This window comes from Rhododendron vialii, chromosome 1a (assembly GCF_030253575.1).
Source record: "Rhododendron vialii isolate Sample 1 chromosome 1a, ASM3025357v1".
Lineage (NCBI taxonomy): Eukaryota > Viridiplantae > Streptophyta > Magnoliopsida > Ericales > Ericaceae > Rhododendron > Rhododendron vialii.
The window spans coordinates 43,320,599-43,460,392 of NC_080557.1; the positions used below are offsets into that span (position 1 = coordinate 43,320,599).

Below are 139,794 nucleotides of genomic sequence, written 5' to 3' on the forward strand. Positions count from 1 at the left end.
CATGAAAAACAACTGTGCTACTTGCACATACATTTTTTGCACATATCTTGCACATACATTTTTGTGGGGCCCATAGCGGTATCCCACAAAATGATCTGAACCGCTCATCTTTTTTAAAATATTTTTTGGAGGGTTCCTGTAAAAAATTAGCTTCAACGGATATCGGTAAAGACTTTCTTAGAATTCAAAGGGCAAAACAGAATGATTCGTCCTACGATTTCTAAGAAAGCCCTTACCGAAATTCGTTGGAGCTAATTTTTTACAGGAACCCTCCAAAAAATATTTTTAAAAAGATGAACGGTTCGGATCATTTTATGGAACCCCGATATGGGCCCCACAAAATGTATGTACAAGATATGTGCAAAAACATATGTGTAAGAATCATTACTGCATGAAAACTACTAACCTGGATCCATGTAGTTATACAAGATAAGAGATAAGATCCAAGTAGAAGAGATAATAAATTCAGCCAGCAATTCAAGAGCAAAACAAGCTATTGAGAAAATGAAGTTTCTCTCTCTTGACTCTCAAACCTTACAAATCCAGACTATCTTTCGTAGATGGGATAAATCCAAATTTTTTCAGTAATGGGTTAAGAGAGGATCTCCTCCTCAAATAGCCTAAAAGCCTCATCCACCCATCATAAATAAGTATAGCAAGTAATTTCTGAATCTAACCACGTAAATTTATTCCAAAGGTATCACCACAAACACTAGCATGTGATGTTTGCTAACTAAAAAACATGTGAGACATAATCACTTAATAGATTTTTTCTTACACTATATACTTAATCATGAATCCTACGAAAATGTGTGATTGTGAAGTGGTTCGGAGCACCACCGCTACTGAATAATGTCACTCTCTTGTTAATGCGTAAAATGCTTTATTAATATAATTATTATTGGTTATTTAGCAATATTGAACCTTGTACATTCTTGTAAAATAGAGTAATAAAGGTTGTCAAAAGAATGAAAATCCTTTGTTTTTTTTTTTCCCACTAAAAACTAAACATCTACTCGTTACATACATACTTTGGGAAGCCAACAGCCCTCCAATTGTTCGAAATTCGTAGAGAAAACACGAAAGGATTTTCAAACGCATGTTAGGACTTAGGACATGAGTTTTAATGCGAAAAGAAACTAATCATAGTTGGGAAAATTTTACACCTTGTTTTTAATCCATTAATTTCTTTTCTTTATTTTTTTTTTCCCGAACTCGAAGACGCTTTGAGATGAGAATTTTGTTATAAGAAGATTTTATCTACCCTAAACGTAGCCTAACTCAACCATTAATGCCCTCGTTCCGCTGACAAAATGAGTACTTAATTATTTTTTACCCGATAGAAACTCATGTTCCACCAACGTTTTACCTTCTTATATTGCCTTCCACATTCCAAAATCTATGCTATTTTTTGATCGGTTATATATTTCAATTTATAATAAATTTTATGATTTTGCAAACTTTGTGTAATAAAACTAATTGAGATCCATCAAACAAGATTCATATTGCATATTTTCTGAGATCCATATCGAACGATTCAGATTTAAGCAATAAAAAATGGCACACCGAATAAGTACTTAGGGGTATTTCTTAAAGAACTCTTGGTGGAACAAAGATTCTTATTTCCCTTTCCAATGTTGTACTTATTTGTTAAGAAGGCTTAACGCCGTTCCGTTAAATTTCTTATTTTTTAAATAATTATTTTAATCGGTGGAAGACATAACTTCCTTCGGACAAAAATTGCACTTACGATAACACACAATCATTGGTGAAATTGCATTGACTATTTCCAAACAAAATAGAGGGGGAAAAAGAAGAAGAATTGCACCTATGACCTATCTCTCATCCTTAATTTGGATGTAACAGTCCAAATTTAAATGTTCAATTGTTGTAATTAAAACAATTCGAATTTGAACTGTCCTGTTTAAACTTGTACGGGAGAGTATCTGAACCTCAAAAAAAAATAAAACAAAATGAGGGAAACAAAAAGCTCGACAAGCTGCTTCTTCTTCAACGGATTGGATAAGCTGGGGATAGCAGGATCCCCTCTCTCTCTCTCTCTCTCTCTCTCTCTCTCTCTCATGGCGAATTGTACAGCTTCCCCTTCAATTTCCTGCTTCTCATCTCCAATTTTCCACACATTCCCTCATCAAAACCCTAAACCCCTCATCTCAGCTTTCATTCCCCTCAAACCCCTAAAAACCCTCCTCCTATCTCACACCCACACCCGAAGAACCTCCCCAATAATCCGCTGCAACCTCCCCACCACCTCCACCTCCACCCTCCCGGTCCTCTCCCTCGACGGTTCCACAGTCGGCGAAGCCACTCTCAGCATCAAGACAGCCCCGCCCGACACCTCACGCGCCGTCGTCCACCGCGGCATCATCACCGACCTCAACAACAAGCGACGCGGCACCGCCTCCACCCTCACCCGTGGCGAGGTCCGCGGCGGCGGCCGCAAGCCCTACCAGCAGAAAAAGACCGGCCGCGCCCGCCGGGGGTCCCAGCGGACCCCGCTCAGGCGTGGCGGGGGTGTCATCTTCGGGCCGAAACCCAAGGACTGGACGGTGAAGATCAACAAGAAGGAGAAACGGCTGGCGATATCGACGGCGATCGCAAGCGCGGCGGTTAACGCGGTTGTGGTGGAGGAGTTCGGGGAGGCGTTTGCGAAGCCCAAGACCAAGGAGTTTATCGAGGTGATGAGGAGGTGGGGGATCGATCCGAAGGAGAAGTCGATGTTTCTGGTGATGGAGAGGAACGAGAATGTCGTGAAGTCGAGTAGGAATATCGGGACGGTGAAGATGTTGACGCCGAGGACGTTGAACTTGTTCGACATTTTGAATGCGGATAAGTTGGTGTTCACTAAGGGGGCTGTGGAGTACTTGAATGAGATGTATGGGTATGATTATGTTGGAGAGGGTGAGGAGGAGGAGGAAGAAGAAGAAGAAGAGTTTGATGAAGAGGAAGAGGGCAGTGAAGGTTAGTTCTGTTTTGTGTTTTTTGTGGGATTTATTTGTGATTGTGGATTTGGATGTTTAAATTGTGACATGGTTCTTGGGTTTTAGTTCTTGATATGCATTTCTCTTGTTAGAGATTGAATGAGATAAGCTTCGCAATTTTATGAGGATTGCTATGGATAGGAGCTATAAGTAGTAAACCTTCAATGCCTTGCATACTTTACAAATTGAACATCGAAATGGATGGCAGAATTTGATATGAACGAGTGTTAATAGAAAATTTTTAATGGGTAAACCCTCAATCGATGATGCTGTTCTCTCAAATATTTCTTCCCAGATTAAACATCAAACTTTATTTGTGGTATGGAATATGACATTCAGGTACTCTTTGCTTAGTTTTTTCACGTCAATAGAATCTGCATTCATGAGAAAATAGAACCTTCTACTCTTAAAAGAAGGGGGGAAGGGGGTTCCTTTGTTTCATCTTTGATGCAATATGTATTTACTTATGTGAATCATGGTCAAGTGCCGGGTATAAATTATACCGGCACTTGCAGAAAAGTGTGGTGTGATTCATTCTGTAGTGATGTTAAAAATGTGTTGTCCAGTTATGTATGGCTCTCAACTAAACTAAAAATCGCTTATTTTCCCATTCTCTGGAGGAGAGCTATGAGATGAGGTCGGTCTCACATGGTTTACACACTGATTTTAGAATGTCAATATGGTGTGGCTCTAAACTAACCCAAAAACTGCTTATTATTCCACTCTCTGGAGGAGAGCTTTGAGATGAGGTCGGGCTCACATGCTAAACAAAGCTGATTTTGAAATTTTCCTTTCTGGGATGCAGGAACTGGGGAAGAGAACTCTGAGGTGGCAGATTGATGCTGCAGCATTTTTCCTTGAGTGACTAAGATCGACCCAAATAACTTTTAGAGGGTCTCTGCCAACGGCAAAACCAGTGTCCATTTCGCGTTTCATACTGCAACTGTGTCATTTTGCAGGATAGTCTTGGGTAATTTTGTGCATCAGCTTTGTATCAATTTGCACATTCTCTTCCTGGAGTTCAACCATCTTTGTACCAAGTCACACGTTCTTTGCCTCGAGTATATTTGCCTTTTGATTCTTTAATATTGGTACTTACTGAGAATTCCTCAGCTGCTAACCCACTTTTTAGGTTCTCTGAGGTAATTATGTCGTTGGCGTTCTTATTAGGAGCTATTGCACAACTGCAACGTGTCTGTTTATACGTGCTTCAGCATGCATGTGTTTTGTCTCTCAGGAGTCGGGACAATGTACTATTGTGTTTCTAATTAAGACTTTGTAGATTCTAGTAAAATTCTTCTCTGGAGGTTCTTAGAGGAATTAAGGAAATTGGGCCTCAGAAACATGGATTCGATGGTCTCCGTGTCACATTCTGAACTCGGTTGTGCTATATTCACGCTGTGATCTCCTTTTCCAGTGGGAAAATGTTCATATGTTCACAGCTCCCCCATGACAGTCTTCCCCAAGTTGCCTGCTCAAACCTAATCCAGTGTATTTCGTCAGTGTCGATTAGTGTAATGGAGAAAATGGTCTCTTCTCAGGGTAGGAAAATTGCCCGGGGACCCTGCCGAGCGGCACCCCTGCCGAGCGGGTGCCGAGCGGCCAATCCGGCCGTTCATCTCGGAATCAACGGCCCGAATCGAAACATCTTTTTCCTTTTCTTTTTCTTTTTTTTTAAATCCGTTCGGTACCTTTACATCCGGGCCATCCAAAACACTTTTGGACGGCCGAGATGCGCTCGGCACCGCTGCCAAGCACCTCTGCTTGGCAGCATCTCCCAATCCAGGAAAATTAGTGTCTCAACAACTGGGTCCTGTTGTATAGGTCTCTGCTGTTGTTTACGAAACTACTATTTTTTTGCTTGAAAAGGAATAAGAAGTAATTATTTACTCGTTTCCTAGTTCGGAACATAAAAAAAGGGTGAGGAAATTAACAAACAAAAATTGTTGAGTAATGTTTAACCTGTTTTATGCTCTCGTAGTTATTTGATATTCTTTCCTATTTTGTCTACGAAAAGTCTACGGTTCCCGACCGAAGGGATATTGATCGGTTCCCGACGGCACGCCGGGCCCACTCCGGCCACCGGACGGCTGATCCGAGCCGTCCAAAAATTCTAAAAAAGAAGAGTGGGTCAGCTTGAGAATCAATGGCATCCGATGTGTGTAGGTGCTCGATCCAAACACTCAATTTTTTGTATATACATGTAAAAATACATATATATACAAAAAATGGAGTATTTGGATTGAGCACTTACACACATCAGATGCCGTTAATTCTCGCGCTAGCCCCCTCATTTTCTTTTTTAGAATTTTTGTACGGCTCGGATCAGCCGTCCGGTGGCCAGAGTGGGCCCGGCGTGCCGTCGGGAACTGATCGGTATCTCTTTCCGGTCAGGAACTGTAGCACCGCTCTTTTGTCTACGAATTGCGAACAATTGGGGGGCCGCTTGAGAAGCGAACCAGCCAGGGAAGGATACAGTCCAGTCTGTGTATCTAAGCCGTCCAAAAGTGTTTTGGACGGTCCAGATTTGTTCGGGTACATTTTTATTACAAAATATGTAAAACACCTCCGAACAAATTTGAGCCGTCCAAAATACTTTTGGATGGCTTAGATGCAAAAATTGGACCAAACTGGTCCGGGCGGACTGGCCAGGATCCGACCCCGCATCTCAATATGTCTGTAACGAGTAGATGTTTGTACTAGTTCTTAGGGAAAAATGGATTTTCATTTTTTTTTAAACGGCAAAAGAAAAAATTCCGTTAATCTTTGAAATTGTTACAAAGATTAATAGGACAGCAATAATGACATTGTATTCCTAACAAAGCTAAGAATAATCATTTGTCCAGTCCGAGACCCAATCTCTCGATTGGCAAGGAGCCAACCATAGACACCCAAAAGATAAAAAGTCCACACCTAAAGGGCTGAAGCCCGAAACATCTAATGAGCCAAGTCCAAAACTCAGTTCAACCGTCATTTTCCCTTACTCTATTTAACAAGTTCAACCGTCATTTTCCCTTACTCTATTTAACAAGAATGTACCCAGTTCAATACTGCTAAATGCATTAATAAGAGAGTGAAACCATCCCGTAGTCCGGGAGCACCGTCACGTGGTGCTCCCGGACCACTCCACAATCATACATTCGCGTAGAGTCCACGATTAAGTATATGAATCTCACACAAATGTGTGGTTATGAAGTGATCCGAAACACCACATAGTCGTTCTTCTGGACTAATGAATAATTACTCAATAAGTGAGAGATGCGTGAAATTTAGTCCGTTGATGTGTGTAGAACCAGAGGTGCTACCTCTGTCCTATTCGGTTTCCTTTTCATGTTTAAGGTTTTCCTTAAGTCTGTTGGGTTTGAGAGAGTTTTCTATAAACATGACCCTGGGAGCTCTAGGCCTAGGGTTTTAGTTCTAGTTGTGAGTGTTTGTTGGTTCGTTCCTTAATTTCTCCTCCTCAAAAGTAAAACTCTTGTATTGCATTTTTCTTCTGCTTCTTACATTCCACATACAACTCCAATAGCTCAAGCTCGCACACCTAAACTCTATCTTTCTCCGCGACAAAGACTGTTTCTCAATGCCGAAAGTAGGCAGTGGACCGGCGACCGTCAAACCAGAAACTAATGATCACGACGATCCCATGTTTCGCAAACAGAACTCTACCAAGGGAGTCAAGGAATCCAGAAGATCAAGACTATCATCGCCGACAAAATTTCTCAAGCGCGTCGGCGATAAGATTACTGCGTCTCTGAATTTTTTTTCATGATACTTCATCAGCAAAACCTAAACGAGCAAAAGCTCCGAGGGATACTACGTACCGGGATGAAGCCATAGTTGAGTGCATGAAGTTCACAACTGAGTGCATCGTAGCGCTCATAACTGAGTGCATAGAGTCCGATTGGGATATCTGATTCCGCACCTACGTACAAGTTCTTGTTAATGTACTTCTTGCAGTGCAAATTACCGGAGACTGGCAATAAAATTTGTTGCCAAAACACTAGTTGGTAGGGTACTTAGGATCGATTCCTCCTTAATTAATTTGACTTATTTTTGTCTCTTCTCAATTTCTTTTACTTTTAGGTTTTTATTGTTTTTTTCGGTTCGTCCTGACAAAAGAAATTGAAAAAAGAAAAATAGTGGAGTATACCAAAGCTTAAAAAACACTATACCTCCGTTCCAAAATGTTTGTTCGGTCCGCAAAACGATGACTAAAAAATAATGCATTTCTTTCAAGAAAAAATTCAATTTTTTTTCATAAATTAAAAGAAGTCGTCAGTATCTAGTGAATTGTTGAAAAAAAATTAATTTTTTTTAACAAAAATTGTATTATTTTTACATCCTTGTTTTGTGGTCCGGGCAAAAACATTTATGGGATGGAGGGAGTAGTTTAAGAACAGATCTTGACTTATGTTTGTCCTTTCTAATTTTTTTCAAGTTTTGGTCTCTCTTTTTTTCTTAGTTTTCTTGTCAAGAAGAATAGCAAAAGTCAAATATTAATCCCAATTTACGATTAATTTCAAAATTAGAGATGTAGATATGATACACTTACGGGTGGAAATTTCTGACAAAACACGAATCCGACACGCAGTTGGCAGATTAAGGTTAGCTATTTCTAACACGAAACACGAATATAACACGACACGATAACACAAAAAGCTAAACAAGTCAGGTTAGAGTTGAGAGAATTTGGACACGAACATGAGATGACATGACACGACGCGAGATGAGAGTTGATGAGATGACACGATAACACGACACAAACCCGACTCGAAGTTAACAAGTTAGGGTCGGCTTTTTCTGATATGAATCACGAAACGACACGATAACACGAAAAACTAAACATGTTGGGTTAGGCTTGAAAGAATTTTAACGCAACACAAACACGACACAATACAATGCCCAACCAGGACACTAAAATAATAGAGACTCAAATAACACGTACTGATCCAAACTGCCAAGCACAAAAACTGCCGCGCCAATTGAGCTATAATTTGATTATTTTGACTTGGTACCAAAAAGGATTGTGTTTGCTTTGGGTTTCTAAAACCAACGCCTCTTTATACGTACGGTCCCTAATGACTTCTGTCTTCAATTACTCTCGTTTCTCTATCGATTTCTCTCCATTTTATTACCCAAAAAATTTCACTCGAAACCGAAACCCAACAGATCAGTTCTTTATCCTCATTCGGACTTCAAATTGGGTCCAAAACCCGGCCCAGGATGACGTTTCAAAGGCTGGGTTGGCCTCAAACAGGGCTGTGAATTTTGATAACTGGTACGTCCTGAACCCAGAATTCTTTCTTCTTCTTAAGATTTTATCCTTTTGATTAATTTCGATGAGAGAATTTAAAAAAGTTAAATGATTTGATCCAAAAAGTTACAAAATTTATAAAGAACACAAAACCAAAATTATAGTTTCCCCCCATTTTTTGTTTGCATAATTTACGTTCTTTATTCCTCTTGGAATTGAGAGAAGTAAAAACTAATTTTTTAAGAAAGATTTTCGCACTCTCCAAATTACTAACCTCACTCCAAAAGAAGAGTGTTAAAATCAATTCCCTCCTCTAAAACTAGGAATCAGATCCAGTTCAGTTTTTTTTGTTCAATTTTGGGTCCTTTCCGGATCCACAACAATGATTGAAACTGTTTATTTTTTTAGAGCCCACCGAAGAATATTAATCACGTCAAAAATCACGTTGATCTAATACCATTTGATATGATTTCGAAATGCATTAAACTTCATATACTTGTGTTACATGGGTTGTAATCTAGTGTTGCACACGTGTTTTTTTTTCAAACTTAATGCATTTCAAAATCATATCAAATAGTTTCGGATTAATTAATGTGATTTTTGACATGGTTAATATATTGAAAATCCTATATGTACCGACCATTTTTGTAGGGAAACCGTACCGACGGCCGTGCGCAGCCGTCTCCGGCCACCGGACGGCCGATCCGAGCGGTCCAAAAATTTTATAAAAAAAAACCGAGGGGCCCAACGTGGGAATCAACGGCATCCGATGTGTGTAGGGTACTTGATCTAAACACCCTTTTTTCGTGTATATATGTATACCTCGGTTTTTTTTAAAAAATTTTTTGGACGGCTCGGATCGGCCGTCCGGTGGCCGGAGACGGCCGCGCGCGGCCGTCGGTATACCGTCGGTATGCTCCGGTCGGTGTAAATAGCAGTACTCTTAATATATTCGGCAGGCTCTTAAAAAGGAATTGTTTCGATCATTGTTGTGGGCACCCAAAATTGGACCGGACTGGACCAAAAAAAACTGAACTGGATCTGACTCCCTAAAACTATCTATCTTCTTCTTCTAAACTATGAGTATCTTTTAGACTCAAAATGTAAAGAATCACAAGAAAAATATATCTTAATGTAATTCTCTTACCGACTTACGAAATACAGTACTCAACTACTAACTTATTAAAAATAAGAAATACTCCACTAATTAAAGACACGAAGAAGAATTATATATTGATACTGTAATATCGGATCCAAAAAATCTTTAGCCGCTTGGTTGGTGTCGATTTTTCTGAATTAAAAAAATGGGCAAAATCGCTTAGCTGGTTCAATTTTACTAGTTGTATTCAACACCAAACCTGGCCCTCCTCTTAATAAAACCCACATCGATCTCTGATAGTCAAAATTAAATCTCCTGTAGTCTCAGCTAGCTGCCTTCCTTCTTTTAGCTTCTCATTCACTGTTCCCAACCCCCCCTTCATATTCTTTCTCCACCTTTTTTAGTAAGACCCCAATTTCTCCATGCGGGTAAACTACTCCATCTCTCTCTCTCTCTCTCTCTCTCTCTCTCTCTCTAGACACAACTTGAGTGAGCAAGATAGTAATATATTACATGTATGTGAGTTTAGAAACTGCAAACCCTGCTAGTTTGCTAGCCTTTGATCTGATTTTTGAGAAAAAAAGAATGCAGATTAGGTATACTTTAAAAGCTGGATCCTTGTTACTTTGCTAGCTTTGATCGATTGACCAACATTTAAGCAACACTCATCTAATATTTTTTTGGTGATTAAATGTTTTAGTTGAATTTTATAAAACTACTGGTAGTCGAGATTAAGGGTGGTAAAGCACACACATCATCCCCCTTTTAAAAGGACCCAAAAGCTACACAAGCTTTATTTTGTGTGTATGGTACTATGTTCTTCGATGACATATAAAGAGAGATCAAAGAAAGTGCATCATCGATCAACTTCAAAATCAGAGAGAGTTCCAACCTTTCTAAACTCAAATTTCATCACGATGTACTCTTGCAGATCCGAACAGTCCATTGCCAATAATGGAGGAGCTATGTTGGGGGTTGGGGGGCCCCCGGCCCCGACTTCCCGAGCCCCCGAGTTCTACAATTTTTATTTTGTATATATCTTATTTTGAATATTATTGATTATTATTCGTGTATAGCTACTTATAATCTTAATAATTTCAGTTTGATTTTATAAAAAATCGGCTATGTTACATTCTCATTTCTCAATTTCTTTCATAAATAAAAATAAATAAAAATAAGAACGTGACAGTTGAAGTAGCTTGAAGAAAACAACAAAATGATTGGTAAAATTTTAACTACATTAGGTTTAGAATCATTTTAATGTACAAATGTAATATATTGGTATACAAAAAAATTATAAAATAAAAAGTATATATATGTTCCGTTAACAAATATATATGCCTACAAAGCCGGCTCCTCTGTATTCAAAATCCTATCTCCGCCACTGATTGCGAAGATGAATTCTAAATCATAGATAGCCGGACGACTCGAATGACGCAGTACATCGCTGCAGAAATGCTGAAAAGGAACTAACCTAGGGGAACATGAACTTATAAAATAATTAATGTACCATGCGTTAAGTAGATTGTTCTTTCGGCGATTGCGACCAACCAACCAGCCTTCGTGCATGGTTTCGAATCACAGGTTCCTATCAACCAAACAGAGACCCCAAATGGATTCCCCACTAATTTCCTACCAATTCTCTCCTAAACCTTCCTCACATTCATCTCTCTCTCTATATATCCTCTAGTCTTCCCCTCTCCTCTCTCTATCTCTCATGCTCAACTCCCATATGCTGCAACAAGTAAAACTTCAGCACATAAAACAGCCACCTCAATTTCTCTCTCCTATACTACCACTACCACCACTCTCATGGAAAACCCCCTCTTCCTCTTTGCCACGGCGACAGCTGTCACGTCAGCGTATCTCTTTTGGTTCTTTCTCCTGGCTCGTACACTCACCGGCCCAAAAGTCTGGCCCATCGTCGGAAGCCTTCCTTCTCTCTTCGTCAACCGGAGGCGATTCCACGACTGGGTGGCCGAAAACCTCCACTCGACGGGCACCGCAGCCACGTACCAAACCTCCACCATTTGCATTCCCTTTCTCGCACGCAGGCTAGGGTTCTACACCGTCACATGCCACCCCAAGAACATCGAGCACGTGCTCCGAACCCGGTTCGACAACTACCCTAAAGGTCCCACGTGGCAAACCGCGTTTCACGATCTCTTGGGTCAAGGCATTTTCAACAGCGACGGCGACACGTGGCTGATCCAGCGCAAAACCGCCGCGCTCGAGTTCACCACCCGGACCCTGAGACAAGCCATGGCCCGGTGGGTGAGCCGGACCATTAAAACGCGCCTCTGGCGCATTTTAGAGAAAGCGTCTTTCGAAAATACCCCCGTCGATTTACAAGACTTGTTGCTCCGCCTAACCTTCGATAACATATGCGGGCTTACCTTCGGTAAAGACCCAGAGACGCTCTCCCCGGATCTACCCGAGAACCCGTTCGCAACCGCGTTCGACTCCGCCACTGAAGCCACCCTCCAACGGTTGCTCTACCCGGGTTTCCTATGGCGGTTGAAGAAGATATTCGGGTTCGGAGCCGAATTCAGGTTAAAGAAGAGCCTCAACGTTATGGAAAATTACATGAGCGACGCTCTCGAGACAAGAAAGGAAACGCCGTCGGACGATCTGTTGTCTCGGTTCATGAAGAAGCGAGACGTCAACGGCGACTACTTCCCGAGCTCCGTCCTCAAACGGATCGCACTGAACTTCGTGCTCGCTGGCCGTGACACGTCGTCGGTCGCTATGAGCTGGTTTTTCTGGCTGGTCATGAACGACAAACGGGTGGAGGAAAAAATCATTACCGAAATCAAGACGGTTTTGACCCAGACCCGCGGCAAAGATCCACGGGCCTGGGTGGAAGACCCGTTAGTGTTCGACGAAGCGGATAAATTAACATACTTAAAAGCCGCGTTGGCCGAGACGTTGAGGCTGTACCCGTCGGTGCCGGAGGATTTCAAGTACGTTATCTCTGACGACGTCTTGCCGGACGGGACCCACGTACCGGCGGGGTCGACGGTGACGTACTCGATATATTCGGTGGGGAGGATGGAAACTATATGGGGGGAGGACTGCTTGGAGTTTAAACCGGAGAGGTGGTTGTCAGCTGAAGGAGACCGGTTCGAGCCGCCCGTGGACGGGTACAAGTTCGTGGCGTTCAATGCCGGTCCGAGGACTTGTTTGGGTAAGGACTTGGCTTACTTGCAAATGAAGTCAGTGGCTTCCGCCGTGTTGCTGAAGTACCGGTTGGTGCCAGTTCCTGGCCACCTGGTCGAGCAGAAGATGTCTCTCACGCTGTTTATGAAGTATGGTCTTCGTGTGTATTTGCAGGCTCGTGAGCTTGTAGCAGCTCCGGGGTCTGCCTCATTGGAATAGGGTGAGGGCATGATTGTCTTTTCAAACTCTTTTTTTTTTTTTTTTCCTCTTCCATCAATTGTGAATTACACAAGGGCAGCTTGAGAGTGTAGTTGCTGTGTGAAAGGGCATATTTGTCATTTGGTTTGTGTTTACATTCGGATATACATATAATTAAAGGTAATGTATTATAAGAAAATGACATGTCTCGTAAAACAAAAAATAATTACTCAAAAAATACTAAGAATCTTTACAAGAGTGCAACTATACTGCAAATAATGTTGCAGTATTATAAATTGGTGTGTTGGTATGTGGGTGTCATGACATGTACAAGTTGTGTCAATGATATTTTAGCATATTTATCATCCCCTCACGGAGATTGCACAGGGCATTCTTGTCATTCTCCTTCCGAGCTCTCCGCGTGGTGTTCAAAAAAATTCGGCCGCTCAAGCCAAACAACGAAATGAATGATCTTCCATTTTTCTCCCGTTCAATTGATCTAACTTCTATCAATTTCTCTTGTCGGGGAGTGGAAAAGTCTGATTTTCCCCATCCTAATGAGCTATTCTTATGATTTTTAGTCGATGATTTTCTCGCCGGTAGAGAAAAGGTTCCAGACCACTGTTCCAAAAAGATAGAGCCCGACCGAAACCTTGAAGACATCATCCCAAGAACCTGAAAAATTAGTGAAAGTCAGTCTACAAACAGATATGGCTAGTGATTTGGGATTATATATGGTTGAGAAACCATGGAGTAGACGACACCTCAATATACTAAAACACAATAGAATCTAAACTATCTATATACCATGAATTGGCCACATTCATGTGTTAGCTGAACCAATACCATGGTCTTCACCAAGATAACCCAACAACAGTACTAAAACTCCAATGAGAATTATACATGTATATTCATCCTCTTTATTTAGGTGAAACCCAACAACTTCTCGAACTCAGAGCGCCTGAGCCTGGCTTACACTTACTTGGTCTTGGCTTAACTTTGCTTTAGTATTTAAAGAGAGAGCTGAAGAACCATATAGGACTAATTTTCCCACCAACTATACCCAAGCATGAAGTAAAGACAAAAGAATCAATGCCATGTCGATTTTGTTGGAATTTATTTATGTGGCTCACATGCCACATCAATCCTATTTATATTTTATACTAGTATCTATGTTCGTAACTAAAATATGGGTATTAGATTTAAATAAAATATTGCCTAAACAATTGGTACTATTCATGAAAAAGTTTGGTGACTATTTGTGAATAGATATGGTGACTATCCATGAATGGATTTAGTGACCATTCATGTGTAAGGTTGCAACTATTAATGAATAGGTGCCTTATTACTTCTTTGATGGAAGAAAGTATGAAGGGTTATGTCCATTGGGAAAGGGTTCCAATCTATCTATATAAAGGCCTGTGATTACCATCAAGTTACAAGTGTGAAGAACATTTATATAGATTAGATTAGATTAGATTGGAAATCCTACCCATTGCTCTCCAAAATCAATTAGTGAGAGTTTGTGTTGGTGAAACATATTGGTTCAAGTTTGATTGATTTTCGGATTTCTCAAGACTTAAACACCATGACAGAAGGTAAGTAGTTTTCCGCTGAGTATTGATTTTGATTCTCCCACATAGGTTTATCAGATTTGCCATACCAAATTTTGAGTAATAGCCCAGGGTTATGAGTCTCATGACTTGTACCTATTAAGGAGGTCTACAGAAAGAGAGCCTTGATTCATTTCAATGTCTCTCCCTAGAAACACAAAAACATGTGCTTAAACTCTTCAACTATGATAAGCAGAAATATATGCTTAGTGGACCGTTGGCAACTCTAGGATATTGCTATACCCTAATCTTGAAAGGTCTGGCAGGGTGAGATTGTTTGGCGGACAACTGGGAAGTCCCACACCCAAAAGCTCCAACTTCCAACAAAAAGACCTAGACGAGAGTTATGTTCATCTAGGTGTTTTGAATCATGTAAGGTGAGTTCTCCCTTCACATGAAAGAGACTGGAAGAAGATCACAGTTTACAGAAGACGGTCTAAACAGACTAAACTCTGAGTATTCAGAAGCACAACACATAGCTAATACATGGGCATATATATCAACTATGTTTGACATTTTTGTTCAGTGCAAGTAAAGTGAGGATAACAGACATACCATGTTGCAAGATGTAACCAGTTGCTGCTGTTCCAAAAACACCTGCCAGGACTCCAGCAGTATTGGATAAACCAAGCATTACCCCCTGCGGAATTAAATACCCGATCAGAGACACTAATTAGTTTACCACCTTATGCTGTGCTTGGGCTTTGGATCTTAGATTTTCTTGAAGAGATTTGCAGATGGTGAAGAACAAAAAAACTAGCTTTATGGATCTCTTTTTCCTTTATCATCCACAAAACTCTCCTTGGATCTTGTTAAGAGTGACAGTATGAAGTTCAATCAAAACCATCAGAAACTCAGAGGACTCACATGGTATCCTGGAAGTAGACATTATAAGCATGACATGCAAGAAATCAAAAGAGAAGAAAAAAGCAAATGTAGTACTCACCGAATATCGAGGGGCAATATCTTGATGGTTTGAATACAAACCAGACTGTGAGAATGCATCAGTTCCCTGTTTTTTAAGGAGAAATATGAACAACGAATGGGTCACAATTTGAAATAAACTTAACCAGAAGACTAGGACCATCAATTTGAAGCCTGTCTTGATGTGCAGGTAAAAGGTAAATGCAAAGAATTTTATTGGATTTTCTTTCCATTCTTTAGCCAACAAAACTCAAGGATATAACAGAATAAAATGTTTTGAGAAGGAAAAGACAAGTTCAAACTAGGGCTGATATTGTCTTTCCATTTCTGGGAGGAAAAGCAGACCTGACTGCATGCCATGCACAAGACAGCCATTGCAGGAGAATTAACATGGCTCAACTGAGTTAGGAAAAAAGCAGGGCCAAGAAATCCAATGCTCTGCATGATCTGCAAGGAAAATTACAGAAGAACATACTTCAGAAACTTGGAGACACCACAATTTCCAAAACTGCAAGAAGTGAAAATGAATCTTACAACACAGAGACTCATTCAATTTGCATAAGCTATCATAAAATACTAGAAATGAGCTATACCTTCCGTACGATGGTCACAGATAAACCCTTGCTCACCAGCGTGTCTGCAATCCACCCACCAAGGTTTGCAGAAAATGCCATCGTCAGCCAAGGAAGTACACATAAGAGCCCAGAATCCGTGAGATTGAACTTCAAGACCTGTGGAAGATTAAAGGCTCGCTCTTCAGTCAATACATATTCATTAATTGCTCTTATCTAAAATGTTGACACCTATGGCAGCTTGGCAGTACCAGTTTTCATGTTCTCCAAAATGTCTAAAGTCCACTCTCAAAATCATGTGAATTAAAAGGGTAAGAGGAGATCGTAGGTTTAGCCACAATATAATGCAACTAGAAGTCACAAGATAGTGGAAATTGGACACAAAGATAAACCAATGACAAAATGCCCTTGTAGCTAGAGCCAAAGGAATTCTCTCGATACCGCTTGCCTAAAATCAGAAAAGCTGAAAATGGCGCCTAATAATAAGGAGAAAAATCGGACTAGGTTTATGTGCTCCAGTTTTGTAACTTGTTTTTTGGTTTTCCTTCTGTCATTTACCTTCTTGTTACTTGCCATATTGTTATCCTGTTGAGGTTTATTTGAGGATGTTTTTCCTCAGACGCTGGAAAGTACTGGTGTAGTATTGTTTTTTTGTTTTTTTTATTTATACCGTTTAAGCATGATCAGCAAGCACCATTCACCAGTTTTTTAGTCCTATGAGTCAAATAAGTAATTAACATGTTAGACTCTTGGAAGAAATTACTGTTGTAAACTTGCTACCTTATTTGAAGGGCTCAAAGTAGAGAAGCAAATCCAATTACAGTGCTTACAAACATTCACCTGGTTATAGTAAGTAGGCATCCATGTTAGAAGAATAAATGTTCCCCAATTGTGACAGAAGTGACAGACTATTAAGGCCCACACAGGTGATTTTGACAAGATTAATCTCCAAGGTATCGATTTAACAGGCTCCTTCGACATGCTATTCCTGAGAATTAACTTCTTTTCCTCAGGCCGCAGTTCAGGATCTTCAAGAGGTGAACTGTGTGCCTGCAGCAAAACTCCAAAGTGAAGCAATAGAATACCATTTCTGCGGAACACCAGAACTAAATGATAAACAATCAGCTCCAAAAACATTATAACAGTATTTTTACGGGAGGAAAGAGGTCACAAAAACTAATAAGTTACCTTACTGAGCCACACTGCAACCCAAACAGTGCCTAGAGAACCAAAAGAGTAAAAGACAGATGGCCACCCAAAATCGTGTATCAGAAAGGGTGAAAATGCCAGGCCAGTAACAGATCCAAGGTACATGCCACTATACACTAGGGCCAAGGATCTACTCCTTTCTGCTACAGGTACCCACTTTGATAGGAGATTATTCATAGCTGGCATGGCAACACCCTGAAAGAGGAGAAACAGAACTTAAAACACTTCAAACCATCATAAGAGAGAGCTATTTCAAGGTGAACAAGTTTAAGAGTCTAAGCATATCTCCATTTGAGATTATGGATGCAAGTTATGCAACCTATAATTGCAACATTATGACATTTTTAATAGCAGATCTCCCTATTTTAAAAGTTATTCAGTATTTCCTCCTTTTTTGTGCAAGATCTACAGTAATTTCGTTATCTATTGTCAACAATAAGGAAGGGAAAAAATAACCATAGAAATGAGTTTAGAGAACCAACCTCGCCAATTCCCATTAAGGCACGAACCACAAGCAAGAAGGGCAAGCCAACCTTCGCAGCAACGGGTGTCAGAGCTGTGGCAACAGACCACCAAACCACACCAAATGCCAAGACCACCTTTCCACCAACTTTGTCTGCCCAAATACCTCCAGCAATCTGAGCTTATTATCAAATATTCAGAAGAGAAGATTGAACAAATTAGTTATGCAAAGAATGTGCACAACTTGAAGCACATGACGTCTAAATGTAAGTTAACAGAACTGACCAGTTATTAATATTCTAAAAACTGAAATGTTTTCGTTCTTATATTACTCTAATAACTGTAGATGTGACACTTGATCTTTATGAGCAAATTCTAAGCCTGAAGCTAAGTATCACTTGAAGATAGGCTCAAAGGAACGAAACCTACCTGCCAGATGACTCAAAACGAAATCAAGAAAAGATCTTTGGTTACCTGGGTGAGAAGGTAGCCCCAGAAAAATGAAGATTGTATCAAGCCAACTGTTGCTGGATTCCATTTGAACTCTTGGGACATGGGAAGTATGGCAATGCTCATGTTTACCTATCAAACAGTATCTGGTTAAACAATATACTAGCCGTGTGCCTGTGTGTCACTGGTACTGTTAATCACTGCCAATAGTCACAAGAAAAGAGCAAATGCAAACATAAAGAATCACAGGTGTCTCGTTTAAAGGGACATTTGTCCTCATCCCATTTTACATTCTAAGGACAATGAAACGCTGTCTGCATGCACTCCTAGGTCCTAAGTCCTATCAATTATACAACCCTAAATTGCTATTCGTTCACCTAAAACAAAAAAGCAGATTGACGATGATATGCACATTGATTAGATCAACTAAAACAGAATAAAAATTCACATGGGTATAGCTTAATCAGTTTTTTAACAGTTCACGTTTTATATTTAACGAAGCTTCACAATAAAACAGCTATGGCCACAAAAGTTTCTTGGATTCAGTCTTTGTTGTCAGGGACATCCCTGACATTTTGGAGGCCCAAAGCAAACTCTAAGGTTGGAGCCCCTAAACGTACTTCTACCAGTAAAAATCCTAATGAAAAATAAATCTAGAAAATTAAAGTAACATTTACTCAAATAGAAAAAATCTCTGATTACCATACCTTAAAAGTATCACTTAAATATCAATCTCTTTGCATTTTTAACAGCAAAAATAGTAAGTCTGCTAGCATAATCAATCTTTCTTGTGATCTGCTTTTGAATAGATAGCATGTCTAACACATACGATATGACTGGTCGAGCGAAGATAAAATTTGATCAACTCCTTTAACCCTTTCCTTTAACAACTTTTGTAAAATTGGAACTAAAATTTATTTCACTCAACAGATTCGTGTCATTACAAGCTACAATTACACACATACTAGCTCACTGTTTATACAATCACTAACCGACTACTTACTCTAGCCAATTCCAATGCCACACGCTCGGCCAATCATATTGCAAGAAAATAATCTTGTTCAGCATAACTAACTAAACCTGTGACTGCCTAGCTACCTAACTGACGCTGCTGCACTTTCATCCACACGGCTACTAGACTCACCTCCACTTGACATGGCTGGCTTCCTTTACCCTATTGCTATAAGACTTTCGATATCAGGACAATCGGGCCCTCTTGTTTATGGTACATTTACAATAGAATTATTTTTCCATACCTGTTATAACACTGTATAAAGTTTGGAGGAGCCTTGCCTTATGTTCGTATATTGACTTAGATTTCTTGGAGGGTTCCAACTTAAAACAAATTGGCAATAGGTGAGTAACCTTTAGATTATGCTATCAACCAAGCTTAGGTGGCTTAGATAAGCGATATGGGATGAAGTCAAACATTGACTTTCATTTGTTTCCCTGGATTTAAACAATATTTGAGCACATGCCCATGGAAATGAATAAAAAATATCTAAATTAAAAGGAAATTAAACATTTTTTTTTTATTAATCTCTGAATTCAAAAATTACAGAGATTAAACATTATGCACCATTATGGAAAAACTTCCCGAATACTATTATTAGGTAATTAAATAAAAGCTTACTCTATCCATATTGCAGAGTAGAAACGCAGAAAAGCAGAGGACTACAATCACCCAACGCTTCGGGAACTCTTCCCACCACGGAACCGCACTCTCCAATTCGCCATCAACATCGTCCCCCTCCCTTTTGAAAACGACATCGCCCAAGGCGTCCTCCAATTTCACTGCCTTGGGCGCCGAGTCCGACTTCACTTCCGCCCACACTCTCCCAACTCTTCTCCGAACCGAACCGTCAGAAAACGGAGACGAAACGCGACGATTTCCTGCGCGGTCGGCCGGGAGAAAACGGAGACGAAACAGCGATTCGGAACAGGAAATCTTTCTCGAAACGGAAATGTCCGGCGGGAAGTTGTGTTTGGGAGATGAGTGGAAATCGGTGGGGAGAGAGATTAGAAGGGCTCTCGCGTTCATGGCTGCGAGAGCGATGAACTCGCTACAGCTACAGCTACAGACTGTTCACAATAACAAAACGCAGCACTGTGTGTGTGTGTGTGTGTGTGTGTGTGTGAGAGGGAGAGAGAGAGAGAGAGAGAGAGAGTGATTTTTGTTCTTGAGATTTTGGCGTTTGTTGGAGGAAAAACGAACGATTTTTTGATTGGTGTGGAGGGAAGGGGTTTTGATATTTGGGGTGGGGACTGGATGTCCAAATGACGCGTGTCTATTGGTTTTGGAAACGGGATTGGATAAACTAGGCCTGTCGTTTTACAAAAATGCTACGTACACGCTACAGAATTCTACTACCAATAGTTTGGGGTGATTTCAGTTCGGTTCGGTCTGAGGTGAAATTTTTGAAGACCGATTTAGTTCGGTCCAAATATTTTTAGGATTGTGAGCACGCGCCCCAAAAATTCGCGATTGGGTCCTTTTTTAAAAGATTGGGCGTGGCCCCTTTTTTTCGGAGAAAGCGCGGTGAAACGCTTCGATTCAAAGTCGTCACTCGGGTTTTAGCGGTGAAAACACCCAAGGAACCGAACTCAAAAACGTTTGCCACGTTTGTTTGATTTTGAAAAAGGCTTGTAGACTGGACCGTCGTCACCTTCGATATCTGAGGTTCGGGAGCCAGGTTACGAGAGGGGAAGGGTTTTATGGCACCCCTCTCGCTCAATCCGGAGATCGGTCTCTACTTGGGCATTTTAGTAAAGCATTTGCATTTTTCTCTCTTTTGATCATTTTTCTATCCAACTAGGGCGGGGGAACAGTTAATGGGGATTAAAACCGTAACAGCTTGAGATTTATATGACAAAAATGCTTTAATGGATTATTTGCTTGCAATACTAAATATAGATTGAGAACAAGCACTGAGGAGCTTGAATAAATTGAAGTACGCTGCCCTGAAAGAACGTAAGCAGGTTCTGTCAACATGCACTGGCCGAGCCACTGCATGCTGATTGGACATGCGCACGCCACCCCATAACTGGCGTACTTCACTTGTTTGGTTGCTCAGTCTTTGTTTGCAATCCTCTGGGCTCTGGAAAGGGACCAGCGCACACCCAGGACAAACCACGCAGTTAATAAAGCAGAAATCCAATTTTTGGGGTTATTGCATCGTCATGACGAGAGGAATTTAAAAAGTAAAAAATTATTATCGAAATTCAATTTTTTTTGAATAAAGACGAAAAAATTGGCTTATTGGCTTATTTTTATCTTTATTCAAAAAAATTAGGTTTCGATCATAATTTTTTACTTTTTAGATTCCTATTGTTATGACGATGCAATAATTCTCAAAAAAATGACGAAAAACTAACAAATATGAAAAAAATTTGAATAAGGACAAAAAAATTAGTCAGTTGGTTTATTTAGCTGAATAGGATTACTCATTCCCCTCTTGCCCTAATATACCTCTGAACCAAAATATAGCTCATTATTCCATTCTCCATTGATAAGGAGGCACTTGGGAAGAAATTTGGTTATAATTTTCTACAAAAAGTTGTCATCGAATTCAGCATTTTCATGATCAGCCATGAGGCATCATAACCACTGATATTGTCTACATGTTCAACTTGTGGACAAATACTGAGATGCCTTATTTTTCTGCATAGTACTGAAAATGCATATAGAACCATGTTCAAAAGTCACAACATGATATAGATTCAAAAGTCACAACATGATAAATAACCATGTCCAAAAGTCAGAATATTATATAAACCCAATTCCAAATTTACCATGTCATAACCTAATACATAGACATAACAAATCACTCAACTCGGTTACAATAAACCTAACTTAACAGCCCAAGTGGTTACAAAAAATAGTGCATTGTCATTTCATTCATTTTCCTACACTTGGCCCATACACTGATTCCTGACTAGGAATATTGAAAAATAAACCTAAGCCAATTTTTTCGTCTTTATTCAAAAAAAAATTGAATTTCAATAATAATTTTTTACTTTTTAGATTCTTCTTGTCATGACGATGCAATAACTCCCAAAAAATTGATGAAAAACTAACAAATACGAAAAAAAAATTGAATAAGGACAAAAAATAAGAAAGTTGGCTTATTTAGCCGAATGGGTCTGTTTTAACCTCAAAAAAGGGGGGGCCATATGATTTTGTTATTTAAAGGACTAACGGCGGACTAACGGAAGTTAGTAATTGGACCGAATTGAAACAAAATGGAAAGTACAGAGTGTAAATCGAGCCAATTATAACTACAGGGACCAAATTGACACGAACACTAAACTACAAGGACTATTAGAGTTTTATTCCCATTTTTAAATGATTCATAATTTCCTTTTTACCCCTTTTTTTTATTGCAATAAAGTAACATTTTGAAAAAGTTGAAAGGTAAATGTGAAAATTAATTTGTTCCTTTTAACTTTTTAGATGTATTCATTGTGTTTTCTAAATTAATAGTTAAATTTTTTAAGATTGGAAAAGCAAATTGGGACGGAGAGATATGGTAGGAACTCTACATTAGATATCCTTTTGCCATTTTAAGTCAAATAAACAATATCAAGTATGAATAGCTGCATCCGTCATCAAATGAGACTCTTGGTACTCTGAATATTGCTGGTGATCTGAACATGCATTACATCCAAACGAGACTACTGATAATCTAAACTCCATTCAGTTGTCGGAAATCTTACATGAAAAGTGTGTTCTTAGAAAAAGTAAAGTAAAGGGAAAAACAACTTATTTTCTTGTGTGTCCAGTTAACAAAGAACTTCGCAAATAAACTAAAATTTCTTCTTTTTTTTTTGGCAGGATCTATTTGTAAGAACGTTTTATTTGTGGGTCTCACAACTTTCTAGGCAAAACAAACATTTGGAAATTATACAAAAGTTTATTTTCCAATCTTTTCCCATCCTTTCTGTCCAACCGAACGGGATCGTAATTGTTCATTCTTCGAAGCGATGGGCCAATGAAAAGTGATTTAAAATCCCTAAAATTTGCATTAAAAGAAAGGGGGTTTTTTTTTTCGGGTGAAATATAGCTAGATGGTCATGATCATAAAAACTCCATTAATGCACCTCTAAGAGCATCTCCAACCAATCCTCTAAAACAACAAAAATAGAGAATATATATAACATATTGATGGGAGATTTTGTAATTTAGTCCTTCTTTTTTCCATTTATAAGAGAATATTGGAAGAACCCATGGTATTTTTTAGAGATTTGGCCTCCAAATTTACTTTTGGATCTCTAAAAGTAGAGATCCTACTCTCATTTTGGAGACCAAATCTCTAAAAATTACCATGGGTACGTCCCTCCAAGATTCTATCATAAAGTGCAAAAATAGTGAATAAATTACAAAATCTTTCCTTAATATGTCACATCAATTCTCTACTTTTATGTTAATTTAGAGTTTGGTCGGAGATGCTCTAATATTTCCATGTTTACACACACATCAATAAATGCACCATGGCATTGACTACCCATTACTCCAACAGCATTGCACAATGCATGGGAAGGTGGCCAGTTGGTAAGTCTTGCATGCCTTTGCTTCGGTACTCCAGTTTCTACCCACAAACATGTGTAATAAACTCCCAAAAAAGGTTCAGAAGGCCGTTGAGAAAGAGAAGAAAAGAGACAAGAGAAAACTAAGGAAAAAGTAAAGAGAATACAAAAGTGGAACTGTGCTGCTACCTACCAACAGAAAACTAAATAGGTCAAGCACCAAAAGGTACTGTTCACACCTTATGACCTTAAGGACATAGTCTCATAGAATAATGACATACCAAACAAGGTTTTATAGCAGATTTCCTGAATCTCTCATTTCTGATGCATGCAGACAAAAGTTTTTCCCTTCAACTAAACTTGCCAAAAATTAGTTTCACTAGACATTGAAATCGTAGAAGAAAGTGAAAATTGGTTTTATCATTTTATTTCGCTTTAACTTGGAACCGCGTGCCTCGATCTAAAGTTTTGGTTGCTGCAGCTGGTTGGGATGGTTCAATGGCTACAATTGTCCCTATAATCCATTTCATCCATCTTGGTATTTTCTTTATCATGAACCTGCCCCGCAACTGTATTAGAAATGATGCATTGGCACTGGTGTAAAGCTAAGCAGAACGAGACTACTAAAGAGAGGATTAGCAATACTACGTAAAGTTCTAGAAATACTACATGCGAACTCATATTTTTCCCTGGTGGCTATGAAAAAGTGATGCAATCTCTTCACCAGATATATAGCATTCCGAAGTCGTTAATGACATCTCATGAAATCTATTTTCCCATTCCTAACTAGCTCGGTCAATCAAGCAGACCCAACAATATTTTGCAACAGCTAAATTAGTTGGTAATCAATAGTCTCAAGACTTATTTACATGGTTTTAAAAATAACATAGTCGGTTATTAATTATAAGAAAACAAAACAAAAAGGAACAAGAGACTAGAGATTAGAGAGACGCAACTGGAAGGATTAAACGAGGTGCACGTAAGCTGATCTGGATATTGTTTGGTTATAGAGAGAGAGAGAGAGAGAGAGAGAGAGAGAGAGAGAGAGAGAGAGAGAGAGAGAGAGAGACGCAATTGGAACACAAGCTACTCAATATTGCCAGTTACCACCCAGAGAAAATTGAGTTGCATCAACCATCTCCATCAAATCCATATCTTTCTTCCCACTGCAAGAAGCTTGACCAGTTATGGAATCCACCACCTTTATGTTATCAGAGTAATAATCCAGGGAAGGCGAAGCAACCAAAGGTCCGTCCAACAGATAGGAGAGGTAAAGATCAGAAGCCAAATGAGTCCTAGGAAGTTCTTCCTTCGAACGAACTAGATCATTTTGATCTAGTTTTGCCTCCACCGCAAAAGGGTTTTTCTCAATTGTATCACCAAAGAAGTTTATGATGAAGTTGAGTTCGTCGTCATGTGTTTGGTTCATCAACTGTGGAGAGTCATCAATGGATGACTCGGACATGCCGCTAGAAGAAAGTGAAAATTGGTTGGGTGATTCTTCAATGATAGTGGAGCCAGTGGAAGTGGGGGTGGGGGTGGTGGTGGTAGTGGGAATGGTGGTGGTGGTTTTGTGGTTGAGATTCTTGATGTAGTCTTGGAGTAAAGACAGTTTTGATTTTCCAATTTTGCCCTCTTGTTTCTTGATTGTTCTCTTTGAATTTTGTCTTCTTTTGGTGGCATTCCAGTGGTTCTTTATTGAATTTTCGGTCCTTCCTGGAATTCGCTTGGCGATTTCTGCCCATCTATTCCCAAGTATTTTATGAGCTTGAATCAACATCCTCTCTTCTTCTTCGCTCCATGTATCTTTCTGATACAACTCAGAAGAAAAGCAAAAACAAAAGTAAATACTTTAAGAAGAAAAACAAAAGGAAACTATATTTAGAAAGAGAACAGACAATGCACTAGGTAGCCTAAGCTGTAGCATATATATCAAAAAATGATGGCATGAATGACAAACAAACCCTACAACATGCATACAAAGAAGAAACAAATATTACATGGAAACTATTTGGACAATAAGCATAAAAAAAAAAAAACATAAAATCGAACAAAGCACGTAAGGTGATCCGGATACTTGAGTTATCAAAAATAAACATATATCGACGGGTAATTATATGGAAGGAGAAAGGCCAGACGGTGTGCTGTGAACCACCACCAAACACGGCATTAGCTTTGCAAGTTATGCCCTTATCACATGTAGAACAAAAAACCCTAACTAAGCCATTTTCTTCATTAATGAAGCTTTTCATCAATTAAGAAACTAAGGAATATCAAGAACTTGATATTGAGGGAGAAGTGTTCTTGATGAACTTTTTTTAAGCAATTATGTATAACGATAAACTCAGGCGGTACTTGGTCATTGATTTGTAAAAGGAAATGAAAAGGGTAGTAAAAGTCTGACTTTCTTGCTTCATTATTTTCTTACATTTTCCTCTTCTTTTTATTATTTATTTATAAATTCTTAGGAGCCCATGCTCTAGCATGAATTGGGGATGGTAATGTGCAGTGGTATGCGCAACACTGTACTACGTACCTCCGAGCTCATCTCGACAACCAACGATTCATGCTCCAAATGCAAGAAATTGTTATGCATATCGGAAAAGGAAAACGAAAATGCAATCTAGGGTGGATTATAATTATTTGACAACATGATCCAGAAAATCTCAAAATCCAAACCAAATCTAGATATCTGGCCATAGATATATATGTAAAATGCTACCAAAAATACTAGAAAGGCTTCTTAACTGAAAATCATTGAGGAACTTGATCACGAGTAGTGGTGAGAAAAAAATTCAAGCACATTTTTTGCGCAGAAATTTCACAAGAAAATATAACCTTAATGAAAAACGATATATAGTAAGAGATCGAATTAAAACCTTGATATCAGGCCGCAAATGATTGTGCCATCGCTCGCGGCATTGCTTTCCGGCCCTGCCTACCATCTGCTTGGCTACTTGAGCCCATTTCTTGTCTCCATGTTTCTTCACCAACTTAAGCAATTTCCTTCACAAAAAGAAAAGAAATACAAAAAGCATTGATGAAATTAATCTCTTCTCATCGCCAAGTCCATTTTCGCGTAAATAGAAGACAAATAAATCTTGCGTCGATAAAGGGAAACCGGAAAGAAAACCTAGAAGGGTGTGGAATTAACCTTCTTTCTTTTTTCGATCAGCGAATTAAAAAGGAAATTTTATTACAAATTTTTTTTTGCAATTTTAAGTCACCTGTCTTCTTCATCAGTCCATTGCCCTTTGATCAGATTTATGAAAGAGCCTCCTTTCGCTCTCTTTTCAATCCCTTTCGAGTTCCTCTCTCTTGATCCATCTTCCTCGTCCAAGTGCAAGTTAGGATTCACCACATTTCTTTGGATATCGAAAAGAAGGAGATGATGATTAATGTCTCCAATGCAATTTTTCTCCACCAAACTCGGCCACGAAAACCCTTCGTCGACTGAGTAGCCACCAGTTGCACCACCATAAGAAGAGGAGAGACCATTGCCAAGGTTTTTTCCGGCCAACACGAACCTCTCTATGGCTGCAAATGGAAGACTGGGCTGATACGAAGAAGGGTTGTTTCGTAAATTCACATACCCAAAACCACCACCTTCCATGAGAGATAGCTTAAGGCAAGAAGAGAGAAAAAAAGGACTGTTTTTTAGCAACAAAAATTGCTCTCTCTTTAGAGTTTAGGAAGGTGTTTTTGTTTTGTTTTCTATTACTTGTAAAGACAAGTTTTAAAAGGCAAAGGGCTAATAGTGAGCCTTGTGAGGAGGTGCTGTAAGGGTTTGTAACCGTTGATCTTGGAGTCCATCCAACGGCTGAGAATGTTAGTTGAGTGTAACTCCTCAGCTTCCTTAATTCTCAGACAAATGTGGAAAAGAAAGGTGGAGAGATTAGTGGGTGGGAGGTAATTAAAACCTCCTCCAGTAATTAATCATTTTCGTCAACAAAGCATAAATATTTTCTCCATTGTGATTTATATGGAAGGTTTTAATATGTTGGTAGCAACACATTGGTGCAATTATCTGGGCACTCCTAAAATTGGACGCAGCGGGTGCCTTCAACGTGAAATTCCTACTTTACCCCGTGTGTTAAGAAATTACTCTGGGTGAAATGGGGGTGATTTGTGAGATTAGATGCCATGTAGTACTTAACTAGAAGAGGGGTACCATTTGACAGAATTGATGGGAGCCCAAGTCTATTTGCTGAAATAATTGTAATTAGTAATTACCACAAGGGAGAGAATTAGGGAGAACTTGAAGTCCTGAAATTAATTGCTTGGAGGACTGCCAATATGTAGGGAAAAAATTCCAGTGATTTTTTTTTCTTCGGAAAGGGGAGGTGTTTTATTAAGGCATAGCAGGGTCTGAAGACCAAATATCTTGGAGGGCAAGGCTGATAAGCCATTGAGGGACAGGACCCCCAAAAGCTCTAACCTAGCATCTAATAGGGGAACGTTTAGCAAACGAGATGGGCTATTCTATTACAAGTTCGCTTAGCGGTAATAAACGTACAAGAGGAAAAGGAGGAAACAAAGAGGTGCTCAAAATGTCAAGAACATAATTTACATTGATGGGATCAAAATTGTCATTGTGATTATAATAAATAGTAAATTATTTTTATTAATGTGGAGTTAGACACTGCTCGAATGCCCTCTACACTGTAACACGGGGATCTTATAGTGCACCTCTGCACTACAAAGGTATAGTACACAATCTAAGTCGTTTAAAATTGCTTTTAATGGTTCAAAATTGCTAAAAAAATATCCATCATGCAAAATACTATTTAAAATATGAACCTTTGAATATATAGATGAATGACTCGGATTGCGCATTACACTTCAGGTCTGTGTCCGGAATGCCCTACCTCCGGTTTCTTTTCTCTCTAGTATAGTACACCAAATAATGTGAAATTATATAATAGCCCGAGAATACTGTCACATAATACTCCAGACTATTTTACAATCACACATTCCTATGGGGTCTACCATTAATAACCACAATAATCCAATTTAGAGAGTTTACACGATCACGAAATTGGACAGCTTACGGATCAGATAGGGCTGGCTTTAACTTAAGTTTGGACGTCTTAGGCCCAGGCCCAAAAGGCCAAACAAAAAAGAGTGGTGTTCAGGGGCCCCAAGAAAACCTAAAAGTAAAGCCCAAACATATAGTACCTGCCAGTGGGCACTAGTTTTTACTTTGAATTACTCGTGTGGGCAAAGTCATAGTTTCACTCCTAGAGTCGCAGCAATTACCGTTGATAGACGAATTAAGCTATTCGAGTTTGTGTTCGGTTTTTTTTTTTTTAAACTCGTCCAATTCGGTTTGTTATACAAACAAATCAAGCTCGAATAATTTTTATACTTACCAAGCTATCAAACCAAGCTACTCTTCCGTTCCTTCTTTCTGCTCATGATGTTTAAAAGTTCAAGGTACTCGAGATTTGCAAGGATAAAGCTGTTTTGAGATCGGCTCACCTTGAGTAGATCTCGGGGATCCTGCGGTGCACTACAGACATGTGATGCGTGATCCAAATGGAAAAGAGAACCGCCTAGAGCTCTGCACATCCAGGGCCGGCCAGGGGTAAGCCCCGCAAGCCAGCCGGCTCGGGCAACCCCCGGCAAGGGGCAACAAAAAAAAAAATGTATGTATAAAAAAAAAATTAGAAATTCAGCAAAAAATATATTTAAGGGCATCATCCCCAAAAAAATTTGTACAAATTTTTTTAAAAAAGTAAATATGTATGGTTTCCACCCACATTAAAAAATTATGATACTTAAGAAAATTACGAGGGCAAAGAGAGGTTTTCTATACCTGGGGTAAATAACAAATACATAAATAAATTCTTATTTCCTCCACATCATAGATCAAGCTCTTGCATCACTTAAGGACCGGTTTGAGTAATTTGAACTTTATGAAGCAATTGTTGGATTTTTGTTTAACGTGAAATTCAAGAGTGTTGTTGAAGAGCAATTGATGGAGCATTGCACTAAACTATAAAGTTTCTTGGAATACAATCAACATGTTGATATTCACGGGAAGGAGTTATTCTAAGAACTTTAGACATTTGAAAACAATATTGCCAAGAGAAGTAATAAAATCGATTGACATCCTTGATTTTATAAGATCTTATTGGAAAGATGGCGGTTTTCTATGGTTTGGGTTGCTTGTCGGATTTTGTTGATTATTCCGTTCATAGTTGCTTCGGCTTAGAGGAGTTTTTCAAAGTTGAAGTTGATAAAAACTTATCTTCAGACTATCATGTCACAAGAGAGATTAAATGGATTGGTTATGATATCAATTGAAAATAAGTACTTGAATAAGTTAAAGTATGATGATCTAAAAATTGAAGAATTTGCTTCAAAAAATACAAGTTATTTTCTTTGAATAGGATCGTGTTACTCATAAAGCACCATACCCGGGTGATGTAATTCAAGCTAAATGGACAATATAATATTTTTTTTTCTTGTATGTCTTTTTATTTTTATTTTTTTACTTAACACTAGTGGACAACCAAGTAGAAGGTCGGGCTTGGACAACTTAAATGTCGGGGCCGGCACTGTGCACATCATGAAAGTTATGGCATTGAATTAATGTCATGACTCACGAGTTGGAGGCAAAGGCACGGGACGATCAACTTAACCTATTGCCAGATATCAGGTTTATCTGCAAATTTGAGCAGTAGATTTAGAGGTTAATTATTGAAAAAGTGTTTGTACCTTTGTTTTCGTACAATTTTAACCATAGAATTACAAATAGTCTCTTCCCAACAAGAGTCTTTTGTGCAATTTTGCGGCTGGCATTACAGGAGAACAGAACTACTGAGGTACATGCACTTTTAGGTACAAGCGACCTAAGATGCTAGATTCGTACTACGATTGCCCATATATATGTCTACAATCCCCAAACCCAAGCTGTATTGGTTGGTTGCCACTTGCCTCCCATACCTAGATTCAGTGCCAGCCTTGACGTTTAGGTTGCCTAAGCCCGACTTTAAACTTGATTGCCCGCTCACTATTAAGTCATAAAAAAAAAAATTTTAAAAAACTCAATAAAAAATCAAAATTATACTTTTAGTTTGAATTATATAAAAAAACATTAACCCTGGTTAAAGCGCTTTATGATTTAGCATGATTCGATTAAAAAAAATTATAATGCGTTTATATTTATTTTTAGCTTTCATTTAATTATTTTTCTTATTCTGATCACTGTTCAATGTTTAATAATAAAATAAAATGAAACATTAGGAGCCAACTTGCAAAAATACAAACTTGACTTAAAAATTGGTTAATTTTTTCATTGAAGTTTTTTAAAGTGGTGCCTGTGCATATATACACACATACGCAAATAACCATTGTGAGTCATGTGTAAAAATAATACGAAGTATACATATGCCTGTACATTTTTTATATTTATTTGCATACATGGACGAATGTCACTCCACTTTGTGGACAAATAGAGAGAGAGAGAGAGAGAGAGAGAGAGAGAGAGAGAGGAGTGGGTGCACTGCTGTCAATGAAGAGGAGAGAAAGAGAGATTGAAAAGTGTCAATGAAGAGGAGAGGGAGAGAGATTGAAAAAGAACAGAGAGGAAGTTAAGAACTATTTTCGGAAGCATTAATTGCAAAACTATTTTTTGAGAGGAAAAAAAGAATCCCGAAAAAAATCCCCAATGCAGGGCATAAGAATTGAACCCGGAAGCTAAGAACTTAAACTACATGCTTCTAGCCAACAAGCCAATAGCATCCTCGAAGTTATATCTTCATCTATATATATATATATACACACACACACACACACACACACACACACACACATAGATTTTTCTTTTAGATTGCCCTAGCCCGAGGGGTTGCCTAAGTTCGGAGGCTTGCAGGACTTACCCTGAGGCCGGCCCAGCCCGGATCCACTTCCCTTCAAGAAAGCGACTCGCCACTATTATAGCACCTACTTAGCACATAACAAATTCTACCAACCTAAAACATTTTCTAAAAACGCCATGCTATATATTTACGACATTCATTATGTAATATGTGGGGGCTCGTGGGGCTATGTAACGTATGAAGGCAATGAAATACTAGGACAAAAGAGTTTTCATAGTGCGCTAAAAAGCAATACGAGGATGGAGTGCACCTTGGCAGACTCCCGATATCAATTAGAGCTGCTTCTTCTTTTGGTAATTATTAGGAAATTTCATATAAGGCTATAAACAATCTAAGCTTCTAATTCACTACATCTTGAAAACTTTCTTGCTAAATGGGGATCAGGGATGCTGCCGAGCACCCCGTTTGGCAGCGGTGTTGAGTGGCTCATCCGGTCGCTTATCTCGACAATCGACGGCTCGGATCTTAATATGAGCAACAGATGATGCAGATTTTAATGCACTTGGATTAAACTCAAGCTGTCGGTGTCGAGACGAGCAGCTCGTGCTTGGCAGCATCTCTCATTCCAGAGAACACACACACACACACACACACACACACACATATATATATATATATATGTATATGTATATATATATATGTATGAGTCCCACTATTGGTACCGACCGACGGGTACCATCCCGAAATCGTGCTGTCAGGCTCGCCGGGCCCACTCCAGCCACCGGACGGCCGATCTGAGCCATCCAAAAATTCTTTTAAAAAAATGAGGGGTCCGCGTGAAAATCAACGGCATCCGATATGTGTAGGGTGCTCGATCTAAACATCCTATTTTCGTGTATATATATATATATATATATATATACACACACACCCGCGGTACCAATATCATTTCGCATATATATATATATGCACCATATGCCCGTCTTTTCCCCTGCCTACACAATACCAACTGATGTAAAAATAGATTCCCTTTCTTCTGGTAATTATGTCATGTGGGTGCCTAGCTATGATCGATCTCAAAGTAGTAGTACTACTAGACACTAGAACATTCGTTTATTCATTGGGGAACAAGAAAACCTAGCAGCTGGAAATTAATCTTCTTGTGGCTAGTCCACATGCTACCAAATGGAAACTATCAATTCAGGGTTGGCCCACCATAGCAACCGTGTACCCACAACCCTCGTGAATTGAAAGCAACCTGCGGCCTGTATATAGGGCTATAGGTGAGATCAATGGTAAAAATGGTAATTCTCGGACTGTTATCTTGCACGCCGTGGCCGCGAGGATCGATTCAACATGGTTTTGTAGCTTGCCGGTTTTTTGCTTCTCGCGGCCAGACCTCGTCGTGTCAACGGGAGCTTACCTTGGAGTAGTGTTCTGTGTTTGTCGTTGCGAGGTTGTGTATCAAGTCAACGGGTCTTGAACACGCCGGTGTGGCTTTATAGGATGATAGATCATAGATCTGTGCCTCAGAATTCATATGTGTTTTCTAGAGCTTGAGCTGGGTATCTTTGTAAAATTCTCTATTACAGTATCTTTTTTGCGACTTGTTTTTATGTACCGACGTTTCGCCGGCCCTGCACTTGCGCAGTAGGTGACTGTGTCTAAATTTTGGTAGTTTTGGTTCATTCCTTTATTTTGTGATGAATTATGTAATGTCTTATGCCTTCTGAATGATATATGGTATTGACCATCTCAAAAAAATAATAATAATATTTCCCATTCGTACAACCATAATCGGAAGAGCCTAGCATGCTTGTCCCCTCCTTATTATAATTATTACAACATAGATTTAACGTAAAGTTACTATTTTCTAATCATTAGTTATCGCTAATGATAACTTATCAGGGTTAGCTGGGGTGCAATTTGATTATTCTCATGGTCTTAAAGTTAATGATTGATTAAAATTCTAGTAGCTACATGCCCTCGTATTAGTCTAACTAATATTGTGATGTTTTTAATTGTTATACTAGTAGATAGAATTTGAATCCATCTATTGGTGACTTTCGTAGGGAGGTGCAACCCTTAAGACTTGGTTTGGACTAAATTAATTTTTTAATTATCATTCTAATTTCGTTTTTGTGATGTTTGTTTTACATTTTTTCCTTTTACGTTATTTATTCTTCTATATCGAGGTGGAAATCGGGGCTGCTGTAGGCGTGCTTTTCTGTAGTGGATCCTGTACTGGTGGGAGAGATTCGTTCAAACACTCTAGCCGCGAATGTTAAGATGGACAATCTGGACCTAGCCTGCAGGATGCACGACAGGGACTTGGATAAAAAAACAAAAAAAACAAAAACAGCTCACTTATTGTATATAGTAAGTCGATCCAAATTTAGACTTTTCAACATCGTCCCTTCTACTACTATTTTTTAAACCATCCCTACCAAATCACTATCTCAAAATAAATGATGAAAACTCCATACAAGAAAACACGTACAAACCGTGAAGATATTTGATGTTTGACGATAAAATTAACAAATGAAAATAGACCCATGTTAAAAGTAAAAGTATTGGTTTAAGCCCTTAAAAAAATTGAAAGATATACACTGTATCTATGTAGGTTAACGAGAGAGACTACAGTTCCTGACCGAATTTCCGACGCCGCGCCGGGCCCACTCCGGCCACCGGACGGCTGATCGGAGTTGACCAAAAATTTAAAAAAAAAAAACCGAGTGGGTTCACGTGGGAATCAACGGCATCCGATGTGTATAGGTGGCTGATTCAAACATTCCATCTTTTTTTACTTTTTGATCGGCTCCGATCAGCCGTCTGGTTGTCGGAGTGAACCCGGCGTGGCGTTGGAAATTCGGTCGGAACCCCCGGTCGGGATGCTTAGACTTTCTGGTAGGGTAGGTTAACTGTGATTCTGTGACTGTTAATCGCCGAGGGTTTAGTGCTCGCCTAGTCGCCTCTAATTATGGGCCGTCGCCATCGGTGGCTGCCCATTTCAGTTGATTAGCGCACAATGGCTTACAGCTCCCGACGTGATTTTGCTTTCGTTTTGGGCCGTTGATTCCACACCGCCAACAAGATTTTTTACTTTTTGTAACTTCTTTTGTCCTTGGATAGTGTACTTAAACCTCGTTCGGCTAAATAAGTAAATTGATTTTTTAAATTTTATTAAAAAAAATTATATTTGTTAGTTTTTTATCAATTTTTTTTGGAGATTATTGCATTGTCGTGAGAAAAGAATCTAAAAAGTAAAAAATTACGATCGAAACCTAATTTTTTTGAATAAAGACAAAAATAAGTCTTTAAGCCATTTGAGTTTTGTTCACCCTCCACTTAAGAGGATGAACATTACCCACCTTCCTATTAGTTGAAATGATGTGGGTTCTACCACAAAGTAATGTCATACTTACCAAAAAGTGTATTACATGGTAAGCATGACATCATTTTGTGGTGGTATCCACACCATTTCAACCAATATAAGGGAGGATAATGTTCACCATCTTTTAAGGAGGGTGAACAAAATTGCACTCCTCTCGTTATGACGATGCAATAATCCCCAAAAGATTGACTAAAAACTAGCAAATACGAAAAAAAATTGAATAATGACAAAAAAATAAGCTAATTGACTTATTTAGTTAAACGGGGTGTATAACTCCAATTTTAGAAAAAACAATTATATCCACAGGAGTTGGCTTGGTGGTTAGAGCTTGAGAAGTTCACTCTCATCTAAGGTTTTAGGTTTGGATTGATACCACAAGGGTCCGGCTAAATACAACTGCGAATTTACTACATGTAGCTAATTCATAAAGAGGAATTCAAAAATTTTCTATTATGAATTGACTACATATAGTAAATTCGCAATTGTATTTAACAGCACCCTACCACAATTTACATGGTGGGTCGGGACGGTGGTTGCTTTGAGTCATTTGAGGTTTACTCTGCATAGGGGAAAATTATATTATGCCCCAAGGGCATGGCCACGTGGTGCCCCCAGGGCTTTCTGCACCACACATTTCAGTGGCCCACACTGAAATGTGTGGTGCAAAAAGCTCTGGGGCACCACGTGGCTATGCCCGGGGGCATGGAATAATCTAGGTGAGTCCAATTAGTGGTTTTTCTATGGGGTGGTCATTCATCACCCGCTCCCCAAAAAAAAAAAAAAAAAACATCAATAAGTTGGACATGGTATTGTCAGGCCCATTTTCACTTTTCAGGTCCTTCCTGGCTCGTTTTGGTAAACGTTCACTATTTAGATATCATCAAGAGTTATAGGCGTGTTAAAGAATAAATATCATGCTCCATCCGTTCATTTTTTAAAGTCCAATATTCTTTTTTGAATTGTACTTTAATAAATATCAATTTTATAAAGTTAGTAAGTGAAAGTTAATATAATTTTCATTTTGCCCCTTAAAGTAGATTCCATTTTGAAAAGTTAGTGAGTAAAAGTATAATGATGATGTCTTCATAGAGAGTAAGTTGAGATAAAAGTTGATTTAAAAGGTGTAATGATGATGTTTTCTTAATAAGTTGGAGTTACGAAGCGGGACACTTAATAAGGGACGGAGGGAGTACTATTTATTGGATAACACATCTATTTTGGAAAAATAATTAATTTTTATTTCTTCTTCAGTGATTTTTCCATAATTTTTATTTGTTAAATTCTCCTTGTGGAGACAAATTAAAAAAATAAATTATTTTAACAAAGAACTTAAAAAATACTAGTACTAGTATAGATTTAAAAAGAAAAAAGAAAAGAAAAGAAAAGAAAGAAGAAACAATCCAAAAATGACTTAAAAAAGAGAGAGAAACTGAGGCGGTGAAAACACATGGCACTGACTGGCTGCCTGAAGGAAACAGCTGTTCCTAAACACAGTCCGCGTTAAACTCCTCAACCAATTTCTCAGAAACCCGCTCACCAATTGCCTTTTGACTCGGGTCTAATACTAATTTACATACAACTTGCCAAAACCCTCGTTTACCAAACACACCCCAGTTTCGCTAAGATTTTTTTTTTAAGTATATTTATTTTGTACTTAACGAGACATGTTATTTTTTCACAATACATCAATGTTTTAAAAGCCGTTTGGCGCTACTCGAGCGGCCGACTACCTTCGAGCGATTAATAAGATTAATCGATGCATATTAGTTAGTAATCTGCGACTAATTGTTAGTGGAATTTAATCGAATAAGTCCCACTAGCGCAATTAATCACCGATTAATTCTTTATTTTAAAATACTGACTTTAATTCAAAAAACTTATTTAAAAAATAAACATTTAAATATTTTTCTTAGCAGAACGGACCTTTGCTGTCTTCCCGGTATCTATACAAGTACAGATTCCAAACTCACCGCTACTGCTACTGCATTCTACTCGTGTATATATATAAAGACCTCAGAATTTGCCTCTAGTTCCAGTGAATTAGGACCAAAACTTCACTCCCAGAAAAAAAAAAAAAAAAAATCACCTTCCCCTGAATCTTCCTCGGATTTCACTGGACCACTGGCCGGCTTCAAGAACTACTACTATAAGTAAGCGCGCACACATTCTCTCCGCTCTCATCAAAAACCCACTTCTTTCGGCTTCGGGATCTCTGTTCCCAGCATCGGTTACGGGCCACATGATTTTTTCCTGGAACTTCGATTCTCCGATCCGATTTTCGTGGTGAGAAAATAGTGCGTGGAATCATCACGGCCACGAGCCCTTTCAGTTTTAACCCCACTTGACTCGAACTGCTTTCGATTTCCCCCATTTCGAGCTTCAGATTTCCCCACTTCTCTCATCTTTTCCTAGCAAAAATTAGGATTTACATTTCCCTTCTCTTAGGATTACACTGAGTTATACATATATCTGCAGAGCATGTTCCTGATTATGTAATTGTTCTATTCAATTGCAGGTCAGATACGAAAGGCCCCCGGATTTCCGTTTCTTTTGAGGGACTTTGATTCTGTTCTTTAAATCTATCTGCCTTTTGGTTTTCTAGTTCGTGTTTTTTTTTTTTTGATCGGTGAGAGTGAGGAAAAAATGGGAGTGAAAGTTGTTAGGGCCACTTTACAATGGTCTCAGCCCTCCCTTCCTCATTCTCCTTCCTCCCCTCAAACCCTAGCTCCCACATTCTCATCCCCTTCCCTCAAGCGAAGTTGTTCCAGCGACGGAGCTCTTGCAATCCGATGTTTTCAGAAGCTAGACCAATCGCCCCTGTTTGGAACGGAGATTTACACGTCTCGATCTTGTGTTCGCCCGAATCCGAGACGTCGAACTATCCGACGAGCTACCAGTGCCGGATTTGACTCGTTTTCGGATGAAGAGTTCTCGAAAAAGATTCAAGAATTGGCCACGAGATTCCAAGTATCCGACGATGAAAACGATAGCCGGACCACTGAATCGTCTGTTTCTTCTACAAAAGCCTATAGTGGTATCGAAATCGCAGAGAATCAGAGACTGTTTGAACCGCCTGATTGGCCGGGGAGCATGGAGTGGAAGGCGAACAGCGTGGAACTACCGGTCTCGCTTCGGATGATAAAGAGGAAGAAGCAATGCCAAGAAGGGCTGAGAGGATCAGGGGATTACTCCGCGTGTTGCTCTGTCAACAAGGCTTTTTCCTCGATGGTTTTCATAATACGAGAGCTCCATAGCTTCACCCTGCAAATGAGCGAAAGGCTTTCGTGCGTACAAGACCTGCAGGGGGTTCTGGCACGCGTGCAGAGCGAAATCCACGCTTCGTTCGTGTGGCTGTTCCAGCAGGTTTTCTCGCACACGCCGACTCTCATGGTGTACATGATGATCTTACTGGCGAATTACAGTGTGTATTCGATGAGCGGCAATGTCGCCATTGCTGCACCGGTCCCGCTAACATCTCATGCTGCTACGATGGAGTCCGTTTCGGTTTACGAAGATTCTAGTCATCATAAGCAGCAAAAGTTTGATTCTTCTAAAATCAAAACGTTTTCAATTTCGTCTTCCAGTGGAAAGACGACCTCAATCGGAGCAAACGACGGTGGAGGAGGGAAATTCCGGCCAACTGCGAGTAATACAGATGGTGAGGGGCGTTTTGATGACTCAACTTTATTGAACTATCATCGTACTGTACTTCCCGAGACGACGACGGAGGGGGAATCGGTATCGGGACAAGTGACGAGTGAAGAGGAGTTGGGAGTATGGCATTCGATAGTGGAAGAAGCAGCGAGGATGCAGGGGGAGTTGAGGGACGAGTCATTGGATCACGAAACGATGCAGAGGTTCGTTTCACCGGTGACGGCGAAGACAGAAGCGGATGAGTATGCGGAGTACGTGAGAACAGAGACGTTGTATCAAAAGGGATTGGATGAAGACCCCAATAACCCTCTTCTTCTTGCCAATTACGCCCAGTTCCTCTACCTCGTCGTGAACGACTACGATGGGTACGATTTTTTGATCCAGATTTCTTTCAGTCTTTGTCAATTGCATTGTTGTTTGTTTCAATTTCAATTCACATGGTTCTGGCTTCCACGCAAATGGGGAGCAGTGTGTCAACTTAGACCTCTTCTTGAAGGGATCCGGGTGCTGTAGTGCACCGGCATTGCAGCCGTCCAAAAGGGTTATTTAACGATTCAAATAAAAAACAAACTCTCTTTCCTGGAGGAGTTTTTTTAATCTGGACCGTTTGAATGATGAGATCGACGGTTGCACATCGCACTACACAGGGTGCACTACATCACCCCCGGATCCCTTCTTGAAGACATGTTTAGAACTTTGATGTTATGTGTAGATTTTCATATTCTTAAAAATAACACCAATACCATAGTTGGTGAACATATTCGAGTACTTGAACTAATTCAGGATCTTATTTAGGAAAAACATTCCTAATACATTTGTCATTGTCAAAGTTAAGTTTTTCTTCTTGTAAGTAAGCCTGGAGCCAAAGTGTCGTTTGGCTTTTAATAGGAGAAAGGTTGAATCTTTTGATGGGGAATATGTGGTGTAGTTTTTTAGTTTCCTCTATCAGCTATAACTGTGGAGTGTGTTTTCTTCAAAGTGCACTCTCTTGTGATATTTTCTGTTCTAAAATTGGTTCGGGTTGTTTTGTTTATTGGAACAGTGCTGAGGAGTACTTCAAGAGAGCGGTTAAGGTGGAGCCGCCGGATGCGGAGGCGTTGAGCAAGTACGCTAGCTTCCTGTGGCAAGCAAGGAAGGATCTGTGGGCGGCGGAGGAGACGTATCTAGAGGCCATCGCGGCTGACTCCGGCAACTCCTACTACGCGGCTAACTATGCTCACTTCCTGTGGAGTACCGGCGGCGAAGACACATGCTTCCCTTTAGACAACAACACGAACAAGGCTTGAATCCCAAAAATAACCAAAGATGACTGCAGAAGAAGAAAAAATGCGTTATGGGGCACAGTTTCTTTTAGTTTGTCATTACAATGCAAGTCCAGTCACACGATCAGGCCCCGTCAAAGATACAGTTTGCTTGACCTTGTTCTGTAGGATTAGGTTTTCTTTGAGTTGCTATGCGTGGCGGAAAGATAAATAACCACAAAATCTTGGTCACCCACCTTCATTGCCTACCGTGTGTTTATTTAATCATCAATGAAGTATAACAATTGCAAAGGAAAATAAGAAAGAGAATTTTTTTTTGGGTACTTCGGGATATGATTTTTCTTTTTCTTGTCTCGCCTTGAATCACCTACTTTCTTTTTTTCCTTCTCTCTGGGGCGGTAAACAAGTCGAGTTCGAGCCTTAACAAGTCGAATTTAGTCATTTACTAAACGAGACTCGGAAACAAGCCGAAAACTCAAATTTGAGCTTGCAAGATGCTCGGTCCGTTTACAACCTTACCTCTCTCTTCAAGATTTGTAGTTTTTCAATAAATTTTGGGTGGAGACTTGAGACTGTTGTAATTGTACACGCGTACGTGTACTCAACATGCAATATTTGTTACTCCCTCTGTTCCAAATTGAGAGTCTCTTTTGAGGATTTCAACTATTTAAGGGAACATGCAACGATTACACCTACAATGCCTATCATTTTCACCATTACCCTTATATTCTACCTATTTTAAACACTTATATTCACCTATGAGACACATTTGAAAAATCATCAAATTTTTTTTCTTCCATTTTTTGGAAAAAGACTATCATTTTGGAACAATCCAAAATAGAATAATGGACTCTTAATTTGAAATAGATGGAGTACGAAATAGCTACTAGGTACTAAAGAAAAGAGACGTGGATAGCAAAACCATCTTTAATCTAATACGGACAACGTAACACGTACGTACGTAATCTCTTGGAGTTAGGTCGCAATAAAGTGCAGTAATTAATTTCTTGTAAATTTCTTAGTTTTAGCTATCGTGGATGACTTGCTTTTGACTGGAACTGAAGAGAGAATTAGTTGAGGTACACGTAAATTGGCCTAGACACTCCTGATCGTCGAACCAAAAAAAATACATGTAAGTACGAAATCAACTAGTATGATATATTAAGGTCGTACTTGTGCATCACGTGTATGTACCATCTTATATAACTCAATAAAACAAAATACATAGAAACTGAAGATGTACTGAACAGGTCCCTAGTAATACTTAGCTACGCTAAGCGGGGCGACACATTTAACGTACTCCAATTGTGGTCAGTGGTCACGATGATATCTCCAGGGACTGGGGGGCCTGTGGTGACCCAAGTCACCACGGGTTGTAGTGACTCAAAACGTCACCGTTATCGTTTTGGGGCTGTAAGGAAAAAGACAAAAGGATCCGTTTGGTGGAAAGCCAAGTAAAAAAATTAAGTACTCTAATTTTTAATTCGTTTGAATCAGTACGAAGATCTTATTTTTTTAATCATTTTATTCTAAAAGGTTATAATTAATTTTTGACTCTAATGCTTTCGTTAGTTAGCCCTAAGAGATATTTAATTCTACGAACTTTCTTAAGGCTAACTAACAAGAGTTTTAGAGTCAAAAATTAATTATGGTTCTTTAAGATAAAATGATCAAGATCTTCGCACTGATTCAAGTAAATTAAAAATTATAGCACATAACTTTTTTTTGCTTAAATTTCCACCAAACAGGACATTTTGTCTTTTCCCTTGCAGCCTCAAAACGCCAAGGGTGACATTTTGAGTCACTGTAACCCTGTGGTGACCCAAGTCATAAAGATTATCTCAATTCCTAGCCAGCTCTATCTTTGTTTGGTCCCCTGTCTCTCTAAGTGATAGGAGTAGAATTTTGGAGGCCCTGTCTAGACTCTAGATCAGCTTGATTGGATTGGGTAAAGGGAATAACCCAATTACAAGCAGGAAAAACGTGGGGAAGGGATTTCAGTCACATGGGTTGGCTCCAACTCCAAGATCGGACAGGGACAAATAGACACCGATGCCGCGCTAATCGATCTCCTTATCTTCTCATCTACATACTTTCCTGGCTTCTTCTCCAACCAGAAAAATATCACCCATACCATAGATCTATCATAGAACAACCATATATACATCTCTCTCAAATTAGTTTTCTCGTCTTCGTATCGTAAGCAGGATAATGATTTGGTTTGGTCTCGCTGCCGCACATGACTATTTTTTTATTTTTTAATAGGCAAAATTAATTCCATTCATCCCGAAGCTGCTGCACTGCCCGCACATGACTTCAAGAGTAGTTATTACAGTATGATATTACCGAGAAAGTGCTCATCTCTCAAGGAAAAGAAAAAGCTCTTCGCTCATTTCCGGTTAATTCGTTGAATGAAGCTAGTTGGTTATTTAGCTGGAGTATATAATGTTTGTTCACAGTTGGAACCGAACAAGACATGCCCTCGTTTCTGCTATACAGTAGTTTCTGTTAAATAGATGCTTCATCCCTTCATCCATTTGAATGCCAAAATTTGGGGGAAAATAAGAAAATTATGCTACCCATGAACAAATAAAGAACATCAACCTTTCGTAAACCGCCTTTTTCACTCGCCGTTACTCGGGAAATCTTTGCAAGTTTTTCTCCCCTCCACTTATTGATATGCTTAAGCTCATCAGGTAATTCCGCCTCATGACTTGGTGTCGCAATTAATGAGGTACTGTAGTTAACGTGCATTGGCACGTGCCAAGGCTGGCGCACGCACGACACAACAACGGCATGTCATCGGGTTAGGCAAGACATGCATGTCACGATATGTGCTAAACAAGGCATGGCATGATAAGTGCATGAAAAGGGGCTAGCTAGGCAACGCACAACACGTGTCATCGGGCTGTGCACTGATATTTTCTTATAGAATGATTTTTGCACGGGAAAATGAAGGCCTAAGACGTGTTTTGATAATTAATACCCGCCAAGGATAAACTAAGAACATTTGTTAATGCTGAAAATATCCTTGGCATATATTAATTATCAAAACACGTCATTGACCGTCATTTTCCCTTTTTGCACTCGGTAATTCCATTAGTCCAATGGATAAGAAACCACGAAGTACATATGGTGCCTACGTATCTAAATCCACTTCTGTTCCCTTTCCACCCTTTGTTTCAAAAATACGTAAATAAATAACAACTGAAAAGGCGGAATGGACTAAGAACTTTAGGGTAATTTGAAGAGTGAAAATATCCACTTAGCCCAGTGGTCCTAGCCCTTTCATTTCGACTTGCAAGTGGTATGTGGTCACTTTGAGTTACCTCCGTAGTTGTAGCGGGGGCAACGGTGATTCAATACCAACGAGAGTCCGAGCATATATGTGTGGCCATGTCGATACAATGATCAATCGGGCCCTGTTTTCCCGAGCTCACCATCTACATCCGTCAAAAAACTGGCAAACAATGAATTAAGAGCATCCGCATTTGTCTCGTTACTTCCCCTCTCTACTCTAAACTAAAGAGCCAGACCCCAAAAAAACCCCCAAAACTCAGCTTTATCAGCCTCGTGGGATTAACCTGAGAAGTAGCTCGAGCTACAGTTACTCGTTGAAACACACGAGGAACTGTTCACTCGTTTCCTTTCTCCTGCCCATCTGCACTTTCAACTGGCGCCAAAATGGAACATATAGCCACAAGTGAGAGTCATTCTCTCTCCCTCATCAGCTCTCACAATAAATCCATCTCTGGTAAAGTGGTTTGGGGATTGTTTGCTGGTTTTTTGGGGTTGATCGGAGGGAATGATTTTGCTGGTATGAGAGAGAGAGAGAGAGAGAGAGAGAGAGAGTGAGGTCGGTGGTTTGGGGTTTTATTTGCTGTTTTTTTTTTGGGTTGATCGGAGGGGTGATTTTGCTGGAGAGAGGGGGTTCGGTCGTTTGGGATTTTGTTTGCAGCTGGTTTCTTGGGTTGGAAAGAGAGTACAGAGAGAGAGAGAGAGAGAGAGAGAGAGAGAGAGAGAGAGGTGGTTTGGGGGGTTTTGTTTTGCTGGTTTTTTGGGTTGGGAAGAACCGAACAAAGAGTAAAGTTTTGGTTTCGCCAGTTTCAAAAAAATTCTGGTTTTGCCGTTGTTTTCTTCTTCTTTTTTAGAATAAAGGAGTAATATTTTTATTGAGATAATTTTAATATAGAGAGTCTGATGCAGTAGAGATTTTAAAAGTGAGTAGCTAAAGTAATAAAAGTGGATTTTGAAAATTAATTTGGTCCAAAATTTGCTGAGTCTTGTGCGGATGCTCTAAGGCTGGATCATTGGAGTAGGTTATTAGCCCATCCACTTGCTTGAATGGGCCATTGTAGAAGTTGAGAAAACCCCAACATTTTCCAGGACCGTGTCATACCAATGGACCACTGGAGTACCGTGTCATACCAATGGATCGGAATGGCCAATCCATGTCGAATGAAAACCAACGTTGGGATGATGAAAATCAATATCAGAATGACTAAAAGAAATTAGTGAACAGAAGCACAATAAAATTGAGCCTTTTAACTTCTAGGATATGCTCTTAAAAAAGGGATAGATATGACACAAAAAAATATGGTTGAGATATACCTTGTGAATTGAGTGTTGCCTCATAAGAATGTGCATGGGAAATGTCCGAGCATAGACACAGAGTGGGACAAATGTGTAATGCGAGTAAGTCATATTTTCTCATGATTCAACTTGATTTCCTTTCATCTGCCATATTAGAATTCAGCAAATTGTAAAGTTGTGAACCAAAAGATTCCTGAACTCACTTCTTCATGTACTGGTGCCAGACGCAGAAATCTAGAGCTACATTGTCTGGTTGGAGAGCATGAATCATCAACATCTGACCCTGATTCCACTGTTGAGGTATCACTATTTCTCCCCTGGTACATGATAGATCCAATGAGAAAAGAGAACATTGCACGGAAAACATTATGAACGCCGGTATATCAAAACAGAAACTTGCCTTCAATGGCTGCAGTTGAATATAAGGCTTAATTTTCTGTTGGTGATCAGTAGACACTCTGGTGACTTGCCTCACAAATGTGCCTTCTGCATTATGTACAATCTACATATGGAATAAAGAATTTCTGCTCAGAATCACCTTCATCATATTCACAAATCACAATATAATGCAATACAGTCTAACATACAAAAATAAACATTACGATGAGGGTTCCTCTAGAACCAAAAGATTCAAGAAACCAAACGACAGTAAAGCCCCATAAGGGTACCTTCGTTATCGTGGGATCGTTCCATGGGCTCATGTTAGACCGAAGGCACCCTCCCTCAGCGGAACATGTGCATGAACCACCTAAGAAGTCAGGCAACTGACTGGAAGAGGTCAAAAAGAAATCCAATGAGCCAGATGGTCAAATCAATGAAATAAAATGAGGCCTAAGGACAAGTTCAATTGGAGATCTTAGAAAAATCCTTGATCGAAATGATCGTGGCGAAGATATTGGTCAGATTTATCATCACTTTCCTGTTAGATTACAGCTTCGATAATGCATGGGTTAGAGTTTACTAGATTACATCCACATGAACATGTACAACAAGGTAAATTTGTTTTCCCCACCACTTTAACTTAGAGATTTCACATTCATTCCTCACTTTTTAATTTGAGCAATTTTATGGAATGGAAACAGTGCATGGTAGATACATTACATCGCCCATACACAAGAATGTTGGTAACTTTGGGAAGAGAGTGTTAAAGCATCCAACTCCAAACCAATTGACAAAGAGTGGAGAGGCTGGCCAGGCTCATATACTAGTTTTAAAGGACATAATTAACCGATGTGAGACAAATCCCAATACTCCCATACACGTGCGACCCCCGATTCGCACGTGGAGAGGTCAACAAAGTATCCGGAACACACGGATCACAATGAAACAAAGTGCAACTATAGCACAAACAAAAGGGAAAAGCCTCCGAAAGCCTAGCTCTGATACCATGTTAAAGCATCCAACTCCAAACTAATTGGCAAAGAGTAGAGAGGCTGTCAATGCTCATATACTAGTTTTAGAAGAAATAATTAACCGATGTGAGACAAATCCCAACAGAGAGAAACATTATTGTTAACTTGATGAGTTAAATTGCCGTTTCAAAGTTTGTGAAGGTGCATACAAAAGTGTAACAAGTGTATTTGAGTCGGATCAAAAAAAGAAAGAGAGTGTATTTGAGTTTGTGTTTTTGTTTTAACATAATGAAAACTTAGTGGACTTTCAATAATTGGACCTATGGTAAAATTGTAAGTTTTCACCAGTGTTATTCAGTGGGCTACACAGAGTGCTACACATTAATCAAGCTACTTATAAAGTAGCTCGAGCTCGAGTTTTGGACTTGTGCATATAGTAAATGATTCGAGTTCAAACACTACAAAGTTTGACTCAATCCAACTTTTCTTCCAATTTCTCTTCAATTTTTTTCTCCCATTTCCTTCTTAATTATTTTCTCTTCATTTCCCTTTCCTTCCCTAAATTCCAAACGGACAAGTTCATAAACATAACACACTCCATTATTAGGAGAATTTCAGATTTAAAAAGGAGAATGAGATAATTAGATAAAGTACAACAGATTTTATTATAGAAAATTGATTTCTATACTTCCGTAATTGATGCAAGCATTTTTTTTTTGTCTTTCAGCGGGTGAATTTATAAAACATTTCCTACATGCATACACTTTTTACAAATTTCATGGGCTATTTTGTAAATTCACCCGCTTAAAGACAAAAAGAAAAGTACGTACATCAATTAGAAGAGTGTAGAAAATCAGTTTCCTTTGCTATATTCCCAAATTCGAAAATTTTCGGTACAGGGAGGGTGTTATCACGTGGTGGCCAATACCCTATCAAATCCGTCTAATATATCTTTGGACGGCTCAGATTTGAAAAGGGTTATCGTGCATTTGAGTCACTGTTTCATCCCCCCACCCAAAAAAAGGAAGCAACAGAGCCGAGTGAACTCGACGAGTTCAAAAATCACGCTATCGCATGGCGGGAAACACGTGTGACACGGTTACATCTTTCCCGCTCAAAACAAACTCTCTCTCTCTCTCCTGCGGCTGCTAGCCTATATCTTAATCCAATTACATCTATCACTGGTTCAGTGTAATCGATTCCATTACACACACAATCTCTCACAGTACCCGCAGATTTTCAATCGCTTCGATCTCGCACCAGCCGAATCATGCCGAGCATCGCCGGAAATGGATCGCCCCCGTTCGCCGTCGATGAGCTCAAGCGTACCAAAGCCGTCAAGGTCGAGAAATCTGGAGAGGTAAGAGCCAGTGGCGACTCTACTCCTGGAAAACGAAGATTGAGATCCAATTCGGCGGCGGCAGAAGAAGACGGTGGTCCGATCGCTACGACGCCGTCTCCGACGAAGTGGAAATCTCCTCGTAGATGCGTCAATGGTACCCCCAACAGTCCTGCAAATGTGAGTATTGTACCTCGATATCATTGCAATTTAGTAGTATATGCTTTGAAGATTAGGCTCAGTTGCGATTAACCTGGATTCTGATGAAGATATTTGACGTTGTTGAACAAGCGTAGCTCAGATTTAGATTTGATATGGAATTTGAGACTTTGACGCTTTATTATGATGGATATCAAAACTAATTACTCATACTTTAGAGCATCTCCAGCTCTTTTACTCAAATTTCAAGTAAAAGTTCATTTCGTATGAGACACTCCAATAGGCAAATCCAAATCTAAGCTCGAATTTGAGTAAAAGCTTCATTAGTGGCATGGTCGCAAATTTGGGAGGGGGAAAAAATTTCAGTCGCCCTTGATTTGAGTACAAGTTTGAGTAAAACTTAATTTCGTATAGATTTTAGTCAAGGAGTGGTGGATTTTAGGGTGTTTTACTCAAATTTTGAATTTGAGGGGAAAAAAATTGGGCTAGATATGATCTTATTTGCTAGGAGTAATTCAAAGTTGTTCAACTTTAGTTTCGCAGTCTACGTCTATCCGAACTGATCCATATGATTTTCACCAATTCTATGTTGACACCACCTGTAGCTGCGACAATTTAAAAGTGGTTTACTTATTTTTTGCAGAGAATCACGAAAGAATATGGCAATAAGCTTGGAAAATCAGACAAGTCGCTGGTGAAAAAACTGTCTGATGCTTTTATTGAGAAACCAAACTGGAATCCAAGAGGCAAGTTTGATCTGAAATTTTTTCTTTGTATTGTAATTGCTCTGGAAAGACCTTTTTTGGCTTATGCTTTTACTATGTATTCTTATGTTTACTTGATCAGTCCAAAGTTGGTTGAACTTTGTGTGATATATGTTTATATGTCGTCTAAAGTGTTTAATGTTGCTAATATGGGGATCTAAGAGGTTCAGCCAGGATGTAAGGATAACAATATATAAAATAAAGGAATTGAAAACACAAACATACAAAAGCATAAGTTTGTGGTTTTGACAATAAGGATTGTGTCTGTGGTCTGCGTTTTTTTTTCTGGCTATGTGATGAGGAACACAAGAGTGACCATACGGAATAATACTTATCGTTAGGATTTCAAGTTTTTGAATGTTGAGAATACTAATTGTACCTTAGGTGAATAGTACCATTCAGGCTCCAGAGGGCCTTACATATAAGTTATACAGTTAGTTCTTTTTGTTAATTGAGTGTTAGATTTGATTTTATGGGACAGATGTGGAGCAGCTGAGTGCGGTGAAGGATAAATTGCACGTATCAACGGCGCCATGTACACTTGTGTGCCGAGAAGATGAGCAGAAAAGGGTTTTGCAGTTCTGCAGACAATGCATAGAACAAGAAAAGGCTGGGAGCTTGTATGTGTGTGGATGTCCAGGGACTGGAAAATCACTCTCAATGGAAAGAGTGAAAGAGTCTCTTATCAAATGGGCAAAGGAGGTAAGCTGGTTTGCGTTTACTGAAGTTCTACGATTTGGGATTTGTCCAGTGATTAGGTGTTGTCAAATGATTTCAAGCAATAGAATTAGATTTTCTTGGCGTGGCACATGTTAATTGATGTATGTATATCTCATTGTCAATTCTACTTTGCCTGCTGTGCCGAAAGTACCTTCAGCTCATCTTTGTGAAAAAAGGTTTGAATGGAACGGAAGAAGTAGCATTATGTCATAATTAACCCCTTAATTAGATCGAACTATGACATTGCATGTGTGGGCAGGTTGATTGCAAAATTGGCAAATTTAACCATCAACCAAATTTTTTATTGATCTGTGATTCTTGACTTTCTTAGCACTCTTGCTAATTGAATTACAATTCTTGATGCCAGGCGGGTTTTCAGCAACCAGATGTGTTAACTGTAAACTGTACTTCTCTTACGAATACATCTGAAATTTTCAGCAAGGTACTGAGATAAATAGAATGTAAATGAGAGTTCCTTCTCATACCTGAATTCTACAACATTCTATATGCTTACATTGCATTACTCTGGGCAGATAGTTGGAAAGAACCAACCCCAAAAGAAAACAACTTCACCTTTGCAGAATCTTCAAAACTTGTATTCTCAAAAGCAGCAATCAGCTGGTATGAAGATGATGTAAGCAACACATCCTCACCCTTGTGATGTTCCTACTGTCAGATTCTTTAGCATATATATGCAGCCCACTAGAGCAATATCTCTCAATATTTGAAAATGCATACCGGTTTTACTTGTTCAGAGTCACCAAAAGTATGGTTGTGCTGAGGAAGATTTGTCTTTTTACAGGTTGATTATTGCTGATGAGTTGGACTATTTAATAACTAAAGACCGGGCTGTGCTTCATGATCTTTTTATGCTTACAACTTTCCCATCCTCTAGATGTATATTGATAGGTACAACAATGACAAATATACAAGTAAAATCTTTTCAATTTTTGTATGTGATGTATATTCGTAGTTGTGATTTCAAAGCAGATAACTCTTAGCTGCCAGTGTGTCAAGTTTTCATGCTCTATTTGGTTTTCAGGAATCGCTAATGCTATAGACCTAGCAGATCGATTTCTTCCAAGATTGCAGTCATTGAATTGTAAGTTCGCTATTTGCTTGATTTAGTTATTTCAATGCGATATCCTTTACATAAGTTTGGTGACAGATATTGTCTTTCAAGACCCTCTTTTTGTTGCCAGCTCTTCTCCCAAATTTTATAATAGGATTTGTACATTTTAAATTATGTTTAACAATGTTATGGAACGTATGTAAGCTTAAATTGTTATCCAAATTTCGCCGGTTTCCTTCCTTAACATGGTTGAACTGTCGAAAGAGAACATTCTGCTATGTTGGTTGGTCATTATGCTAACTGTTTGGTTCTAGGCAAGCCAATGGTGGTAACTTTTCGGGCCTACTCCAAGGATCAGATCATGCTGATTCTTCAGCAGAGGTTAAAGGTAATTCTTCTGCTTTTTATTTGTTTTTCTGTATACAAGTGGTGTTCTTTGTTTAATTAATGCCATGCTTAGTGGATCTTAAAAGACCCCTGAGCTACCGTTTCTCTTTAAGGAAATGGAAAGCACCTTGGAAGTGACTGTTCTCAGTATTTTCTTGTCACATCTGAATTGTTACACAGATTTAAAACTATATCTTAATATGTCCTACGTGAAGTTGGTTAGAGTATTATCACGAATTTCCAAAGAAGTAAGGCATGAGATTGAGGCTATAAGAGATTATAGATTACGAGTCTGCAATTACAAGTTAACAAGTTGCAGCTTAATTATCTTCTAGCAATCCTATGTAAATATGGTGACTTTTCTCCATCAACTGTTGAAACATATGAGTACCCTTTAATTGTTGAGGTACCTCAATGTTTGAGGTACCTTGAAAAAATATAAGCGGAAGCCTTAAATTCTGAAACCAAATTTATTTATTTTGTCCATTTTTTGTTATTGACTCAATACTTAATGCTATGTCTACCAACAGGATCTTCCTTACACAGTCTTCCAACCGCAAGCCTTGGAACTCTGTGCCAGAGTGAGTTACAACAATTGGAATTCACACTATGTTCTGCAAAAATCATGCTGGCTTCTCTTTATTTGACACATTGCCGTTAGTTTTAGTTTGACTCAACATTAAGGATGCAGCTTCACTTTTCTATATTTCAAGCAATAAGTGAAACATCGGCACCATATGCTGTGCGTGAAAACATTGGAGTTATATCTTGACTGTTGGTATCCATGTATTTTCAAACGTGCAGAAAGTTGCAGCTGCGTGTGGAGATATGAGGAAAGCTCTGTGCATCTGCAGGTTGGTCCTTATTGCAATAATTTCAGTCCGTAGTTGCACCTATGTTAAAATTTGTATGCAAGAGGGTCCACATTTTATTATAGAAGCAGTGCTCCGAGGTAACGATTGGAGGACAAGGAAGTATGATTAAAAGAGTGGCCGAAATAGGTAACCCCTATCTGTAAATGAATAATAGAATTGGACTTAAAGAGTTCAAGCCATACAAATCACAGCAAGGATTTAGGAAATGGTGTTATGAGCTAAAAATCTTAATTTGGTTGCTTTGGATGAAAGTAAATTTGGGCATAAAACACTCTAAAATTGTTTATTGTGTAGCTTAACAAAATGTTATGGTAAGTTGTAAACTGCAATTTCCTTACGCTGCCTCTTTAATTCTGTTCCAGGAGTGCAATTGAGATGCTAGAAGCAGAGCTCAGGGAATCAGTGTGCAATTTGGATTTGTCATCAGCAGACATTGGATTCCTTGATCAACGGTCTCAAGCTTGTGACTTAATAAAGCAAAACAGTAGAATTGTAAGTGGTTTCTATTTATGTAAACTTAATCCCTTTCAAGCAACTGCCTCACCTGGCAAGTGGAGTGTTAGCCAAGTGGTAGGCACCATGTACTCCCATTCATTTGACAGTGGATCAAACTCCACTAACTACAACTAACATTACAGACTTTCGCCGAGCAAAAAATAGCAAACTGTCTCACCACATGTTTTTTATGCTATCCAAGTGCAAGACTAATAGAAGTAGAACAAGCCAGACGTAAACCTTGACTGCTTATGGGTCACCTGAAATCAAGGCATAACCAATATGTGAAGTTTTTTATGCAAAGTAATTGCCTGCACTATCTTTCAATTTTCTATCTTCCCTCCGTTGTGTAATTATTATCTGAATACATAGTTGATTGGTTTTAATTTAGCAAATGGTAAGTTTCTATCTGTGTGATTCATACATAAAATAAAGCAAATCGGTAGAAACTTTGTTCACATTAATAGAAAGATATATAGGTTAAGGTAGATATTTGAACTGACAATTCTCTCTTGCGAATTATTGCTTTTCCAAGGTTCTTAATTGTCAACTATTTCACTGGTCTTAGAGTAAAATTCCTTTTTCTTTTTGTTCTCCCTGGTTTTGAATATTTCGTTCTATATGGAAATACTCATGTGTCCCTATTTTGTTGCACGTCTTCCTTACAGTCAATTATACCATCTTTATTATTATTACAAGTTTTGGAGCTTGTTACAGGTGAGGGTTGACCATATGGCTATTGCTTTGTCAAAGACCTATAGATCACCAGTAGTGGACACCATACAATCCCTTCCACAACATCAACAGGTAAGTTCCTTCTGATAAATGGATAATTAGTTGAGCAAAAGTACCTAAGCGATGCATTTGCACATTGATAGGTCTACACATAAAAAATTGACACTTTGAACAGATGATTCATGCTTCAGTCTCTGATAAATCATATGACAGATGAAATGTCGATAAGCATGGAGCATGTTAGTACTTAAAGTTGTTTTCTTTCCTTGCTCAAAAACAAGTTGGTTTTACATATCTACATTTTTTATTTACAATGGCTTCAGATCATACTTTGCTCTGCTGTGAAGCTTTTCCGTGGGGGAAAGAAGGATGCAACTATAGGGGAGGTATATTATCTGACATATTCCAATAGAACGCTCTATAAGAAAACAGTGTTTAACACATTTTATACTTACTGTTTGATGCAGCTCAGTAAATCGTACTTGGATATCTGCAAATTGATACTAATCCCACCAGTTGGAATTATGGAACTTTCTAGCATGTGCAGAGTACTAGGTGACCAGGTGAGCTCAATCTGCGACGTGTTCTCAGTGAAATCATTTGTTTTGGCATGTTACTCTTTACACGATCTAGATTGAGCACATGAAGCTTGTTTTACAATTGGAATGGATACCACATAACTGGAAAGCAAGATGAAATATTGATATGACAATCTAAATACATTTAGATGGAAATGACATGACAATGTAAATTCAATGTGCAGGGTATTCTCAAACTTGGTCAGGCTCGAGAAGATAAATTAAGAAGAGTAACACTAAATGTGGATGAAGCAGATATCGCATTTGCACTGCAGGTATATTAAAAAAAATTCAAGCTTCATTATTCCAGGTCCTGCTGTCAATATCTTTAGAAAGTCATAGTTTCATTCTGCTTGCTTATGAAAACCTCAATTTTTTGGCTAATTGTAATTGTGTGATTGGCAGGGAATTCGTGTCTTTCGGAATTGTCTTAATGCTGGAAACAAGAATATGGACTTGTGATTTTATTTGTGCCTTGCACTGGTGCCTGTTTCATTTTCCATTAGCTGCAGTCTCATATAAAGGTTGGAGTGCTATCTTCTATCATTCTTGCTCGTACAATTCTCTTGTGTATAAGCAATTTTTTCTTTCTTCAATAAAATGGCGGTTCTTATTTTTCATTGACAAGACACAGTACTAAGAACAATCCAACAACAATGGAGCAACGTTTGTTTAGCATATACAACAACAATAACATAAACCATCTAAACCCCAACCAGTGGGGGTATGGGCGTGGAAGGATTGGAGACAGACCTAACCTTTTGGCAATATATGCACAAAGTGGTTGCTCTCAGAGTACCACTGAAACAATGGCCCCCCTATACTTCTAAGAACCAAGGAGCTAAAGGGATGTTTTTTCCTGCTGAATCATGCCCCCAAATCAAAGCCGAAAGGCATAAGAGTCAAGAGAGAGGGTAAGTCTAGAGACCCAAATCAATTTGTGTGTACATTACCATACTTCATTCATTCATAGTCCATAGCATCAGAAAGTACAAAACTTTAGTTTAGCATATTAATGAAGAAAATACTGTGGCAGCAGCTGGTCACATTCTACCCACAAGACAAACAAGCAAATGGAGTTACAGTGTTACAGGAATATTATGAACGCTGTTTGTGATAGTACTATTTTTAGCTATGGAGTTAATAAATTGGAGAATAATGCATGTTCTCTCTCCCTCGCAGGTTTGTGTCATGCTAAAAATGCTCCATTTGCAGATATCATTGCTTTGGTGAGCTTGATGATGCGCCGATACTTCAGTATACTCATATATGCGGATACTTCAGTATACTCAGATATAGGTAAAAGGTCTTGACTGAGGGAACAATCAAAGGCGGAAACTTGAAAGCGGTTCTGCTATTTTTATCCAAGAGGCAGTCATTTAAATCATCTCAGTTCTTTTTTAGATTAAAATTATTGAAATAAAAAAAAATAGCTAAGTAGAAAGTCCAAAATGATTACAGATTTACATATCTTCTTTGTAACAGAATTCCTTGATAAATAGATATTTATCACATTTTTAATAGTAAAATAATTTGTTTCATGTTTTAGCATTCACCTTCTCTTATTATATTGCATCCAGCAGGAGTTAACAAGTTTCACATTTTCGGTCAAGGCCAAGGAAGAAAGAGATCTTAGTAATTCTAAGTTCAAATTTTTGAGTAAAAAACTTAAAAATTGTGATAAAGGTAGTGATAATGTCAAAACTGTTTTTATTGGTGTCAAAACTCCAGTGCATAAAAGTTTTGTACACTGCACATGGTACAAATTTTTTGTGCACTAGAATTTTGACACTAACAAAAATAGTTTTGACATTATCATTTCCCAATAATCGTGAGAGAAGAGGAAGAACAAGATGAAATAATTTCTTTCTTATTTCCTTTTGTCGGGTAACAGTAAGAAATGGAATGCATAAATCTACCTTAGTTATTCACCCCGTAATTAGAGGACACAAAATCTTGTTGATTTAGGCATCTGTACAACCACTGCCGTACCTAAAGCCAGGAGAGGCTAAAAAACTAGGAAACTTTTCTGGTTTAGTTACTTCTAACGGTACCATACGAACCTGAGGTCTAGCTCAAGTTGTAAAGAACGATAATGACTCAGGCCCCATTCTATTGGCTTTTTTAGTCGAATGGGGCCTAAGTCATCATAATTGGTTTATTTTTTTGCCTTTATTTAATTTTTTTTTCATATTTGTTAGTTTTTCGTCAATTTTTTGAGGATTATTACATCGTTATGATAAAAAGAATCTAAAAAGTAAAAAATTATGATTGAAATCTAATTTTTTTGAATAAAAACAAAAATAAGGCAATTAGCCAATTTTTTCGTCTTTATTAAAAATTTTTTTGATTTCGATCATAATTTTTTACTTTTTAGATTTCTCTCTTCATGACGATGTAATAATTCTCAAAAAAATTGACGAAAAATTAACAAATACGAAAAAAATTTGAATAAGAACAAAAAAATAAGTCAGTTGGCATATTTAGCCGAACGGGATTAGTTGATGTTGGGAGTTTGACTCCCGCTGAGCTTGCACAAACCCCCTATATCGGTACCTTTTCACTAACAGCCCTTTTGGTACGCGAGAGTTCGCACGAGAAGAGAGGAGACGGGGAGAGAGCTCAATCTCTCCCTCGTTTGGAAGGGGAACAAGGCGAGAGAGGGAGGGAGACCAGAACCCCTCCCAAGCCCAGTTTTGTTTCTTGCCAAAAGTGGCGAGATTCCATGAGAAAGGAGAGCGTGTGATCCACCCCTTGTCGGATCGTCGTCGGATGAGTGGCTGTGTGTTGCCAGAGAGAAGAGAGAGAGAGAGTACTAGGTTTGCCGGAGAAGAGAGGGAGAGAGTTTCAGCTCGCCGGAGAAGAGATCAGTCGCTTGAGAATTTGATTTCTCACTGTTATTTGAATGAGAGGGTGAGAAATCATACCCCTTTCTTTTCTTTTCTCACTAATGAGGAAGAATACACCCATTTCTTCTCTTTTCTCACCCCTCCATCCAAAGGGGCTGGAAATGAACTCAGCAATTAGAATGTTACTTCTCTACCGGACAGACTTCAGCAAGCACACTATCATTGGGTGATCAAGTAGTTCGAAAATTCCTCTTACGTGGCTTGGTGACCAGGACATGGGTTTGAGTCTCTTGGGCTAATAGAAGCTCATCTCATTCATCTTGGCAACCAGTGCCCTTGTGCCCTTGTTGGGGTTAGGGTCAGTCTATGACTCATGTTCGTCTTAGAAGGAGCGACTTCAGATCTCCCTTGCATGAACCATGCCTTACTCTGCCCTTGTAGACTCTTGATTAGCTCCCTTGCCTTGTCCTTTCATGGAAGATTCATCAGAGATAAACTCAAGGAAAGCTAAAACTAGGGAATCAAGAACCACACATAAAAAGAAAACTGGCAACAAAAAGAAAGCATTGAAGCATTTGATTAGGATGCAAAACATCTCTGAATTCAAAATGAAAGAAAGTCATCCAACCAAAAGGATCCTAAACGAAACACAAAACGTGGTAAAGAAAAACGTTCACATTGGTACTCTCTGGACTCCAGACAGAAACTACTAACAGATCGAAAACTCAATCACCAAATATATTCATCATCGGTTCATCATCTGATTCCTCAGCGGACTCCTCAACTTCTTCTTTCTTCTTTTCCTCCTTTGCAACCTCTGCTGGGCCACCAGCAGCAGCAGTAACTGGAGCAGCGGCAGCAGCAAATTTGCTTGGATCCTGCAATTTTATAGCATTCAAACAATTTACCAATTGTGCAAACATAATTTACATTTACATTACTTTTCTGGTATGAACGGAAACTTATTTCAAAATGCCAAAAAGATTAAAAATGAAGTTCAGTTAACAAGGTTCTGGAAAAGATAAGATTTTTTTGACATTTGGTTTGCTTCACTTATTTTAATTTTTTGATACATTAAGATTGTTTCGTATTATAGCTAATTTTATTCATATTTCTTCCGAATCAAATTTTGCTTTCGGTTTGTCTCCTAAAAGACTGCAGGAATAGGAAAAGATTAAAAAAAAACGCACCATATTCCAAAAAAGTAAGCAAATAATAAGGGGCTGACCTTCAAGTATTCCTTCACTTGCTCAGCCTGTAGGAAGGAGAAGTCTGTTTCCAATGCAATAGCCAGAACATTCTTGTATGCATTAACGAACATGTGAGGCGCAGCAGCAAGTGTTGGGTACGCGAGAGCGACTGAGAGGGAGGTAACCATCGACACCCCGGCTGCAAACTTCTCCACCAGATCGTCCTCGGTGAGTTGGAGCACGTTGGGGCTGAAAACCGACCCGTTGTCGTAGACAGAGTGGACTATAAGGCCGTAAGAGAACGGCCTTATTAATAGCTTCGAGAGAAGGGCGGCTTCGGAAGAGCCCACTTTGTCTCCCTTCTTTATGAGTTCTACTGGGGTGATGATTTCCACTGTGCCTTTGTTGATCTTAGTTGGAATGTTGAGCACCTGAAAATTATACTCGAGGGGTTGAGATTATGGGGAAAAACATATCACTTAGTGATAGAGAGAGGATTGAACAAGTGACCTGGAAGAAGGAAGTCTGAGAAGGATCGAGTCCGGTGTTTCCTGGTGGTACAATGACATCAATTGGAGCAACAAGGCCAACCCGAGCAGGAGCTCCAACCTGTTCCAGGTAAATAATACCCAAAAAAAAAAGATATCTGCTTCATAACAGAATCAAAAAATGTAAATGTGCATTGTCAAAGTGACGAATTTCATATCTGCTTTATAACAGAATCAATGGTGTGGAAGGTGATATTTTTACATAATATAGATGACCTTTTAATTTTTCGATGATTGAACCATGCAAGTTTTCATGGGTATAAAATTTGGATACAGATAACAGTAAACAGGCATTGGGTTCACACTATAAGAAAACATGGGCTATGGTAGAGTGCAAAATGCTAGATACACACCCATAATTATGTGTGTGCAAATGTCCCATATGTGCCCCTTAAATTGTGTATAAAATTGATAGCATTTGGATATTAATTCATAAATCAATCTTGAATTCATAATTTTTATGAGGAAAGTCATAACATAAATTCGTAATATAACCATTAAATTCATACAGTACTAACATTCATATAATGAGATGATCATGCTATGAGTTTTTTTACCTTGATGGCTTGATGCTATAAAATTTATGCAAATGTTATGACATTTTTATATGTATGTTATGTATCATATTCAACTGTTATGAATTTAAAATAATTCAAGAAGATACATACAATACAAATAATAGTCCATATTATCCCACTTTTCAAAAGTGTCTCCCTTCATTTAGGGCTCATGGGATCATGTGACTCATAGCTAAAATTCACAACATTCTCAAAAGTAATCGTACCCAAAAAAAAAAAAAAGGGGGCACAACATTTTTCCCAAAAGTGTAGGAGTATAGAACTCCAAGGTTCACAAAAATGCAGTAATGTGCATGTAAATCCCCATAATAAATGTGTAGTTAGATCGTTAAAATAAATACTTATTTTTTTAATTTAAGATAATGTATTATAAGAGAATGACATGTCTAGCGTGAAACTTAGTAGAACGGGGCCTTAATGCATTGAATTACTGTTAATAGACCAGATACTGTAACAATAACAGTCTAGCACGAAACATGCTAGGGATTCATGACAAAGGATAGAAAAATACTCCTATGATGATAAGAGTAATCGGATCTGAAAGGCCAAAACAGTATACCTTATACTTTCCAACCTCTTCGCTCACTTCCTTGAGATCTCCCTTGGTAAAGATCAATCCCACGTTACCCTGATAATTGCCAATATACGCATCTCACGAAATATATATGCATGTTTTAGGAAAGCATTAAAAAGTTTCTTTGGATGTTCCCCAAAACAATGAAAGATCATAAGCTACAGCATGTACTGAGAGGGGAACTTTTTCAGAAATCGAAAAGAGGTTTCAGAATTCACTCAATCGAACTGGTCAACAAGGAAACAAACATAAAGGTAGTAATGACAGAAAAAATTGGTGTGAGGCATTGCTTCCCCAGTAGAGGTGTACGTTCAAGCGGGAGGCGCATTTGAGATTCAGAGCTATAGACGGTCTCTAAAAAAATGACAGAAAAAATTGGGAAAACACATGGAAATTAACAGTTCAAAACTTTCTCTTGGCACAAACTTTCTCGCCAACCAAACAGACCAAAACACATCAATGATCAAATGACAGAAAAACAATCAACTTTATTCGATATTTGTTAACAAAAACATGTAAGATCTAAACAACTGTTAGCAACTTAGCACAACTTTTTCAGAACCCGAAACGATTGATCAGACCGAACAGTCCATGGAGTCATCGACACGCCATAATAAAAAGGAGAAGCCTATGGTACCACAAAAAATGCATAATAAAAAGGTATGCGTTACATATTTTCAGCAAACGAAGGCCAAAAAACAGAAAGCACGTAGTAACAGATCAAAACTTTCATTTCCTGAAACTTTCTCGGCAACCAAACAGTCCAAAAAAACACATATCCTAACAAAAACCTCATACGAACAAAGGCCAAAAAAAAAAACAGGAAACACATCGAAGCAGATCAAAACGTCCATTTTCCAAAACTTTCTCGGCAATCCAAAGAGGTGAAGAAAAAACACGAATCCAAGCCGAAAAACGTACCACGAGAAGGGGGACGAGGTTGAGGATGGCATTGTTGCCGGTCTTATCAGCATGGGCCCTAATGGAGCGCTTCATCATGGTGTTCTTACCCATCAACACCACCGAATCACCCCTCAACCCCTTGCGTATGTTCTGAAGCTGGTTCGACCCCACGTTGTCGGCCGCCACGACCAGGATCTGGGAATATATGTCGAGCATCTTGCACAGCTTTCCATCGTACGTCGTTTTCCTCTCGGCCTTGGTCGGCTTCACCATTGTTGCAGATCTTTAGGGTTTAGAGAGAGAGAGAGAGATAAGGGTGGGGGTGTGGTGGAAACCCTAAACCTAAAATGGAAAGGGTGGTGTGCAGAGGGAGAAAGCGTGAGCGCTGCATGTAGGCTTATATACGGTTAGTATGGACAAAACGAGAGCGTGTTGGGATTTGGGAAAACGCCATTGGCCAGATCCTACGGTCCATATTTACTGATCTTCTGCTTTATTATTGTTGTAATAATTGTTATAGTGGATTTATTTGGTCGAATTTCCTCTATTCCAATCGATTTTTTGGCCGTTGAATTGTATATTTTTTTATATTTTAAATTTAACGGTTGAAAAATCTCTCGGTACAAAGGATCCTACCTCGGATTTATTGATAATATTTGAGAATTTGTGTTTTTGTTTGAACTTATTTGTTGTGACTTGTGATGATATTCAATTATAATCTTTTTCACTCCACAGCGTGGTAAATTGACAAAGTGATGATAATAATTTTTGGGGGGATAAATATTATTATAAACTAAAGGAAAAACATTATTGTTTCTTTAATTTTGGGATGAGTTTTTCACAAACTATGCACTCGTAGAATTGTTTTTTTTTTTTTGGGTTTTAATGGAATGCTTGTGACAATATTATGACTTTAGACAATAGTAGTGGAGTATAATATTTTAGTAGCGTCAAATCTGGAAATTAAAATTTCAAAACATATGACACTATTACATATGTTAATTGTCCCTTCCCCTTACCGATGGGTTATCTATAAGCTTTTGAATAAACTTGAAAAAAATCAACCCTGAGTTAGTTGAAGTGCACAAAAAGTAAATCGGACACTTGAGTTATCAAAAGAAAACAGAGCCAACCCTGGGATTTAGCCACTCTAGTGGTCTATCCCGTTGGGTTAGAGTCTCAAGGGTGAAATCGTAGTTTAGAACCGATGGAGCAGCAATCTACTTTTATAATTAAAATTTCTTTTGGATGAGTTAGCCCTTGTTTGGTTCAAAATTTGGAAAAAAAAATTTCCAATTTCAAATTCACTCATTACCCATATCTCCAATCACTACTTTCATTTTTCTATCTATCTCCACTCATTACCATAAAAATTCTTTCCAAATTTTCTCAAATTGTGAACCGAACAAAGCATAATTTTATAACCACCTCAAGAAAAGCACAAAACAAGCGCAGTGTACACCCCGGATTTCGGATTGGTGTTGTGTAGTGAGAGGTACACCGTGTTGAGCACCTCTGAGCCGTTGGATCGTGCATCCAACGGTTCGGATCTTATCTCAACAGCCAACGATCGAAAGCCGTTCATTGCCGAGATGAGATCCACAACCAAGCCGCAGCTAAAGCACTCTCCTAAAACTTCTACTAAAGAAACAAGGAGAAATAGACCAATTTTTACACAGCATGAAAAAGCTAAAGCCACCAACGAGCTGTGCCCATACGGTACAAATTGACACGCAGGACCCATTCTGGGTTCCGCACGGATAATCTGAGCCATTCAATAATTTTAGAATAATATTTCGAATGGCTACGCATAAAATCAGCTCAATACGGTACGTGTAGGTGCTTTATCCAGTATTTCATTTTTTTCATTTAGATTACAAAAATTTTCACTTCTGTAATTTGAATGAAAAAATGGAAGATTGAATCGATAAAACACCTACACGTATCGTATTAAGCTGATTTTTCTCTCCTATAATCTGAATGAAAAAAATGAAAGATTGGATCAAGCACCTACACATATCATATTGAACTAATTTTTTGCGGACCCACTCGAATAATTATTTTAAAAATATTGTATGACTCAAATTATTCGTGCGGGATCTAGAGTGGGCCCGGCGTGCCAGTCTGTGCACCGTATGTGCATCGCTTGTCGGTGTCCATTGAAAGGACTCATTATGCTCATAGGAGTAGGGCACCTTCCCCTAAGCAAATTAACCCTATCTCTAACTTTTGCAACAATGGCCTTCACAACCAAATCTGCTACAAATCTAAGAGAAAATTCTAGCATTTTTCTTAAGCCAAATATGGTAAAGAGCTGCAGTCAAAGACAATTTTTACACAGCAGAGCTAAACCCCTTCATCTTGCAATGCTTGACAACCCACACTAGCCTTGTTTGAGGATAAGGATTTTTGCAATTCACTTTTTTTATAAATAAATGCACTCAAAAAAAGTTGTTCTTTACTACTTCACATACAACACCAATCTTAAAAACAAACTTTGCATTTATAAAATGTGGAGTGCAGAAATCATTTTTCTCTGAGATACAAACCTATGGGCATAAGCACAATGGGGCCACAGTCCATGAAGGTGTTGGGGTGGATTGGGATAGCTAAGGCCTAAGGAACAATCTTTTTTTATTGGAATGAAATGGAAATACATTATAGTACCACGTCACCTGCGTCAAGGAGTATTGCTTAGTCACACTACACCACTATCTGCAGGAGACCTCGTTGTACACCTATATATGTTGGGACAGAAGCTAATTAAAATCTCACATATATGTGAGATTCGTGTTAGGAGTACGTTTCGCTGCAATAAAGAGTTACTATTATGGAAACACGAAATTAAACCTTGTCGAACCAAGTCCCAGTTTCAACCAATCCCTCGTTGGTGGCTAAGGAACTGTCGTGATCACGAATTCACGATAGTAGTTAGCAACTTTGCACACATAAATGAGAATTTTGTAAATGGAAAAATTCACTTTGACCCCTTGTGATTTGGGCCATGTATGGGTTCAAAAGTGTGCACATAATCCCATGTAGTTTTGAAAATGTGCGAATAGACCGCTTGCCGTTATGTTTTCTATCCATATTAATAGACACAACATTAAAAGACCGGTATGCCTTTATTCTCTCCCTTGATTTTTCTTCTTCCTTAAATCTAATCAATTCATCCCATATACCAAAAATTAGATCCAAACCATTGATATTGTGGAGTTTGACAATTAGTACTACATTCATGTCAAATTCAAGTCAATCAAAAAATAAAACCTCATTGTCGAAATGAATTTATTACTCTCTCCGTCCCTAAATAAGGATTCGGCGCGCAAACCTAGGCCTTACAAAAGATACATATTTTTCATTAAAAAATCTAATTTTTTTCCACAATCTAATAGAACTCATTGCCATCTATTGATTTGTGAAAAAAATTTAATTTTTTTAACGAAACAAATGTATTTTTTTAAAGGCCTAGGTTTGCACGTTTGACACTTATTTAGGGACGGATGGAGTATAAAATTAACATTTCAAATTTGAATTTACCAAGAATTAGATCACTTAGTTATTGATGTCTAATTGAGATGATTTTTTACAGAGATACTTCATTCTTTATTTAATACATTATGAACGGCTCAGATTAGATTTTGGAGACGTGTGAGATATACCTCTATTAATATGGATGAAAAATATAACAGCAAGAAATTTATCTTCACATTTTCAAAACCATAGGGAATTATGTACACACTTTTGAACTATAAAAAATGTATATGCACATGACTCAAAATACATGGGTTTAAAGTGGATTTTGCCCTTTTGTAAAGTCTCATTCCTACAACTTCCTCTCAAACGTGTAATACTACACTACACATGGGCTGGAATTGAGTCAAACTTCTACGTGCGGATAACGGAGAAATTTTTCAGTGCTTGGTGGGTACTACGTAATGTTCGCTTAACGCATTCGGGCTATTTATTTCGATTTTGGACGGCGTGGATTTGGAGAGAGAGAGAGAATTGTGAGGTGAGAGAAGAGAGAGAGAGAGTTTCAATCTAAACCGTCTAAAAGTCATTGGACTACTCGAATATGCCGAGCAGACATCACATGGAATATACCCACCCGACGCCGAAGAATTCCTCCCGATAATGGGTTTAACTCGCAAACCTTATTCCTCAGGGCTCCAAGCCTCAACTTTCTACGAGAGTTGACAAGCGTAATAGTAAACTACTCCATAACCCATTCGGGACAGATTTATCTTTCTTTGCCCTAGCTCTCGTTTCCATTTCTCCGGTCCATCTCAAAGCTCTCTTTGGCCGACCTCTCTCTCCCTGATCTCTCGCTGGCATCACGAACATTGATGGTTCAGGCCCCCCTCGGTCCACTGCAAAATATGAAGTTTCAGAACAGAGCAGACAAATCAGAGAGAGGCAAGAAAAGGCAATGCAGGAACTACTGATAAAGCGGCGTGCTGCTGCCCTAGCTGTTCCTACTAATGATATGGCTGGGCGGGCCTGTCTACGCCGCCTTGGTGAACCCATAACCCTCTTGGGAGAGAAGGAGATGGAAAGGCGGGACCGTTTGAGGATGCTCCCGGCGAAACTGGATGCTGAAGGGCAATTAGCTAGAGAGGCTCATGAAAGCTCACGAGGATGAAGAGGCTGCGACAAAGGATGAAGCTGAAGAAGACATTCAGTACCCATTTTACACTGAAGGGTCTAAAGCACTTTTGCGGGCCCGAGTAGAGATTGCTAAGTATTCTCTTCCGAGGGCGGGTTTGTGGCTTCCACGTGCAAGAAGGGACAGGGATGACCCGGATGAGGATCAGAACCGGCTCATAAGTTTTGGAGGCCGGAAGCGAACCTCTTGAATGATGTCACCCTATATTTTTCATACAAAAGTGGTCTACAAAGAGTCATAAAAAAAAAAAAAAAAAACCAATACAAAAGATTCATTACAAAATAGAAACATATAATTATCCCCAAAAAAATGCAACTATTACAATACCTCAAAATTCATCATTTGAAAATTATTCTTCTCGCACTTTTTGTTGCAAACGCACTGATTAAGTCTCTATAGTCAAGCTGCTTCACCAACTCAACATAGCCAATCCATTTAATCTTTCTTGAGATATGGTTGACCGAAGATAATTTGTGATCAATTTCAACTTTGAAAAGCTTCTTTTTCCCGATGCAACTGTAACTGGTATAGTCAACAATATTCTATATGCAATCCATGCATTTGGGAAGCAACCATCCAATGTCTTCAAGTAATTCAACACATCAATTGGCTTTCTTTTATCTTTTGGCAAGACATTCTTCAAAACTTTTAATTCTGAAATAAATTCCTCCCATCAATGTAATACCCGAACTTTGAATACCGGGATTATTTATTCAAATAGTGGGTTTCTGATGGTTCTTTAAATCCAATTACTTGAAATAAAGGAAATGGTAGGTACAAGTGGGAATTGGGGAATAGAATATCTTAAAACAAGTGTCAATTGTGTGGGTTATGTGTGTGCACGTGAGGTGGTGATGCTGGGTGTGTGTAAAGGATAAGTTTGTAGTATGAAACCAAAAATAAAAATGGAAATTAAATAGAGCCATGTGTCACCTATTGAGACAAACATCTCATGAGCAACCATGCATTGTAAAAACAAAAGGAAGAAGAAACGAGAGAAGAAAGGAACTGGAAAAGCTAATGGACATGTGTCCACTTTAGACAACTTTGAGAGGTGACTCACCAATTTTTTTTATATAAAGGAGGAAAGAAGGGTATTTTGAAGGGGGGAAAGGGGGAGAGCCGAGGGGTTCTCTTAGGCAGTAGGGTCATGGGTTGGAAAGGATATGTAACAAGGTGGATATGCAAATTTATGTTAATTATTAAGAAAGTGGGAGAAAAGCCTTTCTTGATTTAAATTACTGGCGTAACTCTTTCGATTTGTTTGTTTGGGTTCATTAGACAAGTAGAGGTGTTTGAGAGTTTGGGTTGTTACAATCAATATCAGAAAACTCATCACTTTTCAAGAGATCCTCAAGATAGGCACAAGAGGACGTCAACGCTTCATCCTCGACAGAATCCAAACGGTTCAAATCAAACAAAAATCCAAAAGCTTTCTCATATACTTGAAATTGTTCGAATCTGTTCTTGAGTGAAGGAAGTGCTTGATCTACAATATATAGGAAGTAATTGACTCGAAAGGATTCCTCAGCTGAATGTGTCACCTCTTCACTAATGAATAATTTCACAATTTGGGCCTATTTTGTGGCTCCTAAATTTCAATTGGGCCTATTTTGTGTAATGGAGGCTAGTGCAATTTTTTTTTGACCATATATATATATATAGAGGAATTTTCAAGTGAGGGATCCCTCATTTTGTTAAAATGAGGGACTTTCATTTCCCGATCAAATTTTGAAAATCCAAACCGTTCAATGTGTGCAGAACGTAATTTTAAGAGTTCACTCTAGAAATCAACAAAAAAAATGACCGGGAAGGGCGTCATTCGAGCAGTTTTTTTTGAACCATTCAATGAAAACTGCTCGGATGAAGCCCTTCCCGGTCATTTTTTTTGCTGATTTCTCACAGGGACCCTTAAAATCACGTTCTGATAACTTTGAGCGGCTCGGATCATCGAAATTCAATCGGGACGGAGAGTCCCGCATTTTAATAAAATGAGGGATCCCTCACCGGAACCTACCTCTCTCTCTATATATATATAGGAATCTTAAAATTTTGGAGGCCCTCGTTTTTAATATTTTTTAGGGGCCCGAAGCGCTCGCTTCCCTCGCCTTGGCTATAAGCCGGCTCTGATGAGGATTTGGACGCAGAGATAGATTGGGGTTTGAAGCAAGTTGGGAGCTTGGTTTTAGATTGCAGTGAAATAGGAGATGACAGGCCACTTTCAGGGTGTTCTTTTTCGCGTGATGGAAATATGCTTGCCACCTGCGCCTCTAGCGAAGTTGCCAAATTATGGAGCATGCCTCAAGTGAACAAGGTTTCTACCTTAAAAGGGCACACAGAACGTTTAACCGATGTTTCTTTTTCTCCCGTGGACAATTACATAGCAACTGCCTCTGCTGACCGGACTGCAAGGCAATGAAATACGGAAGGGTCTCTCCTGAAGACATTCGAGGGCCATTTGGATCGTCTAGCTAGAATTGCCTTCCATCCATCAGGGAAGTACCTGGCTATGACAAAACTTGGAGATTATGGGATATAGATACTGGAGAGGAATTGCTTCTCCAATAAGGTCTTAGTCGAAGTGTGTATGGATACCTTTCACCGTGATGGACCTTTGGCTGCATCGATCTTGTGGTCTAGATGCACTTGCCGGTGTATGGGACCTTCGTTCTGGAAGAAGTATTCTCGCCTTCCATAACGCAGCGGAATATATAAAATAACTAAACATAAATGTGGAAGATAACAAAAATATAAATATTTCGGAGATGTACGACCCTAAGGCCGTACAGAGCTCCCAAGGAGCACAAGCACCTTAAACACTCAACAAGCTAATCTTTATTTCAATACTCTTGAACTTTTCTACTTTCCAACTCCATAGATCAAAGCCCATTTATATAGGGCACAAACATATCGCTTGGACTCTTAATACTTAATACATTCATGTATCTCCACACATACATATACCAAGATACATGAATGTGACTCTTCGATAACCTTAATACATGAACCATGTGTTAGACAATTCTATCCTAAATAATAAATTCTAAATTATCTCCAACAGGTAGGCCATGTTAAATCAGTTTTTGGTATCAGTTTTCCTCCCAATGGCTATCATTTAGCCACAGGCGGTGAAGATAATACTTTCCGAATTTGGGACTTAAGGAAGAGAAAGTCATTGTACGTAATACCAGTACACTCAAAATCTGTCTCTCAAGTCAAATTTGAGCCTGAAGAGGGATACTTTTTGGTTACTGCCTCATTTGATATGACTGCCAAGGTTTGGTCATCTAGAGATTTTAAACCTGTCAAGACATTATCCGGTCATGAAGGACGAGTTACATCATTGGATATGCAGAAGATGGACAGTATTTTTAGTTTAGAATTATTTTATTTTCGTACTTATGTTGATCTAATTTTCCTTTTACTATTTAGTATCTTGGTTGATAAGGCAGTAGTTTCTTAATTTGAATTACCTTTTTAGTATTACTAGGATTGCTTATAAGTAAGATCGTAAGCCTTAGGGTTATTCAGTTATTGATGATTAATAAAGTTATAAAAAGTATTCTCTTTTATGCCAACTTTTGGATATTCTGTGTGAATCAACCAATTGTTATTACCTTTATTCCTGGGTATTCTCAGACTAAACAGGTTTAAGGAAGAGTTGTCGCGATCTTGTTGCCCAATCTCTTTTTCAACACGTTTTCCTGCATCAATTGGTATCAAAGTCTCGCTCGATTCCGGATCATGACGCGACAAGGAGTTTGTTATGACTGTTATGCTGTTGCCGAAGATGTGAATGAAGGTGATGAGGCTGCACAGAGTGCACAACAAGGGGAACAATACGCATGAAGCGTTGGTTGAGAGGGTCACCTTGATTGTTGACAATCAACCTCATTACTACCCACTGAATTTGTGTTCCATCATGGAGGAGGGTACAATTCGGTGGCCTTTAACATCCAAAGTTATTCCAAATCCAGTTGTGAATTAGAGTAAACCATCAATTTATGATGAAGAACCATTCGTTGATGAAAGGTATGAGATAGTTCCTAATAAAAAAGAGGATCCAAGTTCCTCGTTGAAAAATACAAATTTGGTGTCGTTGCTACGAGTACTTGGCAGTTTTATAAAATCGTCTTTAGAATATATCGTGTTGAAGATGATCAAAATTTTCAGTATGTGGGTTCATTTTGGGAGCCTATTGAAGATCTTGCAAGTAAGATTCATTGGATTAATTCCACACCTTATGCATGTTTGGAAGGAAATTGCTACTCTCATTTTTGAACATTATTTGAAATTTAGATTCGAGAAGATCAACTTAAAGTATAAGATCAATGCAGACAAGTTTCGACAAGCAAAATTATTTGAAGCAATGGAAACTCGAAGATGAGTTTTCTCAAGCCAGAGAGAATGATGCAGGCGTGAATTCATGAAAGATATAGTAATTATTTAAAATAGTGATTGATTAGGAAATTTTGTGACCTCGTATTTTTAGTCTAGAATTATTTTATTTTCGTACTTATGTTGATCTAATTTTCCTTTTACTATTTAGTATCTTGGTTAATAAGGCAATAGTTTCTTAATTTGAATTTATCTTTTTAGTATTACTAGGATTGCTTATAAGTATGGTTGTAAGCCTTAAGACTATTCAGTTTTTGATGATTAATAAAGTTATAAATTGTGTTCTCTTTTATGGCAACTTTTGGGTATTTTATGTGAATCAACCAATTGTTGTTGCATTTATTCCTGGGTAATCTCAGACTAAACAGGTTTAAGGAAGAGTTGTCGCGATCTTATCGCCGATCTCTTTTTCAACACGCTTCCCTGCATCAATCTCCAATATCAAATATTGTCTTCAAAACAATCTCAATTTAAGGAGGGGGACTAACGTTATTTCTCATTGCTTACGACGGAAAGATGCACTCCCAAATGTAATTGCTTGAAGCGTAAAGCTTCTAGTCATTCAGTAAGACCGAGATCGATCCATAGGGAGCTCGAATATAGCTAGTTCGGATTGTAGGCTTTATATAAGGTTTTCGCCGTTTAAGTCGGCCAACTGTCGGTATTGCTTTGAAAAGTGGAAAACTATTGTAAAAAAAAACTAGCTAGAAATGACGTTTGAAAATTAGTAAAACAGGCGGCAAGATCTAAGGGATCAAACCTCCCGATGACTTAGCCAATTTAACCGTTTCTTTCTAACAACTCCAAGTCAAGACATAGACAATTCTAACCCGAAGCACTCAACGTTAAAAACCAAGCATAATCATGGTTTAAGCTCGAAAATGACTTAAACTCGTTTAAAAGACATTTAACTCAAACGCTAGGAGCGTTAAAAGCCCCGGGCCCCGTGTGCAAAACGAAGATTAAAACTCCGGGCAACACACGGTCAAAGAAGGTATTAGCCCATTAGTTTGGCCGAAAATTAGATATTAAGCCATTTCCTTTCTAAAACCATAATCAAGTCATAGAAAAACCATTAAAACTTCTAAATCATGGGTAGATATCACCCCATGACCAAACCTAAGAGACTACACATGCTTAAAGAACAAAGCACAAAGCTAAAGAGAGACATAAGATTGAACCGATAAAAATGAAAATAAACTTAATTTATATAAAGATCCAACAAGTAGCTACAACATTAATATATGAGAAAACATCAAAACATTTAAACTTACTTGAGTTCTTGAAGAAACTAACTTGAAAAGCTTGAAAAACAATTATGGAAATCCTAGAAAGCAAAAAGAAAGCTTAGGCCTAAAGTTAACTAATGGCCCATCATTTCCATAAATGGCATACACCCATATATATAGGGCCTACAAGATGGATTACAAAGGACCAAAAGGCCCCCAAAAATATCCCAAAAATTTGTCAAAAGTGAAAACTTTCCATAAATGGAAAGTTGAAAAAGTTAACAAAAATCTATCGATTTTCCAAGTAGTATCGATACTGGAAATTCCTCAATACCGGTACCAGGCTTCAACAGGCTGGATTTTCTACTCTCTAGACTGCCAATACGGATACTGGCAAATAATGTCACGCCCTCGATTTTCTACTAAAATAATAATATATTTTCTGTAAACAAAATCTTTTTCCTCAACTATATTTACCATTAAATGTCAAGCCAATCCAAACAAAGAATCAAAGTCTCTTCTTCTTCTTCTCTCTAATTTTTTTTTTTTTACATAAAGTCTCCCAAACGTATTCCATTAAAAGGGCTTCACAATAATCAAAGAGAGGAGTTTATACCTAGCTTTACATATGTTCTAACCAAAAGATACAACCTTCAATTGTGAGTAAAGTACACAACATGAATTAGACTAGATGATAAAACACCTCCTTAATGATTCCAATGAAGCTCTCAAGAGACGTCTCAATATGCGCTCCATGCAATCCAAGCTAAGTGTCATGACGAGTACCTGAAAGGATAGAATGAGCTACACTAGCTCGTAGAGATATCCATACCTAAATTATATGCACAAGTGAAGACAGACATCAAGGAAAAACATTTTTCAAAAGCATATTTGTTTTATCAAAAGTGAAACTCAAAATACCATACTCATGCTGGGAAGTATTTAACTCCATTTCTCAAACATAGACACTCTCACCTACACACGCAAATATTTTTAAAATCTAAGCTTACAGTTACGGCGTTACCCAAATCAATCCTTGCTCTTTTTTTTTTTTCATTTACACATTTCAAAGACCTAAAGGTTAATCTGAGTTCTTTAATGGAAGCATCATTTTTCTTGTCTCAAATAACGAGCCAACCTCTCACCAAAAATACACACACTATGCATAGTTAGAGTACGAAATAACAATGACACATCGAATAGTACCGCACCTCGACAATAAGGAAACTCACCCGTAAATCCCAAATCCCAAATCCTTTTCATACACCACAACTCCATGTTTTAAGGTAAACAAAACATAACAACTCTAGTAGAGAATGAACATGACTCCTTTGAATTTCCTCATAAGTTACCAATAGCGTCATCGGTGTTCCACATTAATTGCTCCTCCTTCAAAATTGTCTTTCGTCCTCAAACTCTCATTTATGTTCTCGTGAGCGAATGCTCCTGCCGGGCGTTATGGGACCCGCTTCCCCTGCCAAGCACCCACCTTGAAGGTTAGGCCTTGAAAGTTCAATACGAGCGTTAGCTCCTGCCGGGCGTTATGGGACCCGCTTCCCCTGCCAAGCACCCACCTTGAAGGTTAGGCCTTGAAAATTCAATACGAGCGTTAGCTCCTGCCGGGCGTTATGGGACCCGCTTCCCCTGCCAAGCACCCACCTTGAAGGTTAGGCCTTGAAAGTTCAATACGAGCGTTAGCTCCTGCCGGGCGTTATGGGACCCGCTTCCCCTGCCAAGCACCCACCTAGAAGGTTAGGCCTTGAAAATTCAATACGAGCGTTAGCTCCTGCCGGGCGTTATGGGACCCGCTTCCCCTGCCAAGCACCCACCTTGAAGGTTAGGCCTTGAAAGTTCAATACGAGCGTTAGCTCCTGCCGGGCGTTATGGGACCCGCTTCCCCTGCCAAGCACCCACCTAGAAGGTTAGGCCTTGAAAGTTCACGCATCGTTCACATTCTCAATTGTATCGTTTGTACAAATGTCGTGCAAGAAACTCATACTTATCTACATAGCAACTGTTACACTTCTCATTTTCTATTTCATTAACAAACTAATCATTAGTCAATACGTAACCCGACGTGTTAATCAATCCTATAAGACCTCATTCTCATGGAAGCAAGTCAAACAATCAAAGCCTAAGCGGACCATTCATTTCACTATTCATATTCCAGTTTATTCCCAAACCTTTCCTTGAAATCCATATATCCTACCACCTCATCATATCTCAAATGAAAACATCAACTTTATCCTTTCTAGTTCTCTTTAACCAACACTTAGTCACCTAGATCAACTCATCGTATCCCCCTCATATCGAATTGGCAAAATTAATCATTTACATTTGATCATATCCAATTAAACAACATGAATTCAAGGACGACCCTTAAACCATTGAAAAGTAGACTTCTCCTTTGAATCCATAGATCATACATCAAAAACGGAGTTCGGGTAACTTAACTACGGCCTTTCAATCATAGCTCCAACATAACAGTAAAAACTGGTACAAAGGCAGGATTTAAGTCAACTTTGGATGCAAATCTGTTATCACTCGGACATACCCATGATGCATGGGATGTATCGTTGGAAAGCTCTATGTGTCTAGTTTCTACCAAAACAAACGGTGTGTCGTTTCGAGTCCCGAGCTAGGAGTTATGGCCATTTTACCTAAGTCCGCCGGTGCTGTCAGATTCTACGCGGGAATAAGTAAAATTGATTGAAAAATCATAACTCTTTCATCTTAAACCCAAAAATAGTAAAACCAAAGCCAAAAGTTGCACCACGACAAGCCCTACGCTCAGTAAAAATCCCAGGTTCAGAAACGAGAGGAGATTAACCCAACAATCAAAAGAAAAACAGTTTCGCAACCATTTTCGCACCTATCAACCAACCCAGCTTTAGAAATTCACCAAAAATTGTATACTTAACCAAATTAATTGATTCCAATGCCAATCTCTTCTTAACTTAAATATGCACCTCCTGTAAAAGACCCAAAGCCACCCAAAATGTTCGTCATGCCCAGAAAGTTAAAAGAAGACAGCCACGCACAGATTCGCACATCCAGCAAACAGCCAGTATTCAAAAATTCATAACTAATTGTGTGATTATCGGTTTTGCATGATCTTGGTACCGAAATCTTCGTATTGAAACGTACTTTAACAGTTATGAAGATACCAAAAATTAATTCCTAGCAGAAAGGCCCCAAAAAGACAGATTACCAGAACCCACGAAATTTTCAGCATACACTAGATTTATTCAAGACTCAAAATAGATGATCAAACTTAATCCTTGCACATCAAACCAACACTTAACACATATAAAGAAGGCAGGAGATCCCTACCTCAAGTATCAAGACCAAGCTTTGAGCTCAAACCAAACCCTAGCCTCCAAATCCGAAATATGCCTCCACCGAGCTCTTCCCACGCGATCCGAGGGCCGAGGATGAAGAGATGTGCGTGGGTTTTCAAGGATTGATGGTGGAGTAGCAAGAATTTGGTTGAGGGAGTGAGAGAGGAGACCGAGAGAAAGGGAGGAGGGAGAGAGAGCTTCGGCTAAAAAAAAGAAAAGGGGAAAGTGAAGTGTTCTCTTTGTGTGTGTTGATACATATAGCCCCAATGCACTAACACCCCTCTATTCAACAAACATCACATTATAACCCCCAACTCATACACCCTCACACATTAACAACATTTTGTTCAAAACTTAAATTCATATATATATACATTTTATTTTTATAGACCAATTGCATTATAAATACCAAAAATTAAATGATGAAATTACGGGTCTCTACAAATAACCGGTGCTGGTACTGACTTTGCTTGACAGATTTTTGAAAAACTTCGCAGGCTCACTCCGAACACTCCCGAATTCGGATTTGAGTGTTCTTTGGACTGTTGAAAAGCTTGTCGAGTCTATTTTCTAACCCAAGTGGTTTGAATCTAAGATAATTTGTACATCAAAAGATATGACAATTTTACCCTCAGCTGGTCGAAAAATGAATAGCTTTGGTAAAATCCTCACATGTCCTTCAATTCCCTTGACCCTTGGACGACCCGAGCAAACTCCAAACCATCTTTTAAAGCACCACAACGGGTTGGCACGTGGCCTTGAGTACTTGGTTGCACCCGGAGCATTCCTTGGTATTCAAACGCGCTTTATTTATACGAATTACCTGAAACACACAAAAACCTATCTTACGTGCAATATTGCATAAAAACGACAATATATATGTACAAACACAACATACTAGAGGACTTAATTATCGAAAATATGCATTATTGGGTGTTTATCACTCATACCCTCGAGGTTGCTGTTTAGGTATAACTATTTATTAAAGGTAGGATATTTTTGAGTTAGTTAAATGAGATTAAATTATTTACACCGCCAATGTAAATATTTATTTCCTCTAAGTCAATTACATTGCTTCACATCGTCAAACAATGATCTTAATTTTAATTGATTTGGGAGAAACAAATGTTCACATCGCCGATGTATATTAGTATTAATATTGTTGTTTCTGAATTGGGAGTTGTTATTAGTATTGTTGATACGTCAACTGAAACTCAATATCTCATAGACTTTACAAAGTGATGCCACATGATCGCAGAACTATCCTTCCTTGTTAACTACTCCTATCAAATTGAGGTTGGACCAAATTTCGAACACAATAACAAATGAGGAAAAAATGGTTTGAGAACGTTTGTATGATGAGTGCCATTTTCTTTAACTTGTCTAAAAAGTTGGCAAACAAACTCACTTAGGAGGTGTTCGGACAAATAAGCCAAAGTGACTTATTTTTTGTCTTTATTCAAATTTTTTTCGTATCACTTGGCTTATCCTCATTTTTTTGGAAATTATTGCATCTTCATGACAAGAGGAATCTAAAAAGTATAAAATTTTGATCGAAATCTAATATTTTTTGAATAAAGACGAAAAAAATAACTTATCAGCTTATTTTTGTTTTTATGTGAATTTATTTGGATTATTTTTGGCGAAAAAGCCAATGACTTTTTTAGCCGAACAAGGCCTTAGATTGGTATGAGTGCCATTTTTTATGTACTCATTTAAAAAGTTGGCAAACAAACAACGGAAATGCTAGAGGCACATCGGTGTGGCTGAGTTCAGCCACACCCCTCTCACATGCAGGCGGGATCTACTGAAGCGGGTTCCACCTGCATGTGAGAGGGGTGTGGCTGAACTCAGCCACACCGATGTGTCCCTAGCACAAACACACTTTCGCGGAGTTCACTTTGCAAAGTTTGACTTTTTAGATTAGCCAGTCTTGTTTTAGTTTATGATATGAAATTGTTTTACAAAACCAGAGGAAGAGGACTGTGGAGAGGAGTCGTCATCATCATCATTATCCCGGATAAGGCCTCCCGACGTACGTGGCGCATCCGCTTCTACCTCTCTGTCGCTGTCTGTCTGTCTGTATCTCTTTATCTTTCGTCATCTGTTTATCAGATGGTATAAACCCCGTATAGATACGCCTCTCCCTCCCTCTCTCTGCGGACTAACTTCTTGGTTTGCATTTTTTCTCTCAACCGTCTTTTGGATGCAAACCATGCCCACCACCAAGGTCTACATAGTGTAAGCTAATCTCTCTCTCTCTCTCTCTCTCTCTCTCTCATAGAGTATAGAGCAACGTTAGGCTATAAATCCGAAGGCTCCCAAACCCAGTTGTGCGTGTATTAATATGACGAGACTGGTTTTTTGTTGCAGATTCTACTCTTTGTACGGGCATGTGGAGGATATGGCTAGAAAAATACAAGAAGGAGCTAATGGGGTTGAAGGTGTGGAAGCAACGCTTTGGCAGGTAGGACTCTACTTTCTTTCTTACAAGTCCTCTGTTAGGGAAACTGATTATATTCCTTCACCTAATTTGTTTGTACTTCTTTCTATTCTAATAGGATAGACAATATTTTTTACTTCTTAATTGATACTACTTTTATGTACAATATGAGGTTTGTTTGATCGATCTCGATTAGTTTTATCAAACAAAATTTCCAAAAACTTAAAACATTACCGATTAAAAGAAAATATATAAGCAATTACAAACTTCTGAGAAGGACTAACAAATTGGGACGGATGGATGAGTTCATTGAATTGGTGCTGAAAAATTGAGAGTATTACACACAAGAGTGCATGCTTTACTCACCTTTTTTTTTTTTTTGAAAATAACACGGTTCATTCTTCGTAATGGACTAAAATGATAGGACGGATGAAGTATTATAAATGAGTGATTTCGCCAGTCACCAAACTAGCTAATAGTGTATTTGATACCATAGTGTGGTTGTCCAAACATTAGGTAATCTCGCTTCATAGTTGCTGCATTCAAATGTGGGAAATGTGATCCCACTTATATGTTAACGAGATAACTGTTAGTAGTAATTTATGGAATTGATTGTTCAACGAATATGTAAGCATTCGATTGATCAATCGTTGCATTTGAATGATAGACATGTTGATCATCCAAGATCCAGTCCTATGCTAATGGATTCAATCAAACAAGGCCATTAGAAGGAATATGGAGTTTCTTTTTGCGTTTCAGATTCTTTTTGTGAGTTGCTGTCTATTGCAAAGGGTAGGTGCCAGAGACGCTCCCAGACAGGGTACTGGAAAAGATGAAGGCCCCTGACAAACCACATGATGTGCCGGAGATCAGGCCAGAACAGCTCGTGGAGGCTGATGGCTTTCTTTTTGGTTTTCCTTCTCGTTTTGGCGTGATGGCAGCGCAGTTCAAAGCCTTTTTTGATGCAACTCACGAGCTGTGGGCTACCCAAGCCCTTGCTGGCAAACCTGCTGGAATCTTCTGGAGTACCGGTTTCCATGGGGGAGGGCAGGAGCTTACTGCGTGAGTCTTTTCTGTCATTCTTCTTCCTCTTTTACGAAGATTTATGTTTGTTTCAATGCTTTTCACAGTTTGCATTCGATATCTAGACTGATATGCCTATCCTGCTTTAGAAAGGGAATTACGCAACATCTTGACTAATTCCCTTTCTCATTTTATTTGAAGGGCGGGAATTTCATAGAATATCCTTGTTCATTGTGTTAGGATATCTAGTTCCTCGTTAATTGTTGATTTATATTAGTTGCACCATGTTGAGCCCACCATTCAACGCCTCTCCAGCCCCCACCCCACACCAAAGAAATATGTGGATTTTGGTTATTACGAGTGGAAGTCAAGAATGTGGATTTAGCTTACGCTAAGCCCTTACGACATAAAGATATGGCATTAGAAGGAGATGGATGCTGAGGAAGGTTGTGTACCTAAGTAGTTTGCGTAAGGGTTTGTCCAGGGAAAGTGAGTATACACCACACTCTGTGTCTTTGTCCTACTTTAGTTGGAGTACTAATAGCTGCAAGAGTAATACGTATGCCAGTTGCCATATGGCATCTTATCTACTTGCATTTGCTTTCGTATATCATGCAAAAATGAAGGGACCAAAACACATAATGCATCATGTGATATAGGTGACGGTGATGATTATGTTCACTTGGATTCGTTCATTGTACCTTGGGGCTTTGTATCTTATGCACTGTTGGATTAACGTTATTTTTTTCGTCGTTAGACCTACTGAGAGGAGGGATCATGCAATGCAAAAACTTCTACATGTAGGATATGTATTACTGGGGGAACAGACCATTTGACCGGGAACAAGAAAAACTGATCAATAATTCTAATCTGTAAATGCGATCTTTGTCATCAGTAAGCTAATTGTTTATGACTCATTTCCATTTTGCCTCTTTCAGATTGACAGCCGTTACGCAGTTAGCACATCACGGTATGATATTTGTCCCTATAGGATACACATTTGGGAGTGGAATGTTTGAGATGAATGAGGTGAAAGGTGGCTCTTCGTATGGTGCGGGAACTTATGCGGCAGATGGATCTCGTCAGCCCACAGAACTTGAACTCCAACAGGCCTTTTATCAGGGTAAATATGTAGCTGAACTTACCAAAAAGCTCAAACCCCGACCCCTTCCAGCGCAATAAACATGTATTCGGATGTGGTAATATGTGACAGGAACATCATATATTACTGGGAATGGAAGGTACTTGACCGCCTTCTGACTTGTACTGTATAATCCTATGGAAAATGTCTCAAACATGTACAGCACTAAGACTACTAATTGCAGTCTATAATTTCTATCAAAACCTCCGCATTACTAGTACATCGAAATGATAATTGGATTGGAATTAGATCCAAGATGGAGCAGCTTTGCCGATATAGATTTTTGCAACCTGTGTTTTGAGTGGTAGTTTTGTCTTTTTTTTGTGTTTGTCTTTGAGTTTTGATATTTGCAACTATGGGTTCAATCTTGACCCAGGGTAAAATGTGGAAGCTACCGAAATGGCTATTCCTGGATTTCCCTATTTCTTCTTCGTAGATTGAACTAGTTTATGGTTATATTTGAGATACAAATAAATGCAGAAAATGCAAGCGTGCGACTCTAGTATGGAGGTTTCTAGTTGATTTGGATACATGAATGATCATTTGAAGGTGGTGCATATTGCGCTGAGTCATGAGATTCCTCCCTTAGAGAGTGCTTGGGATCAGGCAACTACCTCAATACTCTCAGTAGACTACAACATCTTTCCTTGAAAGCTTGGGTGGCTTAAGATGGCAATTTAGAGAGTGCTAAATACGCGTAAATTAAATATTGGTAAGTTGCTGACCAGTACTTGTGCATGTCTCTGATGAACGATGCCGAGTGCGCAACCAATTGCATTGTATCACAATTCCTTGGGCACTTGTGTATTTGGAAGTTGGAACAATCTTAAACTCCTTAAATTAGTTCAATTAGAATGAACTGTATTTCAGAGAATCCCCACCATATGACATTGCAAAGCTCATCAATGAATGAATTTTTCCTTTTGTTGGATTGGATACTAGGAATGTTTCAATTAGTCATTAAGATGTGAATAGAAAGGGTGCTGGGAACCTAGCAGAGCTCTGGATGGGTTTGCTGGCGTGCGTGTTGTGAGAGAGAACACTACATAATCTTGTACAAAATTAACAGAAATAGAAAATGTTGTTGATCGGTTGGAAGGGAACTTCGTAGTTCTCATTGATAATCTACCCCACATTGAAGTACATAGCACCATATGTATTCGGAGATCAACCGAGCAAAGAGATCTGGGTATATGTACAGACATCGAAATGAAAGCTTCAAAACTTGAAAATTTCACCATCTCAATACAATCAGGCAGCAAATTAACTTCTCCAACACACATGGCCAGTGCTTTTTTCCGCCACAAATAGATTTCAAGAGCCCTGAATCCATCTACAACCGCTTTGGAAAATAAGGAGGACAAAACGGATCATAACCCTCGAATGAAAAATGAACATGATTCCGGAGCATGAGTAATTTCAGGAAACACAGAACTCTTGTCCTATAAACAAAAAACTCATCTGCGTGATCTGTGACGGTCATCTTCGTCCAACCTTTGACGACGATGTTGAGGGGAAGAATCCCTATCGTGATCTGACCTTCTGTCCCTACCCCTCCTATCTCTGTCTTCTTTGTTGTCAGAGTCCGGCTCATGTCTTCTTGACCGCTTTTCCTCCTTCCTATCATGGCCGTCTCTTGAATTTGGTTCAGCATCATGCCATGGAGGTCTTCTCTCTGCTGCTCGCTTGTAATAATCTTCCTTGTGACCCCTCTCTTTCTCTTTGCACTCTGATCGGTCCTCATCTCGTGATCTTATATCTCTCACCTTGTTGTAGCTATCTCTGCCAATTTCACTTCCTTTCATTCTGAAACTTCTTGCATCTTTATCACTTGATCTAAGCCCTTCTTGAGCGGAAATCTCTGCAATTGGCGGGCCAGATCGTTTTTCAGTCTTTGTTGGACCCTCAAACCTGTCATTACCCCATCTTGAATTCTTGTTATCCTCAGGACCCCAGCCAGTGTTCGCAGCTCTCTGAAAACAGAGATGAAAGAATCAAATTCAATAAGCACCTTTTCTCACAGGACCCAGATGACACTGTTTGGGATAGCTTCATATTGAGAAATAAGCTCCCCATCTCAAAACAAAACAAAAAAACACAATTATTCAGTAACAAGCCAAGATGTCAGATATTCTCTAGAATATCCAATTTCCTTGCCTCTAAACAAATTTCTACATCCTAATGCTTCTAAATGGAAAAAGTAGTAGTTGCAGCATAAGAATAGCCTTGAAGAGAAAAGATGGTCAGTCCTCGATAGTTTCTAAAAGAGGAGGGGGGAAGTATGAGGAAAGCTAATATGAACTCCAACGCTTTATTGGTAGAAGCGAGAAATTTAACCCAAGGCTTTCATTATGCGATTATTAGAAAATGCTGGCAGTGACTCGTTGTTCACCTCAACTTCATCAACAGAAGTGACTAAACCAGTTTAAGATTTAAGCGAAAATTTACATTGAAAGAGCATATGGTAGGGGTGAATAACCAAAGCAGCAGAATAAGTAAAAATGCTCAAAATGTTTCGTTTGAGAATCAGCTATCTTACTTGTTCATCATGGGAAAACTTGCAGCCAGCTCCACGATTACATTCACCTTTTTGGAAAGCACGACATACTCCTCGTGCCTCCCTCTTCTGCCGCTCTGTCTCTTCATCTTCTTCCTCTTTCTTTTTATATTTATTAACGTGATCAACCCTAATGGTTCGACCAAGAACTTGAGCGCCATTCAGGTTGTCTGTGAAGTAGATCGATGATTAGCAAAGTTTTCATTCGCAACATAAACTGGAAGCTTATCTAAAAACATTATTTCTTATTAGTAGGATGCCACATCTAAAGAGAAAGAGAGAGGGACCAACCAACAGCAAGATTTGTACTTCTTTGGTCCTCATATGCAACGAAAGCAAAACCTTTTGATTTACCAGTGCCCTTATCTCTGACTAGATTAACATCAACAATCTCTCCGTATCTGATCAGTTACAGAGAAAAAAAAAGGAGCAAAAGGGAAAAAATTAACCCTACTAAAAATAAAATAACGAGAAACACGATAGGATTAGGAAACTATCAGTTGAACATACAGACAAAGAATGGCACAACAACAAAAAAACAAGAACAGTAGCTCATCCAAATTATGCAATCCAGTATTTTTAATACACAGTTAAACATTCTTTACTACGTCTATGCTTGGTCAGCAAAATCAAAAGTTCCATAATTCAAAGTTAAAAGAAGAAACTTAGAGTCCAATGATTGAATATTTGAAATGCATCAATTATTTTCAAAGCCTATAGTTATAACCTAAACTCAAGTTGAAATTCTCATTGTTCAACTATTCGGCAGCTTTTAAGTACTGCAGCATATCAGAGATGTCATACAAGCTAACTGATATCGTGGGGCAAGAAAGTAGGTTTGGGTGCCCTTCTTTCAAGGAAAAAAAGGAAGAGCAAAGATTTTTTCTGTGGACTCTCCCCAAAAGCCAACTTCTTTCGTTAGACAATAAATTATGCACTATTCATAAGCCAATCAGTGCGCAATGCAGTAGTCCTTCTTGTTGTTGGTCATGCCGCGATGGCTTGTTATGTGTGGTGTATTGCCTTCGGTTCTCTTAGGTTGACATATTTGCAATACCAAAGAAAAGCCAAGCATGGTTGACTCATTAGACAATCCCAAGCTCAACGCTACATACGTTTTAATTGTGATAGGTGCTGCGGAACCACTGAGGTTTAAGGGTAACAGAGAAGGTAGGGATATGGCCCAGCAATAAAGGGCATTTGAAACAGTTTATTTACTTGTGATTGTCACCATTTTCATCTCTCCTGTTCTAAGTTCTGTTCTCACAAAACTTAGAACATAATCAGTACACCAATCATGCTCATTCATGTAGAATGCCAGCCATATAATTAGCCAACTACAATGCAAACAGAAACAAAGGACAACTAGCCCCTGCACTTGGGAGTGGGCGTAGCAAGCAACCTTTCAGACCCAAGCCATAGCCAAAAACATGATTTCTCAATAACCAATTTATCATTTTTCAGACACAGCATTGTGATGCCAAAATAGTTGGTTCACTGGAATTAAGACAAAATGGAATAGTCATTCCAGTGGAACACTTATTTCAACATTTTGTTAGCTAGAAAATGACATAATGCGTGTCACAAATGTAATGATAGTCCCCCAATTTAGGTGAACGCTCATTCCATTACGATGCTCCATACTTCAAAAAGCACACAAAACAACCCTGCGATGCAACCACTACCTTAATAATACAGTTCCATAGTAAAATTTGGAAACTGAATTTTAGCTAGTCATGGTAAAACCCCCATATAATAATATGTAATGTGACTCTTAGCCGATCTGGTTGTATCCCTTGGCTTTCAAGGGGAGGTATGGTATGGGGTTCGAATCTCTGGAGAGACGTCCAACCCTCTTTGGTTGTTAACTTACTAATTTCCCGCTAACCCACTGATGTATACAATATTGGGAAAGCCCCTGCTTTAATTGGTCCGGGCACCTGAGTTATAAAAAAATCACACCTATGTAATATATAGTTATAGGATGAAGTAAGTACTTACTGTGCAAAAACTGCAAGAAGATCGCCTTCAGTGAGATCGAATGGAACGCCGCCCACAAAGACGTAAGCAGAGTCTTTGTACTTAGCGTGCCAGGAAGCTGCTTCGGAGATACCCAACGCCGCTTCTTTCGAATTGATGTTCTGAATCCGTTTCACTAACGTCAGCGGATTCATATCTCCAATCCAAAGATACGAAATTCCTCCAAACAATTTGGAGATTCGAGTGGAGAGTTTCAAATTCAACTATTCAAAGCCCCGGTGGATTTGCATCGCCCTCGATAAACCCACAGATCATGAACACGAGAGAGAGAGAGAGAGAGAGAGAGAGAGAGAGAGAGAGAGAGAGAGAGAGGACCAGGCAAACCCTAGATTTTCTGTAACTACAGTTCAAATACTCCAATATAATTAGGTGACAAAAACTATCAATAAGTCCCTTGATATTTTTCTAGTTTGCAATGCAGCCCTCTAACTTTCTGATTTTTGTATTTCGAAAAGGAATTAATGTCAGCAGCATAGTATGTGGGCTCATGGGTCATGAACCAACCGTTGGCACTCTTGGTTATCCCTTTCGTTGGTAATATTTCAGATCATAGAAAATTCAATAAACAAAAGCCACAACTTGATAATGTTAGCTACATAATTTTTGTGTCCAACAATGAGTGACTAGAATTATTTCAAAAATTGAAGATATACGTGTTTGCAAAAATTAGAGGCGTAAATGGTTCGATCGGTTCGATTATTAACCATTTTGACACGGAGTGACCCCCTTAATTATCATATCAAAATCATTTTTTTAATAAAAATAAATAAAAATAAAAAAAGAGTGTGAAAATCATTTTCCTTCTTCTATGGTGACTTACACATAATTTTAAAACCTATGCAATAGCAATCCAACCGAATCATAAAACTTTTAAACCACCTATGGGGGTGGGGACCCAGACAATCCATTTGGTTTGTACTTTAAAACTTTTAAATGCTAGTAATAAATAAGGTACTGTAGAGTGATCCCAATTGAAGAGAGAAGAAAAATTATCTTGATTTATATTGTGCCTCATAATGCATAAAAAGCATTTCTTTCTTGAAAAATTCTAAAATCAGCTCAATGGGCTGATAATAGTGAGTGTGTGAATGTGTATTAAAGGGTATAAAAGTACACAAAAATACTTGTTTTTCTCGTCTTCTAGTATGTTTATCGTCAGCTCAATGGGCTAACAATAGCAAGACTGTTCTTTCTTAATTGAGTTCATCTTATGGTTTACCTTCTTCTTCTGTTTTTAATCCTTCAAAACCCTATAGAAAAAAAAATAGATCACATGATTCTTATTGAGAAGGTGGGGAAAAAAAAAAGCTAGCTTGATAACAAGTAAAAAAAAAAAGGTCACATGATTCGCATTGAGAATGGCTTAATCCATCTAAACCATCTGCTTCTTCTGTTAATAACAAATAAAAAAGGAAAATGATTTTGGCAATCTAATTTTTTATGAAGGCATTTTAAAATTTCTTTTAGTGTGTCTTGTTATGTATAATTTTTATACTAAAAGACAAGCTATGAAGTATCATCATAAAAAGTGGGGTGCCAAAATCATTTTTCATAAAAAAAATACTAGATCACATGATTAGCATCGAGAATTCAAAACCCTGTGGACGTATGTGGGGACATGAGAAGTTTTTGGGTGTCGGGTAGTACAACACACGTGGTACCCTGTCGGCGATTCAAGCTGTCCAAATGTATTTTGGACAGTCCAGATTTTAGAAAAAAAAAAAAGAGGAGCGAGAGTGGTCAGGTGAGGGGAGAGGGAGAGAATAAATCTGGGCCGTCTAAAATATATTTGAACGTATGACTGGAATCGCTGACGAGTACCGCCACATGGTACCCATTCGACACCCAAAAATTTCTAGTGGGGACTTGCCTGATCATGTCCATGTCCCTAGTCCTAGAAGAATTTTTCAGTGCAGAGTGGGTACCACGTAGTGCCTGCTCAGCGCATCCAAACCGTCCATTGCGTTTTTGGACTGCTCGGATTTGGAAAGAGAAAAAAGAGAAAAAAAGTGTTGGGATGAGAGGAGAGAGAAGGTTTCAATCCGAGCCGTCTAAAAATATATCAGACGGCTCAAATACACCGAACCGGTATCACGTGGGATATATCTGCTCGGCACTGAAAAATTTCTCCTAGTCTTAACCCAATGAGGAAGCAAAGCACCTCACCTCAAAGTTTATCAACCCAGGTCCAAATCATTGAATTATAATGCACCACCAGCCAACAACATCAAGAGGAAAAAAAATAAAGATAAAGACGAAGAAGAAAGAAATGCCCTACTAGTGGGTCATAAGCTAACAGCTACCATTCAACATGGGAGTACCATCCAAATTCCAATCCAACAATATCACCCCCAGCTATATCTTCCCATTTCCCCTTCCATACCTCACCAACCAACCAATTCCATCCCCATTGCCATCTCCATCTCTACCTTCCCCCACTCTCCCAATCTTTCCTCCCCCCCTCTCTCATCAATGGAGGCTTCATGGGAAGTAAGTGTCACAGACTCAATCAACACCATCTACCTCCTCTTCTCAGCCTACCTGGTCTTCGTAATGCAGCTCGGCTTCGCCATGCTCTGCGCCGGCTCGGTCCGGGCCAAGAACGCCATGAACATCATGCTCACCAACGTCGTCGACGCCGTGGTCGGCAGCATTTCCTACTACCTCTTCGGCTTCGCGTTCGCCTTCGGTACTGATTCCAACCCGTTTATCGGGACCCAATTTTTCGCCCTCAAGGATATCCCGAACAGCTCTTACGACTACAGCTACTTTCTCTACCAGTGGGCTTTCGCCATTGCCGTTGCGGGCATCACTAGCGGGTCCATAGCCGAACGGACCCAGTTCAGCGCCTATCTTGTTTTTTCGTTTTTCCTAACCGGGTTCGTTTACCCGGTTGTGGCCCATTGGGTCTGGTCGTCGAGCGGGTGGCTGAGTCCGAGCTCAAGTACCTTGGTTTTCGGGTCGGGCGCAATTGACTTTGCTGGGAGTGGTGTGGTGCATTTGGTGGGCGGGATTGCCGGGCTTTGGGGCGCGTTAATTGAAGGCCCAAGAGTTGGCCGCTTCGATGCGTTTGGTAAGCCCGTCCCAATGCGGGGCCACAATGCGACTCTCGTCGTGCTCGGGACATTCTTGCTGTGGTTCGGGTGGTTCGGGTTCAACCCGGGATCCTATGCTAAAATCCTTGTGCCCTACCCCGACTCGACAGACCAAGGAAACTGGACCGGAGTGGGCCGAACCGCAGTAACTACAACTCTCGCTGGTTCAACCGCCGGAATCGTAACATTGTTCGGCCGACGGTTGCTAGTGGGTCACTGGGATGCCCTCGACGTGTGCAACGGGTTGCTCGGCGGTTTCGTGGCGATCACGTCCGGCTGCGCGGTGGTGGAACCATGGGCCGCCATCGTCTGCGGGTTTTTCGCCGCCTGGGTCCTGATCGGGCTCAATATCTTGGCCCTAAAACTTAAATTCGACGATCCACTGGAGGCGACGCAGCTACACGGCGGGTGTGGGGCTTGGGGCCTCATATTCACGGGCCTTTTCGCAAAAGAGGAGTTTGTGGTTCAGGCCTACGACTCGGGCGAGAGCGGAGTGACGAGGCCCTACGGGCTGTTTCTGGGCGGGGGATGGGGCCTTCTCGGATGCCAAGTGATCGAGGTGTTGGTAATTGTGGGCTGGGTTAGTTTGACAATGGGCCCTCTTTTCTATGCCCTTCACAAGCTCAGGATTTTGAGGATATCTGTTGATGAGGAAGTTGCTGGGCTTGATATCTCCAGTCACGGAGGGTATGCCTATACTGCTCACCAAGAAGAAACCCCACGGTTTTATGCTGATTATATGAGGCTGCAAGATCGGTCTTGATTTCTCACTCTCCAGCGGCCATTCAGCAATGGAATTTTAAACCATTATTTATACAGTTATTTACCTACATATCGGCTGATATTGGCCAATGTATGACTATATCATTGCTATCATTATGTATCTTGATTCAAATACCGAAAATCTTGATTTCTATATTGTTCTAGCTTATAGGCACTATTCAAATTTTTGTAGTCTCCATTTTTTTATTTTTGGTCCGCATGAATAATGTAAGAGTTCTCGGAACCTCGACTACAGTCTTGTAGTTTAGAATAGCATTCTAGTTTTGTATATATAGTATTGTTTTTTTGACATTTTACTTCTACTGATGTTTACAGGCTTTACCTTGTGTGGGAGGTCGTATTTTTGGAATTTAATTGCAAATCTTAATTCAATCCCACTTGCAAAATTACCTTTTTAAGAAACATTTTTATTTGTTTAACTGGAACATACTGTAAAACCGAAATTAGTACTTGTGCCACGTCAGATCATTATATTACCACTCCTGCTGGCTGGTGTTCGGATCTGGGGTCCACCGAATCCTTCCATTCGCCAGCTCAAATTTCTTGATGTGTAGTTTATTTAATACTATGCTTGGGCACCGACGTACCGTTTGTTACACCAAGTTAATATATTGAATGTGCTCCGTAAATATCCAGATTTAAATTGAGCGTAACTTTTATTCATTTAGTAATCGATGTTAATTTCATTTGTACTATTACGAAATCTTTACCATATCACCCCTATAACAGATTACCACTCCTGCTGGCTGCTGTTGAGGTCTAGGGTCCACCCAATTCTTCCTTTAGCCAACTCAAATTTCGCCAGCTCGATTTTTTTCTCAAGTGAGACGTGTGGTTCTTTTCAGCGTGTGTGTTCCTAGAATAATAACCGACGGAAGGTAAATTTCATTGACCTCGCCTGAGGTTTCTGACAAATACGGATACCTCCTTGAGGCTTTTGAAATATTACTGTTCTCCCTTACTTTTGAAATTATTATCCGGATGCCCCCATTCGTTAAGTTACCGTTTCATTGTCACCAGAAAATGCTGATGGTTTCTTTGTCCGTATGTTGCATACTATTTGTAATCCAATATTTTGTCGATCAAAACAAACAAGAAAATCATGATTTCAAAGGAGGAGCTTCCTCTCTCTAGTGTGCCTCTTTCTCTATCTTTCTATTCTAACTCTAGCTTTGGGCACCATCGCCGGGGGGAGGTGCGCCTCCTTCCCTCCTCCCCCTGGCCTTTCTCTCTTCCCTTTCCTTTTCTTTCTCCCTCTCTCCCTTCCGTCTCCTTCATCGTCGTCGTTCTGCCGCCATTTTCACCGCCTTGGCTCTCATTTCCTATCAGGTATCTCCACTCCACCCGTCGGTTTCTATCTTTTGGGGATTCCGATATCGGCTTAACAGCGTGGGTGGTGTGGGGGTTCTGGAGATGATCTCGCTTTAACCTCGTTCGTTTTACTCCTGGGTATCTCGGATCGGCCTAATAGCGTGGGGTTTTAGCGGTAGATGGTGGTCGTTGATGTAAATGCAGTGTGTGGCTGCATCTGGTGCTTTCTTTGGGTGGTTTCGGCATGTCGGATTTTGTTGGAGCCTTGGATTTCGCAAGGGATGTTGTGCCGGAGTCAATGTGGTTCTTTTTCCTTGGCCTAGGTGGGTTTTCTGGTGGAGGTTTCTCTGCTTGGTGGTGATCGGTAGTGGGATGGTGGCGGCTGTTTTGGGGATTGTTGGGGCTAGGGTTTTTTTTTTTTTGCAAGTTTTGAAGATGGAGGCATGGGCTGTGGGAGAAAGGCTGTTGTGGTGTGGATCAGGTAGCAGTTCTGAGGTGGGTGGTGGTTGGTGGTTGGTTGTGGTGGGGTGGTTAGGCCATTGGTGGTGGTGGCTCAATACTGGTGAAGGGTGGTGATGGAGGTTGTGGGTGGGTTGCAGTGGGGCGGCTTGTTGTGGGGTGATCGAGCCGTTCTTTAAGGTAGCAACAAGGGCTTGTTCCCCAGGCTCCAGAGACGGTGGTGGCAGCGGCCCGCCTCACTCCAGGTGGCCGCAGTTGGTGGTGGGTAGGGTTGTTGGTTAGGCTGGCTCATGTTGTCTATGAGTTGGTCTCCGGTTAGGCCTACGTTGTCTATAGGTTATGTCTTTTAGTTTTTGAGCTTGGGTTTCGGTGTTTTAGGCTTTTATGTTATATTTGGGTAATGGATTTCTTGTGGGTTTTATTGTTATATTTATACTTTTTCAGACCTCTTTGATGATCTGGGCTAGGTCCATTGGATGCTTTCTTTGTTGGTTTCTTGCCAACTTGAATTTGCTTTGTAATCTTTTTTTTCTATCAATAAAATTTTTGCTTCGCCGTTTAAAAAAAAAAAATCATGATCTCGAAGAGGGGCTCGTGATTCCCCCAGAGAGAAAAGCCTCACCTGTGTGGGTTGGTTGAATTTGGGGGTTTTGGTCTTGTATTGCTACCAAATGGAACCCATCTGGCGAAATCAATAGAATGAGCGGATTCAAAACTGTAATCGGTTTTTGGGCTGTAATTCGTGATTGATTTTGATATTGTTCTTCCGTTCTCCCAAATTTGTGATGTAGATCTGGGTACTTCCCATGAGAGAGAGAGAGAGAGAGAGAGAGAGAGAGAGAGAGGGTAAGGCACTAAAATTTGGTGCGCGATTGGAAAGGTCGGGATGAACTTGAATTAAAAACATGATGAAATTTTGTGGGTGGGTTCACCCATTTTTTCTTTGGTTTCACCATTTCTTAATTATTGTTGTTTCGAATTCAATTTTTGGTCTCTAACAACTCATTGTAGCTAGAATCCATTGCAATTACTTTTCAACATCATGTTTATGATTCCACAGGAAAAATCTTTGCAGTTTATACTTGCGCACATGTCTGTGTTTACTTTTATTTTCTGCCGCTTTGATGGCTTTGATTGGGGACGGCAGTGGTGGTTGGATCGTGAGGTGGTGCTTGCGCTGGCCGGTTATCGCGGGTGTGAACTTGCATAGTTGCATCAGGAAGAGTAACTGTTTGGAACTCGTGAAAAGAAAAGGAAAGGAAAGGAAAAGAAAGGAAAATAAAAAAGAGAGAAAATGATAAGAAAATGAATTCTTTTCTCTTGTTTGATTGTAGAAAGAAAATGAAAAGAAACTATGATGAAATTGGTTTTCTTTTGTTTGACTTTAAGAGGAAAATGAGAAGAAAAGGAAATTTTTTTAGCAAAAGTTAGCTGCTTTTCCTTTGTATTTTCTTTTCCTCGGTATGCTCCAGAGCTTTTCTTTCTTTTCCTTTTGTATTTTCTTTTTCTTTTCCTTAGATAGTAACCAAACAAATCCTAAGGAAAATTTTTTATTTTCCTTTCTTTTCTTCTACTTTCCATAGGTTTCAAACATAGCCTAAAAATGGGGAAAGAGAGGAAGGGAGAAAGGAAGAAGAAGGGTAACTTTTTTGGAGGAAAAAATTAAAAACAAAAAAACGTGCGGGTTTGATCTTCACAAGATTTTTTTTTTTTTTTATGTTTCGTATTTGAGGGTGTTTTTATCATTTTTAACATCACATTTAACACTGTTTGAGATCCATTTAACAGATGGGGGAATCTAGATAATCAATACACTTGTAATGAAATAAGATAAGATAGCAAGCCAAGGCATGCCGTGAAAATACGAAATTACCCCTTGTAGGATTACTCTTGTAGTTTGAGTTGAAGGATATGGTCGTCATTTCGCCTTGTTTGAAAGATCTAAAAGAATGTAGGAGGGCTAGCCAAGCCACAATGTGAATTTACCAATTTGTCCTTGAAGTTTGTCAATGGTGGAGTTAAGATATGAGAGTATTTTAGGCATTTCAGTATTAGCTCTTTTGCTCAGTCAATAAGAAAATTAGGTAAAAAAAAAAATCTTTCTTTTCCCTAACTTAAGGGATATTGTTTTTTATAGGTAAAAAAAAATTTCTTCCTTTTCCCTAATTCAAGGTATATTTGTTTTTAAAGGTACAAAAAAAAAAATCTTTTTTTTCCCCTCATTTAAAGCAAGCCAAGCTACCATGTTAAAAGACAAAATTACCCTCGTAGATTTTGTCTTTCAAATATTTTTTGGATGTCTTGAGTTGAGGTTATTTTAGATCCTACTTTGCTTAGTCAAGAAGAAAAGGCTTTTCGAGAGTATTTTAGATATTTTGGGTCCTTTTTTGCTTAGTCAAAAAAGAAAAGACTTTATTGTAATATTTTAGATCCTACTTTGCTTAGTTAAGAAGAAAATGCTTTTCAAGGGTATTTTAGGTATTTAAGGTCCTTCTTTGCTTAGTCAATAATAAAAGACTTTTCAGGGGTATTTTAGGTCCCTTTTTGCTTAGTCAGTAAGAAAATGCATTTCATAGATATTTTAGGTTCTTCTTTGCTTTGTTAAGAAGAAAAAGCTTTATATCTCAATATAACCATTAGAAAAAGAGAAATCTCTCTCTCTCTCTCTCTCTCTCTCTCTCTCTCTCTCTCTCTCTCTCTCTCTCTCTCTCTCTCTCTCTCTCTCTCTCTCTCTCTCTCTCTCTCTCTCTCTCTCTCTCTCTCTCTCTCTCTCTTCCTAGATCTCCATCGATCTGTCTCTCCTCAATCCCTCTATAATTCATATAAAGATAGACACATTAATTTCTCAATCATTGATTCTTACACATGAAGAAATAAGCAACTACGCGGTCAAATTCTCTTAGATTTCATAATCATATACTACGATTTTGTTAGAACTTCTTCAAATCATAAATATTTTGAGTGGTCTCTTATTTTTGGGGTTTTCTAATTGTTTTACTTTTATGGTTCTGTTTTTTTCAACATCAATACTTGATAGTTTGTTATGTGTTCTCAGCAAACCGAGCTCTAATTTTGTTCGATATTTTTGGAGAAAGGCTCTCTTGTGGCAAGGTTTTATAGTTATTTTCCAAAACACACAGACGAAAAAACCTCATTATTTGCACAGTTTTAGAATCTAATCCATGACATTATCTTGATTATTATTGCTATTGTTTGAGAATGAATTTATATTTTAATTCAATGACCTATTTCTTTAATCTATGTTTATGCAATGTTTAATTTGTCCGGATGAAATCAGAAATACCGTTCCTTATAAAAAAAATTTTAACAGGGTTGAGTTATTTGTGACTATCTTCAGTTTTAGTGCATATGTTGGATTAAATTACTTGTATGATCTATGAAATTACAATAGTCTTAATTAATTATTTGAGTCTACAAAATTAAAAATATTTTGGTACTCCAAAAGTAGTGTTCTATATGTTATTTTTTCTATACAAGAACTCCTTTTGTATTGTTTATAAAATACTATCTTCATTTTTTATTTTTATTTTGTAAAAATGACCTTTCATTCAATTACTTACCCTTACGACTTCTTTATTTTCATAACAATATCTTAATTTGAACTGTCTTACATACATGAACATTTAGTAGTTTTACACCAATGAGCACACAATATCGTGCGAAGTACATGGAATTACACTAGTATAATTTCAAAAGTAATTCCCAATCAAACACAACCAAAGTAAAGTAAGGAAGGACTAATATTTCAGAAACCTGAAGGAGGTGTTCGTTTTTTTTTTTGTCCGAAAAAAAAGGACCACACATACACTTTCGAGCTGTGCTATGTGCACAGACTGCTGTTTACAGCAGCCGTTTTCTCCCGCCTCGGGTCGCACAAAGATGATCGGAGCCGCTCATTTTGTTCAAAATATATCGTTTAAGGTCTCTGTAAAAAATGAGCTTCGTTCGATATCGTTTGAGGCGTTAACAAAACACCCAAAATCACTTCAGAATTTAGGTAAATTCTGAAGTGATTTTGGGTGTTTTGTTAACGCCTCAAACGATATCGAACGAAGCTACCTAAATTCTGAAGTGATTTTGGGTGTTTTGTTAACGCCTCAAACGATATCGAACGAAGCTCATTTTTTACAGAGACCTTAAACGATATATTTTGAACAAAATGAGCGGCTCCGATCATCTTTGTGCGACCCGAGGCGGGAGAAAACGGCTGCTGTGCACAGCTTGCTGTGCATGAATCATTTCTGTACACTTTCAGTACCACAAAGGGGTGCGCCCCATACATCTCACTTCTACTGTGAGAGTGGGAATGGGAGACGCTGTAGCGTGGCAGCCTCCAATAGTCCATTTCGGCATGGATGACTCGGATTTAATCCGAGTTTCTATAAATTCAAGTCGTTCATTGTTCGGATTAAAATTCGAACCGTCAATTATCGAGATGAACGGCGAAAAATAGGATCCAGTACCACCATCCCGTAAAATGAATGTGTAAGTGTTTGTGCGTGGCGGTAGCGTTGTTGTTACCAAAAAACGAAGAAGAAGAGAAGAGGAGCCGTTATTTATTTCGGCTGCTAATCAACCGTCCCTCAAATCCCGAAACCTTCGGAGGATCTCCTTTGTAATTGCGTTCTGAAGTTTTCTCTGAACTTCTTGATTCATCTCCATCTTCTTTTAAAATTCCACCACATCGCAAACCTCTTCGATTCTCTTCTGAGAACCCTAATTTGTACTATGTCATCGCAAATTAGGGTTTTAAGAATCACGAACACCCGAATTTGCTTAAAACCCCGATCTTATAACCACTGATCTGCTTTGATCATGGCTTTCTCCTACGCTTGATCCACTTCACATTCGATCGGTTCGCTTTGCTGTTGTTTTCAATGTAAATAGCTGACACACACACACACCCCCTCCCTGTAGTTATAGTTATACATACACATTCAGTTTCTTGTATCATTGTAGAGAGAGAGAGAGAGAGAGAGAGAGAGAGAGAGAATAACATGAAACAATCGAAGAGGAAGAAGAAGAGATCCCGGCCTCAAAATCATAACGGCGTAATCAAGGGCGCCGTTCACGATGAGGAGAGCGAAAAAAGCAGGGGTTTAAAGAGTCTGATGGAGGCTTTTACCTCCGTTTCTATAGAGGAAGCTGACTCGGCGTATATAGAGGCCAACGGGGACTTGAACAAGGCGGCGGAGATCCTCGGGGGGCTGGAGGAATGCTCGAGTTCCAGTGGGAGCGCGAGGTTGAGCTCAAGCTTGGGTTCGAGCTCGACAGAGGGTTTGCTGGAGGCCAGTTGCGGTCGGAAGGGACGGGAGGTTGGAGGGGGGAAGCAGAAGAAGGTTATTGCTGCTACCGGGACGGTTTCTAACGTGTTGGGGAAGGAATATGTAATGGCGAGCCCGAGGAAGGGCAAGTGCAGAAATGAGGGGTTTGTTGATGAGCCGTTGAGTAAGGGAGATGCTGAGCAGTTTTTGTGCTCGATGCTCGGTGACGACTGCGATCTTAGCTTGGCCGTTGTTAGAGACGTCCTAGGTGAGTTCTTGATTTTGTTGTAATGGTCCCCACTTCTGTTTTAGAGCTTACCCTATATGTTGTGAATCTTGTGATGTCAAATTGGGTGAAGTAAAAATTTTGGTGTTTGGAATTAGGAGTATTTTTAGTTATTTATTTATTTATATTTTTTATAACCAGGTGTCTTACGCCCACCTCAACTAAAACTAATCATGGGGACCATAAACTCACCATTCATTAGCGGGAGCCCCACTTGAAGCTGGAGCAAATGCTCCATATGGACTAGCTCCATAGGAGTTGATAGCACCTAAGAGGTTTCAAACGTGAGACCTTATGAGGGAGCAAACCCTAAGTCCCAGGCCCTGACCATTAGGCAAAACACTGGGGTTAGTATTTGTAGGTTATTGTTGGGAGAAAGAGCCTCTTTTTCTGCCGCATAAGTGATGAACAATGAAGCATATGTCGTGACTCATGTCATACAGGCTAGAGCATTGTCACTAACTGAAATCGTTGTTCATATACAAACGATATGCAGCCCAGTACTGTTATATTCTGAAATCTGTCTTGTTAACCCTTAATTGAAAGGGTTTCAACATTAATGTGTTCTCTATTTCTTTAATCTGTATGGTGTGCTGAGCTGTTAAAATTTATAAAGTGTATATGCTCAATGGTGGATGTGTGATTCATAATCAGCCGGGCCAAACCACATCAAGTTTTAGGGGCCCTTTTATGGGAATTTTACCGACCAAATTACCGGAGGAATAAGCTTCGTATTGATTTCATGAATTGGGCAGGGCTAGGCTGTCTCCCTCCGTCCACCAACGTATATGCTAGAAACTACAGCTCATGCCATGTACTGTTGTATGAACGGGAAGATTTCTTCTTGTAGCTAACTCTTTGGTCTAATACATCATAAGTATCCACACAAGTTGTTACATCATCGGTCGATTTCTGTCACATTCTGCAAGATGAGATAGAATGAGTACCCTGGAGACAATAAAGAATGGAGGGAAGTGGTGGAAGACCTTACATGTCAAGACTCAAGTTAACTTCCTTATCATGGGCTAGGGCCTAGGATATACAATAAGGAACACCTTTGTTGAGTTTGTCCAAGATTTTTTGTTCTGATTTATTTCTCTCTTGGTTGGCTTGTTTTGGTTTTGGAAAGCCTGCTTGCCTAATGGACATCATTAATTGATAACATGCAAATTATGTTCATTCATGCTCACTTTATAGTTGCTTTAATAGTTTATGATGTGTTTGACATGAATTTCACTTATGCAACTTCTGACTTGAAAAATCTTTGCAGGTCAATGTAGATATGATGTTGAAAAGGTGAGCACTGTGAAACTTAACGTCAATTCCTTACAAACCGATGCTTAATTTGTCTACTCCTACAATTTTATGGGTATCTTTGTGGACGAAATCATATCTGTTTCATATTTGGTAACTTTTTTTTTTTTTTTTGATCAGCAACATGTTTGGTAACTTTAAGATTGATGTAAAAGCCCTTTTTTTTTTTGCATGAGCATGGTGATAGTTTTTCTGTGTCAGCTTGGTTTTTGTTTTACGAGAACATGAGCCAAGCTTGGGTCGCTCGTCTAGAACATGTTAGAACACTTTTTCCATATAGACTATGTTTTTTTGTTTCTTGTTTTGCTAATGCAAGGTGTCACGATCCGGTCTGCGTGCACCTCGGACTAAACCCTACAACCCTTCTCACAGCAATTTCACACACTTGCGCATTGGGGGTGAGGTGGCCTCAAGAATTGCTGACAAGGGAAATCGAATCTGAGACCTTAGGTGGGAGCAAACCCTAAGTCTTAGGCCAACCCCATGGGTTTAAGGCTTTATGTTATAATGCATGTAAGCATAATGAAGCAGCCATGTTCATGGATGTTTGCAAAAGTTATTGGACAACCCTAACAAGTAGGGTTGCAAATGAACAGAGCCGCTCTCGAGGCTCGGCTTGATTAGGGCTCGTTCAAACTCGACTCGGTTGATAAACGAACGAGCTCGAGCCAGAGTTTCGTGCTCGTTAAATAAACGAGCTGAGCTCCAGCTGTCATAAGCTCGGCTCGAATGAGCTCGCGAGATAAGACTTATATGCATGCAATACAGATATATGTAGTATATATGCAATCTTTTATATATTATAATTATTATGAGTATTTTATTACTATATTAGTAGTTTCTGAAGTGGTTGACAAGTTTACCGCATGCATCTGCCAAGTGGCAGATCTTTGGCGCTATCTCGTCTAGCAGAGGAATGGGAATGAAAGGGTAAGATTTAAAGTAAAAGGAACTAGTGGTGAAGGCATAGTTTGTTGATGTGGGACAAAGGAAAAGTCAGAAGTAAAAGGCAAAGGATTCTTCTGGCAGTCCCACATCGAAGAATTTGCAAAACTTCTGTAGAGAGAACACTATATAACTACAACACTACATCCATTCTCTTCCGTTGTGCTCCCGTGTGAGACACGAGCCACCTCGAGCCAAGCTCGAGCTAAGATTAATAGCAGCGAGCCGAGCTCGAGAGCCAAACTTTGGCAGCCCTACTTACAAGCCCATGATCGTGAACATAGATGAGTCAAATATGGCCCCACTTGTGCCTCTAACATGTTATTAGACAAGCTCAATTGTGGAGTTGGAGCTCTGCTTATCTATTGTCTATCCATTACTATTCTAAAGGAAACATCCTTTTATGGTGTGAATAACTTTTTGAGGCTGGCTCACACCTGTTTTACCCAAACTACCCCCTTAACTACCTAAAGAAACTGCCAAGAAGGAAGAAAAAAACTGCCCCCCCAAATTCTCTTTCTCCCTCTTTTCCACTCTCACAACCCAGATTTCTTTACAGATTTTCCTCATTACATCTTTGACAAAATATAATTTGCACTTGCTTGTGCCGGGGCGTCTAGTTTGATAGATAAACTAGCTGAGAAGAGCATAAATTGTAGTGAAACACGGGCTTTCATGAACGATATGGACCAATATGGTATATTTGCTGTCATAATAATAGCACTTTGACTACTGCCATATCGAGGGAGGCTGCTGCAGTAGCAAACCTTGGTTTGGATCGTTGCATATTTCTAGCAATTAGTGCATTGGTTGCGTTCCAGTAGATGTGCCCTTCCGGATAGTCTAATGGTTGGTATCGTAGATTAAATTGATACTTTTCTTTTTGCAATCAAATGGTTTTGCTGCAAGTATTGTTTGTTTTCATTGCATGTATTGTATTGGCAATTTTAATTTGGTTTACCACTTTTATTTTCCAGGCTATGAATGCCTTGCTTGAATTATCTGCTTCCTCCTATGAGCAGTCCAAGAATGATCAATCCTGTGAAGGCATGGTAAACAACAAAGAAGATACACAGTTCCTTTTTGAATACAGTGATGATGTAAGTTCCATGATTTTCTTATTGCTCATCTGGTCGGAACTCCATGGTATTTACATCTATGAACGGGACTGATCATCGTAGTCTATTTTCATATAAGGGTTTCGTAGTTATTTGTTTGATTACTTCTGCTTACATGTGCTGATTCTTTTTTTCTTTTGATAAATGCTTACATGTGCTGATTCTACGGTTGATTATTCTTTGTTTCGTTGATCATTGGTTGGAGCTATGAATTAAGTACTTTATTGCAGAGGGAGCTCCAATGCAACATTTTTGTGGTTTATAATTGTATTGATTTTCTTTGCTCTGGTTGTTATCTAGATATGTCGATTTTTTCTGTGCCTTGGAATTTTAATGGTGCTGAGTTCGAACTGCATGAATTGTAAATTTGAAGTGGTCTCTTGGAAAGTTAACGTAGCAATTGCACGTAGGTTTGGATGTCCTTGTCCATTCCCATTTCCTGTTTTGGAGCTGCTGATTCCTCTGTGGTAGTCTGTAGTATAATCCTAAGTCTATGATTTTTTTTTCTTGTTTAACTACCAATTTTTTGTGTTTCCTTGAGCGATTAATGCTACAACAGTATATGTACATAAAGGTCTTTGGTTGAACAGATATCTGTAAGTTGATATTGTTTATTTAGCAAGTAATTTGAAATACCTGGTTACAGTAAGCTGGCTAGTGAGAGTTTGTGTCATAATGTTTGATTGAAGTATACTTTCTTTGGATTTCCAAAATCGCGCAGAGACGAACATTTCTTTTACCTAACAAATTATCTTGCAGTATTTGAAATCGAAATGCAAGATTAGAAATGAAACAGTTCGTGAGATGGTAGGTGTAGCACCTATGGAGGAGAAGTTGAGGGAAAATAGGCTAAGGTGGTTTGGGCATATCTACCGTAGACCAGAAAATGCAGTAGTTAAGAGAGCGGATAGGATAGCTCTAGGTAGTAAGAAGGGGTAGACCTAAATTGACATTAGATGCTGTAGTGCGCAAAGATATGAGTATAATGGATCTGTGTGAACAAGTGACCCTTGACAGAGCTCAATGGAGGAAACGGATTCATGTAGCCAACCCCAAGTGATTGGGACGTAAGGCTCGGTTTGGTTTGGTTTGGTTTGGTTTGGTTTATTTGAAATCGAAATGCAACAGTAATACATGACAAATTTTTTTCTAGGCTTACAACTCATCTTACCAGCCGGCAACTTATTATGGTTCACTAATTTTCTTTTAACAGTTAACCGAGAGGGCATCTGACTCAACATCTCATACATCTGAAAGCGAGATTCAGGATAACGTGTGGCCTCAGGGCTTTCGTGGCAGGTAATTTGTAGTTGTTGATTCCACTGCTGCTCCTGTACGTCTTTTTCTCCAAGATGAGACTTAACCGTGTCTCTGTATTCTCAGTTTTAATGGCTTGTGAATGAATTCTAAAAGAGAGTTCTGATTGATAAGGAATTTTTGCAAGCCATCTATTTTGAAAGAGGCTCATATTTCCTGAAACAAACCTCTGATTATGGCTACTGTATTGATCTTTGGAAACTACTTTTGCCCATTGTATTGTTTCAGGAATTATTTTGACGTTCTCACTTGCTCTCAAGCTCATTCTCTGACTGGCCCCAGAAGTTCTAAGTCAGAACTTCCGCAGAAAGTGTTGGAATCTTTATTTAACATGCCCAAGAGTGCTGAACATGAGCCGAATGCTATGAACTGGAGAGATGTAGTGAAAAAGATGGAGTCCCTTGGACAGAGGATTGAGTCTGACCTTGCTGATGCTGCAGGATCAGAGAATATTCATGGTATTAAAAAGTTAACTCGTAAAGTTTAATGAGCTGTCAGAGATATATCATTCTGACTGCTCCGATGTTTGTGCTCCCTCATTCTATTGAATAGATATATTGTACACACAGTGTTCCAAATTTATGGGACTATCTCCAGCTTTACACTCTTAAGTTATTTGGAATATTGTAGGTGAAGGAAATGAATATCAGGTGTTTAGAAAAGCTGCCGGACAGCACTGGGATTCGATGAAGTCCTACTATCAAAAGGTAAAATGAACTAGGAGGTTATGTGTACTGCTGATGGTGTTGCTAGATTAGTAGTTTGTTTGTAGCTGTTGGATGAATACATAAATCTAGTAATCACCACGGGAAAGAGCACATCTTTTGCAGGCTGCAACAGCATTTTCTAACGGGGAACGGGAACATGCAGCTTACCTTTCTGAGCAGGTGGGTATGGTTATTTACAATCAAAGTTTGTTTTCTTTCCTTCTTGAGGAGGTTTATTTCTACATTATTTCTTTTGAATTGGAGTATAAGTAACTGCTTATCAAGTATCTCAGCCAGCCAATGCATTGAATCATCGGCTCACGTTCTTTACAATGTACAATATGCTATCTAGTGAAGAAACAATGATGTAATGATAAAGAACAACTTACGCTATCTAGTGAAGAAAGTGTGGTGTAAATGATTGAGAAGAATGGCTGCATTTGATCTTAAGTGTTATCGGATTGCTCCGTGATCTTCTGTTATAGTACTTGTAGTTGTCGGGATAATGAGTGGAGAGTAATGATTGAAAGTAGGGATAATGAGTGGAGAGAGATAGAGAGAGAAATGAGAATAATGATTGGAGATAGGGGTAATGAGTGGAGAGAGATAGAGAGAGAAATGAGAATAATGATTGGAGATAGGGGTAATGAGTGTAGAGTAATGATTGAAAGTAGGGGTAATGAGTGTTTTTTTGAGTTGGAAAAAAAATTCCAAATCTTGATCCAAACAAGGCATAAATCTGTTCAGTTCTACGCCATTTAGCATGGGCTCCAGTTGACTAGATTTTCTGCCTTGCTCTAGGGAAGGGTATACAACAAAATGGCTCGAGAGGCAGATGAAAAAGCAAGTCAAGAGATATTCAAAGCTAGGTACTATTGCACAATGAAGCAGGAAAAAAAGTCTCTTTCAACTTCTTCACCTGTACCTTTTAGTATTTCTAGATGATGCTTTTTTTGTTTGTTTGTTGGCAATGGCAGAAACAAGAGCATAGAGAATGTGATAACTATTGATCTTCACGGGCAACATGTCAAACAAGCATTAAGGCTTTTAAAAGTTCACCTACTTTTTGGAGCATATGTTCGATGTAAGGATCTTGTGCATGACTCATGTTAATTATGTACTTGAGTGTGCTTGTTTTGATCTTGCACCAAGTTATGTGATTTGTATGTAGTTTGTAACATACCACCTCTCTTTTATTGTCTGCCGCAGCTGTCCAGATTTTCAGGGTTATCACGGGATGCGGTAGACACGGTGTGGGGAAGTCAAAGCTGAAGCAGTCGGTATGGATTCTAATCATTCTACTTCTTTCGATTAAGTGCTGTACCTTACTCCAGCAGTAACCGATATATTTCTTAAATACTTTCTTTTCTGCTGCATCCTTGTCTCTCTGGGATTTTCGGAAGCTTTAATCCTTTTCATGCATAGTGAATAGTGATCATGGCCAGGTTGCTGAGACTTGTCAAAGAGCAACAAATTGTTTTACTAAATTGATTGTGGATATGTCTGTTATAATTTTTGGTAATTGCAGTGTTGCTCTTTAATAATTTGCATAAATGCACTTGGCGAGGAAATGTTCATAAGAAAGCCAACGCTAGCAGGCTCTTCCGCTCAATGTGTTTTTATTATTTGCATCTAAAGAGACCATAAATTTCCAACATTACTACAAGAAAAGTAGTAAACTGTTTCATATGCTTTATATAATTGTGCATTTGGGATGGATTAAGATTCATTTTAGCTGTATGGGGGGAGGGGGTCTGCGCGCGCGCGTTCTTGTGTATTACATTACCATAACTTGCTAGTTAATGCACACAGGTGCTTGATCTGGTCAAAAGGGAAGGTATTGAATGGAGTGAAGAAAATCGTGGAACGATCCTAATCAAGCTTGATGGCCAGAGAGAATTCTCTTTTCTAGAGTTAGAGAGCGATAGCGACTAGCCCTCTGGTTGCTCATTAGTTCAGGTAAATATGATCTCTACTCTATGGTTGGGTGGGGACCACTACAACCAGGATCCAGATGCAGTAACTTATGTCCTTACTTCTGTTGTAACTAACTTAGATGACTAGATGGTTATCTAGGCCAGGTTTAAGAGGTTTTTTTTTTTTTTGTACAATTACATCCTCCCTTTGTAGACACAGCACGTACAACATACAATTTCATCTTCATAGAGTATTTGGCTCAAGCCTCGTTTGTACAAATATTTTGGTATGTATGTTAGAGAGTGAAATTGTGTAACATTATGGACTAGTTGATTGTAATGATATATTGAACTATGATTATGCGAAGTTTGTACTTAGTGCGCCGCCCGCTGTTTTTGCAGTGGCACCTGCTCTTGGTTGAAGATCTTTATTTCTGTTTCTGTGTCTTTTTTTCTTCCTCTTCTCTTTCCAAATCCTATCCACGTGCACCGGAGCTCTTCGCTTGATCTGTATAATTGCCCAATGGTTCATGTTGGTAACTTCCATTGCTTCCACTGGTACTTGGGATTCATGACCATTGGAGAACTATTGAGACTTGATTTATTGAATAAATCCTTTATGCTGTACAAAATCTGAAATTTGAGAAGCTTCCAAAGGCTTTTCAGCTCTTATCCCTTCTCCTGTGTGACACTGATTCTTAAGGCAGATCACTAGGTTGGATTACTGAGTGATCGAAATCATGGGGAGTAGTGCTTGATGATTTGATTCATTTCTACTAATTTAAAGGCGCATTTCGAATGCTTTTTATGTAGAAATATCAAGTTGGCTAACTTTTCAAATTTCCTTTACGAATCCTTTTTGTATCTTCGTCTTTCCTACAATCCACTATTTTTTATGCATCCTCTGATATGGTAATACAAGTATGTTAATCTAACCGAAAATCAAAGTTCTTATTATCTATGCATGTCTTTTTAAAGTACTTACCTAAGTTTTTATTTTTGCGAGATAGGAGACATAATCAAAAAGATCCGTTGAAAAAAGAAGAAGTGCAATTCAACTATTATTCAAAAGGAATTATTCTTGACTATAATGAAATTCATTTGAACCTCGCCCTTTTATTTTGAGATTATATCTCATCTCATTTTAAGGTGCCACTAAATGAAAGGATTTTATCAACGTCTTCTATGTATCCCGTGGGGGAATCCTTCACCATTGGACCTACATTGTAATCCAACAAGCTATAAAAAGACAGTTTGGTCCATTATAATTAGGATTTGATTATCTCAGACAACATCACGACAAGGGATAATTTGTAATTTCTCAAAAAATGAGGGGCCATCTATAATTTGCAGAAACCTTGGAGGTGATTTTGGTAATTTGCCCTATGAGTATTTAAAAGGTTCTGTCAGGAACCATCCAATGACAGAGCTCTATTAGATCCGTAAGATCTCATCAGCGAATTAAATAGATTAAATAAGCTAAAATTTTAAAACTAAAAAAAAAAAAGAGAGAGAGAGAAGTTATAAATATCTGGAGAAATTCTTGTTTACGGAGCGGTTCTAAATAAATGTTTACGGAGCTCAATTTCGATTGTTCAAATATAAACAAATGATAACTATTCGCTTGAATAATTTTTTTAAAATTCAAGCCATTGTCGAAACGAAAGACTAAAATTACACAGTTCCGTAAATAAACTATTTGCAGCTAATCCGGAAATAAGTTTCTCTCAAATATCTGTAGCTGTCTGGAGATTCTGGACAAAGTCGGTTGGTCTGTTGTACAAGAGCGACGAAAAAGAGCATCTATGTCCGGCAACGCTTGAGTCCTCGTCGGCGATGGAGTCGACCGCGGACGAAGCACTACCAAACCGCTACCGCCGCCGGACCGGACCAGGTCCAACCGCTGGCGGCGATAAAGAATTAGGAAAAGAACGGTCCAAGAACGACGACGATTGCGACAAGGAGGTTTGGGACACGCTGAGCGGCAGCTTCCGACGGGTGCAGTCGGTGCTGGACCAGAACCGGGCGCTGATTCAGCAGGTGAACGAGAACCACCAGTCGAAGACGCCGGACAACCTCGCCAAGAACGTTGCCCTAATCCAGGAGATCAACGGTAACATCTCCAAAGTCATGTCGATGTACTCCGATCTGTCCGTCAATTTCGCCGGCATTGTTCAACAGCGACGCGCGATCGGTGATTCGAAGAGCGGCAGCAGCAGTAGTGACGGCGACGACAAGGGGAAGAGTGAGGGCTCTTGAATTCGTAGTAATTTTCGATCACTTTTGTCGATTCTGTTGGGCTGAATTATGTCAGTGGCTTAATAAGCTTATTATATCTCGGTTTAGTTATGCGTAAGTGGAGTCTGTTGTGTTCTCAGTTGTCTTGGTTGGTATGTTCTGTCTTGAATAACTTCAGTTTAAGCGTCGTGAGACTGCGGTTGGGCAGGGATTTATCGTTAATTGCCTCTTTAGGTGTTTCGGTTGAATCGATGGCAGTGGTACTGATAAATGTGTTGCTGATTGGATGGTTTTTTTGTGTGGTGTTGTTGTTGTAAGGATGATGACTGCGGGACTACGTATCATTGCTTGCTCGCCGCAGAATGAACAAGGTATTTGTGTTCTGTATACTTGTTATCATTTTGTGTTTTCCTCGTCAGCATTTTTAATTTCTAATTAGCTTGAGTAGTTAGGTTTCATGGTTCATGATTTATCTGTTATTATGCTGTTCAAAAAAAACTTAGTCTGATTATTATTAGTAAACAGACTTCAGGAACTGTCACATGATCGATATGAAATGGTGCCGCCTTAAACATTGCATTGTATGATTCTAGCAAGTCTGCAGATTAAAAGTTAATCTTTTGAATATTTTGGTCAATTATAGAATGATGATCCTTTTTCAGTACTTCTGTTTTTCCATGATACATAATGACATTTTTTTTGTGTGTCTTTGATGCGGTTTCATAATCTAATTCTCTCTAAACTTTTGGAAAGCAGCAAAAGGTAGGTGTGTGGGATGAATTCTGTTGGTTTTTTTGCGATGTGTGGACTTTGGAGTAAATTCTTTTACTGAGACAAAATTGCATCCCTGTTGTTGATTCTAACTGGGAACATAAGATCTTGGAGCTGACTTCAGTGTCCACATTTAGTATATTAGGGCTGAAGGTGGAGACTGGAGAGGGACCTTGTTAGCTTGTCAAAATGAAGGATTCTGGTAGTAATTCTTCTCGAGTCTTCAGTTATACCGGAACATGACCATGTGGATGTGTGGTTAGTGTTTAGTATTGATGAGTGATGACTTCTTTCCATTGTTTTGATCTTTCTGTTGCTGATGATCAAATGACTTGGACAACCTGATTCAGTGTCGAATTTGGGATTTATTGGTGCTAAAATAATGGAGAACATCCTATGCTATTGTCTGTCCCTGGCATATTTGTTGTCCAAATACTGCTTTGTGGTAGACATTTATTGCCAATGGCAGAAGGTTATTGATGTCACGCTTGCATTTTTAATCTTGTGCAAACTTAAACATCGACTATTGCAATGTCAGTGATCCTTGTATTATATCAAGGCTGGCTTTGTGGCTTTCTATCTGCAACCTACATGACATCCCTCCACAGATCCACTCTGTATCTGAGGTTTTGCAAAATTATCTAAGTGAGGATGGTTTTGGATTTTCAGTAGTTAGGCTTTGCTGGTAATTTTCGAGAATTTTGTATTGTCATCTCTGACTCTCTGTAAACGGTGTAAGGTTACATTGGAAAGTATGATACCCTGTTCCAGAGATAATTTGATCAACTTGACATGTATAACGGTCACTTATATTGTCATTGTCTATGAAGGCTTCACCTGCTATAATCTTCTTAACCTCATATGAATCATGTGGGCATTTGGTACTGCATTCTTCCTTTATAGAAGTTAAATGTTTCTTCTGATTACATTGTGAATTTTTTCTAGGATAATCATTTTCCTATACGTTAGCGTATACTTGTTCAGAACATATCATTAGACCTTGCATGAACCTTTATTATAGGTTGCATCTCTGAGCGGATGCCTTGAAACTTAAGCTAGATGAGCAATTTCTCACAGCTCCCTTTCTTGCTTCAAGGGAGATGGGAGTTGGTACTTTGTACATCTTTCTTCATTGGAGTGCTTACATCTTTCTTCAGTTGACTTGTGGTGGTCCTATATGGTAAGTGCACATTGGAGGGGTTCTCGGTGTGGTCCTGCTACAAGGCTCCACCGCCATCGTCTCCCCTATCTAACAATCGCCCTTTATATACAAGGCTCCACTAGAGTTTGTTGGCCCCACATGTAACGGGCACCCAAATGGAATTTAAGATGATGATGATGATGCATATGTATTTGTATTAGGATAAGGATGAGACTAAATCGTCATACGGTAGCATCACTTCAATTGTCGACCAATGGAGAGGAATACACACGCCTACTGCGCAATAGCTTAGCCTTTGGCCTCTGTTAGTAAAATCAATTATTGCTTCTAAGTTGTTAACGGTAGATGAAGATCAAGGATCAGGAATTAGGTCAAGGAGTAAGACTGATGTTATTTGGTGCAGTATATGGAGGAATGATCTTCTTCCAGGTTTCCATCCAGTGGTGTCATTCCCTTTGAATTTGGAGACGAGGAGAATGGAATAAGGCTTTTTGAGAAAAAGGCCAAGATTCTCGTCCTCATGTAAGTCAGTTGAATATGGTGGGAAGCCTCTAGTATTGTATTATAAACTTGTTAGACTCCGAGGATGAATGAACGTTGTTATCTGGAAAAGCTCCCTCACAGATTTATGCTTCAACATTGGTCAAACCAAACCAGAAAGATCAGCATGGCCAATGGGAAAGTACAATCATACAAACAGAACGTAAGGTCCTGGGAGGCATAGTGGCATACTGTCTAGTGACTCTACTCCATTGGAGGAAGTTCTGCCAATTTCCACCGGAAGCGGAGGATTTGAACTCAGATGAACTTATGATGGTAAGTATGAAAGGTCCATCCAAATATATGGGTGAAGATTCATCGAAATAATGACGAATCCTCTTCCTTTTGCTGTCACTTGCAGACAAAATGGTGTGATTCTTTGGTCCTCTCATTTTGAAGATTAAATCTCACCCTTCTCTCTTTTACATTGTAAAAATATTGTCACCATCTCATTATCTAGATGAGCTTTGTGTTTTCCCAAACCGTGTCTCTAGAAGCTAAAATTGCTTGCTGAATGGGAGGAAATGAAAAGAAAAGAGGAGGAAAAAAAATGAACCAAGCTAGTAGGAGGATGCGAGAGGAAAAAATAACAGGAAAGTGATGGATGCAAGCAGTCGGGGAAAAGATTCATTTGAAGTTGAAGACAAAGCCACCTGTGCTTGGCAGCATCTCCCATTCCGGGCAGGATCGAGTCTCTCTCTCTAGTTGTGAAACAAGTGGATCTATAGCCATGCATGTGGTGTGTATATTCAAGAGGTTTGTGTGGAAGCCAGAAAGATCGGAAATGAGCGGCGTTCTTCCCTTCCTCCGTGGTTGGCCAGCTTTGAAGCATAATCTAAGAAAATTTGTGAGTCTTATCAACTGCCACGTCTCAGCTTGATCACCTTAGGTCCAGTCTTTCCTCATATTCTTACTCACGTTTAGGTAAAAAAATTGAGTTAAAGTTTCTTTCCTCCGATGGACAATCTCAAATCTAACAATAATTTTTAGGGCCACAAAGTAGCCCTTTACAATCTGACTATTGATTTGACCCTCTCTATTCATTTGAGTGGAGATTTAAATAAAAATTGATTTGGCATGAATTTGAGTAACGAGTTAGAGTTTCTTTTAAGAGATTTTTAGTCAAATGTTAGGGTTTGTGTTAAAAAAAACAAAACAAATAAAATAAGGATGAGATGCTGTCTTATAGCAAATTCATAGCAAATTCACCCTGCAAAGCCAAAATTTGGCGGAACATATGGCATAATGGTGCTCCACATGTAAACCGAAGTTTTTGACATTGATTTTGGTGCCAAATTTGATTGTAACATCAGCTTTCTCAAATTTGTTACATCATCCAAGTCAATAGATCGTATCGAAAAATGAGATAATTTTATTCAAAGGGTTATGAATTTGAGAGTTTCAACTTCATGTTACAATATTTAACGCAATAGCAAGTTATAATAATGATTTTGACAATTATTTTCATAATAACGAGTGGACTTTACAAGCTACACCTTTGGCCACTTAATTGTGTTTTGATGTGTAAACCAAACTTATAGGCTTATGGTCGTTGCAATTTATATTAGGAGGACTAACTTGAATCAAAGGAAAACTAAGAGGATCTACTAATTAAAATTGACCCCCTGTTTTTTTTTTTTTTTAAATGTAATCTGGGCGAAAAAAATTTCAGAGGGCCGCTCACCGCTATCCCCAGCCACTTGCGCCCGTTCTCTCCTGCGCCACCTTTCCTCTTCTCATTCCTCCATTCGTTTCTCAGCCTTCATAAATCCACTCTCTCTCTCTCTCTCTCTCTCTCAATCAATCCTCTCTCTCTCCATAATCCATAGCAATGTCAGGAAGCGGAGTCGTGACAGTGTACGGGAACGGCGCAATCGCCGAGACCACAAAGAAATCCCCCTTCTCCGTCAAGGTGGGCCTGGCCCAGATGCTCCGCGGCGGCGTCATCATGGACGTAGTCAACGCCGAGCAGGCCCGCATCGCGGAGGAGGCCGGGGCCTGCGCCGTCATGGCCCTGGAGCGGGTCCCGGCCGACATCCGGGCCCAGGGCGGCGTGGCCCGGATGAGCGACCCGCAGCTCATCAAGGAGATCAAGCAGGCCGTCACCATCCCCGTCATGGCCAAGGCCCGGATCGGTCACTTCGTCGAGGCCCAGATCCTCGAAGCCCTTGGCATCGATTACATCGACGAGAGCGAGGTGTTGACCCCAGCCGACGACGAGAACCACATCAACAAGCATAATTTCCGCATCCCTTTCGTCTGCGGCTGCCGGAATCTCGGCGAGGCTCTCCGCCGCATCAGGTGTTTTCAAAGCTTCTCAATTATGGAATCCAATTTTCAATTGCAATATCTTTCTTAGAATTGGTTGTGGTAAGAATTGCATGCTTTATTGGAGTATTGATATTGGGACTGTTGCATGTTTATTAGTTGGTCAGTTTTTGTTTTTTGTTTTATAAAAAGGCTGGCCTCTCGTCTAATCCTCGGACCGTCTAATCCTCGGACCAATCCCACTGCCACTTATGGATCCCAATTAAAGTAAGATTCCAATTAAAGTAAAAGCAAAGCTTTGTATGGTCTGGCCCAAAAGGAGATAGGACCTAAGAGGTTTCGAACCCGAGACATGAGGGGAGCAAACCTTAAGTCCCAACTCCCAGGCTTGACCGCAACACTTCTCAGAAAACTCTATGGATAAAGAGGTCACTATAGAGCTCTTGTATTTAAGAGGGTCATCCATATAAACCTATTAGACCAAGGACTCGGTGGTGACATGGTATAGTGCTAAAAAATCAAACTCGCTGTCCACTGAAAATGACTTGCCAAATTTTGACTGGATAGCGTTTTGACAGGGAATTTGACATGCTGGTGGACTTGCTCTATGCGTAGCAGCTATAACCCTTGCTATGCTATTTCATGCAAGGGAATTTTTGTTACTGGACTGGGGGATTATATTAGTTACACGTGTGACCCGCTTATCGGGGTTTGATCAATGTCCTTGTTTCATGCCTTTATTGGAGGACATGGATTTAGAATATGTTGAGGTTGTTCACGCATTTGATTTGCAATCCATAGAATGGGATTCTATTCTCCTTTTAATCTGCTGTATGGATCAAAATAAAAATATATTCCAAGGCGAGGGTGGTTCGCTCATTCTATGACTGTTTTAGATGATCATGCCCTACTCCTTACCCCAGTAAGCTAAACTGAGGTTGAGAATCCTTGGGTGTCCCAAGACCAAGAATCCTTCTCCCTCCTTTAGTGTTGAACACAGCAAAAGTGTCGTGATAGCTAGGGCATTTTAGCCCTTGAACCCATGTAGTTCAATCTCATAGGAGTTGAGATGAATAAGAACTTGAGAAAAATATCTTGAAGACAATGCTGTCACTCCAATATATTAGTTTTGTAAGGAAGAGTAGAAAAATGGTTGGGTGAGTAGTGGATTTGTACATAGGTGCAGTAAAAAAAAAAAATTGCATAATATGAATATCATCCAAATCTGATGAAAATGAAGAACTCCGTGAACAAATGTTAAAGCCAATCAGCAAGCACGACAAATGATGATATCGATGTAAAGTGATCACATGATTCCATTAATTTTGTAAACATGAAGTCTTCCTTCTATCAATGTTGATATGGAGCCAAATGGAGACGTTGATAGAAGGAAGACTTTGTGTTTTGAACTTTTAAGATAGATGGAGCCAAGTTTTTTTTTCTGTGCAATGTGTTAGTAAAGGGATGAGAAAAGCATGAAAAGTGATGGTGCATAGAAATCTACTAATATGTAGAGAGAGACGTATGACAGTAAGAGAGAGGCTTGAAGAGGAAGCGAATGGGTTGAAAGGTGACGTGCATTTGTATGCTATATTGTAGTAGTAGATACTTTGACCTCTTCTTTATGTTCATACCATGTGAGCTTATGGCAACTTTGATTGAGAGAATTCACCTACTGGAGTACTATTAACTCTAGACGAGGATAGTTCTGACTTGTGTGTATTGGGTTGAATCTTGGAGCCATTGGTGTCCATTGGAACATACAAATAACACAACATGAAAGACAGCAAATACCATGCCTCGATCTCACAGACCAAGTTCTTTTGTTCTATGAATTCACAAACATTTATGTATCACTCTCTGTTGTTCACACATATCATTATATGACTTTATTTGCTTGTCTAACAACATGCTCGATCATATTTTTCGAATGTCAGGGAGGGCGCCGCCATGATCCGCACCAAAGGGGAAGCTGGCACTGGCAACATAATCGAGGCGGTTCGCCACGTGCGCTCTGTGATGGGCAACATCCGTGTCCTCCGCAACATGGATGATGATGAGGTCTTCTCCTTCGCAAAAAAAATTGTGGCCCCGTACGATTTGGTGATGCAGACAAAGCAGCTGGGTAGGCTTCCGGTGGTTCACTTCGCAGCGGGCGGCGTGGCAACTCCAGCCGATGCAGCGCTGATGATGCAGTTGGGTTGCGACGGTGTTTTCGTTGGGTCAGGCGTGTTCAAGAGTGGTGACCCGGCAAGGAGGGCGCGGGCAATTGTTCAGGCCGTGACGCATTACAGTGATCCAGATATATTGGCGGAGGTAAGCTGTGGTTTGGGTGAGGCCATGGTAGGGATTAATCTCAATGATGATAAAGTCGAGAGGTACGCCAATAGGTCGGAATGAAATGCTTGTTGGTGAGGGCCGCCAAATATCCCTCTTTTAGACCATATTGCAAGTTTGTTTCATTAGTGTAATTGGGGTTTGGAGAAACTTCCTGTCAGAATAACGAGAATTGGAATATATGGATTGGTTAAGTATATGATACTATGATAGTATTTGTTTCACTTCAAATTGAGGAATGAATTTTGTTTGGTGTATGTGATAATGGATACTCCTAGGTTCTTTGGAATTCATGGAATTCATATTTTACAATTGCGCTTGAGCTTCTGATTATCAAACTGTTGTTGGTATGATGGTTCTTCTGGATTTCTTTTGGCATTTTAGATTCATGTCTGACGGTAAGGCAGCCTGAAATGGATTAACGCCTGATTTCATTCTTGGATTTGTTCTCACGTTCAGTAAAGGTGGCCTGAAATGGATTTGTTCTCTCTCTCTCTCTCTCTCTCTCTCTCTCTCTCTCTCAATTCATCGGAAAGTGCAAACCATACTTTTGAGGAAATTATATTCAGAAATGCTAGCATTGTTGATATTCAGAATTATATTACCTCATTTGAAGTGGTACTACTACTTTTTTTCTTTTAGATTACACGCATTCACCTTCTTTTTTTTTTTGGTCCAACGGAAATACACACATTCACGTTTGATCCCCGGGTATAGAACCTCTCACCTGTTTGGCCGTGTCTCGGAAATCTGATACTCCATTTTGGCAAAATTCAGGAGTACGTTTTCTTGTCGCTTTACAAATGAACTCGGCATCCAAAGGGACAATCGCATTTGGTCTTTTTAAGACTATTTTCGTGTCAGTTTTTCTCTGATTGTGCAAGAGAACAATATTTTCTTTCATTTTTCACCCCATTTGAGTGCTTTATGTTGTATTTGGATGAGTTTTTTAAAAAAAATTGAGAAATTTTATTGGGTTATGAGTGGAGAGAGAAATGAGAGTAATAATTAAAAGTAGAGGTAATGATTAGAGAGAGATAGAGAGAGAAATGAGAATAATAATTGGAGATAGGGGTGAGTAATGATTGGAAGTATGAGTAATGAGTGATTTTTGAGTTGAGAATTTTTTTTAAAAAAAGCAATCCAAACAAAGCACAATCCTTTAGGGAGTGTGCGTGAGTTACATACGTAAAACACTTTAGAGCATCCATAATGGGTGTGTTATATTTGTGTGCCAAAATGTTTGTTAAGGTATGTGTTAGGATAAAAAAATGAGTCCCACAAGTGTGTGTTCGACATTCCTAACTCAGTAATGTGTTAGTATATATATGAGTACCTCAATGGATTAGTTAGGAGTGTGTTATTTTTTGATATTAACTATTTACAATAATGTCAAAAGCAACAGCTATAAAAACTTACAACGGCATTTCTATTTGACATTCAATCTATTTAAAATGTTGCTGCATTTCTATTTGACATTCAAGCTTGAGCGAAATGTTATTCAAATTTTGGTGATCATGCAATTTAAAATGTTAGTCCATTTAATATGTTTAGTCAACACTTTATTTAGCGGTTATATAATGCTGAAGACTTTGATTAATAGCCAATATATAAAGAAAACGCATATATAGAAAAACAGAAAAATAAAATAAAATTACAACGGTAAGTTTTCAAAAAAAAAGTACTCCGTAATAGGCATTTATGTTTTATGGTTAGAGTTTAAATTTATAGAGATGGAATCCACTTATTATTTGTTAGTTTGTTTGTCAAACTTGACACACATGCCAGTATACTTTGTGTTTCACTTTTTCAAAAAGTATTTTTTTTTTCAAACGAATGTAATTTCAAATTCAAATATAATGAAAATGAAAAATATTTTTTCAATTTTTTTTACACCGTTTAAAAGATCTTAATGAGATCTATCAAACAAGATTCATATTGGTAGAAAAATTATTTGCGTAAACACATAATTTTTGAGCTTGAAATTACCTTCTTTTTCAAAAAGTTATTTTTCCACAAAAGTGAAACGGCCCATTCTAAATTTAGCACACTCTAACACACTATACACAAACATTGTGGCACAAAAAATATACATTTTTATTTGTTAAGTCTTAACACATGTGATTAACACGCTAATTACCAAATCCATTACGCATGCAGGGGTTGGGTTCTACTGTGACTTGCCTGGTAGAGTGCTGAAGGAGGAGAGAGAGAATACGCGCCAGAGAAGTCACAGAAAGGTAACCCCAGGAGGAGGAGAGAGAGAGAAATTCTGGCAGTACGGCCCCCCACATCTAACGCTAACAAACTTCCTAAAAATGTCAACTGAACCATTTTTTTTATCCTCTGATTACTCTATGTAACAATTCTCCAACACAAAACTTTAGAGTCCTATTTTCTACACTTTTCGCCACACGTAATGTTCAAGAGTTAATCGTGGATGCTCTTATATCGATTGACCAAATTACTACTATATTTTCGGACCCTAAAAGTCTAAGAACACGACATTAGAACACGACTGTGTTATGTGTTCAGAACCGTTCAATGTATGTACGAACGGTTCTGAACACAATTGTGTTGTAATGTTGTGTTCCTTCCGGATCAGGCTATAGTCCTATTCTCTGCTCTCCCGTCGATGTTCCGTCGAGCTAATCTTGAACATGCATCTTTGCGAGACCTAAAAGATGAACGATTTCACGGTCTGGAAACTGGTCTAAATGGGTCGCATAATATAAGTTGACGGATAAATACTGTACCAATGATGATGAAACTTGATTCTCCACTCCACTCCACTCCTACTCTTTACCCGCTGATGGAGGGAAAGAAAACAGTCTTCACATTTCTTTATTCTCTTCCGAGAATAAGCGCGCAGAGTAGCCTATCTGGTTGAGACAGAGAACATATTCTCTCTCTCTCCTCAGACGCAATTCCCAATTGGAGTATCTCACTTCGGCAGCAACCTTACATTCTTCCTTCATCCATGGAAGCAACCTGTATCTATTCTCCCTTTATATATATCCACAATTGCTTTTCCAAACTCCAAACGAACAAGAAGCAGGCAGAAGAAGAAGAACAGCAGCACTTTCGTCATGGACCGTTCGTCGAAACAATCCTTCAGAATCTGCTTCTGTTTCCGGCGGATGTTCCTGCAGAAGGCGGTGGAACCGCCTGAAGACGTGAAGAGACTGTTCGAAGCATACTCGGAGAACGGCATCATGAGTGTCGATCGCCTGGTCTGGTTCTTGTCGGAGTTCCAAGGGGAGGAAAACGCTAAGAAAGAGGACGCCCAGGCCATCTTCAATAGCCTCAGGCACCTCAACTTTTTCCAGCGCAAGGGCTTGAATTTCGAAGCATTCTTTAAGCATCTCATCGGCGACAATAATCCTCCTCTATCTCCTTCTCTCGGGGTAATAATCTCAACTTCTCATTCAATCATTTTTCGATATATGTTTCCGAATTCGTAATTGGTAATTTTGTAGTAATACCAGAAGGCGTGCTAAATTGAAAACCTTGCTCTCTCAAAATTTTGAGTAGAAGGTTCATTTACCTACAAATTTGAGTAAAAGCTTTATTAATTGCGTAATCGTAAATTGTGAATGGCCGAACGAGTCTTAAAAAAACTGAGCAAAAATCTGAGTCTCCCTTGATTTAGTTTAAATTTTGAGTAAAAACTCAACCTAGTATGAATTTGAGTCGAGGACTAGAGTTAGTTTAGAGGCCTTTTGCTCATAATTTGGTTCAGAGTCCATTAAAAGAGTAATGCTGTTTGGAATTAATGGAAAAGAAGGGAAAGGAAGAGTAAATAGTGAAGAAGGAAAATGTGATGATAGTGTGGGAGAAAATTTGCTGTTTTCATTACTTTTATTTTTATTGTTTTCTTCTCTCTTTATTGTTAAACCAAACAAGAGAAGAGAAAGTTGAGTCCCTTCCCTCGTTTTCCTCATGTTCCAAACAGACCATAAGGGCTGGAGATGCTCTTATTCAGACATTGATTGATACTTAATTTTAGTGAAAATATCGTAAATTGTATTTCTTATATTAAATGACTTTTCCTCAAATATCTTAATTGAAGGGAATCTTCTTTTTACTCGAATTTTTGAAGGCCGTTTCCTGGGTTTCAAATTTACTCGATTGCATACGTAGATGTGTTTTTGCCCCTTCCAAAGAGTGCAAAAGGAGAGATCAAGCTTGATTCAACATATTTGAAGTATGGAAAATATTCTTTGGCAGGTACACCACGACATGATGGCTCCCCTGGCACATTATTTCTTGTACACAGGACATAATTCGTACTTGACAGGGAACCAACTCAGCAGTGACAGCAGTGATGAGCCTATTATAAGAGCCCTAAAGAGAGGTGTAAGAGTTATCGAATTGGACTTGTGGCCAAATTCAACAAGAGATGGTGTGGATGTTTGTCATGGAGGGTAAATCTGCATTCCAGTGATTCAACTCTAGATTGGTTCTATTTTTTGAGTCCATAGCAAAAGCATATATCCCTTTTGTATTCTCTTCTCCATTCATGTTTCTCGCACAAGTAGAAAGGACAAATGAAAAGAAAAGGACAGAGGAGATAAAGCATAAGAGAAGTGTGAATGAAACACAAAACTCGCAAGGAGATGCTTGGTTTTGCAGGGAATGAAATTTTATTCCTGCGCTACTTTTGCTAATAATTGCTCTCTTATGCAACTCCAACATTATAGAATCCTCTTATCTTTCTAATTTGCAACCATTTCCTGCAAAGTGTGTTTGTAGTATGTGGCGACCGTCTCAAAACGTGGCTTGATTCTTACACAAAACACTTGTCAAAGTTATTGGTGTTGTGGAAATCTTATACTGCTCTGTTCATGATGAGTACCTTAGGTATGAATAAGTTGAAAGATTATCCTAATGTTTTGTGAAAGATCCTTGATTTTCATGATGCGGCCTTTATAGAATATGGTATTGCACCCCACATCCTTGAGTATTGAGGAGATTACCATGAAGGATGAGGATTGATATATCAAAGATTTTCAAGAATTACTATGAAAGATCCATCGTTCCTGTATTGTCTCTTTCTTTCTTATCATTACTTACCTTAAACTGCATACCAACTTACAAAGCACCTATACGACCTCCAAACTTTTGGGTGTTCTAGTTTGAATGTAGTTGTACTATGAGTCACCTTTTGATAGCAACGACCATTTGCAAAGATAACTAGAATTTCACCTCATTGGTTGTTAATAAAGCAAAGAATTATGTTTGCAATATTAGAGCTGTATCTCTAATTTGTATTTGTTATATCTTGTAACTACTATTTTGAAATGTTTAACAGATTGGGTTGATCGTTTTATTGTATGATTGTAGGACGCTGACCACTCCCGTAGAGCTCGGCAAATGTTTGTCTGCCATTAAGGAGCATGCCTTTATTGCTTCCGAATATCCTGTTATCATAACACTCGAAGACCATCTCCCTCCAGATCTCAAAGCTAAAGTTGCTAAGGTGAGTATATCTATCCATCCTGTGGCTTTTAACCTCATCCTGTTTTGTCACTGCAACTGAGTTTTCTTGTAGATGGTTATTGAAACATTTGGATCCACACTGTTTCGCACTGAGTCAGAACTAAATGAGCTGCCTTCACCGGAATCATTGAAAACAAAGATTATCTTATCTACCAAACCACCAAAAGAATACTTAGAAACCCATGTGAAGCAAAAGGGGAATCCACAGAAGGCCAAGGGCTCAGCTGTCAAAGATGGAATTGAAGTAGATGACGAGGTGCATGCGTACTAACATCTATTTGGATGCAAGGCTTTTCCATGTACTATCTACTTGAATTTGAATTTGCCTTTTAGTCCACAGGATGAATCATATGAGGAAGAGGACCCTGAGGACGAAGATATTCAGGCTGAATATAGGAGCTTAATTGCTATCCATGCTGGGAAGCTGAAAGGTGGGATAGAGAATTGGTTTGTGAATGATCCTGCTAAAGTTCGACGCCTTAGCTTGAGTGAGCAAGATCTTGAAAATGCTCTAAATACACGTGCAACTGATATTGTCAGGTAAGTGTAGAGTGTTCAGTATGATTTGTTCAATTAAGGTCTTCTGACTGAGCAGTCATGCACTGCATATGCATATGCATTTGCATTTAGTTCGATGGGATCTGTCTCTACTATTTTAAATAGCTCATTTGGCTTATTGACACAAGAGCGTTAGGTTTTGCACCATTGCTACTCGTATTCTTGAAGGAAATTGAAGAATTACTTTCAGCATAGCCTAAATGAGTATTTCATGATGTTATATATGTTGCCAACAGAGCGTTTGAGACCATAAAATCAGGAAGCCAACCAATCAAGGATTTGCTGAATTAGTCTTCTACTATGTGCAATTAAGTGGTGATGCTTTGATCATCAAGTTCATTTGTTAGCATTCAGCAATCATGACTGCGTATTCACAGTTTACCTTGTTTCTTAATTGGTTACCAATAATTGACTATGGTTACTTCTTTTTCTGATTTCTAGTTTTACCCAACGGAATTTGCTTAGAGTATACCCCAAGGGAATACGCTTTGACTCATCTAACTACGATCCTTTTATTGGATGGGCACATGGAGCTCAAATGGTTGCATTTAATATGCAGGTCAGATTTCTCCTTCTGGTTTCTCCAGCGGGACCATGTTTTTTCAAGATTCAGTCACCTTTTGAACATTATCCGTTGTTACACAAAATCTGACTTTTGCATGCATGTCTACTAGTTGGAACTTATAATAAGTCATAAGAACACATCCATGATATCCAGCTTTGCATGTGATCTTATTGGAAGCAGTTGTATCTTCTATATGGATCCTCTTCCTCGCCTTCTCTTCTATCATAAATTGGTAGAACTTCATGTTAGTACCAATCCGTTATTGTTGTTCAAGCTTTTTGTGCACATCCATTATTGGACCATTGCTTGATCATAACTCCAGAAATATGGAGACAATGGATATTTCTGAAAAGATTAGGCCAGAGAAGTCAAGTAACCTTATTGCAAAGCAATACTCGAAGAAGGCCCTGGAGAGAGATTTTACGGTAGGATATGGAGAGATGTGGCTTACATAATCAGCAGTGAATGTTTTCTTCGTTGTCCATGCTAGCTAGCTCTCAGTTGTCTTACGTGTTAGCTGAGGTGGCTACCTAGGATAGGGGAAAACGAAAGGGAATTCGATCTTGAGGGCAAGGACTGAGTTTCCTCCAAGTTGTTTGTTCAGGTGGAAAGGAGAAAAGGGAGTAAAGTAATGCTTTTAAACCATGCCTTTATTTTGTTATTCAACGTAGTAACCAAAAAATATTAAAGGGGTAGCCCAGTGGTTGGGTTCAAGTTTCTCTTCTCACTCCCCCCTAGATATGTAATTGATATTACTGCCTTATACTGGAAAAGAAAAGTAGAGCAGAAAAACTAGTAACTAAATGCGGACGGATACCAAATCCTTTGGGTCCTGTGGAAATATTGTCCCTCCTCCTTTCCCTCCCTTCTCCTTTTATTCCAAACAAAACAAGGATTCTGTTTCTCTCCAACCGCCTTCCATACAGCCTGCTATCTTACCTTCAGACCAAACCTTAGATTGGGGCATGCATAGTTCAGGAACTGTGTCCCTGCAACATGGATTCAAGTAAAGTGTTAGCCACATAGGAACAAGATAGCTAAATTAGTAGAATGCAGACTCCAGCCTGTGACAAAGTTTTTGCCTTTTTGAGGTTTGAGGGAATTATTTTTGCCAAAAGCAGAAGTGCATTATAGACTATGATAAATCCTCGGATTTGTTTCTGTCTCACTTTAGATGATGAATAGGAAAATGTGCTATGATCTTGTAGAAAAATATTCCTTCATTCAACTCTGCAGGTAAATTAGCTGTCATAATCTGTTTCTCAGGGATATGGAAAGTACCTATGGATCATGCATGGAATGTTTAGAGCTAATGGTGGTTGTGGTTACGTGAAAAAACCAGATTTCCTTCTGAATCCAGATGAGATTTTCGATCTGGAAGAATTACCAGTTAAGACGACATTGAAGGTGTGGGATTCTTCTGATTGATGCTATTAGATCTCTCTCTCTCTCTCTCTCTCTGTGTGTGAAGTAAATCTATGTCAACCTTGTTAATAAGCAGGTAAAATTATATTCCGGTGAAGGGTGGCATTTAGATTTCCACAGTACCCATTTTGATCTATATTCCCCACCAGACTTCTATACGAGGGTAAGATACCGAACACTTCTATTTAGCTAAACATACAGTTACGTGCATTTTTCCTTATTTTAGCTATAGGTGTTTATAGTGAGATACACTAGTATATTCATATATTGTTCTTTGTTAAAATATTTCACAAAGATAATTAAGGACATAGTGAAATACACTAGGATATATACTATTGAAATCTCAGATACTCATTGAAAGACTTTTACGGCTGCTCTACCACCAACCCATGAAGTTTTCATCGAGGGTCTGAATAAGTGCTTTTGAGTACTTAACCTAAAGTTTCATGTCCATCAAAGTGTTCTCTTTGTCTTGAAATGCATCAAAGGCCCTAGTCTTTGACAGCATAACATAACGTAAAGGAATGTGGTGCTTCGTTGATTTATTTGCAGGTGGGGATTGCCGGAGTCCCACGTGACACGATAATGTTGAGGACAAGAGCAATTGAGGATCAGTGGGTTCCAGTATGGAATGAGGAGTTTGAGTTCCCCCTCACAGTTCCTGAATTGGCTGTGCTCCGGATTGAGGTGTTGGAGTATGACACTACAGGTAAACCCGACTTTGGAGGTCAGACTTGCCTGCCTATTTCAGAGTTGAGAAGTGGAATTCGAGCAGTTCCACTGCATAATCGCAGGGGAGAAAAGTATGAATCTGTTAAGCTTCTTATGAAATTCAAATTTGTTTGAGAAGCTCTCGTCGCTTGGTGTATACTTATAGTATACCTTTTGTGCTGTTGCTTTGTTGTATACTTGTTTATACCATGCATTCAATTGTTTCTCCACCCTTTTACCTGTATTTCGGTAATAAGTTTTCTAAGTTCCGTGTAACCAAAGTTCAACAACTATAAAGACAGCAAGAATATCACGATATTACGATCTATTATGTTTATGTTTCCGGCAATAGGGTATTGCATATAGTTCCTTTAGACGGTAGGAAGCTTGACTGCAAGACCCACCAGTCGTGTGTGCGTGAGTCCACATAGCAAAGAAAGTCCAAGGTTGAACTCAGTTTATCTAGGTGAGCAATTTCAGTTCATGTTGATTCAGAAGAATGTTGACAACTTGGTTTTGGTTAAGTGTTGTAGGAGAAGAGAAACAACAGAACTGAAGCTTATTGGCCTGCATTCCCTGGCTTTTCAAGTCATTCAGTTAGGTTCACCGCGTAACATGCAGTCAGGCAATTCTTATCATTGTTTACAAGCTAAATGCATGTCCATATCTTATGGTTTTCCAAATCTGATTGTTACATTGCAATTCTGATGCTTTGTTCAAGCTTCATGACATATTGGATTCTCTCTGGTTCGAAATGTATCTCAATTTAAGACTTGTGGAGAAGATGAATGCCCTGCGAAGTGGATGAGTATTTGCAGTCTCATACACGATCTATGAAAGTGTCGTATTAGAATGATTCGGAAAACTTCAAACGAAACTGAGTTATGCACTTTCTTTTTATGCGCAAGGAACATTGTGTGCCAAATCTCCTATTTTTGAGAAATCTAGGAGAGATTGTCTTGCAAATATTCAGTCATGCGTACGCTAAATTATCCACTTCGTATCCTGGTTGGCTAGAAGGAAAGTTAATTTGAAGGAACCCTAAAAGAATAGGTTTAATTATCTCAAAATGTTAGGGGTGGCCTATTACAATATAAACTAACAAATGATGCTGATGGAATGATGAAATAAGGGTGGGTGGTTGAATGATAACACTCATGCACGAAGTTAAAACACATACAGAAGTTCAATACGGGCATAATGTTAGAACGGGAAAGAAGGAGAAATTTGGGAATAAAATCTTCTTTACAGATAAAGTATCAGGCAACGCTCTTCATTTCTAAAATAGTCTAAAATTTTGATTCTGAAACAAACCGAACAGGCGAACAGGAACACAGATGATCATTGGAGATTCAATAAAAGTTACAGAGTGCTGGTCTCACAACTGAAGATACAAAGGTCTGGATACTGTCTTAAAAGAGTATCATCACCACCCACTGCAAGAATCCCAGGCTGCACTAATGAGGGTCTCAAAAACCATGAATGACTAGCTGGGAGTTAATTTGGTGTGCTTGTCGCCAAAAACCAGCACTACAAGGTACAAATCCCATGAGATAGATAAATCCAGAAAAGTGAGGGAATAATAAATGACCTTTGTATCCAATATCCCAAAGCCAAAACATATGCGCTTCAGCACCTAGTCGCGAAGAGGGTCCCGGCTGTCTTCATCAACAAAATTGTGAACGTCATATCCATAATCCTCATCAAGATCCTCCATTGTCTTTCCGAAAACAAAATGTTTGGTGCCCATCGTGGTAAAAGGCATTAAACCAAAAGCCCGGGCTGTCTTAATCTCCCTAGCAACCTTCCTCTGTGCTTTGGCACTAATTTTAGTCTGAAGAAGAAACAACAAAAATAAATTAAAACGAGTAGTGGCATGGCACATGGATTTGATCCCAATTGTTGATTTCGCAATTTGTATACCTTGCTCCTCTTGATGATAATTCCAGCCTCGGTAAGGAAGTTGGCAAGGAATCTGACGTTCTGCATGAAGCGTTTTCAGGAGGTAAGGAAATTGGAGAAAATATGAACTTAGGCTCCGTTTGTTTTGACGTAAAACATTTTACATTGGAAAATGTTTTTTTCTGTAAAATGATTTTGCTGAAATTATTTTTGTTACTTTTGTTTTTCGGTGTTTGGTTGACGCTTGAAAAATACTTTTCAAAACAAAAAATTGAATCAGTTTAAACTCCAAAAAAGCCTTTATAAGTCTCCTCGTTAACATTTATAACTATGCGCCTACTTATATATGGGGCCGGTTCCGTGGACAAAACAGATAACACAACATTTGACATAAATCTTGTTTAGTTTTCCAAATCAATTCGGTTTATTCCCCAACGGAGAGAGAGAGAGAGAGAGAGAGAGAGAGAGAGAGAGAGAGAGTGTGTGTAATGCAACTAATGCCGAGAGAGAGAGAGAGTAATAATGCAGCTAATGCCTAACAATTCTCGCACTTCAGGCGTTTTTTTGGGTAGCGTGAAGCCGTGACTAAATTTTAAAAAATGACTTACCAAGATTTCGGGAGTGAAACATTTTCCATTGGATGTGGTAAAACATTTTATGCCAGAAAATGTTTTACTTGATGTGTATCAACCAAACACCGTAAAGTGGGTCAAATATTTTTGAGGAAAATATTTTACTTCGAAACAAACGGAGCCTTAATGAAAATACCACAATTACACCCCACGTACATGATACATCCCCAGTATACCTTTCAAGTGGTCAAAGGACCTTTGCCTATGCTAGTCTGCATGCGTATGACTTTTGGTTCAAGCAACAAAACTAACTAAATGGGTAGTAGATGAATAACTGCATTAAGGAGAGGAGCCACAGCAATTATCTCAAATGACCACAGTGACAATCAACTTTTGGCCTCCTCAATGACTTGCCTTGCTCATTGGAGACATGAAAACTTTCCCAGTGAAAATCAGCACCTTAACTAGTGTTCATATAGCCAACATTGATCCTAGGTGTATCATCTTTATTCAAACAAATTTTGCTGTGGCAATGCTCACCAACAACCTGGTAACAGAAAATAAGTATGCTAGATACAAAAGCATGCTCACCCTGAAATCGGCTTTCCTCAGTACTTCCGCTGTTGTTACTTCAAACTCATATCTCTTAAAAGGTTTACGTACACCAGGTTTTGTAAGATCTAGATCCTGCATATAGTGACACCAGGCACAGAGAAGAAGAAAATGACATTACCACAACACGAAACACAAATCCGTAGGACGCTAGTAGATATAGTAAAGAGGCAAGGCACTGTGACATCAAGGACAGTAAGATTATTTCAAAGGTCGAAATTCACATCCCATGGAAAAAAAGACCAAAAGAAAAACTAATTCTCTATTCAATTATTAATATTTGTTGCATCAGTTGAGACGGAAGGCAGAGTTGTCGCCAGCAAATTATTATTTTTCTATACGAAGGAACTCAATTTGCTGGCGGGACCCCCCACCCAAAATCAAACTCGAGAGCTCATTGTCCAAATGGAAATCATAGCAAGCTGAAAGGATGACCAGTTTTGGACCAAACGGACTCTGCTACAGGTACAGCAGCTTCAGTACAGACAGCGCATACAGCACGCATTTGGGCCCGTCTCGGGTCCAACAAAGATAATCGGAGCCGCTCATTTTGTTCAATATTTTTTTTTTAAGGTCTCTGCAAAAAATCAACTTCATCCAACAACGATAAGAGCGTTTACGAAGCGTCTAAAATTGCTTTAGAAATTTTCTGAAGCGATTTTGGATGCTTCGTAAATGCCCTTATTGATGTCGGATGAAGCTGATTTTTTACTAGAACCTTAAGAAAAATCTATTGAACAAAATGAGCGGCTCCGATTATCTTTGTTGGACCTGAGACGGGCCCAAATGCGCGTTGTACGCGCTGTCTGTGCTGAAGCTGCTGTACCAGCAGCATTTCTGCTTTCATTAGAGGATAATAACAGATTTACACGTACCTGCCTCTACCATATATTATATCTGAATTATGAAGCATCTTAAATAAAATATATCTTAATTGCGTCCATACTCCATAGTCATGCAAATAAGTTAAAACAAGAATTATAGCAAACTGCACCAGCTGATAGATGCCTCGGCAACTCTATCTCATACCTTGGTATCATAGGTCTCCCCACGCCTAAAATTCTTATCTGGCCTGAAAGCATAATCTTCTTTCTCTATTTCATTATCATCAAACTCAAAATATCTGGCTTCTTTCTTCAGTTTTGCATCCATCCCGTCTGACAATGAGCTAAAACTGTCATCTAGACCATCCGAAAACACGGATCTATTTCCAAGATTAAATTTAGAACTGAAACCAGATCTGTCATGAGCCTTCTCAATTCTCTCAAGCTTTTGATAGAATGCATTAGATTTTGAACCACTCCCAGAACCATCACCAAATATCCGACGCTCGAATTCATCAGGAGACTCAAATAAGTTTGTTCCTTGGCTATCATCACTACCTGATCAGAAACAGAAGGAATGACATGTAGACTATCGAATTTATTTTAAATCTTGCAAAACAGTAAAGACTAAACGGGGATAACCAAGTGGGACCCAGAGGTAATAGGTCACTCATAAAAGTTTTGATACATGAATTACTGAATTTACAGGTGAGGTATACGTCACATTTTAGTGTACATATGTGTGTACAATCATCAATCCCATATTTTGATACACGGGGTTGGTTTCTACGACCTTTAGAGCTTAAGACTCAGATAAACACACAGACCAAACTTGAACTATATTGCAATGCCCTCTAAAGCAGAAGGCAGAATCTCCTGCAAAGTCTTGAGGTAGGAGAGCATACACAGAATTGCATTGCATCGCACATGTAACAGTCAGCAATCGTTTCGGACAAAAGACGAAATTATAATCCAAAGCACTCGATAAACAGCCTAAACCTATTGATGGTAGAGGTAAAATTTCATCACTTCCTAGGAATAAAAATTCAACAAGTCATCTTCAAATAATACATCCATTGTTAGTTGAAATTTTCATATCATTCAGCCCCGTTCGGTTTCTTCCCTCCGAGGAACTGATTAGATAACTCCATAAGTATAGGATTATGCTGTTAAAACAGAAGTTTCACGGAAGTACCTGAAGTTGGGTTCATAGAAAAAGTTCTGACAATCTGGGGCAGCTGAAATTGGTTCGGCAAACCGACATTCACGGACCTCAACAAACCCCGAATGAGTTTCATCTCTCCTAACATCAAACACCCACGTTAATAAGCAAGTTTTCCCCCCTCTCAATTGAAGACAACATTCAGAAAGGGTAGATATGTGGCTAGATGTGAATATAGGGTTTTATCAAGAACGAGAGAGAGAGAGAGAGAGAGAGAGAGAGGTACCTGTTGTTAATGTTGCCGGAGCCGCTGGTTGTTGCCGGAGCTGCTGAGCTGTGTTCGTTTAGTTCCGATTCTTAATTTTGTGATTTAGGGCTCACTATACATCTCAGTTTCACGAAGGCACCGTTCGTTTGGGCATGTTTTACCTATTTTTTGGTATTTCGTTAAGTAAAAAATTAGAAAAATATTTTACATCGATCGAATAAAAATGATTTATTTTTAAATCTTTCGTAAGTTATTTTTTGAAATGAACCATTGCCTTTTACTGCAATTTTCACTGCTCAGTTTTTTCGATCGTCAGTCCTGAACTCACGTTCAATTCCAATATTCTCAGATCTCTACACCGTTTAAGCCCCCTCTTTCTATACTACTTTGTTGATTTCTAAAAGCATTTTTAAGTGTCAATCAAACACCGAAAAATAAAAATTTGTTTTCTGAAAAAATATTTTACATGGAAAACATTTTATATTGTAAAGCATTTTACATCTAAACAATCGGAGCCGAAATTTACCGTGCTACTACTTCTAAATACTACTCCGAAAAATGATTTTTCACACCACTTCTTTTGATATACATTACACTTCTTGTTTTTTTATGAAAAATACACGAAAAAATTTCATGAAAAGGAAAAAATTGATTTAGAAACAAAGTATTTCTGTTATAGATTAATGATCCCGTGTATAATTTCGAAACACATATATGTTGGGAAAAAAAATTCCTGTTCCGCTAAAAGTTTCTTAAAAAATAAATAATTATTTATAATTTTTAAATTTAAAAATAATATATTTCACAAAAATAATTTTTTAATTTTGTTTTTGTATCATTCAAAAGATCTTATCGGGAGTTTGGGCTGGCTCCCACATCGGGAGTTTGGGTTTGTGTGTGTGTGTTTAAAGGGTTCACTCTACCTCTCCCTAGTCAGCAATTGCCTAGGTGAGTTTGGTTGGTAAAATTACCCTCTTGCCCTCCCTCAAAAAAGATCTTATCGAAATTTATCAAACAAAATTCATAATGCACACAAAAATTTATTTCAAAAAGTTCATTATTTTAAGTTTAAAAATTACAAATAAATACTTATTTTATAAGAACCCATAGCGGAACACAACAAAACATAAACTGAAAGATTTCGTGTATAATTTCGAAACACAACCTAACCAATTTATCTCAATATAAATCTGATCTGAAATTGATCAATATAATTTTCTGCCGCGATTGATGTTTTCTATGAGTTCTAAAAACTGATCGAAATCTTTCAAACATTGCTCGCGAAGCCTGTCCTGTGGCCCAATTGGTAATGAGTTGTTTTGGGCTGGGCTAGAGTTATAAATATCAAGAAGCCCTCTCTAAGTGACTACGGGCCTTGTAAGTTAAACCAGTCGTTTTTTTCATCTTTCCCATCTCTAGGTCACCATGGACCACTATTTGATAGGAAAATGACGGCCAATGACGTGTTTTGATAATTAATACCCGTCATTTCCCCCTGTTTGATTCCATCTGAACTCTCTTTCCCACTTTTTGTATCCCCCATTTTGGTTGGAAAAGTGGAGAGGAATTTTGTGTTCCGTCATTCTTTTTTAGCCCAATCTTTTCTTGCTTTTTTGCTTTACAAGTATTGGCAGGCTAGACAAATCTCTAAAGTGATTTACCTTAAACGGCAAAAGATGCCCCCTTCCTACATTATTGCAGAATAAATAAAGTACTTCTTGACTTCCTCAGACGACGACAAAACATCATATGTGTACCCACCCGAATCGAGGGAGAAGAAAACGGGTATGAGTGATAAAGTGCAAAATTCGAAAGCTTAATATCGTACTGATTAAAACACCTGGAAAGAATTATAGAGTTTAGTTGATGCTTTTTAACTTCTTATGTTATGTCGTAAGAAAATAATGTAACAAGTGAAAATCACTTTTCAAATTTGATAGAAGAAAAGAAAGTAAAGCATCTCTTTTACAATTGGTGAAATAAAAGAGAATAGAATTTAGCAAGTTGCTAAGTAGCTTTCAACTGCAGTGGTGAGTGGAGGGTTGAATATGTTCATAAAGAATCCAATGAAGGAACAATATGTCCCGTGACATAGCGAATGAATCAAGTGCTCCCTTTTTTTTGTTCTTATCTTTTTTTTATCGACAGTTAGGGGTGTTCGGACCAACTTACGGGCACTTCAACTAATTCCGTCATCGACCCGATCAAAGGCAGATCATTAATGCCAGAACTAGATAATTTACAAAAAAATTAAGCTCTTGCAAGCGGTCCAACCCTAAAAATCTAACCTGATTAATTTTGTGGGGAGCAAAAAAAAACTCACCAACCAACCGAGCTCACATCGGCTCAAGTGCTCCCTTGATACTAATGAAATTGGTCCCTCGCTCACCGACCGACCCATCAAATCTTCCTCATGATCTCTCGCCCTCATCCAAAAACACCAGTAAGTCTACATACAGATTTTTTCACACAAATCATGCACAGATCACGGTGTGGGGCCTACTAAGGGTCCCACATAAATGATTTGATCCGTTCATTAAATGTAAAATATTTTTTCAAGGGCCCCCCGTTGAAAATCAACTCAATCCGATACCTATAAGTACTTGATCCAATCATTTAACTTTTCATTATCCGAAAATCTTAATGAAAATTTGAATGATTGGATCAAGCATTTATAGGTATCGGATTGAGCTGATTATTTGGAAGGGCCATTGAAAAAATATTTTAAATTTAATGAACGGTTTGGATTGTTTGTGCGAGACCCATAGTGGGTCCCACACCGTGATCTGTGCATGATTTGTGTGCAAAAATCTGTGTGTAGCAGCGTTGCAAAAACACCTTTTCCCCACATAGTGCCATCACCCAGCACACATAGGTAAAGTTGTCAAATTTTATCACCATATCAGGTATCAAAACACTGCTTTTAATGAAGGGTTACAAACTTTCAGAGAGAAAGTGAGAGAGTGAAGGGTTACAAACTTTGACACACACAGAGAGAGAGAGGGAGAGATTCCCCACTCTGTGAGTATATAACAAGACAACATATATAATTTGCTGTAACATTTTGACAATGATGTAACCATACAGAATGGGAGGGGTTGTAGTGCACCTGTCGCACTATACACCGTGTAATGCGGTTGATCTGGCTGTCCATCTCGGCACGGACGGCTCGGATTTAATCCGAACCCCTACAAATCATAGCCGTCCATTGGCGCACTACACATGTAGTGCGGGGGATGCACAGAATAGGAAACAAGATCCTCTCATGTGATCGACATAAATCTTCTCATATGATCGATCAATCAATGCTCTGTTATGTGGTCCTCATGCGCGCGCAAAATAAAAACTCTTCGTACCGATTTGATGATTGGAGGTGGTAATTTTATAGTTTTCAATGATCGAGTTCGTCTTCCATGCATGCATATTGTTCGGTTATCGTTTGAAGCTTGAACGAAACACATTCATACTAATAAACAGCCAAACCCTAACTACTCATATATTTCTTCTCGGACAAACATGATTCGAACAAGCTTATGCCGATATCAGATCGATGTACTTTTCTTTTCGGCACTAACCATAATCACATAGAGATCGATCTGTAAAACAACGAACGGTTTGGATAGTCGAAAGGAATTATAACTCTGGTGGATCTCGTTTTGTGTCACGTGAGGGATCGCATAAGGCTAGATTATGAAAGGCCCTGGACTCTTTCGAGGATTTTTAATGCTAATTAAGATAAGATTGGCCCTGCTAGAAAGAAAAAGATAAGAATGAAAACCAAACCATCTGAATTCGAACACGTGCTATTAGGGACTTTTCTTTCGTTATCTATATGCTTCTTACGTGTAATATTATTCTTGTCGTATCAAAAGCATAAAAGAATGTCAAACTCAAAACTATTATCAGTCAATTCTACAAAAAACAAAAAAAGAAGCAGAGTTATACTATGGTTTTCCAAGTTCATAAAATTGACATGGAGACTTGGATAATGATTTTTCCCTTTCTTTGGTATCTGAATTTATGAGAAAAAGAAAAGGGAATTGAAAATATAGAAAACAAAAATGTGATGGAAAGTTCTTTTTAAATCTTTTTATTTAAATGGGCAAGGAAAATGAGAACCAAGTGAATAAATTTAGACTATAAGTTCCGCTAAGATTTATGGTCTTTGCGACAAAGTCAAAAGCTTCCTCTTAGATTTTTTTGTCCATACAGACCATACCCTATAGACAAGACTACACTGTAGCATTTTCCAAACCAACCGACCACCATAAAAACCCAAAGTGAAATGTCGATTTTGCCACTAAAGTTGTTATCATATCTCTTTTTTTCCAAAAAAAATAGATGAATAAGTTCTTTCGATAAGGGCAAAAGGGTCATTCGGTAAACATCACTTAGGCCCTGTTCCAGAAACGGGAATAAATACTTATTTTTTAATAAGGCAATTTCAAGATCAAAAATCATGTATTTATGCAAATAATTTTCCTAGTAATATGGATCTTATTTGATAAATCTCATTGAAATTTTTTAAACGGTGCAAAAAAAAAATTCATTTACATTATTTTTTAATTTAAAAATATAAAAAAAACTTATGGGACGGGGCCTTATAGACACTAAAGTCAAAAAGCTCAAAAATCTCAGAAAGCCCTCAGCAGAAATTAGTGAGTTTTTTTTTTTTTGACATGGTAGAAATTAGTGAGTTTGAGAAGATATTTTTCCATGTTATTCATGTTTCTCTTAGTTATAATATCCAAAAGTGATGAATGTGTCTAACAACTCCAACACGGTTAACTTTTGTATTATTATTACAATTCCAGGAGGTTTGCTTAAATGCATGAGACAGTAATTGAAAGGCTTATCACCAAAATATCGGAAGGTTGAATCTCATGACACAATACATTTCCAATCTCGGGTCACTAAAAAAAAGTTAGCTACATCTCATAATTTATCGAAATGCATGAAAACTGACTCGATCACCCAAATATGGATTGGGAGCGCTGCTGTCCCCAGCGTACTGTCCCGGCCGAGGGGGCCCTGTTCCGATCTCACTCCAACGATCGGAAACGTTCACTTCGTAGAGCTAATCAAGTTGAACGAATATATGAAAAATCAGCTCGATCGGATATCATTAAGTGCCTAATCGAAACCTTTTTGTCTTGAAAAGAATAGATCTGAAACACTGAATCAAATCTACTAGAACCTATCATTGGCAAGTTATATGTGTTCCGATCAGGCACTTAAAGATATCCGATCAAACTAATTTTTTACATATTTGTTTAACTTAACGAGTTCTACGAAGTGAACGTTTTCGATCGTCGAACCAAGACCGAAGCGGGGCCCCCTCGGCCGAGACAGCACGATGTTGTTCCTTGAAGGGACAGCAACCCCCAGTCCCCCAAATATAGGGGAAAAAACTTTTATATGATTACTTGGAAGGCAGGGACTGTGTTGTGCAACTCCGTGCCGGCGAGGCATTGACGGCGTCGGTCCGACGATCGGAGACATCCATCGCATAGAGCTCGTCGAGTACTACAAGTGTACCAAAAATCAACTCGATCAAATATTGTTAAATGCCTCATCGGAACACATATAACTTGAAAAAAAAGAATCTTAATGGACACGAAACACTGGATCAAAACCACTGAATCCATTTTTTTCAAGTTATATGTATCCCGATAAGGCACTTAACTCTATTTGATCGAGCTGATTTTTGGTGCACATGTAGAACTTGACAAGCTCTACGCGATGAACGTCTCCGATCGTTGGACCGATTCCGGCAAGGCCGCGCAGGTGGCTGGCAACACGCTGTGCAGCACAGAGCTGCACAGCACAGTCCCCAGGCCCGATTACTTGGATTGGCTGAATCAATTGAAAAAGTCTATAGCCACCGCACCAAAATGCGATGGCCGGCTACCGAACGGATGATCCGAGCCGTTCAATAATTAAAAAAAAATCGAGTGGTGCACGGGAAAAATCAGCGATCCGATATGTGTAGGTGCTCCGATCAAGTTTTTCATCTTTCAGAACACCAGAAAACCAATCTTTCCAATTTTTCAAAGATGAGAAGCTTGATCCGTTAACCTACACATATGTGATCGAGTTGATTTCTCGCGTTTTCCATTGGGATTTTAAAAAAAAAAAACTTATTAAACGGCTCGAATCATCCGTATGGAGCCTGGAATAGGTCCCACACGGTGTGCGGTGGCTGTAGCGCTGCTTATTGAAATTCTCTAAGACAAATCCAAGTGTCATTAGCAATGCAAAAGCACACCACAAAATAGCTTATAGAATAATAATAATTTCACAAGTCACCATCCTTGAGATTTACATATATATCCTGCTGGCTCTTTGTGTAGAGACATGTTTGTTTTCTCTTCCGACCCTTCAACTTCAATCAACTTCTTTCAAAAGCATGACAATTAAGGCCTCGTTTGGGGTCTTTCTAGTAATCCGAGATTTTTTTACAGTTAAAGAAATATGTACAATTCAATCGTTGTCTTTCAATTTTAATAATTAATGCAACCCTTGTACTTGAATATGAGAAATGATCCTCTCAGGTAAAGGGGGGAAAAAACCTCATCGCGGCTTCATTTAGTGATGCACGCCGTTCATTTTGCAAGTATCAAAATTTGTTTCTTGTCAATGCAAAAAATTAATCAAACAAGGTACATGAGAAACAACCAACCAGAATCTAACTGTCCATTTCATCTTCAACCAAGTATGTTTTCATCAAACTTCTATCGATGTCCAGTCAATTTGATTTTTCGCATTAACAATCGGTGCATTGCAACCTACAATATAGATAACTTAGGCTTTTGTTTCGTTAAGGGCTTTTTGGCATTTTGTTCTTATTAAAAAAATCGCATTTGATAGTTTTGCGGCTAACTTTTGTAAATTATTAATTCGTCTTGACAAGAAAAATTGAAAAATCCAACTTTTTTTCAACTTTTACCCTAATTTTTTTGAAAATATCCCAAATAAAGCCCCAAAAGCCTGTAAAAAACACACTTTTTTAATTTTTTCAATTCTTCTCGATGAGACGAAAATAATCCGCAAAAAATTCGGCGCGAACTACCCAATGCGGTTTTTTTTAATAAAGACAAAATTAACAAGAAGTCCTTAGCAGAACAAGGTCTTGCTGTGTTTGGTTTGGTTTTTGAATTTTTTTTTGAAAAATTGTAAGAGTAATAAGTGGAGAGAGATGGAGAGAGAAATGTTGAAAATAAAAAAACCTAAGAGGAATTGTTTTTTAAATTCTTTTTGAAAAGTAAAAAGAACAAGGCATAATCATTAGAAATAGAATATTAGCGGGTCCCGTTTTATTTCAGGAGCTTCATTAATTCAAAAACGTCGTAATATTTAAGGGCAAGATAAGTGACAAAAAATTGTATTGAAATAATGTAAAGGACGGTGAGAGAAAATTTTCAAAGATCACAAGAATATATATTGAAGATATTGCATATATTATAGATTAGACCTGTCTCAGATGAAGATGGGAACCAAACCCTGTCCTGCTTTTAGGTCTTTATAAATGATGATATCTACAAAGATTTTGTGATATACGGTCCTGGTGGTTGACTGTGGGAACACCAGGCCACTTGCTCTAATCTTTATGGTGAAGACAACACAGACAGAGCTACGTAATATGGCCACTCACATCACATCCTTCAGTGGGGACAAAAGTTAAAAAAAAAGGCTAGTGCCATAGGAGTGGGGATCGTGTTCGTATCGTATCATTTCGTATTCGTGTCACAATTCTCTCATCTCGAAATCGACCTGTTTAGCTTTTTTCGTGTTATCGTGTCGTGTCGTATTTGTGTTTGGTGTCAGAAATAACCGACCATAATCCGCTAATTTTGTGTCGAGTTATCACGTCCTTTCATGAATTTCCGCCCCACGTCGTGTTATGTCATCTCGTATTCGTATCAGAATTCTCTTAATCTTAACCTGATCTATTTAGTTTTTCGTGATATCGTGTCGTGTTATCTTTGTTTTTCGTGTGAAAAATAACTAACCCTAACCCGCTAATTTTATGTCGGATCGAAAATTCCCACCCCAAACTAATGATAAACCTTGATTTTCCCATCTGATTTCTGGTGGATGCGTTACAGATACATTTGTCCATAACAGCAGTGCTACAGTCACTGACCGCGTGTGGGGTCCACTCCGGGTCCCGCATGAATGATCTGAGCCGCTCAATAATTTAAAAAAAAAAAATGAGTGGGCCTCGTGAGAAATAAGCTCAATCCGATGTGTGTACGTGCTCGTTCCAAACTTTTATTTTGGAACAGCTCGGATCGAGCTTATTTCTCCCATGGCCCACTCAGTTTTTTTTTTTAAATTATTGAGCAGCTCGGATCATTCGTGCGGGGCCCGGAGTGGACCCCACACGGGGTCGGTGACTGTAGTGTTTCTGTTGTCCATAATAATGTAACTTTTTTTTTTATAATAGAATATTCGGGTCAGTTTGCTGGCACTTTACCTAATTCTAGAGCTTAAAATTAATGACCGAACCCTTTAGTGACCGCGGATCAAAAAAAAAAAAAAACCCTTTAGTGACCTGAAGGGTTGAAATGTTTGGCTACCGTAACATTTGAACACTCATTATCTGTTTTTTCTCTATATCACTCTTCGATCATTATCTCTATTTTAAACATTACTTTATTTTTTTATACACTCATTATCTATGAATTCAAATTCAAAATTCCAAAACGAATATAATCTTATTGATCTGAACCGTTCTTTCTTCAAATTAAGATCCAACCCGTCCACCAGCTGCCCTACACGACTGCAGTGCGCCGCGCGCACCATAGCACCCCGAGTCGTTGATAAAGGCTACCAAAACTAGGGGCAATGGCCCTTAAAGTTGGGGCTGTGGCTTGGCTAAATAGGGGAGGCCGAGAGAGAACCATAGTGGCAGAGAATAATGGGACCCTACTTTTGGTTGCTTCTTGTACGAGAGCATATTGCAAGTTGGCATTCCAAGGGTACCCCACCCCCAGTCACCCATCTATGGAAAGCCACTTTATGCAGAAAGTGAGAGGATTCGGAGTATTTACAGCTTTCCCTTTCATCCTCCCCAATTTTGCAGCCAATAAAAGCCGTACACATCACATAGATAATAATTTTTTTAATTTACTGACCGGAAGTTATGGAAAATATTTCAGTCTGTTCGGTTAAGAGTTTTGAATTTTGAATTTTAATCATTATTATATTTTTTTTCAATCATTATTCTTAATTTTCTCTCTATTTCTTTTCAATTATTATCTTATTTCTCTCTACACTCATTATCTAAAAATTCAAATTCAAAATCCCAAAATGAACAGGGTCTCAGTGCTGAGTGGATACCATGTGGTACCCGCTTGGGCATCCGAGCAGTCCATTTTATTTTAGGTCGTCTCGGATTTGGGGAGAGAGGAGAGAGGATTCAATCCGAGTCATCGAAAATTATATTGGACGGTCCAGATGTGTCGAACGGATACCATGTGAGATATATCCACCCGACACCGAAAAATTTCTCGGAAGTTATGGGTCCTGAAATTTTTACCTACCACACACTACATTTGGAGCACATGTGGCGGTGCTCAAAGACCATTAGTAAATAATTTCTCCCCTCGGAGAAGTATGGATGAACGCTACTCGAATTTGACTCGGCGTGTCGGAAGTTCATTCGAGATCTATTTCGTTACATAACAAATAAAGCTTGCATATTTTGTTTTTTAAGTTCGTTGCGTTTTTAAATCAAGTTTGAATTCGATACTAATCGATTCATTCGTCTTCGATATCAAAAGATATATATCACTCGTGATCAACTCAATTAAAACACATTTGAGTTTACAATATTCAACCACAACACCGACCACACATGCATACTTTGGATCCACCGGTGTGGCTCCCACTCCCATGTGAGAGTGTTGTACTTGGTGTTGTGATTAAATGTTGTGTATGTAGTCAGGAGCGGACTGAGGGAGGTGCAAGCTGAGCCCATGGCCTTGCACACATCTCGTAATATTTTTAATACATTTTAGGTTTTGTGTATAAAAATCATGAAGGAAAGTCCTGTCAAAATTGTATTATTATTATATAAAGATGATATTTTGTTGTTAATTTATAACTACATGTGGTTCCCCCCGCATCAAGAATATTGCGTCCTTTACTGTAGATAGCATTGTTCCAAACTATTCTATCTATCCCAATTTAATAGTCTTTTTCGGGAGTTCATATCATTTTTCAGTTGATTATACATTTTGTAATTTATAATATTTTATGTGATTTTAAAAATATTGTATTATAGAATTAATCGGTATCTATAAAACAATATTCATATTAGATATAAATTTCATTATCGATTTAAAAATATAATTAATTTTTTATTCAGTTACAATAGAATGAAAGACTATTAAATTAGGACAAAACTGTTTAGTTCGTTTGGTTCTCATTTATTGGTCATATCTCGACCCACTTGGCTATAAAAAGTTTTTTTTTTGTTAATATTGTATATGTTAATAGGAGTTAGTGGAAGTGTTAGAGTTACCACAGAGAAGTACAGAGGTTATTTATAACCCTGAATTCCAAAGTCTCGCATCTCGTGGGACTCGAATCTTAATCACCACTAAAGAAGGAAAATGAGTAACCAATTTCACTACATGTCATGCGCGACGTGATGTAATGGGACCTCTTTTCCATTAATCAAGCGTGCAAGTTGATTCGGTCATCGGTCCAAATATACAAGTGCGAGTAACAAGCTGTCACAATTACAACGGCTGCTTTCCACGGTTGTACCTTCTTGCCCTTTGGCTCTCCACGAGGTCTAAAGAAAGGGTACGATAATATAATTGTCCTCCTTTTTAATGTCTCTTCAGGTTGGGGACTGGAAAGCAAGGACAGGGCTCTAGTGTCATCCTCCTATCATTTCCAAGTCAGCTGTGCTATATGTACAATATAGATTCATGTAGTACATACGCCGTGTACGTGCGTATTTTGGGTTCGGGTCCAAAAAAAAATAATCTGAGCCGCTCATGTTATTCAAAATGATTTATTTAAGATCTTTTGCAAAAAAAATAACTTTTTCGGATATTAGTAAAGGCGTTTTCGTAACATTCAACTTTGCTTTGTAATTCAAGCATATATTTTTAAGAAAAAAAAAGTTGAATGTTTTCTAAACATCTATACCGATATCGTAAAAGTTGATTTTTTACCATAAACAAATTATTTTAAACAAAATAAGTGGCTTGGATCATTTTTGCTTGAGAGGGAGGGGTTGTAGGTCCGTTGCTCCGCCCCCCATTTTGTTTTTTCACCTCTATTGGTTCTGAAAAGCTCTCGCATCTTTCCACATCAAAAAATCTCTCATATAGGCTGTGTTCTTTTGAACTTAACTTAAATCTGCGAGTTTTGTCTTTATTTGAATTTTTTTTTGCATTTGTTAATTTTACGCTAAACTTTTGTGGGTTATTGATTTGTCTCAACGAAAATAATCAAAAAAGTAATTTCTTTTTTTACTTTTACACAATTATTTTAAGAAATAACCATTTGTTAAATCAAGAGAACACAACCATAATACAAGGAAAATGCTACGGGACGTGAAAGTAAGGAGTACTTTAATATAAAGAGGAAGATAAAGGGTTTTTCCGTTTAAAAAAAAAAAAGGTTTTGAGGGAGGTTTCAGTTCAAGAGAGTTTTTTGGATTAATGAGTAGAGAGAGAGACAAAGAATTGAGAGTAATTATTGGGGAAAAAATTTATTGGGACTGTGTATAGAGAGATAGGATTGGTCTACAGATCCAAACCAAATACATATATTCTCAACTAGCCAAGGGACATGAAAGAAATTTTGATTTATTAATATGTATTTACGAATATATTTGTGTGGATTTCTAGAAAGAGAAGCATATTTTCTGGATTTTATTTTTGAGTACAAAGTCTTTCGAATTCTTCTTCAAAACAAATTGAGTTTTATTTATCTTCCGCTCTTAATGATGTGATTCTCCTCTCAAGTAAATTTTACGTATTAGTTTACTTTATGAATTTTCAATTTATCAATCGCTGGTTAATAAGATTTCACTTACATTAAAAAACGATAGGAAAATAATTCAACAAAATGAAGAGAATCAATAGACAAACACTTCTCTTTATTATTTTCCATCTTAATATACCAAAATAAAATTGTTGTTTTAATTCTTTTCCCAAATTCCAAACAATCACACATTATTTTATCCCATTATATTTTAGTTGCTCTCCACTCATCAATTGAGTTCGCATTAGGCGTTCCTGTTCACACTTGTAACAACCTTTACCAGCTGACTTGCTTAATTCTTGGCTTAATCACATGGCTCAAAAGGTTAACATCAAGTTAATAGCAGCTGGTGGGCATTTCCTTATATATTACATATACTTTCCTTAGAAGGCCAATGTGAGACATTTACAACACTAATCAACAAGTTTTGACATTTTAGATTGTTGCTTACACTAAGGCCCCATTCCGCTAAGAACTTATTCTTTTAGTATTTTTTGTTTTTATTTAATTTTTTTCACACTTGTTCGTTTTGCGTCAAATTTTTTTGACTTTTTGATTTGTTTCTACAAGACGAATCGGAAAAGTAAAAATAATTTACTTTTATCCAAATATTTTGAACAAGAAACACTTTTAAGTAAAAAAGTTGATTTGTCTTGCTGAGCTAAATCAAAAAGTCAAAAATAATTGACGCAAAACTAACAAATGGAAAAAAAAAATTCAAATAATGGCAAAACAAGAAAAAGCTCAAAAAGCCCTTAGAGAAACTCAGCCTGTAATGACCCAAATCTCGGGCCAATATTTTTTTTGAATAAAATTAAATATTTTATTGAAGTATTTTTGTAGATATAATTGATTTTGTTAATTGATAAATCTAAACATAGACTTTCTAGGAAACCCTAGCCCTACTTCATCATAATCCTAAAAATCTAGGATAAGATTATATTGGATTTTATTAGATATGATTAGGATAAGATATGATTGGATATCCAATAGATATACTTAGATTTGTTTAGATTTTACTAGATATCCCTAGATTTAATAAGATATACTTAGATACATTAAGATTTGTTTGAATTTTACTAGATATTATTAGATATTACTCCCTCCGTTCCAATTTGTTACCCCCTTATTCCTTTTTGGGATGTCCCAAAATGATTTGTATGTTTCAAAACTTTCCATTTTTAGATATCTAAATTACCATTTTGCCCCTCATTTTCTTTTATACATTTAAATGAGGATATGTTTTCAAGAAACTAGAGAGAGCAATTATGATGGACATCAGTTTCTGAGTATGGCAGGAAACTTCCTGCCTCATTCAAAAAAAATTAGAATTGCACTTTTTGCCTAATTTAAAATATTCTATCAAGGGGTAAAATAGCAAAATTGATGAAAAGTCAATGTAATTATGAAGTTTTCTTAAATTACGTGAAAGTCAATATGGGCGTAACAAATTGGGACGGAGGGAGTATAAGATTATGATCTAGATTTGATTTAATTTTCTATATATGATATAGATTTTTCTTCCTACTAGTATAAATAGGCAAGCCTCATTCCCTTTTCACACACCACCAAGAGAAAAGAAAGAGAGAATAGAAGGGGAGAAATAGAAGAGGGAAAAAGCTTGAAAATTTATTAGTGATGTTTTGAATGGTGGATATTGGTGGGCTAGTGATGTATTTAGTCCAAATATATTTTAAGGCATTGATTCGTGGATGAAACGACAAGTCATATTTGAGGTAATTCGGGGAGTATACGATATGCTTCCAACTTCCGGAATCCTTTATTCACTCTCATATTTGTACTTCTTTTGATTATCTCGTGATATTTGTTCAGTCGTGTGGATATAATTGGAAAGTGGAATAATTGGTATCGAATATGATGTTGGCGAGGACTATAGAACTATTTAGTATACGGATCGAGTGAATTCATACACCAATAGCCTATCTGATATCCAGGACGAGTTGAGGATGACTCGGTGAGGAAAGTATTGGGGGATGGTCACTGATCATGTACTGAGGAAGAGGTCCCTTGTGATTGTTGCTTCGACTTGGTGGTCAACTATCACTTATTGATTCCACTTGAACATGAGTTTTGTTATTATATTGTATCGTATACTTCCCGGATAATTTCATTTTTCAGGTATGGAGCTGGATTAGTGGAAATTGAATCAGAGCATATAAAGATTAATTTGGAGAGGTCTTGAAAGAGTTGATAATTTTGGAGCATCTAAAGATTATTTAAAAGGCGGCTTAAGTTTCTTTTGGTGATGTAATTTATTATTGGAGAACATAGGAGCCTAGAAGTGTTTGAAATACAGTGTATTTTGGAGTTTATTTTTAGAAAATAGCGAGGCGTTACACAGTCTAACTAACAATTTCTTTCTCAATAACTTTTTTCACTCACATATTCATCTACAACTTATTCGCTATCGAAAATAACTTGACATTTCTTAACAACTTATTTAGTATTCACTATCAAAAACAACTAATAACTTGACTGCGACAAATTTTTTCTCAAACTCGTTCACACTAGTGATTAACTTATGCATCACAATTTTTTGATTTTGTTCTTATTCAATTTTTTTTTTTTGCGTTTGTTAGTTTTACGTTAAATTTTTTATGTAATATGGTGAATAAGGATCAGAGGAATCAAAAAAATAAAAAATTATTAATTTTAAACAAGTATTTTGAGAAATATTAAAGAAATTTTCAAAATACTTGTTTAAAAGTCATAATTTTTTCATTTTTTGAGTCCTTTCATCCATATTCACCTATATCACATAAAAATTTGGCGTCAAACTAATAAATGCAAAAAAAAATAATTAAGTTTGAACCAAAAAATTCTTATGTATAAATTAATCACTAGCGTAAATATCCTCGGACTTCAATTATTATACCTTATCACATGCAATCTTGACTATATTTTCTCTCTCTCAAGAAAAGGCTCATTTTTCACTCTCAAAAAGCAAAGACAGTGACATTAGTGGTTTGGCGCATTTCATCAGTCAAGTGGACACGGCATCTCTCCGCCCCCACCATTTAAGCCCTTCAACAACCTCTCTCCACGACGAAAATAAATACCAAATTTAGATTTTGTAAGGAAGAGGATCTTCCTTTTTGATTGAAAGAGAATTCGTGCTCACCATCTGTTTGTTCCTTGGCCCCCACACACCACACCAGGCACAGAATTCTCTCCCTCTTCTTTTTCTTGATGTCCCGGCGTGCTTACGTGAACCTCAACTAACTTTTTTTCGATTCGATCGGAACTAGAAAATTCATATTATTTGCTTGCCGCGTAATTCCAATAATCAAATTCTAATCGGTTGCGCGGAAAAAAACCTCATCAACCAACCGGATCAGACTAAAACACTTGGGTCTATTCTCTCTCTAGCTTGGTGGACTAGTAAATACTTATAATTTTAAAAGGTCACGAAGATTACACTCTTTGCAATTTTTTATTCGGTTTCCAGTGTGTGCAGGGTTGGTTCAGAGGCTACGCAGTATATACAGATATATATATACGCATATACATGCTCGCCGGCGATGCCAATGCCGGTAAGCACAGCCAGGCAATGCTTAACCGACGAGGCCGCGCGTGCCCTCGACGACGCCGTCTCCGTCGCCCGCCGCCGCAGCCACTCCCAGACCACCTCGCTCCACGCCGTCTCCGCCCTCCT

At 38.7% G+C, this 139,794-nt stretch overlaps 16 protein-coding genes, 1 long non-coding RNA gene and 2 pseudogenes across 37 annotated transcripts in view; 12 read left to right on the plus strand and 7 right to left on the minus strand.

Moving 5' to 3' along the window:
- Positions 1–1,985: 1,985 nt before the first annotated feature.
- On the plus strand, positions 1,986–4,085 carry LOC131317091 (large ribosomal subunit protein uL4c). The gene is made up of 2 exons (XM_058346670.1): positions 1,986–2,979; positions 3,805–4,085. Exons 1-2 carry the CDS (start codon positions 2,082–2,084, stop codon positions 3,837–3,839), a joined length of 933 nt encoding a protein of 310 aa, XP_058202653.1. The 5' UTR covers positions 1,986–2,081; the 3' UTR covers positions 3,840–4,085.
- Positions 4,086–11,067: 6,982 nt separating this feature from the next.
- On the plus strand, positions 11,068–12,908 carry LOC131317082 (cytochrome P450 86A1-like). Its single transcript, XM_058346665.1, has one exon. The coding sequence runs from the start codon at positions 11,165–11,167 to the stop codon at positions 12,728–12,730; it is 1,566 nt and encodes a 521-aa protein (XP_058202648.1). The 5' UTR covers positions 11,068–11,164; the 3' UTR covers positions 12,731–12,908.
- Positions 12,909–12,920: 12 nt separating this feature from the next.
- Positions 12,921–20,149, minus strand: LOC131317075 (sodium-dependent phosphate transport protein 1, chloroplastic-like). Its single transcript, XM_058346657.1, has 10 exons — positions 19,573–20,149; positions 17,964–18,071; positions 17,510–17,665; positions 17,007–17,222; positions 16,659–16,868; positions 15,840–15,977; positions 15,592–15,693; positions 15,269–15,334; positions 14,878–14,962; positions 12,921–13,384 (listed from the first exon to the last, which is right to left on the minus strand). Exons 1-10 carry the CDS (start codon positions 19,978–19,980, stop codon positions 13,287–13,289), a joined length of 1,587 nt encoding a protein of 528 aa, XP_058202640.1. The 5' UTR covers positions 19,981–20,149; the 3' UTR covers positions 12,921–13,286.
- A 4,375-nt stretch (positions 20,150–24,524) lies between these two features.
- On the minus strand, positions 24,525–27,078 carry LOC131331994 (transcription factor MYB64-like). Its single transcript, XM_058366007.1, has 3 exons — positions 26,693–27,078; positions 26,345–26,471; positions 24,525–25,275 (listed from the first exon to the last, which is right to left on the minus strand). The coding sequence occupies exons 1-3, from the start codon at positions 27,076–27,078 to the stop codon at positions 24,556–24,558; spliced, it is 1,233 nt and encodes a 410-aa protein (XP_058221990.1). The 3' UTR covers positions 24,525–24,555.
- Positions 27,079–36,718: 9,640 nt separating this feature from the next.
- On the plus strand, positions 36,719–39,924 carry LOC131317055 (uncharacterized). The gene is made up of 3 exons (XM_058346637.1): positions 36,719–36,968; positions 37,201–38,704; positions 39,382–39,924. The coding sequence occupies exons 2-3, from the start codon at positions 37,329–37,331 to the stop codon at positions 39,623–39,625; spliced, it is 1,620 nt and encodes a 539-aa protein (XP_058202620.1). The 5' UTR covers positions 36,719–36,968; positions 37,201–37,328; the 3' UTR covers positions 39,626–39,924.
- Positions 39,925–46,577: 6,653 nt separating this feature from the next.
- Positions 46,578–54,199, plus strand: LOC131317064 (cell division control protein 6 homolog B). 2 transcript variants are annotated; one of them, XM_058346652.1, is made up of 17 exons: positions 46,578–47,065; positions 47,688–47,790; positions 48,290–48,510; positions 48,896–48,970; positions 49,062–49,162; positions 49,331–49,437; positions 49,571–49,630; positions 49,915–49,988; positions 50,518–50,568; positions 50,792–50,841; positions 51,225–51,354; positions 52,075–52,164; positions 52,416–52,478; positions 52,560–52,655; positions 52,856–52,945; positions 53,076–53,194; positions 53,853–54,199. In XM_058346652.1, exons 1-16 carry the CDS (start codon positions 46,817–46,819, stop codon positions 53,130–53,132), a joined length of 1,617 nt encoding a protein of 538 aa, XP_058202635.1. In that variant the 5' UTR covers positions 46,578–46,816; the 3' UTR covers positions 53,133–53,194; positions 53,853–54,199. The 2 variants fall into 2 exon arrangements, with proteins under 2 accessions (XP_058202635.1, XP_058202630.1); XM_058346647.1 differs by having other exon boundaries at positions 53,886–54,199.
- Positions 53,523–53,639, minus strand: LOC131308779 (small nucleolar RNA snoR100; annotated as a pseudogene).
- A 1,867-nt stretch (positions 54,200–56,066) lies between the features above and the next one.
- Positions 56,067–59,694, minus strand: LOC131317109 (large ribosomal subunit protein uL10-like). Its single transcript, XM_058346686.1, has 5 exons — positions 59,331–59,694; positions 58,395–58,463; positions 57,220–57,318; positions 56,748–57,140; positions 56,067–56,397 (listed from the first exon to the last, which is right to left on the minus strand). Exons 1-5 carry the CDS (start codon positions 59,583–59,585, stop codon positions 56,245–56,247), a joined length of 969 nt encoding a protein of 322 aa, XP_058202669.1. The 5' UTR covers positions 59,586–59,694; the 3' UTR covers positions 56,067–56,244.
- Positions 59,695–63,639: 3,945 nt separating this feature from the next.
- LOC131332002 (U4/U6 small nuclear ribonucleoprotein PRP4-like protein) lies at positions 63,640–67,969 on the plus strand (annotated as a pseudogene).
- Positions 67,970–70,113: 2,144 nt separating this feature from the next.
- Positions 70,114–73,181, minus strand: LOC131317117 (uncharacterized). Its single transcript, XR_009197335.1, has 2 exons — positions 72,942–73,181; positions 70,114–70,394 (listed from the first exon to the last, which is right to left on the minus strand). It is a non-coding gene; the product is annotated as an uncharacterized LOC131317117 (long non-coding RNA).
- A 1,723-nt stretch (positions 73,182–74,904) lies between these two features.
- On the plus strand, positions 74,905–77,776 carry LOC131322256 (probable NAD(P)H dehydrogenase (quinone) FQR1-like 3). Its single transcript, XM_058353505.1, has 4 exons — positions 74,905–75,190; positions 75,323–75,416; positions 76,189–76,454; positions 77,354–77,776. Exons 1-4 carry the CDS (start codon positions 75,156–75,158, stop codon positions 77,595–77,597), a joined length of 639 nt encoding a protein of 212 aa, XP_058209488.1. The 5' UTR covers positions 74,905–75,155; the 3' UTR covers positions 77,598–77,776.
- Positions 77,777–78,640: 864 nt separating this feature from the next.
- On the minus strand, positions 78,641–82,486 carry LOC131322246 (zinc finger CCCH domain-containing protein 25-like). Its single transcript, XM_058353500.1, has 4 exons — positions 82,115–82,486; positions 80,405–80,514; positions 80,096–80,283; positions 78,641–79,529 (listed from the first exon to the last, which is right to left on the minus strand). The coding sequence occupies exons 1-4, from the start codon at positions 82,285–82,287 to the stop codon at positions 79,014–79,016; spliced, it is 987 nt and encodes a 328-aa protein (XP_058209483.1). The 5' UTR covers positions 82,288–82,486; the 3' UTR covers positions 78,641–79,013.
- Positions 82,487–84,523: 2,037 nt separating this feature from the next.
- Positions 84,524–86,322, plus strand: LOC131335260 (ammonium transporter 1 member 3). Its single transcript, XM_058370534.1, has one exon. The coding sequence runs from the start codon at positions 84,626–84,628 to the stop codon at positions 86,009–86,011; it is 1,386 nt and encodes a 461-aa protein (XP_058226517.1). The 5' UTR covers positions 84,524–84,625; the 3' UTR covers positions 86,012–86,322.
- Positions 86,323–92,319: 5,997 nt separating this feature from the next.
- Positions 92,320–101,056, plus strand: LOC131333644 (SMR domain-containing protein At5g58720). Its single transcript, XM_058368272.1, has 11 exons — positions 92,320–93,354; positions 94,643–94,668; positions 96,609–96,731; positions 97,963–98,048; positions 98,295–98,524; positions 98,697–98,773; positions 98,897–98,953; positions 99,575–99,642; positions 99,751–99,857; positions 99,983–100,053; positions 100,586–101,056. The coding sequence occupies exons 1-11, from the start codon at positions 92,820–92,822 to the stop codon at positions 100,706–100,708; spliced, it is 1,503 nt and encodes a 500-aa protein (XP_058224255.1). The 5' UTR covers positions 92,320–92,819; the 3' UTR covers positions 100,709–101,056.
- Positions 101,057–102,393: 1,337 nt separating this feature from the next.
- LOC131333659 (protein EARLY FLOWERING 4-like) lies at positions 102,394–105,825 on the plus strand. Of its 17 annotated transcripts, none has more exons than XM_058368330.1 (3): positions 102,394–102,934; positions 103,246–103,298; positions 103,836–104,508. In XM_058368330.1, exons 1-2 carry the CDS (start codon positions 102,526–102,528, stop codon positions 103,248–103,250), a joined length of 414 nt encoding a protein of 137 aa, XP_058224313.1. In that variant the 5' UTR covers positions 102,394–102,525; the 3' UTR covers positions 103,251–103,298; positions 103,836–104,508. The 17 variants fall into 17 exon arrangements, 8 of the variants coding, with proteins under 8 accessions (XP_058224313.1, XP_058224337.1, XP_058224377.1 ...); XR_009201866.1 differs by having other exon boundaries at positions 102,429–102,934; positions 103,246–103,304; positions 104,237–104,508; XM_058368354.1 differs by lacking the exon at positions 103,836–104,508 and adding an exon at positions 105,061–105,825 and having other exon boundaries at positions 102,429–102,934.
- Positions 105,826–107,076: 1,251 nt separating this feature from the next.
- LOC131333650 (probable pyridoxal 5'-phosphate synthase subunit PDX1) lies at positions 107,077–110,338 on the plus strand. Its single transcript, XM_058368285.1, has 2 exons — positions 107,077–107,701; positions 109,606–110,338. The coding sequence occupies exons 1-2, from the start codon at positions 107,232–107,234 to the stop codon at positions 110,066–110,068; spliced, it is 933 nt and encodes a 310-aa protein (XP_058224268.1). The 5' UTR covers positions 107,077–107,231; the 3' UTR covers positions 110,069–110,338.
- Positions 110,339–112,798: 2,460 nt separating this feature from the next.
- On the plus strand, positions 112,799–118,998 carry LOC131333710 (phosphoinositide phospholipase C 2-like). Its single transcript, XM_058368407.1, has 9 exons — positions 112,799–113,412; positions 114,236–114,432; positions 115,352–115,487; positions 115,560–115,763; positions 115,848–116,047; positions 116,507–116,624; positions 117,897–118,037; positions 118,132–118,218; positions 118,608–118,998. Exons 1-9 carry the CDS (start codon positions 113,095–113,097, stop codon positions 118,899–118,901), a joined length of 1,695 nt encoding a protein of 564 aa, XP_058224390.1. The 5' UTR covers positions 112,799–113,094; the 3' UTR covers positions 118,902–118,998.
- On the minus strand, positions 116,590–124,232 carry LOC131333718 (uncharacterized). Of its 2 annotated transcripts, none has more exons than XM_058368430.1 (7): positions 124,125–124,232; positions 123,872–123,979; positions 122,882–123,234; positions 121,832–121,927; positions 120,690–120,749; positions 120,358–120,600; positions 116,590–117,619 (listed from the first exon to the last, which is right to left on the minus strand). In XM_058368430.1, the coding sequence occupies exons 2-6, from the start codon at positions 123,972–123,974 to the stop codon at positions 120,403–120,405; spliced, it is 810 nt and encodes a 269-aa protein (XP_058224413.1). In that variant the 5' UTR covers positions 123,975–123,979; positions 124,125–124,232; the 3' UTR covers positions 116,590–117,619; positions 120,358–120,402. The 2 variants fall into 2 exon arrangements, with proteins under 2 accessions (XP_058224413.1, XP_058224403.1); XM_058368420.1 differs by lacking the exon at positions 116,590–117,619 and adding an exon at positions 120,011–120,202.
- A 15,015-nt stretch (positions 124,233–139,247) lies between these two features.
- The window catches only part of LOC131333729 (protein SMAX1-LIKE 6), a 5,752-nt gene continuing 5,205 nt past the window's right edge, over positions 139,248–139,794 (plus strand). For 2 of the 3 annotated variants that reach the window (XM_058368439.1, XM_058368447.1), the window contains exon 1: positions 139,511–139,794. This exon is cut by the window's right edge and continues 232 nt beyond it. In XM_058368439.1, coding sequence (XP_058224422.1) covers positions 139,661–139,794 — 134 coding nt within the window. In that variant the 5' untranslated portion in view covers positions 139,511–139,660. The other variant, XM_058368440.1, reaches the window with a different exon arrangement.

Bases quoted from the DNA above. Each gene is read 5' to 3' on its own strand.
- LOC131317091 (XM_058346670.1), top strand. From the start codon at position 2,082: ATGGCGAATTGTACAGCTTCCCCTTCAATTTCCTGCTTCTCATCTCCA. The intron at 2,980-3,804 runs GTTAGTTCTGTT...TCTGGGATGCAG, and splicing joins AGAGGAAGAGGGCAGTGAAG to GAACTGGGGAAGAGAACTCT.
- LOC131317082 (XM_058346665.1), top strand. From the start codon at position 11,165: ATGGAAAACCCCCTCTTCCTCTTTGCCACGGCGACAGCTGTCACGTCA.
- LOC131317075 (XM_058346657.1), bottom strand. From the start codon at position 19,980: ATGAACGCGAGAGCCCTTCTAATCTCTCTCCCCACCGATTTCCACTCA. The intron at 16,869-17,006 runs GTAACTTATTAG...GTTTTGCTGCAG, and splicing joins TTGCAGTGTGGCTCAGTAAG to GCACACAGTTCACCTCTTGA. The intron at 15,978-16,658 runs GTGAATGTTTGT...AATCTTCCACAG, and splicing joins TGCCTACTTACTATAACCAG to GTCTTGAAGTTCAATCTCAC.
- LOC131331994 (XM_058366007.1), bottom strand. From the start codon at position 27,078: ATGGAAGGTGGTGGTTTTGGGTATGTGAATTTACGAAACAACCCTTCT. The intron at 26,472-26,692 runs GTGACTTAAAAT...CTTTTTGTGAAG, and splicing joins TGGACTGATGAAGAAGACAG to GAAATTGCTTAAGTTGGTGA. The intron at 25,276-26,344 runs GTTTTAATTCGA...GAGTTGTATCAG, and splicing joins ATTTGCGGCCTGATATCAAG to AAAGATACATGGAGCGAAGA.
- LOC131317055 (XM_058346637.1), top strand. From the start codon at position 37,329: ATGGGAGTGAAAGTTGTTAGGGCCACTTTACAATGGTCTCAGCCCTCC. The intron at 38,705-39,381 runs GTACGATTTTTT...TTATTGGAACAG, and splicing joins GTCGTGAACGACTACGATGG to TGCTGAGGAGTACTTCAAGA.
- LOC131317064 (XM_058346652.1), top strand. From the start codon at position 46,817: ATGCCGAGCATCGCCGGAAATGGATCGCCCCCGTTCGCCGTCGATGAG. The intron at 51,355-52,074 runs GTAAGTGGTTTC...AGCTTGTTACAG, and splicing joins TAAAGCAAAACAGTAGAATT to GTGAGGGTTGACCATATGGC. The intron at 52,946-53,075 runs GTATATTAAAAA...TGTGATTGGCAG, and splicing joins ATATCGCATTTGCACTGCAG to GGAATTCGTGTCTTTCGGAA.
- LOC131317109 (XM_058346686.1), bottom strand. From the start codon at position 59,585: ATGGTGAAGCCGACCAAGGCCGAGAGGAAAACGACGTACGATGGAAAG. The intron at 58,464-59,330 runs GTACGTTTTTCG...GGCAATTATCAG, and splicing joins ACCTCGTCCCCCTTCTCGTG to GGTAACGTGGGATTGATCTT. The intron at 56,398-56,747 runs GTCAGCCCCTTA...ATAAAATTGCAG, and splicing joins AAGTGAAGGAATACTTGAAG to GATCCAAGCAAATTTGCTGC.
- LOC131322256 (XM_058353505.1), top strand. From the start codon at position 75,156: ATGCAAACCATGCCCACCACCAAGGTCTACATAGT. The intron at 75,191-75,322 runs GTAAGCTAATCT...TTTTTGTTGCAG, and splicing joins ACCACCAAGGTCTACATAGT to ATTCTACTCTTTGTACGGGC. The intron at 75,417-76,188 runs GTAGGACTCTAC...TGCAAAGGGTAG, and splicing joins TGGAAGCAACGCTTTGGCAG to GTGCCAGAGACGCTCCCAGA.
- LOC131322246 (XM_058353500.1), bottom strand. From the start codon at position 82,287: ATGAATCCGCTGACGTTAGTGAAACGGATTCAGAACATCAATTCGAAA. The intron at 80,515-82,114 runs GTAAGTACTTAC...GTAACTGATCAG, and splicing joins CTTCTTGCAGTTTTTGCACA to ATACGGAGAGATTGTTGATG. The intron at 80,284-80,404 runs GTTGGTCCCTCT...TCTACTTCACAG, and splicing joins AAGTACAAATCTTGCTGTTG to ACAACCTGAATGGCGCTCAA.
- LOC131335260 (XM_058370534.1), top strand. From the start codon at position 84,626: ATGGAGGCTTCATGGGAAGTAAGTGTCACAGACTCAATCAACACCATC.
- LOC131333644 (XM_058368272.1), top strand. From the start codon at position 92,820: ATGAAACAATCGAAGAGGAAGAAGAAGAGATCCCGGCCTCAAAATCAT. The intron at 98,525-98,696 runs GTATTAAAAAGT...GGAATATTGTAG, and splicing joins AGGATCAGAGAATATTCATG to GTGAAGGAAATGAATATCAG. The intron at 99,858-99,982 runs GTAAGGATCTTG...TGTCTGCCGCAG, and splicing joins TTTTGGAGCATATGTTCGAT to CTGTCCAGATTTTCAGGGTT.
- LOC131333659 (XM_058368330.1), top strand. From the start codon at position 102,526: ATGGAGTCGACCGCGGACGAAGCACTACCAAACCGCTACCGCCGCCGG.
- LOC131333650 (XM_058368285.1), top strand. From the start codon at position 107,232: ATGTCAGGAAGCGGAGTCGTGACAGTGTACGGGAACGGCGCAATCGCC. The intron at 107,702-109,605 runs GTGTTTTCAAAG...TTCGAATGTCAG, and splicing joins GAGGCTCTCCGCCGCATCAG to GGAGGGCGCCGCCATGATCC.
- LOC131333710 (XM_058368407.1), top strand. From the start codon at position 113,095: ATGGACCGTTCGTCGAAACAATCCTTCAGAATCTGCTTCTGTTTCCGG. The intron at 115,764-115,847 runs GTGCATGCGTAC...TTTAGTCCACAG, and splicing joins GAATTGAAGTAGATGACGAG to GATGAATCATATGAGGAAGA. The intron at 118,038-118,131 runs GTGTGGGATTCT...GTTAATAAGCAG, and splicing joins CAGTTAAGACGACATTGAAG to GTAAAATTATATTCCGGTGA.
- LOC131333718 (XM_058368430.1), bottom strand. From the start codon at position 123,974: ATGAAACTCATTCGGGGTTTGTTGAGGTCCGTGAATGTCGGTTTGCCG. The intron at 123,235-123,871 runs GTACTTCCGTGA...GTTTCTGATCAG, and splicing joins TTCTATGAACCCAACTTCAG to GTAGTGATGATAGCCAAGGA. The intron at 121,928-122,881 runs GTATGAGATAGA...CACTATATGCAG, and splicing joins GGGAGACCTATGATACCAAG to GATCTAGATCTTACAAAACC.